The sequence below is a fragment of the Garra rufa genome, chromosome 5 (assembly GCF_049309525.1).
Source record: "Garra rufa chromosome 5, GarRuf1.0, whole genome shotgun sequence".
Taxonomy (NCBI): domain Eukaryota; kingdom Metazoa; phylum Chordata; class Actinopteri; order Cypriniformes; family Cyprinidae; genus Garra; species Garra rufa.
This window is the reverse complement of record NC_133365.1, coordinates 11872694-12015665: the sequence shown is the minus strand read 5'-3', so window position 1 is coordinate 12015665 and position 142972 is coordinate 11872694. Positions and strand designations below refer to the sequence as shown.

At 35.4% G+C, this 142972-nt stretch overlaps 3 protein-coding genes across 3 annotated transcripts; 1 reads left to right on the top strand and 2 right to left on the bottom strand.

Annotated features, from left to right (window-relative positions):
- The first annotated feature begins 230 nt into the window (after positions 1 to 230).
- eef2l2 (eukaryotic translation elongation factor 2, like 2) lies at positions 231 to 12190 on the top strand. The gene is made up of 15 exons (XM_073839962.1): positions 231 to 381; positions 3254 to 3468; positions 3892 to 4073; positions 4554 to 4765; positions 4857 to 5044; positions 5153 to 5258; positions 5615 to 5728; positions 5812 to 5950; positions 6036 to 6231; positions 7587 to 7845; positions 7988 to 8095; positions 8173 to 8526; positions 9126 to 9308; positions 9388 to 9520; positions 11546 to 12190. The coding sequence occupies exons 1-15, from the start codon at positions 379 to 381 to the stop codon at positions 11737 to 11739; spliced, it is 2586 nt and encodes an 861-aa protein (XP_073696063.1). The 5' UTR covers positions 231 to 378; the 3' UTR covers positions 11740 to 12190.
- On the bottom strand, positions 12187 to 20394 carry pias2 (protein inhibitor of activated STAT, 2). The gene is made up of 9 exons (XM_073839963.1): positions 20345 to 20394; positions 18429 to 18897; positions 16912 to 16999; positions 16762 to 16812; positions 16568 to 16658; positions 15112 to 15422; positions 13629 to 13768; positions 13491 to 13528; positions 12187 to 13385 (listed from the first exon to the last, which is right to left on the bottom strand). Exons 1-9 carry the CDS (start codon positions 20366 to 20368, stop codon positions 13197 to 13199), a joined length of 1401 nt encoding a protein of 466 aa, XP_073696064.1. The 5' UTR covers positions 20369 to 20394; the 3' UTR covers positions 12187 to 13196.
- Positions 20395 to 42946: 22552 nt separating this feature from the next.
- Positions 42947 to 135908, bottom strand: arid3c (AT rich interactive domain 3C (BRIGHT-like)). Its single transcript, XM_073841005.1, has 8 exons — positions 135717 to 135908; positions 133745 to 134374; positions 76861 to 76933; positions 58405 to 58588; positions 54708 to 54952; positions 51026 to 51313; positions 47826 to 47915; positions 42947 to 44838 (listed from the first exon to the last, which is right to left on the bottom strand). Exons 1-8 carry the CDS (start codon positions 135753 to 135755, stop codon positions 44666 to 44668), a joined length of 1722 nt encoding a protein of 573 aa, XP_073697106.1. The 5' UTR covers positions 135756 to 135908; the 3' UTR covers positions 42947 to 44665.
- Positions 135909 to 142972: the final 7064 nt, after the last annotated feature.

The window sequence follows — 142972 nt, the reverse complement described above, 5'->3', positions numbered from 1 at the left end:
ATGCCATAAATACATTATTATTGTTATTATTATGAAGAAGAAGAAGAAGAAGACGAAGAATAAGTAATAGTTTGTTTGTGCCTTGTTTGCATGATAAAATGCTTGATTGCTTACTTATTGAGCGTTATTTCTGTTTATCCTATCGCAGTGTATTAGATAGTGCAAACTATGTTGAATGTAAATGTCCTCAGTGGTCAATCCAGTAATAGTGTCATGTAGGTCCATATGACTCGTTCCACATGACTCCGCAGTGCTTTCTGTCGCAGCATAAACTAAGATTCTACGTCATATTCTCTCTCTTTCCCCCCCAAGTCCTCCAGCGGAGAGGAGCAGCGACCGCAGAGCAGGCCGTCCTAGACTTGGGAGCCATTCGCCAAAATGGTATGATATTTCACCGTGTCAGTTCACCTGGCTGAATTATAAATGACTAAAGTGCTATTTTAAAACATTTTCGTGCATTTAGGACGTCTTTCGTTAGTCATTTATATAATCTCGTTTTATTCTGATGTGAATGACGTAATGACAACCTGCTTAGAAGATTCTCGCATTTGTGTCAACCTTGAACTTGAATTATACGCGGAACATTTAACTCATGTCTTTATTATAAAACGTTTAGGATAGAGAATGACGCACTTAAATATAACGTTACGTCTTATATTCGATGGGAGATCGATATGGATAAGTCACGATTTCATAAGTTCGTCATGTAACAGTTATATATTACGCATAAATGCGGTTCGATCTTTGTTTTTAAGTGAAAGTAAGCCGCGTTATTTTAGGGATATGGCCCAGCACAGTGCACGCGCGCACGCTGGAATAGCATTACCCTGTTATAAATAGCGTGTTTACGCCCACTGTTCTTTTCTATGCGCGTATTAAAGTTTCATGTGCTGAGAGCGAGCCATGTTTATGGAGGGGTGCTGGATGCAAATAGGGTTATTATAGTGACGGGACCGCTGTGTTATTGTTTTTGAGGGGCGAAACAACCTAACTCTCTTATCAGACTAAACAAGCTTGTCATTGGCTGAGTGTATCGCTGGGCAGCGCCAGGGCTGACAAGACTGCAGCACACAGCGGCTCCCCAGAAACTGCGCACTCATGGTACAGGCTGTGCTTCAGCACACTCTCTGAATTATGATAGATGTAGAAAGCTTTAAAGGAGTAGTTCACTTTCAGAACAAAAATTTACAGATAATGTACTCACCCTCTTTTCATCCAAGATGTTCATGTCTTTCTTTCTTCACTCAGAAAGAAAGTATGTATTTTGAGTAAAACATTTCAGGATTTCTCTCCATATAATGGACTTCTATGGTGCCCATGTGTTTGAACTTCCAAAATGCAGCTTTAAATGGCTCTAAACGATCACAGCCGAGGATAGAAGGTCTTGTCTAGCAAAACGATGGATTATTTTCTAAAAAAAAATTACAATTTATATACTTTTTAACCTCAAATGCTCATCTAGCTTGGCAAGACGAGCGCTTGAGATTAAAAAGTATATAAGTTGTAAAAAGATTTTAGAAAATAACTGATCTTTTCGCTAGATAAGACCATTCTTCCTCTGGGATCATTTAGAGCCCTTTGAAGCTGTGTTTAAACTTAATTTTGGAAGTTCAAACTTGGGGGCACCATAGAAGTCCATTATATGGAGAGAAATCCTGAAATGTTTTCCTCAAAAAACATCATTTATTTACAACTTAAGAAAGAAAGACATGAACATCTTGGATGACAAGGGGGTGAGGACATTATCTGTAATTTTTTGTTCTGAAAGTGAACTACTCCTTTGATGAAACAGTACTGTTTGTACGCATAATACACAGTAAAATGTCGGTGAAATTAAGTTTTAAACTAAGGTTAAGCTACGTGTCCATATACAGTAAAAAACAGGAATTATAAAATATTTAAAAGAAAATACAAAAATGTAAAAAGAATTAATTGCCTTTTTTATTTATGCGGAAAGAGACATTCCCAGAATTCCAAACTGAACTGACACATTTGTTTCACATTTCCGGTAATATTATTTTAAATATTTTAATGTATATTTTTTAATTATTTAGTTTATTGTTTTAGGTTTCAAAATGTTATTAATATTACCTGCATTATTTTAGTGTCATGTGTAAATACGGCCTGTGTTTATATGCTCTTTGTTATTATTGGCCCTAGTTACCATGTGGGCTTACATTGCAAAACCTGTGGTATTATTAGCACATTTTCCAGTAAAAATTATTTTAATACCTCAAATAGATTGGTATGTTAACACTACACTACCAGTCAAAAGTTTTTGAATGGTAAGATTTTTCATGTTTTTTAAAGAAGAATTTATACAGTAAAATATTTTGAAATATATTTTAACTGCTTTCTATTGAATATATTTTTAAAATGTATATATTTTTAAAGTGTCACTTGATCCTTCAGAAATCATTCTAATATGTGGATTTGCTGTTTAAGAAACATTATTATTATTATCAATATTTAAAACAACTGAGTAGTTGAGTTTTTCAGGATTCTTTGATGTATAGAAAGATCCAAAGATCAGCATTTATCTGAAATAAAAAGCTTTTGTAAGCTTTTGTATACACTATACCATTCAAAAGCTTGGAGTCTTTTATTTAGCAAGGATTCTTTAAATTGATCAAAAGTGATGATAAAGACATTTATGATGTTCTATTTCAGATAAATGCTATTCTATTCTATTCATCAAAGAAACCTGAAAAATTCTACTTGGCTGTTTTCAACACAATAATAATAATAATAATAATAATAAATGTTTTTGAGCAGCAAATCAGAATATTAGAATGATTCCTGAAGGATCAAGTGACACTTAAGACTGGAGTAATGAAGCTAAAATTTTAGCTTTGATCACAGAAATAAAATACATTTTAAAAATATATTCAAATAGAAAACAGTTATTTTAAATAGTACAAAAAAATTGAAAATTTATTCTGTACTTTGGATTAAATAAATGCAAGCTTGGTGAGCAGACGTCTTTAAAAAACATTAAAAATTGTACTGTTCAAGAACTTTTGACTGGTAGTGTATATGTATAAACTGTGAATTAAAAAACAAAACAAAAAACAATGTTTAGCTTAAAAGCATAAGCTTAAATTGTCACATTGTTTTTTTTTGTATCTTCACATCTAAACCATGAGCCTGAGGCATTTATTTGTTTTCACATCACATATTATCCCTTACATACAAACACTCGGTCATATTTACTCCACAATGAACATTTGGCAAACTTGTATTTGTCCCTCAGGTGAACTTCACGGTAGACCAGATTCGGGAGATCATGGACAAAAAGTCCAACATCAGGAACATGTCTGTGATCGCCCATGTGGACCATGGCAAATCTACTCTCACTGATTCCTTGGTGTGCAAGGCCGGTATTATTGCTTCTGCACGTGCAGGAGAGACCAGATTTACTGACACCAGGAAAGACGAACAGGAGAGATGTATCACCATAAAGTCAACGTAGGTATTCATGCTTAAAAAGTCTAGCCATTACTACAGTGTTCAGCATCACATGATCCTTCAGAAATCATTCTAATTTGCTGATTTGCTTAAGAAACATTTATTATTATTGTTATTATTAATTGTTGTGCTGCTTTTTTTTTTTAGTAGAAACACAATTTTTCCGTGATTCTTTGATGAATAGAATTGTAATCATTATTAAATAAAAGTGTATGGGGTAAGTTGTCACAATGGAACCTGGCATTATACAGTATATGTATTTCAGCAATGTTATGATTTAAAAAGAACATATAAAACCTTTGATTGATTTAAAAACTTCTTCAGTTCTTTCAACAACCAGCTCCAGTGTCTGTTCCCAAAGGAAATACCAAAATGACATTTTTACAAACATTGAAACCCTCTACATATATGTTTCTCCCACAGGGCCATCTCTCTATATTATGAGCTCAGTGAGAATGACTCAGCCTTCATTAAGCAGTGTAGGGATGGTTCTGGTTTCCTGATCAACCTGATCGACTCACCAGGACACGTTGACTTCTCCTCTGAGGTGACAGCAGCTCTGAGAGTCACAGATGGTGCCCTTGTGGTGGTAGACTGTGTATCAGGTAAGGCAAAGTCAACTTAGGATATCAAGTTCACACTGTTCTCTAATTAAAGGATTAGTTCACTTCTAGAATAAACATTTTCTGATAATTTACTCACTCCTATGCCATTCCATATGTTCGTGTCTTTCATTCTTAATTTGCAAATTAATTAAAGGTTTTCAGGAAACAATTCAGGATTTTTCTCCAGATTTGCACTATAATGAGATCAGCCTTTTGAAGGTCCAATTTTCAGTTTAAATGCAGCTCTACATGACCCCAGCCATGGAATAAGGGTCTTATCTATTTAAAAACAAATGCCCTTCTTGAACTTGAGCCACTATTTGGAGAAAAATCCTGTAATGTTTTCCTCTGAAATGCAATAAGAACATTCAACAACATTTAAGCATCCACCACACTAATAGTTTCATCATATAACCTTATGATAAGATTGCAATGTCTGACCAGTGAGTTTAAAAATGCAAAACCTGAACTGTTCCACAGGTGTATGTGTGCAGACTGAGACCGTCTTGAGACAAGCCATTGCAGAGCGCATCAAGCCTGTCTTGATGATGAACAAGATGGATCGTGCCCTCCTCGAGTTGCAGCTGGAACCCGATGAGCTTTTCCAAACCTTCCAGAGGATTGTGGAGAATGTTAACGTCATCATCTCAACCTATGGAGAAGGAGAGCATGGACCAATGGGAAACATTATGGTAACAGAGAAGTAGCAATTTAGACTGAAAAGTCAACTTTATGAGTAAAACATTTGCTTTTATTTGTGTGCTTCTTATTGATTTACCTTAGGTGGATCCTGTTATTGGGACTGTGGGATTTGGATCTGGCCTCCATGGCTGGGCTTTTACTCTGAAGCAATTCGCTGAGATGTACGTGGCCAAGTTTGCCGCCAAGGGAGATAAGAAAAAAGCAGACCTTCCTCCAGCAGAACGGGCTAAGAAAGTGGAGGAGATGATGAAAAAGCTTTGGGGAGACAAGTAAGTTTCTTACTTTTTATAAAGGAGGCACAATGACTGTACAAGCTGCCCTGTGTATATGTATATATATGTATATAACACTCTTTAACTCAAAGCCATCGTTTTCAGGTACTTTGATCCCTCTTGTGGAAAATTCAGCAAATCAGCAACCAATGCAGAAGGCAAGAAGCTTCCTCGTACTTTCTGCCAGCTTATCTTGGATCCAATCTTTAAGGTTTGTGTTTAAATCAGTTCTTCCCGCTAGAAAAAACAATAGAAACTATCACAGAAATTCTAATGGTTTCCACTACAAATACCATTACAAACATTACAAACCATCAACTTTTAACCATTAAAAATGGTTTTCTGTAGTGTGTTTTGGGACATATTCCATTAGAAATTAAGGGGGTTTACCAAGCCATCAATAGAAGGCAACCAGTTACTAGTAAAAACCCACAGGGTTCATTACATTCGTTTCTATTAAAACCAATACAAGTCCCATAATAACCATAATTTTTTTTAGCAGGGTTCTTATCGCTCATCTTTTGATACTACGACTCATTTACAGTTAATTTTGAATTCTTTTCACAGGTTTTTGATGCCATTATGAATTTCAAAAAAGAAGAAACCCAGAAACTGATTGAGAAACTTGAAGTAAAGCTTGATGTAGAAGACAAAGACAAAGAAGGAAAACCTCTTCTTAAGGTATAACCGAAAAAAATTAAACTTTTAAGACCCCGCACCCTAATTCTACCATTGTTGTTGACACAGTGTTTCAATTCTTCCAGGCTGTGATGCGCCGCTGGTTGCCTGCAGGTGACGCTTTGCTCCAAATGATCACCATCCATCTTCCTTCTCCTGTTACTGCCCAAAGGTACCGCTGTGAACTGCTGTACGAGGGTCCTGGAGATGACGAGGTCGCCATGGGTGAGTCACAACGTTGTGAGGTGTTTGACACTTCAGGGAGATCCATTTTTGCCAGGTTTTTTACATTCCTCCTTTGACTTTCCAGGTGTAAAGAACTGTGACCCTAAAGCTCCTCTCATGATGTACATCTCCAAGATGGTGCCAACCACTGACAAGGGTAGATTCTATGCCTTTGGTCGTGTCTTCTCTGGTATAGTTTCTACAGGGCAGAAAGTGCGCATCATGGGCCCAAACTTCACACCTGGAAAAAAGGAGGACTTGTATTTAAAGCCAATCCAAAGGTTTGCTGTTGTCAATTTCTAATGCAATACAGTGCCTTGTAAAATATTCATTTTTTTTCACGTTGTGTTATGTTGCTGCTTTAAACTATGTTTTTTTCCCACATTAATCTACACTCCATACAACATATTGGCAAAGCAAAAAAATTTTTTGAAAATGTATTGAAAATAAAACACTTAAATGATTCCATTGCATTAGAATTCATACCCTTATCTGAGACAGCTGAAATTTAGCTTAAGAGTTTTCAAATTGCTTGCAGATGTTACTACACTTCAAGGGAAGTTAACCTGTGGCATTCAATTAAATGGGAATGATTTTGAAATGTCTAACAGCTGAAAATGCATATATATGCATATGGAAGAAGTTTGAAACAACCAGAACTCTTCCCAGAGCTGACCTCCTGGCCAAACTGAGCAACTGATGGAGAAGATTGGTTAGAGTGGTGACCAAGAACCTGATAGTCACACACTAGTTGAGCTCCATGATCATATGTGGAGATAAGAGAAACCGTACGGCGGTGCGGCAAGTCTCAATCCTCTCTTCAGTGAAGACACATTAGAACATCCTTGGAATTTGCAAAATATCATCTAAAGGACCCTCGGACTGTGAGAAACAAGATTGTCTGGTCTGATGAACCTTAATTCTAATTCTTAATTCATCATGTTTAAAGGAAATCAGAAACAGCTCATCACCTGCACAGTACCATCACAACATTAAAGTGTGGAGGTAACAGCCTCATGCTGTGGAGCTGTGTCAGGGACTGAGGGACTTGTCAGAGTAGAAGGAAAGCTCAAAACAGCAAAATATAGAGATAGCCTTAATGAAAACCTAGTCCAGAGCATTCAGAACCTCAGACTGGGCAGAAGGTTCACCTTCCAACAGGAAAATGACCCCAAGCACACAGCAAGAGTGGCTTATAGACAACTCTGTGAATGTCCTTGAGTGGCCCAGCCACAGCCTGGGCTTGAGCCCAATCAAATATTTCTGGAGAAACCTGAAAACATGTGGCAGATTATTGCCAAATGCTGATGTGCAAAGCTTGTCACATCATACCCCCCCTCCCCCAAAAGACTTGAGGCTGTAACGGTGCTTCAACTAAGTACTGAGGTGAGGGTATGAATACCCTTGCAGTGTACTTATTTTAGTTTTTTTTATTTCTAATAAGTTTAAAAGTTGACAATTCTGTTTTTGCTTTGACAATATGGTGTATTGAGTGTAGACTGATGGGGGAAAAAGACCACATAAAACGTGAAGAAAACGAAGGGGTATGAATACTTTCACAAGGTACTATATGAGTAATGCTCAATTTATGGTCATCACCTTAATTAACACGATGATCACGCTATGTCCTTTTCAGAACTATCTTGATGATGGGTCGCTACGTAGAGCCCATTGAAGATGTGCCATGCGGGAACATTGTTGGTTTGGTTGGGGTTGATCAGTTCCTGATCAAGACCGGCACCATTACCACTTTCGAAAATGCTCACAACATGCGTGTTATGAAGTTCAGCGTTAGTCCTGTGGTGAGAGTTGCTGTGGAGGCCAAGAACCCAGCTGATCTGCCAAAGTTGGTGGAAGGCCTTAAACGTCTGGCCAAATCTGATCCCATGGTTCAGGTGAATATCTTAGCAATGTAGGGTGACCATACATTCCATTTTTGGATAATAAATGGCACATAAGGTCACCCTAAGCAAGGTAATAAGATGGTATAAACAAACTTCAGTCTTTCCAAAAACAAACACAAGTTTCTTCTGCTAGTGTATCATTGAAGAGTCTGGTGAGCACATTGTGGCAGGTGCTGGAGAGCTCCACCTGGAGATTTGCCTGAAAGACCTTGAGGAAGATCATGCCTGCATCCCTCTAAAGGTAGTGCTTAGATGACAATACTGATTATTTTCAATGCTATTCTTTCCCACTAACAAGTTAAGGTAATTTTTTTCCAGAAATCAGACCCAGTTGTATCATATCGTGAAGGCGTCAGCGAGGAATCAGACCAGGTTTGCTTGTCCAAGTCTCCCAACAAGCACAATCGTCTGTACATGAAAGCTCGGCCCTTCCCAGATGGCCTGGCCGAGGACATCGATAAGGGTGATGTGAGCTCTCGGCAGGAGCTCAAACAGAGAGCTCGCTACCTGGCTGAGAAATACGAGTGGGAGGTCACTGAAGCCCGTAAGATTTGGTGCTTTGGACCCGATGGCACAGGACCCAACGTCCTTGTGGACATCACAAAGGGAGTTCAGTATCTGAATGAGATAAAGGACAGCGTAGTGGCTGGTTTCCAGTGGGCAACCAAAGAAGTGAGTAAAGATAGGTTATGTATTTTAAAAGGATAGTTCTGTCATTAATTACACACCCTCATGTCGTTCCAAACCCGTAAGACCTTTGTTCATCTTTAGTACACAAATTAAGATACTTTTGATGAAATCTGAGAGCTTTCTCACCCTCTATTGACAGCAAGGGTCCTTCTACGTTCAGGGTCCAGAAAGGTACCAAATACATTGACAAAACAGTCCATGTGACATCAGTGGTTCAACCGTAATTTTATGAGGCTACAAGAATACTTTTTGTGCGTAAAAAACAAAAATAACTTTATTCAACAATTCTTCTCTGTCACCCTTGCGCCATATTGGAGAGTACCATGATGTATGCGCACGCTCCTCTGAATGTAAACAATGCCTGCGCATGGTGCTGTTGATGTTGAACACGCATGTATCGCGCTTTATTTCATGCAGATAAAAGTAATCTCCAGTGTGGTGCAAGGGTGACGCAGGTCCGCAGGGTTTGGATTGACATGTTATTAATAACAGAATTTTCATTTTTGGGTGAACTAAGCCTTTAATTTCTGCTTAGTCATTCCTACACAGTAATGATATACCATTTTGTGTTCTTTTTACAGGGTGCTCTCTGTGAAGAGAACATGCGGGCAGTGCGATTTGACATTCATGATGTCACCCTTCACGCTGACGCCATTCATAGAGGTGGCGGTCAGATCATTCCCACAGCCCGCAGAGTTCTTTATGCTTCTGTGCTCACCGCACAGCCAAGACTGATGGAGCCCATTTACCTGGTGGAGATTCAGGTACACATAGTGGATTCCTAGAACAAAACAATTGAAGTGCCGTCTTGTTGTCATTAATATATCTTGTTTTCTTCTTCAGTGCCCAGAACAGGTGGTTGGTGGCATCTATGGTGTGCTGAACAGAAAAAGAGGCCATGTGTTTGAGGAGTCTCAAGTGGCTGGGACACCTATATTTGTTGTGAAAGCATACCTACCTGTAAATGAATCATTTGGTGAGTTGATAATCCAGATTTGATGGCCGCCTGTTAAGTTTATTCAAAATGACAGCAGTAGGACATTTGAATCATTTCATATGGAAAGGGACATTGATTACTCATCCTCATTTTGTTCCAAACCCTTAAGACCTTCGTTCATCTTTAGAACACAAATTAAAATATTTTTGATGAAATCCAGGAGGTTTCTGACCTTGTGTAATCAGCAACAGTACTACCAAGTTCAAGGCCCAGAAAGGTAGTAAGTACGTTGTTAAAATAGTCCACCTGACATCAGTGGGTCAACGTTAATTTTATGAAGCTACGAGAATACTTTTTGTGCGCGAAGGAAACAAAAAGTGCTGCTGACACAGACGTGGCATTCAGACGTAGAAACTAGGTGTGCTGCGCTTTGTTTACAAGCAGAGGAAGATGCACGCTGTATATAAAACACGCTGTCTTCATAAACATGGCTGAAGATTTCAACAGAGAGAATGACTTGTCATTTTATTAAGGTTTTTTCACACTGAACACAAAAATTTGGCACAATGACGCTTTGGAATCAAAACAATAGATCCCTATGAACCTAGTCACACAAGACGCGATTGCGGTGTGAAAAACCAATGATTTTTTCGCTGTTGTTCCTCACTAAAACCAGCCATCCAATTACATTTAAGCCTTGATCAAGTGCCTGGAGCAGCTGCTGTTGCACAAAAGCACGAGAGTGGTGGCGCTGTTTCCAAAACCAGTGTAAACAAACACTGAAGTAGAGTATTCAGAGAGAGAAGAAAGTAGATGCTGAGCTTTTGTTATCATTAGTATCTTTATGTTTTTTATACAAAATATCATATCTATTAATTCTCCACTGAATTATGTGAACTGAAGAGCACTGTCTGTTTTCCTCCATGTGCACAAGTGTTATGGGTATAGAATAAAAATACACTTTAGATCTCAATCGGAAGTAATTACAAGCACTCGATGAAGATTTAAAAGGGGTTTTAAGCAAAATACTTAATAATCACATACATCTATTTATATTTTAAAATGTATTCTTGTAAGCATTATAGACTGTTTGGGTTGCTGGTGTAGAACCAACTTTATTTAATTAAATTTAATGCTGTATATTGAGCAGCGGACAATGTTAAATCCAAATACGAGATACATATCTGAGAAAAAAGGCATTGTCGGTCAGCGCCACCTAGCGTGCAGGCGTGAATTAGCAGAAGGCGATCATTCAGTTGAAAAAAATTGTTATGCTTGAACCACTGATGTCAAACGGACTACTTTAATGTAGTCTCGCGTAGCCAGACCTTCAGACTGACAAGCTGAAGGTCTGGAATCCATGACAGCTTTCATTGGACAAGACCCGCTATTAAGCCGTTTGACTGACATGTCAAACAACCAATCACAGTTCGTTTTGTTCAGCTTCACCTCGGGGCGTGGAAATGTCCCCGCAAGCCACAACAGACCCATGTGCAACAAGTCACTCATTGAAATAACCAGCATTAAAAGTCAAAGAAGAAGAGAGAGAACAAGCAGTAAGTCAGTAAATTGTTCGTGAACGTTGCAAAAGTGTATAACAACAATGGCGTCTGCATTAGCAACTCTTAGCAAAACAGAGTAAATCAGTCGTCTGCGCTTTGTTTCCCGACACTTGCGTCTCCCGGAAATCCGATCAAATTCAACCAATCAGATGCCGACTTCAACATTCCTGAAGTGTTTCCAGTTAAGCGTACCATATGCATCAGACGTTTAGCCAACGTTCCGTGGCCGTGACGTCTGAGGCTGAGACTAATTTTAATGATATCCTTACTACCTTTCTGGGCCTTAAACGTGGTAGTCATGTTGCTGTCTACAGAGGGTCAGAAAGCTCTTGGGTTTTATCAAAAACATCATAATTTGTGTTATGAAAATGAACAAAAGGTCTTACGGGTTTGGAACGACATTAGGGTGAGTAACTAATTACAATTTAAAATTTTGGCTGAACTATCCCTTTATCTGATTATCTTTGGTGCTTATAATTTGCTTGCATTTGTTTCTGTACAGGTTTCACAGCAGACCTGAGGTCTAACACTGGCGGACAGGCCTTCCCTCAGTGTGTGTTTGACCACTGGCAGATTTTGCCCGGCGATCCATATGACGTAAACAGCAAACCTAGCCAAATTGTGGCTGAGACCCGTAAACGCAAAGGTCTGAAGGAGGGCATCCCAGCACTGGACAACTTCCTGGACAAACTATAAGTTTCTCTGGATTGTACGTGGTGATTGAAGCTATTAATCTTACAATGTTAACGTGATGACTCTGAAGTGTATGGCGTAACGTTTACACAGAAATTCAATAGAGCTTAATTTAAACATTTAAAGCTGCACTATCTGGCGACAAATAAAACCAGAGCACGTTAAACCTGTGTGGATGTGTCCATACATAAAGCAAAGCCAATACATTACAGCAATCTGGACTTATTCAGCTTTAAAAATATATTTTTCCATATGGATATGAAATAGCGCTCTAATCACTGTGTATTGGTTTACATGTCTTAGAATGTATATGTTATCATCTTGAACTGGGCCCTCCTACTTTTGGCAAAGAATTCAAGATTCTCAACATTACTGTGCCATTATCAATAGAGAGCCATGTCAGTTAAAAACCTCAGCCCTGAATGGGAGGAACAATAAAAGCACTGTATCAACATTTACAGCACATCTTTGTTTGTTTGTTCGCACATCAACTCAAAATAGTACACAAGTAACAAGGGGGAACTTCTAAAAGAAATAAACAACCTCTTACATGACTTAAACAAAATCAAAAAATGTGTATGGCTCATAATCCAGTAAAATATGAGATTAATTCAAACTTGTGTCTATCAAGTGAAAAAACGTTAGCAATAAAACAGATTTCTAAAAGAAAAGAGATCCTATATCAAAACTTGCATAATCCTAAAAAACAAAAAACAATGAATGGCTTCATTTTCATTACATCTGTAGACAGTTAACTGATCAAGAACCATGAAATTAGACAAATTACTCCTTGTTTAAACAATGGGTGAATATGTTAAGATGTGTTGAGTACACTTTTCATTAAAAAGTTACAGATTCAAACTAAATTTACCACATCAGCCAAAGGTAATCTGATGGCTCTTGAGCAAATAACCGCTAATTAAAAAACAGAAGATCTGCTCATGCATTCTGCCATGATTTCAGACAATAAGTGAACGAGTAAACATTTTACAATATACAACATACAGTTTTTTTATTGCTGCAACTGAAGTCTTGTAACAAAAAATAATTGCACTGCTGATATCGAAGAGACAACATAAACTGAGCTGCCGCTGAAAAACCGTTCCTGTTTCAACCGCAGAACTGCCGACGCAAAACATACAACGTAGACAAGAGTGCCGTTATTAGACTCGTCTGAGCTTTCTAGTCCACTCATTTATTCCATTTGTCTCGTTCTGCTCCTTCAGTCAAAAAGCTAACGGATGAGAGTCACTGTGTATCTGACAGTTTCCCCAATTCAAAGGGAAAACAGCTTTTTTAAAACAGCATTGTTGCTGAGATCTTCATAGCAGTCCTTTTGGGTCTTTGTCGAAACACGATTCTTGAGGTCCATAGTTAAATGTAGAAAATATTTCTCGCTTAGCCAATTTGACTCTGAGTCTAGCAGTTTTAGTGACTGGCCGATAAAGATGCACCAGGAGTCAGTCTAGCGAAATAATGTCTGACAGGCCTGAAGATCCTCCTGTAATGACACCCGTCTCGTGACTCGAGCTGCTGCTGTGGGTTGCCGTCTCGTACGAAGCTGATGAGGAAACCAGGCTGGTGCTGGTGGTGGCACTCTGAAGGCTGCTGGAGAGGCTGTCTAAAAATATGGGGCCTCTGTAATGCTGCTGAAGAAACACAGAAAACTAATGGTAAACAGCTGTGTGGAATATTAAAATATGACATGCAATGTTAATATTTTTTTGAATGAATATTTCTGTAAAAGAATATACCTGTGGATCCCCTTGAATCAGAGAAAATAAATCAAGACCTTTGGGAAAGACATGTACGACAAACATTAGTTTTCATGTTAGACCTTGATCATGAAGGAAACCATACTTGATTTGATGGCAGACTAGAGAAGTACGTACTTTGCATATCTGTGGGAATAGTGGATAAGGTAGAATGGTGGAATGGAATGGAGTAGTCCGGTATCGAGGAGGTCAGGTATGACGTGTCTAACGCCTGGACATTTGGCACCCGAACAGTTGATGGCTGATAAGTGAGGACCCTAAAAGAGGAAACAGGACCATGTGAAAACCAAAATAAAGCAACATTATAAAGAAACAGTTCCACTGCAGTCGATGTTTATATATCATATCTATGATAATATCGCAATTGCTGTTTAAATTATATGCGATTTGACAATATGGAGGATATTGCAAAAACCAAACAAAAACACACTCAGAGTAAATTATACACTATGAGATGAACTGTAGATTAGACTAATGCGTGAGCACTTTTAGAGTTCATGCTTACACTGTGATTTAATCTATTAAAATACATTAGAATTCCCTAAAACAAAATACAATAGAATTCCCTCAAAATTTAAGATAAGGAGGCGAAAATGCCTCCATATTACTTTTATATTTATATCATCTGACGTTTTTCTCCAAATATCAGCACGATTGCAAATGTGATATTGATGAACAGTTCAATAAACAAGAAGTTAATATTAAGTGAACTTTAGACAACAGTTCTTGTTTTTGCTGTATTTTGACAACGTAAGTAGTTCCAAACAAAGCCACAGCAAAAATGTTTTGCGTCTCTGAGCAACACACAACGGTGTTTCGTTACTGAATCAATCAGCCGTTTGAACAAATCAGTTGAATGAATGACTGACTCATACAGTGATCTGAATTCTTCCTATTTTTCACCAAATCATTTCAAATATCAGTATTCAATGCTTTTTTAAAACATCAAAACATTATTTGTGCATTTGCAACTGCAGCAGTCTGTGTAAATGCATCTAAATGCCACTTCAGATGTAGATTCAATGGCACCTTTGCTTTGGAGACACAAATTTGGTTGATACTGATTTCACTTGACTGGTAACAGCACTATAGTGTCTTATTATTTTAATTTATTAATTCAATTTAACAATTTGACACACAAGATTATACATACATTTAGTTTAGTTAGTAGTTAAAAAACAGATGGCTCTATAAACGTAAACATGCTTATAAAAGATAAAACTCAATTTAAACTTATTGGAAAAGTGAATTTGTTACTGCTGCAAACTAACCACCGCACAGAATGTGAAAAATATCAAAAGCTTTGAAAGTCCTAAACCTGGCAAAATACCAGCACAATAACACGGTATAATTATAGTGGTCGACAAAATACCAAAAAATATTAAGATATCACACTCCTAAGTGCAGCAAAAAAGCTTTTATCAATTTGACTTAAATTTTCAGAATTCCCTAATATTTCAGGGTTTCCATCACAATGGATAATTTATTGTTAGGGTTCAGATCAGGGTTCAATTAAATTATGGTCACTGTGTGGCAAGGCTTAAAGAAGAGGTTCACAGAAGTCAGTCATATCTGGTTTCTAGTGAATTAATAAACAAACCCTTTGTTGTGCATCTCCTCAGCCTTTGACATGTAGAGACAGCGCTTCTTCAGAGGAGGATCGCTGTCCTCTTCATCATCAGATGAGCTCTCTAGCGTGAGGTCGATTACGTCTCCTTTTTTTGTGCTGCTGGGTTCCAGGGGTGGCACCACTGCACTTTGCCTCACCGTACATACCTTTCCTATTTCAGGTGCCCACGTGACTACTATCTGATTGGGTACAGCCGATGACAACCTGACCAGCGACGTGATGTTCAGCGGTCTGCCGGGTCTTTTTTGCTCCACACCATTCTTAGGAGGCGGTGCATAGCCCTGTGTGATAACCATCAGTCAGTAACAAAAAAACACACTTCTATTTAGCATTTAACTGATCAAAAGTGGCAGTAAAGACCTTTACATTGTTACTTTTTTTATTTTAAATAAATGCAGTTCTTCTCGAAGTCATAATATCTCAAAAGGGGTTTTAGTATGCTGTTAAAAACCTGTGCAACAGCACATAAAACACTGTTTGAACAAATGTACAAATTCTAACAATGCTACTGTCATCTTTCAAGTCATCGGCTATAAGCAATGTTCCTGTTCAATTTTAAAATGATGCATTAAATCAGTAATCTCTGTTTTTGGTGGAGGACCAAGATAATTTAATGCAACAGGTTTTATAAGGATTCAGTCTGCATACATTTGTAAATATTGGCTATGTAAACATCCAGCATTGTTTTGAGATCAAGTTAAGTTAGAAACAGTTCAACATTTAAAATACCATGAGACCTACACCACCAGTCAGAAGTTTTTGGACAGTAAGATTTTAATGTTTTTTTTAAAGAAGTCTCTTCTGCTCACCAAGCCTGCATTTATTTGATCTGAAGTACGGCAAAAACAGTAACATTTTGAAATATTTTTACTATTTAAAATAACTGATTTTTATTTGAATATATTTTAAATTGTAATTCATTCCTGCGATTTCAAAACTGATTTGTATTATTTTATTATTATTGTTGTGTAAAAAAAAAAAAATGAGTAGAATTTTTTCAGGCTCCTTTGGTGAGTAGAAAGTTTAGAAAAACTGCATTTACCTGAAAATAAACCTTTTGCAACATTATAAATGTCTTTATCATGTCTTTTGATCCATTGAAAGCATCCTTGCTAAATAAAAATATTAATTTCTATAATTTCATCACAGGAATAAATTACATTTTAAAATACATTCAAATAGAAAACAGTTATTTTAAATAGTAAAAAAATTCAAACCTTTACCGTTTTTGCTGTACTTTAAGATAAATGCAGGCTTGGTGAAAAAAACATCCTGCAAAAACTGATCAGAGTATGGCCATAAATAAGCCTAATTACATAGGACTTTGTTGTTCTAACAAGTCATATATATTCATAAGAACTATCTAGGTTTGGAAAAAACATTAAACGTGGGCTTAATGAAGGTTAATTACAACAGGACTACATACAGGGAGGGGAAAGAGCTTCCCATTGACTTTGATGCAGAGGCTGTTTGGATAATTGTCCTCTTGTGGACAGCTGGTCTCTGCTAGACAAAACCTAGAATCAAAACATAAAACAGAACGTCAAGAGTCTAAAATTGGAATTATGGTGACAATAACATAACAGTATTGTAAAAGCAGCACACTGAGTTTGGTCTTACCGTAGTTGAATTTGAACCATGTAATCCCTTCTTCCACCTGGAAGAAAGTCCCTATGCAAAAGTGTAAGAAAAACAAACAACCAAATCAGACAAGGAGTAAAAAACACAAGTCACATTATTGAAGTCACATGTAAGTCACTTAGTTCTTACCGTGAAATGCAAACCTCTCTCACTTGTTGTGGAGTCAAAGCAAATATGAAGTACTTTTCATGATGATACCTCTGACCAGCATGGGTCCCTTTAAAACACAAAACAGTCATAAGGGGTGCATAGTTTTAAACTGAAGACACAGGCAAAGAGGAAATCATGGGCTAGGAATTGGTTCACGTACACTATCGTTCAAAAGTTTGGGGTTAAGATTTATATAATTTTTAAGTTTTAAAGAAGTCTCTTATGCGCACCAAGGCTGCATTTATTTATTTAAAAAATTAGTTTAACAACTACAATTTATTTGTTTAACTCTACAAGTTATATACGTTATATTGTGAAATCAACTCTTAATTTTTTACATTTTAAATTTATTTAAATTACAGCAAAGTTGTATTACTCCAGTCTTCAGTGTCACATGATCCTTCAGGGATAATTCTAATATGTTTATTTTCCACTCAAGAAACATTTATTATTATTACCTTTTTTTAAACAGTTGTGCTGTTTGATGTTTTTATTTTTATTTTCTTTCAGAAATATTAAACTGATGAATAGAATAAAAAAAATAGCATACAGTTGAGGTCAAAGATTTACATAAACCCTGCAGAATGTACAAAATGTTATTTATTTTACCAAAATAAAAGGGATCAAACAAACTGCATGTTATTTTTTTTATTTAGCACAGACCTGAATAAGATATTTGTTTCATAAAAGATGTGTTTATGAGTCAGATGCATGCACGATGCATTAAGAGCCAGGGGTGAAAACTTGTTGAATTTGAAGATCAGGGTAAATTTAACTTATTTTTTTCTTCTGAGAAACATGTAAGTATCTTCTGTAGCTTCTGAAGGGCAGTACTAAATGAAAAAATATATGATATTTAGACAAAATAAGAAAAAAGTGCACAGTTTCATTCTGTTCAAAAGTTTACACCCCTGGCTCTTAACGCATTGTTTTAGTTTTTTTTTTTTTTTTGTCTGAAGCATCAGTGAGTGTTTGAACCTTCTGTATTAGTTGCATATGAGTCCCTCGGATGTCCTCGGTGTGAAAAGATGAATCTCAAAATCATACAGTCACTGTTGAAAAGGGTTCAAATACACAAAAATGTTGAAAAACCAAAGAATTTTTGGGACCTTAAGAATTTTTCTGAGGAACAGCGGGTAGTTTAACTGTACTTACCACTAAACAACAACAACAACAACAACAACAAAACGCTGTGGATCATTCAGACAACAACACAGTATTAAGAATCAAGTGTAAACTTTTGAACTCAGTGATTTTTATAAATTCAAATATTATTTTCCCTTGTGGACTATACTTTAATACTTTTTTATGTGAAATATCTTATTCAGGTCAGTACTAAATAAAAAATATGTATATTGTATGATCCCTCTTATTTTGGTAAAATAATTAACATTTTGCAGATTCTGCGAGATATATGTTAACTTTTGACCTCAACTGTATTTAAAAAAAATCTCCCACCAAGCATTGAACAAACCAAATACATCATGTAAAATTACCTAAACTTGACGGTTTGATCAAGACATCCAGCACATCATAAAACGGTAGGGACTTCATCTGCACGTCCGGGTGGACGGGAGCCATAAGTTGCGCGGACTGCTGCATATTCATCATGGACTTTGATTCATTAAACACGGGTGACTCGCAGCTCACCAGGTGCTGCTGTAGGAGGTCTGAATGGCCGGTTTGGAGAGGAAGATCTGAGCTCACAACCGTGGCACCGCTGTCTATTTGAAAGTAGGATTTAATGCTTGACTTCAGAGCCGCCAAATCCTGAAGACCATCAAATGTCCGCGGGTATCTCCGACGATACAGTTCCTTTATTTTGATCTGCACAGCAGGACTACAACCACTCCTGAGTAAATGCAATGCCCTCAGCAAAAGTTCATGCTTTCGGCCGCTCTTATTCCTTCCAGCAAAACCTAACAGTACCTGGAGCTCTGAGACACGGAAACTTGATACCATATTCTGAAAAAAAAAACAAAGAAAAAAAAAACAAACCCAAACAAGCAATATAAGACTTTGAGATGCCAAACTTGTAAAAGCAAATGGCTTGACGAGGCAAATAAACACAAGTTAGTAAGAAAAACCACCCCCTATGCCATGCTATCAAGTTTTACATTTATGATATTATAATAAAACTATGTGCATTAATAATTAACATGGCATAAGATGGTGGAATATGGTTACAATAGATTTTTAAAGAATCAAAAGGTGTCTATTTAAAGCAGCTTAATTAATAAAGAATTATGCGTGAAGTGAGGTGACAACCCACCCAAATACACCCATTCCAGAAACCCCAGAGAAATAAGAAAATCTCAACTGACCCTTCATTACATGGTCCATGCTTGATCGTTCTTACGTGTTAATCCTTTTTTCTTTAAAAATCCTTAACAAATGACCGAAATGCATCTAAAATGTTAAGAATAATTCCAAGACCAATTAGACCAACATCAAGAGAATAACAAAGGACAAAACACAGATGTTCACTTTTTGTTCCATTAATAGAACTGCTGGGGAAAAAAAGCTTAGTTTACAGTAAAGCAGGATGTTTCTGAATAACTTACAAAACAACATGAATCAGTCTTAAATGGCAAGTATGATAGCACACAAAAGCAGGTGACTAACTTTCCTGTCCAACACACAGTCTGTTTGTATTGGTGCTAATGCTGAACCACGATGCATTCAATTAAACTTCAGAAAGATGATTTATGCATTAAGTTAGTCAAAGCGGTTATCTTGAGACAAATATGAGAGAGAAAATGCTCTCAGTGACAGGGATCAAGTTTGTCTAGTTTGCTGGCGACCCACTTGCAGGCTTGTAAACAACATTTTTCAAGGTGTCCCTCTTCAATATTTACTTGCCGATTTTAGTATGAAATGTTGACATATTTAGACACACACATTTCGGACACACTGGTCTATAACGTTACATCTTTTACTCGTGCAACCACAAGTCATCAATCAAATTACACCTGTGGATAACATGTAGACATTGTCAATTGCTGTCGGACGCTAGCTAACAAAAGACCAGCCAAAACAAATCGAGCAGTGAAAAAATTGTAACGTAAAAAACTTTTTACCTGCAGCGAACAGTCGTCAGTTCAGTTAGGCATTATAATAAAGCGTTTTCATGCAGTGAAAGGTGGTAATAAAAGCAGTGACATTTTGAGGCTGATCTTCAATGTTTGTGTAGCAGATCGACAGCTAAAAGAGTAGCTGGTTGGTGGCTAACAAGCTAAACACAATCCGTCTAACGGAGTGATGGGACGCTTCTGTATTAACTGTAAACAAACTAACCCATGGGTAGCAAACCGACTGCTAAAAATTGAATAACAAGCGGTTACTGCAAAATAATTTTTTAAAATATGAAAGACGCAAAGAAGTAGCCAGCTATCATTGTACTTTCGCCTACCCGTAACTCCTCAATATCCGCCATTTTCTGGCTGCGTTCATCCTGGCCAGTCCGGAGATGTCGGGTCACGTGACACAGCATGGGTTAAAGGGGTCATATCATACATTTTTGTATTTTTTTATTTACGGTCTTGAGGTTCACTTATAATGTAAAGTAAACATTTTATTCGTCAAATAAGCCATATTTAGTTTTCTATCACAATTTCCCACGCTTTCATTGACCTATGAAATTAAACGTTTCTTTGGTCTGCTGTGCCTTTAAGAAATTCCACTGGAAAGTTCATATAATAGTAAATATGCAGTGTTGGGGGTAACGCATTACAAGTAACGCAAGTTACGTAATAATATTACTTTTTCCAAGTAACTAGTAGTAACGCATTACTTTTTAATTGACAAGAAAATATCTGAGTTACTTTTTCCCCCCATTTATTGATTAAAAGTTGTGCTGTCTCCATGTTGAGAGAAATTGTGAGTAAGATGTTACTTTAGTTCTAGAATAAATGTGAACATGCAAAAAAAATCTTACTCACTTAAAAAAAGATAGTGTTCCTCAAAATGAATAAAAAAGTGAAATTCAAAGCAAACCTGCAATAATTAAATATTTTAAATAATACAAATATCCTTTATGTATTTAATCACATTTTATTAACCAATGTCTTTGCTGCCGACCTTCAATGATCTAATTCATTGATACTAATAAGCAAAAATTACTCAAGATAATTTAACATTTGTTTTCCTTGCTGAAGAGTTGACATTTTTTCTTCTGCGGTCTACTGTACAGACATAAATTTACCTTTCTCTAAGCCTGAGGCTTTCTCTAAGAAAAGGCTTTTACATTTGCCAAAAATAGAACTTTTTATATTAAAAAGAAACAAGCAAGTCCTGCCCAGATTTAAAAAGTAACGCAAAAGTAACGTAACACATTACTTTCCATAAAAGTAACTAAGTAAAGTAATTAGTTACTTTTTTAGGGAGTAACTCAATATTGTAATGCATTACTTTTAAAAGTAACTTTCCCCAACATTGCAAATCTGTGAATTAATAATAGTAAATATGTGAATTGCAGTGATTTCAGAGTAATGTTCACCTCCCAACAAAGTATTTTGCACCAAGGTAAACACAATGAAGTGCAACAGTTGCACATTAGCTGTCTACTTTATGCCATTGGTTCTTGTGGCCTCAGCGAAATTCAGTGCGGGCATCAAGATGATTTAAAATGATTAACATAATTAAAAATAGCATTAAAATAAGCCAAAACAACAACAAAATCTAAATCTAAATGTTTTATTTTAATTTACCCTCTCAACATTTGTGACACTGGAGTCTGGACCACAAAACCAGCCATAAGGGTATTTTTTATCTATTTTATATACCCTTTTCTGAAAGCTGAATAAATAAGCTTTTCATTGATGTATGGTTTGTTAGGATAGGACAATATCTGGCCAAGATACAACTATTTGAAAATCTGGAATCCGAGGGTGCAAAAAAAAATCTAAATATTGAGAAAGTTGCATTTAAAGTGGTCCAAATGAAGTTCTTAGCAATGCATATTACTATTAAAAAAATAATTTTTGATATATTTACAGTAGGAAATTTACAAAATATCCTTATCTAAAAATATGATTTTTGGCATTAAAAATGGATTATTTCTGAGCCATACAATGTATTTTTGGCAACTGTTACAAATAGACACGTGCTACTTAAGACTGGTTTTGTGGTCCAGGGTTACATTTATTTAGTTTATTTAGAACCAAGATTCATTCTTCCCTGAATATATGAGGTAGCCTAATTATAAGCGTCATTTCTAGACCTGGACAAGTCACAAAATAAAATCTACTATCTCACTATAAAATATTCTATCTCACAAAATCATAAACTGGAATAGTCATGGGGCCTATGCATATTGTTGTAGACAGTGGAATCAAAAAGGTTATGCTATTTATGTGTAATATCATGCACAAAGAATCATGGAAAAATAAATGTGGTGGTAAAAGTCTCTCTCACAGGCCATTAGAAGTGTTTTCTTACCAGCTTTATTGCTATTCTTCATTACAATTTTGACACAAAGTAGAGTAACTAAAAATAAATGAGAACACAAAATGTTCTTTGCAGATGTCTTTGTTACCATTTTCCAGCACTGGACATCTGATCAGATTTAAAAAGATCACTGAAACACAAAGAAAGCAAATGATTAGCCTACTATTTATTGGTCAAGTTCTTTTCAGCCATAGATTCAAAATTTTGTTCAGAAGTGTGAGAATCAATCAATATAGTTAATTCATTCCATTACACAACATGGCATTTAAGAATAATCGATAAGATTTCAGGATCTGAATTTGACGAGGATCCGTCTTTGTCACTCAACTGTTGAACATTAAATGCTGTTTTTGTAGTTGACAGTTGCATGCTGTTGTCCAGCAGGTGGGGCTCATGGCAAATCTATGAGAACCAAGTTCTGAATATCAGATGATTTCTTGTTCTTTGTTCCAGCATGAGAAACTTTATTCCTGGAGTAAACTATAAACTGGTAAGTAGTTTACAAAGCTTGCCTTTTAAAATTAGAAATGTTATAGTAATATAATAATAATATTTCTATTGCGCTTTTCTGCTTTTCTAAGCACTCAATGAGTGATGAATCAGATTACTGCTATGTTTCAGGATTGATGTCTTCAATTTCTTTATGTCTTAATCTCTATGTTCCATATTATGTGCAGGGTGCGAATTACGGGGGGGTTTGAGCCCCCTAATTAATGCTTTATCCCCCCTGAAGGACATAAACACAAGATGTAGGGGGGGTCTTCCTTTTAAATAGTGGTAAATAGTTCGCACTGATCTGTATCTTAAATATTACTCATAGTAAAAATAGTAAATTAATATAAATATAAAATTAACCTGTGACCACCCCTATAATGGTTCATACCAATCGCCCCAGCAGCCTAAACGGGAAAATTCAGTCTGCTGAATAGGAAGCCTACCGATAGACATGGTGAGTGTTCAAGACACCTTTTCTTGTAATACGAATTTATATACTATATTATATACTTTTCAAACATTGCCTAAAAGTAAAGTAAAATTAGACCACCCTATCACTCATGTTTTGTATTTGTAATAGACGTCGATGCTCGGAAGTTAAACTGTGAAAGAGTAAAAGCGATCTTTCATAATCATCAATTTATCAGTCAAATAGGGATGTGAACTTCTTACCCAGCGTTTCCCATACATAGAGTTTACTTGGGCGGCCCGACCAGGCAACGATAAAACGTCACGAGGCAGAGCTCTGCCCTCTCTACCTAAAGATGTTCAGTACATTTAATACTGCTCAATTTCGTAATGGTTTATTAAACATGTATTTTTGATTAATAAATGAGATGTAATATAATTAAACACGAATTTGGTTCACTGAAGTGTACATATGTACAAAAACAACTATAACCCCCCCCCCCCCGATTGTCAAGGTATAATTCGCACACTGATTATGTGTATATAACTAAATTCATAAAAACCCTTTTGAATATCTACTGTACTGTACTAAAATCTAAGACAATTTGCTGACAGAAAGATATTAGAAAAATAATGTCTTTGTAATATTTCTGAGATTTTATATGTGACCCTGGACCACAAAACCAGTCATAAGTGTAAATTTATCGAAATTGAGATTCTTACATCATCTGAAAGCTGAGGAAATAAGCTTTCCATTGATATATTGTCTGTTAAAATAGGACAATGTTTGTCTGAGATGCAACAATTTGAAAACCTGGAATCTGAGGGTGCAAAAAAATCCAATTATTGAGAAAATTGCCTTAAAAGTTGTCCAAATGAAGATCTTAGCAATGCATATTACTAATCAAAAATCAAGTTTTGATATATTTATGGTAGAAAATTTACAAAATATCTTCATGGAACATGATCTTTACTTAATATGCTAATGAGTTTTGGCATAAAAGAAAAATCGATAATTTTGACCCATACAATGTATTTTTGGCTATTGCTACAAATATACCCCAGCGACTTAAGACCAGGGTCACATATATGTATTAAAGAAGAGATGGCTTAAATTGCCGTGTCTGAAATGGGTTGTTAACTTGTAATAATTGAAAAAAATGATCAAACCATGTGCAAATCCTCTTGTTTAGATAAGTGTGGTGGCCTCACAGTTTCAACTTTCAAACGTGAACTAATTGCATACCTGTGGTCTAACCTCAGTATCACTGCTCAAGAGATTAATCCTTTACATTTACATGTCTTTTCCCCATGGTCAGTTCAACTGCCACATCACTGGAAACTACCTCTGCACAGGTTCCCAGAGAAATTTGTAGAAGTGTATTTAGGTACTGAAAATGTGTTAACTGTTTAGTACAGCTTAACCCATAAATAAACAAATGATGAAGGAGAAGGAGATACGATTTCCCCTGTAGTGATGTACACACTTTAACCAAAATTTGAATGTACCACAAATGTGACCCTGGACCACAAAATCAGTCATAAGGGTAATTTTTTTTTTTAAATTAAGGTGTATACATCATCTGAAAGATCTGAATAAAATAATCCATTGATGTATGGTTTGTTAAGATGGCACAATATTTGGCCGAGATACATGTATTTGAATATCTGGAATCTGAGGGTGCAAAAAAATCTATATATTGAGAAAATCACCTTTAAAGTTGTCCAAATGAAGTTCTTAACAATGCATATTACTAATAAAAAAAATAAGTTTTGATATAGTTACAGTAGGACATTATATATCTTCATGGAACATGATCTTTTGGCATAAAAGCAAAAAACAATGATAATATTGACCCATACAATGTATTTTTGGTTATTGCTACAAATATACCCTTGCTACTTAAGACTGGTTTTGTGGTCCAGGGTCACAAATATGTATAAATAACACCACATACTTGCTTTAAACATACGTTAGAATTATAATTGAAAATTATAATTCAAAGCACCTTCACATGTGTGTCAGTTTGCATTCAGGTGACAAATATCATATTTTTATTTTCTTATATCTGTCAATTTAATAATAGAACACTTATTTGTGACCCTGGACCACAAAACCAGTCGTAAGGGTCAATTATTTTATTCAACTGAATAAATACGCTTTCCATTGATGTATGGTTTGTTAGGAAAGGACAATATTCAGCAGAGAAACAACTAGTTGAAAATCTGGAATCTGAGGGTGAAAAAAAATCTAAATATTGAGAAAATCGGCTTTAAAGTTGTAAAGAAATTTACAAAATATCTTCATTGGACAAGATTTTTACTTAATATCCTAATGATTTTTGGCATAAAAAAAAGATAATTTTGACCCATACAATGTATTTTTGGCTATTGCTACAAATATACCAGTGCTACTTAAGACTGGTTTTGTGGTCCAGGGTCACATTTGTAAACATCTTTATACACACACAAATCCTCTTTCAGGTTATCACAAGAATCCCCTCCTTCATCGATGAAATAAAGTAGTATGATTTCAAAACTGCTATTGTTTTATCTAACTACTAAAATGATAAGTTAGTTAAACCACTGTTGTTTTGACATTAAACTACATTTTTGAATTTTTGGACACATTGGCAGGAACAACTAGTTCACTAATTCAATTATAAGTAAATCTTAACAACTCAAGATTTATGGATAGTTTTGACTGCTTTGTGCTGTTTGACAAGGTTAGCCTATATATTTGTGATTGAAGAGGTTGAAGTGTGTTGAAGTGCATGACCTAGGTAAAGCGCCCATGGCATCTAATTACCCAGCCTTTCCCACTTGAGCAACCTGCCATAAGAAAACACTCACACATACAGACACATAAAGACCTGCCACAGGAAAAACACACATACAGGCGCACAAACACCTTAGCCTTTATTAACCTTAGCTTGTGTTATTGGCAGTACTAGACAGAGACAAGACCCCAATTACTGTTGAAATCAAAGTTGCTACCGTTAAAGCTGCGGTGGGAGCGCATGGAGGTTCAGAGTGCTGGAGTGGCTTGTTAGTCCGCTTAGTGCTCGTCCATTGGGACTCTCTGTTTCAAATACCTGTCTCTCAGAGCATTGTTATTCAAACGGAAAATCGAACGGCCCAATGTTGCTCTGGTCATTCTGTCAAGTACACACCATGCTGTGGGCAATGGTTAACAGTAAATTGTAATTTAGAGTCAAGTTCAGACATAACACCATTTGTATGTTTGCCTCATAGTCTTAGACAGTGTGGCATCATCACATGTTAATTAGTTATAAAGTTGAATTTATCTAATTGTCCACTGATTATACAGACACACAGAACACTGTTAAAAGCTGTTGAGTAAAAAAAAAAAAGAAAAAAAGAAAAATGACTGGCTTACTACAAATTATCTTAAGCTCTGCCTTTCTCCCAAAAGCTAATGTGATGCATTAATCTGATGTTTCCAAATTTAAAAACGCATAGTTACATCATGATGAAGACAAGATGAGACATATTTTAGACCATTTCTGACTGATTTGTAATATAGCTTTAGGAATTAATACCTGAATAAGATGGATAACACTTTTGTGTTTAACCAGAGATGCATTTAGGATTTTCTTTACACCTATTAGACATAGTTTATCCTAACAGTTAAGCTTAAACAAAGCCAAAACAAATTTTAATCAAAACAAACATGGCTTTAGTGTAGACTACAAGGATTATAATTTTCCAAAACAGTAGCAGGTTATTTCACACTTCTAAACTCTAACGGTTTGAGGTGTGCTTAATTTGATAATATGAAATGAGTGGGAGTGTGCTGTATTGTGACAATAGCATAGTGCAATGCCTTTAGCCAGGATTCACAAAACAACAGGGCATTGTGGCTTTTGTGAATGTTAAACAAATATGAAAAATATTAAGGATACACTTTTCTATAAAACATTATTTTATTGTTATTATTTTTTATGTTATTAATGAGAGTACGAAAATATGTATCTTCCAAACCATGTCTACTTTACCCAAATACACTATTGATTTATATTTTTAGAGCTGTCGAAATGGATTTTGTGGGAAATTGCATTAATATGACATTCGTGTCATGTCATAGGCCTATTCATGCACAGAGAGTAGCATGAAACTGAAAATTGTCGTAACAACTAACAAGAATTTTTTTTTTTTCATGGGAAACAGCAGAAACATGGACTGGGAAAACAAACAAAAAACATTATTTATTTGTTTATCTATCCCCTCTGATATGACGTCCTGTATCCACACTGGTGTCTTGAACTACATTCATCCGCACAGAGGAGCACAACCAAAACAAACTTCAAGACGCATGCAGTTTTATCTTTTTAATGGTTGGTGGTCTTATATTTCCTAATATTCACTGTCATCCATGTCAACGCTGTGTCTCGGATGCAAATGGTGCCATCTTGTGTCCCAGTTATCAGCGTTGGCAAGCCCATTGACTTGGGCCAAAGGGACTTTTCTTAGGCTATTTTTATAGGCCCTATCGCTGCTGCGTTTTTTTTTTTTTTAATCCGCAGGTTAAAGCGAAACTTCCTGCCCTTCAGAAATGCAATATTGACCAAGGTGAGACCCCCTGAGAGACCTCCTGCAAATTTGATGTGATTTCGCTTTTTCCCTATCTACGAGATTGGGCTAGTTTTGAGTACCAATTGGGCTGGTTTTGTTACACAGACCTGCAACCCTGTCAGTTATTGAGTATAAGGAGAACGTCCTCAGTAATACTACTATAATAATGTTGCATTTTCTACTATAATAATGTTGCATTTTACATTGGTATTAAGACGATTACTCGATTCAGTTTTCAGTACTTGATTTGAAAAAATCCTTGATTGCATTTTGCCCATGTCTAGTAACCGGCAAAATACCGAAAGTGGTGCATTCCACAAATCCATAAAACGCTTTGTGGACCTTTTTCACATTTCTGGGTTTCTCAGCAGCGGAAGTTGTCATATAGAATGGAATGGAAGAGTACCACAAATATATTTTTTGCATTTCCATTTGCTCAAATAGCAAAAGAAAATCTCCACTATAGTATTTTCACGACTTTACAAAAAAAAAAAATGAAAAAAAAAAAAATGAGAGAGACTGATAATGACATTCAGAAGACACAAGGATGTCAAATTTACTGTCCCTCCCACAGACGCTGCATTAGAAACACCCTCGCTTTAGCGTTAACTAGTTTTTTTGCAAAGGTGATATAATACAAAGTATAGTGTTATAAATGCTCATACATTTTTTTACAAATGAAAACATAAAAAACTTTCAAAGATTTACGATGCTGATGATCATTGAAACGCGTCATCACAGTCTTGTGAAAAGGGTCTTTTTGGCCATTTTCCAAGGCTGCATGAAAATCATCTTAAAGCATAATGCTATTGTGAATACACTAACGCTAAGATTCAAATAAAAAATATACGCGATGCAGGTATATGTGCTTTAATTATTTACATGCCTGTAAATTACGTACGTGTGTGGCAGAGCAGCTCCGTTCACAGTAAATGCTGCTCCACACAAACTATTATGATTTTAACGTGTGGAGTGCCTCTATCAATATTAATATCAATATTAAACATCAGGCCATTGGCCATTTATATTTCGCAATTCAGAGTTCTGCCTTTTTGTGTTATAATTCCGAGTTTATATCTCACAACTGAGCATTTATACCCTGCGATTTTGACTTTTTTTCTGAGAATTCTAGTTTATATCGTCAATTCTAACTTTTTTTTTTTCTCAGAATTGCAAGATATAAAAATGCACTTGCAAGTTATAATGTCAGAATTGCGTTTTTATATGATACCCAATTACCTTTAATGGTGGAAACAAGCTTGCATACCAAATAGACCCTTTCAGGATGACACAATTTATTCCTTGACAAAATGTTACAGCAAAAATTAAAATCCGCTATTGGAGCTTCATAGGGATTTGATGAACAGGCGTTCTGCACCTGGAATGCTGTGTTGACCAATCGGAAGTCAGGAGCTATCCATTTTAAAATGGTGAGTATAAACGGTCTTATTAAATGCTAAGCGATATTATGCATTGACGTCAGCTGCTGTAAACCCAAATGCACTGACAATAAAACCACCATTAAAATGGCTCTTTTGTCATGCAGTAATGGGTCAGTAATGTTGCACAGGACTGCATTTGTAAGGCAAAACAGAAAAATAAGCAAAAGACTAGCGTGGGCCAGCTGTGTTTGTTGGGATGTCAGCATGTTAGTGGCAGCACATTCATCATTGTGCTGCATAGCTTTGGCTTTGCTTTGTGTGTTTTGGTGAATTTGCATTCTAAATGTTTCATATTATCTTCACAAAAGCAGGTGCAGTCCCGGCTTGGTAGGATTCGAACACCTAGTCTCCCAGCAGGCAGACAGACAAAAAAGACGTTGCCTGAGAGCCTATTCAGTGATTTATCTCTGTTGATTTGGCACCCAGAAACAGCGTGATAGTCATTGGCTCCTGATGTGATGCGTGACAATCCCGATGACGCAAAATGGAAAGCAGAGCTGTACATACAAATATCCACATTGACAACATCAACAGGTCTTTCTCTGTTTCAAAATCATGTTTGGTCTACTTTAAACAGCCACTGACTTTCTCAATTAGCCGTGAAAAGTCTGTTGTTGTATTGCTGAGCTGCAGTAGAGCTCTGATAAATCGACTGGGTGCAAAACATGACAGCAAAAACTATCAATGCTGCCATAAAGTATTGTTTCTTTATGTATGTATGTGTGTATTTATGTTTATTAAGGATGAATATAGCCTTGCGTTTTACTGTCAGAAGGCATTTGGTTGAGTTGATGTTTGGTCAGTGTAATCCACCATAGACCATTATCTGTGGAACTATGGTAATCAATACATGATTTGTGTATTGACTACATATCCAGTTTCCATAGCTTTAATCCCTATGGCAACCAGTGGTTTTGTGGCAAAACTACCATTTCCGTTCACATAGAATATTTCTGATGGCTTTTAAAGTGCCTCCCTGACCATCACATGGTCCATTTTATAAGGCTGGTCATGGACCATGACCTAGATAACTGCCTGAGGAAAATAATCCCATCACAACGCATTAGTGCCCCTACTTAATAAGAGGAATGCACGACCCTTCCCCCACTAACTTTCATTCTTTCATTCTCACCATGTCAACCAACAAATAGACGGACATCCCATCAGTGTTCTTCCTAGTGGAAAAGATGAAGACAAACATCTGAGCATTTCACACAAATCGAAAGAGAAAGTGTAATAGCAAATCAGACGTTTGTTCACAATTTAAAATTCCTGAGTATTTATGAGTATTTTAAAGTTATATTCATAAACTGATTTCCATACCTCAGAGGTGGAAGTGTTTAGTATATTGCACATAATGGATGGTTCTTCTCAGGTTGCTTTTGAAGTGACACTCCCTTTGAGCCTTTGAGTAGCCCAATAAATTTCATTGCTGACTTCATCTTACCACACCCTTAGGCAAACCTGGCAAAAGATAAAAGCCATTTGATCAAGGATCAGGAAAATACTGATACAAAATATCACTTTGCCTAAAGGTTTTTGTCTTTAGGCTACAATGCCATTGATATGTAAAGTGGAATGAATACATACCCAGAGATATTTGATAGAACTGGTCTGGTGCACAAGGATGACTATCACATTTATAGAAATTTTTGAAGCCATGCTCATTAGGACCGTGCACCACCTTACATTAACATTTACAGTTGGACGAGAGAGATAATTATGAGACACCATATTCATGATCCTTCAGGATCCACTTAGCCTACAGTTGTCAGTCCATCTCATTTGAATGCAGCGCAGACACAATCTTGACATATCATAATGGACTTAAGTGTGACAAAGATGGAAAATGCTAAATAAACTACTTTTAACAGAAAACACAAGAAAACTTAGCGAAACAAGAGTATTAAAAAAACACGAGCTGTTTATTTACCTTTTTCCTCATTAACCGATGAGCGCCGCCATGATGGATTCCGTTTGGATGCTTTCGTATTTCGGTCTCCATAGATCTATGTTAGAACGGGATAAAAGATTGACTGAATTAATTAAACTTAACTTTTCCCAATATAACTAAATATAAAAATGTGTGCAGGGTTACGCTGTGCTCTTCTTGGCTGCCACACTAATTATTTCAATAAGGAATTCCTGTAAAGTACTTGTTTTGCGTTCCAGCAAATGGCGCTGTTTGCCATGCATAAACGACGACAGCAGAAATATGCACGGTTTGCTGCGCTAAAATTAAAATATTAACTTCATCTACTTCAATACTCTAACTTCACCCCGATCGTGAGCTGTAAGATATGTGCGTAACTTATATGTGTGTTTTTTTTTCTCAGTGCAGCTAACCTTGTGTTGCTTCATGTCATCTACTCACTATGACAGGTGAGTTGCTGCAAAAAGACAGTGCGACACTGTAAAGATATAAAACTATGGCGCCATGTGTAATAAACCCCAAAATACGTAAAATACGTTAATTTGACTAGAAACACCAAAAATATAAACAATCGTTCCATTTGGGAGACTTCCGTGTTCTGGAAGAAGGTGGATAAAGTAAATAGCCTATGGAAAAAAATTAAACTAACCAAAAATAAACATAAAGCCCAAAACCCAGACACAGAACAGGTAAATATGTGACATTTAAACAAAGCTTTCAAATGTTTTTTTTTAGATAATTACTGTGTTTTATATTATATATTTATATGAATTGTTTTGGGGGAATTTTTTTATTGCAAAACTTGTAAAACACAAGAACAGGGAAATTAAACATTGCTAAATTCCTACAAGGAACAATCATAAGATAAAAACAGAAAAATTATATTCTGGATTTGTGTACATCAAATTATAGTGTTATCCATACAGAAAAGAAAAGTATAAACATAAATGACATCCTTTAAAAAAAAATTGTCATAATGCAACAAAAATTTAGCGCAATATTTTTTTTAATTTGTAAGTCTAAGAGAAGAAACAAGAGAAAGACAGGAGATTTAAGCCATTTTTGCTTATAAATGAAATTTTTTTGCATTCAATATAAGAAAGTTAAAAACATTCAACAGATTTTTTGTTTTGGATTTTCATAATAAAAAAATAACATCTTTGAGGTCGAAAGTATGGGTCACATTTGTAAGGCTAGAAATATTGTATAATTTGTTGGTAACACCATTAAAAAACAAATGGGCACCTGTTTTCTCAACAAAGCCACAAAACGAGCAAGACTCATCAACATCAGAATATTAAGAAAAGATAAATTAACCAGATACATTTTATGAATAATTTTATAATGAATCTCCTTAACCTTATTATTAGATATACAAAATTTACTTGGCAAAAGCCAGGCCTTTCTCCAATTAATATTTGTTATAAAGGAACCCCAGTAGAATTTTCCCTCTTCCAGTAATCTTTCTCTTTGTCTAAAATATTTTGCGAATATGTCTGTTATTGCATGTCCGATCTAAAATATTGATACCACCCAAACATAAAGCTGGATAAACACTGTGGCCTTTACTGAATTTAAGGTGATTTCTAATATATTATATAAATTGGTTCATATAGAGGGTTTGCAGTTACGTCTTTGTTTGGTTAGTTACTCGGATGTGTGGCCATACTGGCGATACTTGGATGTAAACAACAGCATGGATTGCACTGTTAATGTACTACTGAATATGTTCTGCTAATTTATGCTGTCTAAACCACTGAAAAAATGTGTGGAAGCTGCTAAATCATATAGAGAAGAACTCAGTAAGTGTTCTGAGGATGAACGACGTGAGGGTGAGTAATTAATTTAGAAATTACTTTTTTGGATGAACTAATCCTTTAACATAAAATGTACTCAAAAGTCCTCAAGTTCTCTCTTCTGTGAAATCACAAATGTGTAAGCTTATTAATCAGTATTCTGAACATGATAGCATATGCTGTGGTTGCTAATTGGTATTGACAGCACAAAGCCTGTGCTCTTACATCAGCTGAGCTAATCATCTCTGGCAGCCAAGTGGTGATTCTAGTGTGGAATCCTGCTCCTGAGGTCAAAGTTCAGCGCTCAATCAATGGTCACCAGGACAGCAGAGGATCAAAACAGCATCTTTGTTGTTGTTTCTCTTATCAATATCAGCCAGTGAATAATAGTGTAAAATCAGACAACACAACCTAAAATGTGATGATGTGGGTTCATTTCTTTTTTCTTGTTTACTAATAAGGAAGGCTTTATGCACATCATGATGAAGTACATCTTCTAATAAACATCTTTATTTCACTGTGCTGTCCATGAATGATAAATCATCATATCTATAATTAAACTTGTTAACTAAGTTTGTCCTCTTGCTGAAGCAGAAGTTCAGGCACTAAAATTAAATTAGACTAAAGGTAATATGCAGTCGGATTAGATGTTCTCACATGAACCCCGGCAGGGTAATCTGACCCTTATCTGACACATGACCTTTATAATGCCTGTCAGTAATACTGAGAAAAAAGACCATTACACAATGAAATTCTGTATATATTACCAATCAATATATTTAACTATTTAGTGTATATTTAAAATATAAAGAATAATATATTTTGTTAATATACATAAGGAATTGCTACATTCCATATGAAAAGTACAGTTGAGGTCAGAAGTTTACATACACTCATCACATAAAAGACGATTACATATAGTCAGCAAGAGAAAATAATAGCTGAATTTATAAAAATGACCACATTCAAAGGTTTACATACACTTGATTTTTAATACTGTGTTGTTACCTGAATGATCCACTGTTGTGTTTTTTGTTTAGTCCCTTGTTTGTCCTGAACAGTTAAACTGCCCACTGTCCTTCAGAAAAATCTTTTCAGGTTTTCAGCATTTTTGTGTATTTCAACCCTTTCCAACAATGACTGTATTTGAGATCCATCTTTTCACACTGAGGACAACTGAGGGACTCATATGCAACTATTACAGAAGATTTAAACGCTCACTAATGCTTCAGAAAGAAACAATGCATTAAGTAAGTATCTTTTGTAGCTTCTGAAGGGCAGTACTAAATGAAAAACATAATATTTAGGCAAAATAAGAAAAATGTACACATCTTTATTGTGTTCAAAAGTTTACACCCTTGGCTCTTAACGCATTGTTTTTCCTTCTGGAGCATCAGGGAGCATTTAAATCTTCTGTAATAGTTGCATATGAGTCCCTCGGTTGTCCTCAGTGTGAAAGGATAGATCTCAAAATCATACAATTATTGTTGGAAAGGGTTGAAATGCACAAAAATGCTGAAAAACCAAATAATTTGTGGGACCTGAAAGATTTTTCTAAAGAACAGCGGGCAGTTTAACTGTTCAGGACAAACAAGGGACTAAATAATAAATAAATAAATAAATAAATAAAGGGATAAATAAAGCTGTGGATCATTCAGGTAACAACACAGTATTAAGAATCAAGTGTATGTAAACTTTTGAACGGGTCATTTTTATAAATGCAACATTTATTTTCTCTTGTGGACTATATGTAAACATCTTTTCTGTAAAATATCTTATTTAGGTCATTACTAAATAAAAAATAACATGGATTTTGTGTGATTTCTCTTATTTTGGTGAAATCATTAACATTTTGCAGATTCTGCAAGCTGTATGTAAACCTTTGACCTCAACTGTACACATTTGGGAACATATATGTGACCCTGGACCACAAAACCAGTCTTAAGTCGCTGGGGTATATTTGTAGCAACAGCCAAAAATACATTGCATGGGTCAAAATTTTTGATTTTTCTTTTATGCCAAAAATCATTGAGAAATTAAGTAAAGTTCATGTTCCATGAAGATTTTTTGTAAAATTCCTACTGTAAACATATCAAAATGTAATTTTTGATTTGTAATATGCATTGTTAAGAACCTAATTTGGACAACTTTAAAGGTGATTTTCTCAGTATTTTGATTTTTTTGCACCCTCAGATTCCAGATTTTCAAATAGATGTATCTCGGCCAAATATTGTCCTATCCTAACAAACCATACATCAATAGAAAGCTTATTTATTGAGCGTTCATATGATGTATAAATCTCAGTTTTGTCAAATTTAACCTTATGACTGGTTTTGTGGTCCAGGGTCACATATACAATTATGAGGAAAAAATATATTGTGTTACTGGATTATATTTTCCAGTATATTGCCATATATTTTTGTGGCATATAGCAATTAAACACTAAATATATTAGTTTGATCCATCTTTGTTGTGAAATCTGAAACTTGAAGTGTAACAAGACAAGTATTACTTCATAAGTGCATTCAGATAATCCCATGTTATTTAGTTCATACTGATGCTGTAATATATTTATTGAGGCATTTAATGCATTTTATTGGTCAGTAAAGTTTAAAAGTTAAAAACAGGATTTTAACAAATAATACGTTTGGTTCACAAAACTCCTCGTCTACCTGTCCTGAAGTTGAATTGATGGTCTCCCTGACTTTATAGTACCTCCATTGATCGTGAAGGTGCTTGTCAGTGATGCATAAAATTAACACTGTGTTATAGGGCATGGATTTCTGTCAGGCTCTGACAAGATAACCCATTATTGGACGACGCTGCTAATTTGTTTTTGTTTATTCCGAAGTGTAATGTAACACTCCTTGAGCCTCAATGATAACTCTATTACCCGCAAATCCCAGGCAAAACCATTGACAGACACTAATCTTGGCCTACTCCTAATTACATCAGGTTCTTGAGTCTTAATGAAGCGATCTTTACTCCATTTTAGCTGCTTAATGCTAAAATGCACACACCCCTGGCATCATTAGTTTAATTGCCTGCGTTTGCAGTGCGGGATTTTGACCTTTGTCCAGCCGAGTCAACTTTTTCTGGCTCTGTCTTTGTGGTTACTGTGGAATCGAATTGCTGATATTCGCTCTATAATACTAAGCTGTGTTTACATTCTGGACCATCTGCTCTTTCCACACAATCTCATTATGTTTTAATATGAACATAATGAGACTGACGTCTGTTTTGTTGTTGTATACATCTTGTCATTTATTGAACACTTGTCGCTTAATTTGCCTTTTGAGTGGACAGCTTTTTAACACAATCCCTTGCCAGTAAACACGGTCTGATCAACAATTAAGTGACCTATTATTGGCATTCCAATCTTCTTCAATTTTTTTTTTTTTTTACAGCTCAGCTCTGAATTAAAGTGTGTTTGTTAATTCATGTTAAAATCATTAGTTTGGCATATACAAATTTAGAGAGAATTTATTGTCATTCCTTTTGTTCAAGAGGTAGTTTTTCATTTCTTTTTAAGAAATGAATATTTTTATTCAGCACAGATGCATTCAACTGAAGTAACACTAAAGATTTTTATAGTGTTATGAATGTTTTCTATTTCAAATAAATGCCTTTTCTATTTATCAAAGAAAGCAGTATCATAGTTTCGACAAAAATATTAAGAAACACCACTGCTTTCAGCATTTATAACAATCAGAAATGTTCCTTGAGCAGCAAATCACAATATTAGAATGATTTCTGAAGGAAACCATGTAACACTGAAGACTGGAGTGTCACATAATATGTTTAGCCATTTATTTCTATCCAAAACCTTTCACAACTAGTATTAAAGGTGACATCTGATGCAAAATTTACTTTTACATGGTGTTTGCATATAAATGTATATTAGCAATATGTAGACACAACCACTCTACAATGATGAAAATCCATTCACTTCTTTTTTTAATCCCCAAAAACCCTAAACAGTCAATTATTAAAAAGCCTAAACAATTATCAAGCCGTTTTGCTTTTCTGAGCAGTATGACGTCATACTGCTCAGGCCCTGCCCACGACCACTGACAGATTGTCCCGTATTAGCATATTTCCGCCCTCAGCCAGTTGTTTTCTCTGCGCTTGAACAGCTGTAGCGACAACTTCTTGCAAGCAGTGCAGGTGTCTTGTAGTTGGATGTAAAACTGAACGTTAGGGATGCAAGGAAATTAAAATTCTTGGCCGAAGCCGAACAAAATTAAACACTGGGCCGAAGTTTTTCAGGTTTTTTCCCCATGTATTTTGCCATTTTTTTCACCATTTTTCACCATTGCATAAATTAAATTGTGCTTTTTACAGTTTTGTCTTGCTTTTCCAAAAAAATAAAATAAAAAAAATTACAAAACAACAATTGAAAAATATTTACTTAACACTTTTACCATTCTAGTAGACATTATAGCCTACCAACAAAGCACAATTTAACTTAAAATTAATAAGTTAGTAAAATAATATTCTTTGGCCATTTTTCAGACCCCCTTTTTGAATCAGGCATGTGTTTTTAATTTACAAATAAATGCAGCCTTGCTGAGCAAAGGAGAATGTTATAATAATGTATTAATAGAGCTGTTGTAATGATTGTTATCATGATTTTTGTCTGTTTTATTTTACAGAACAACAGTAAAACTGCAATACTAACATTTATGAACGTTGACTTTTATTTTGGCGGAAACCCACAAGACCTCAGTACTACTTTTTGTTGACAGCAGCAGATTTATGAATGATTCTCATTATGCAATCAAGGCAGATTTTCCTTGCACTTTGGACTTTGAACCCTGGCTAAGGAGCTTGTGCAGAGCTTCTCAGAATACATACAATTCATGCATGTATTAGGGTGTACTCACACTAGGCACGGTTGCCCTGAACCGGGCCCGAGTACGATTGTCCCCCCTCAGGCCTGATAAACAGGAAGAGCAACGCTCGCGCTGAACGCGAAATAGTTTACTTTGTGGATAATTATTTTAAATCGTTTGGTCCGCGGTGGTCCACAGCCCTCTCAACGCCTATTGTTAAACAGGTCTATCGCCTTTGTGGCACGAACATTTTCACGCAATAGTGCTGCTCGTCTGAGGAGGTTTTCAATTACCAGCTGAAGTGCAGCAATGATATTGCAGCTTTGATTACGGACTACAAAAACGTTGATTACCTCGCAAAAGCGTGACATCACATGTCCTGTTCCGTGCTTCAGCACGGTTAGCGCTCACAGTGCATGCGAACCGCGCCCGAGTCCAACTGAACCGTGCTCTGGCCCACCTCTTCCAAGCGGGCCAGGGACGGCTAAACGAGCCACAGCCGGGCACGGTTCGGAGCACTCACACTAGTCAAACGAACCGTGCTTTGGTGGTCAAACGCACTCGGGCACGGTTCAAACTGCCTAGTGTGAGTACACCCTAAGACAACATAAAATTCTGTAGTCTATTTACTAATGGTTTAAAGCTATTTCGCGATTTCAGTCATCATACAGTAACCAGCCCTTTTCTGTTCTCATTGAAGACATGTGATGTGGTTCTAAACAGTCTCTCGCTGTCAGTGCTTGTAATGATTTTTGCGTCTTTCTCTGAGAGTTTTAAATGCTTCCACACTGCCGACATGTTTGCTGCATTAGTGCACGAAGTAAGAGTCTTTGTTTTTTCCCCAGTGTTGCCAAGTCTGCAGGTCTACCACAGAATTGGGTTTATTAACATTGTTACCGTGAGTTGTTTTTCATGTCCAGGTTTAAGTGACCTCTAATAATGTGATATTTAGCCCATGGAATGCTAATTGTAAGAGGGAATCCCCTCAAAACACAATTGGGCTAGTTTTGAGTGGCAATTGGAATGGGTTTTGTTGTGAAACCTTGCAACCGACATTGAGCCACGTAATGCACCACTGAATGCACCAAAATTCAATAATGACTGCGCAAGTAATTTTACTTTAGACTGCTTTCTGAACAAGGGACAATTCGAGGGCAGGTTTTGCTAAGAAATTACAACTCAAGGATGGAACAGTATCCACTGTTCATGAGCCAGCTGCACGTCCAGAAGCAGTAAGTCTCTTACTTTATATACCAATTTGGAGTAGACTTCACAGTTATGTCACTTGTAACTGGGCATGCATAGTGGTGGCAGGAAAACACTGGTAACAAGTGGAGGGAAACAGCTAATATACATAGAATATGGATGTCAGAATCAGAATACAATCATTTTATAGAATACTGATATCAAAGATGTAATTTGAAGCTAAACACAGCTAAACAGACTATGGATGAAACCTGCTATGATTACCCTACTTTGTAAAGCATAAATTTGGTCAAATGGTCTACATAAAATGAACATATACAGTTCATAGGGGACATATTATATTAGCCCTACAGTTGCAGCATGAAATACTATTTAGACCTAAAACATTTTACCGACCCATCTTATCTCACAATTCTGACTTTTTTCTTGCAAATGCAAGTTTATATCTACTAGTTCGGACTTGAACTCGATTTAAGTCAACTACAGTCGTGGCCAAAAGTTTTGAGAATTACATAAATATTGGAAATGGGAAAAGTTGCTGCTTATCTTTTTATAATAGCAACTTGCATATACTCCAGAGTGTTATGAAGAGTGATCAGATGAATTGCATAGTCCTTCTTTGCCATGAAAATTAATTTAATCCAGAAAAAAAACTTTCCACTGCATTTCATTGCTGTCATTAAAGAACCTGCTGAGATCATTTCAGTAATCGTCTTGTTAACTCAGGTGAGAATGTTGACGAGCACAAGGCTGGAGATCATTATGTCAGGCTGATTGGGTTAGAATGGCAGACTTGACTTGTTAAAAGGAGGGTGATGCTTGAAATCATTGTTCTTCCATTGTTAACCATGGTGACCTGCAAAGAAACGCGTGCAGCCATCATTGGGTTGCATAAAAATGGCTTCACAGGCAAGGATATTGTGGCTACTAAGATTGCACCTAAATCAACAATTTATAGGATCATCAAGAACTTCAAGGAAAGAGGTTCAATTCTTGTTAAGAAGGCTTCTGGGCGTCCAAGAAAGTCCAGCAAGCGCCAGGATCGTCTCCTAAAGAGGATTCAGCTGCAGGATCGGAGTGCCACCAGTGCAGAGCTTGCTCAGGAATGGCAACAGACAGGTGTGAGCGCATCTGCACGCACAGTGAGGCCAAGACTTTTGGAAGATGGCCTGGTGTCAAGAAGGGCAGCAAAGAAGCCACTTCTCTCCAAAAAAACATCAGGGACAGAATGATCTTCTGCAAAAAGTATGGCGAATACAACAACAGTTTGGTGAAGAACAATGCATTTTCCAGCACGACGGAGAACCGTGCCATATGGCAAAAGTGATAACTAAGTGGCTCGGGGTTCAAAATGTTGAAATTTTGGGTCCATGGCCTGGAAACTCCCCAGATCTTAATCCCATTGAGAACTTGTGGTCAATCCTCAAGAGGCGGGTGGACAAACAAAAACCCACAAATTCTGACAAACTCCAAGAAGTGATTATGAAAGAATGGGTTGCTATCAGTCAGGATTTGGCCCAGAAGTTGATTGAGAGCATGCCCAGTCGAATTGCAGAGGTCCTGAAAAAGAAGGGCCAACACTGCAAATACTGACTCTTTGCATAAATGTCATGTAATTGTCGATAAAAGCCTTTGAAACGTATGAAGTGCTTGTAATTATATTTCAGTACATCACAGAAACAACTGAAACAAAGATCTAAAAGCAGTTTAGCAGCAAACAATGTGAAAACTAATATTTGTGTCATTCTCAAAACTTTTGGCCACGACTGTACAGCGAGTTTGTCAATTCTGAGGAAAAAAAGTCAGAAGTGAGGCATATAAATTCATAATTCTGAGCCGAGGGGAAAAGAGAGAATAATGAGTTTATTTATTTTTTTATCAGAATTTGTGAGAAAACCAGTCAGAATTTTGAAATATAAACTCAAAATTACCATTTTAAAAACCTTTTTCCATAGACTGCTTGAAAACTGTTATTTTCTGCCACCAGATAGGCTCCACCCACAAAACACGTCATTGATATTTGGCCGAGATACAACTATTTGAAAATCTGAAGTCTGAGGGTGCAAAAAAAATCTAAATATTGAGAAAATCACCTGTAAAGTTGTCCAAATGAAGTTCTTAGCAATGCATATTACTAATCAAAAATACATTTTTATATATTTACGGTAGGACATTTACAAAATATCTTCATGGGTTATGATCTTCACTTAATATACAATGATTTTTGGCATAAAAGAAAAATCAATAATTTTGACCCATACAATATTATGTTGGCTATTGCTACAATGTGACTGGTTTTGTGGTCCAGGGTCACAATTGCCTTTCTTTTTCCAGGGAGGAGAGGGGTGGGGAGAGCAGAACTTATTATCATTTAAAGAGCGATGCATCGAAACGGGTTGCTGTGAAAAGAGCTGTTTTTGGCAAGGTAAAAACGATGTTTCACAGGACGACTGAGGAAATTTAACTAAAGTATGTTCAATCAATACAATCATACCAACTTGTGGAAAAAATATTAAATATTGAACTTTTTTTCCAACAATATTTTTTATTTATTACAGCAGTAAACATTTAAAACCCAAAGAAAAAAACAACTGGACATTAAAGTGGAAAGCAGTACTTTATTTCTAATTATGCTACAAGTCAATGGCAAAACAAACAAACAAAACAAAAAAAATCTTTCACCAGTTTTTTTTCTTCTTTTTTTTTAACCCCTGAGCACCACAATCCAGCTTTCCCATAATGCACTGGATTTATCCAAAGTGAATAAAAGGAAAATAAGCTTCATACACAGCGTATAATAGGATCTAAAATCTACCAGCATAGCGTCGTTGACAAAGCTAAACAAGGTAAACAACATGTTATTCTTTAAGCACATGAGTGAATCTTTTTTCGTTATTAAAATGATAGTCTTTTTATGAACAAATGTTCCAACATTGTCATCAGTAAGCCTCTGAACGTGGTTTTCGTAAAAGCTTTGGTTATGGAATCACTCTGATTCATGGTTTTTCGCTTTACAGTCAACAAGCACTCCAGAGTTCGTCCAGGATTTGCTCTAGTGACATGAGCTGGAGAGAGAACAAACAGCCATGTGAAGGAATAGACTGTGCCACTGCTGTGAAAAAATAAGAGCAAAGTCTCTTCAAGAGGTAAATCACATCGAACAACAGGAATCAGACAATTGTGCATTGATTGTGCCCTCGGTAATTCCACATAAATATAGACTATATATTTCCATTAATCCTCACGCCTATACAACAACAAAATGATGGTCAGGTTTACTCATTTCATTCATAGTTGTGCTAAAACTCTGGAAACTCTTATTACATTCTTCGATTGCCATCCGTGCACTGAGACTAACTGAATATACAGCTTGGCCTTTTTGGATTTTGATCCAAGTGCTTAAAATCAAGTTTTACCACAGCAGGATCAAATAAAAACATTTATCTGCTGCTTGAGATTAAACGTTTAGAATGACAGTATCTTTGGTATTTGTAAAAATAAGTCCTGTTCTGAGCACGTCTCCACATTCAGATCCCATTAAAGAGAGTATAAAAGAAAACAATGAATTTTTTTGGTTTTTAGTTAGTTTTGATTTAGATTAGGATATATATTTTAAGAAAGCCACATTATGATGACTCAAACACTGGCATCAATGGAAGTGCCGCAAACCGTAAAGCTAAAACACTTAATGAACTAAACGCCAAAGGTTGCAGCTTAACTTAAGATATGTTCATAAGATGCTTCTGATCATTGATCAGGTACTATATCTTCCCCCGTGCATTAAAAAAAAAAAAAAAAAAAAAAAAAAATGCCACTGACAAAAATGAACAAGCAAAGCGAATGACGGCGTGTCAAGCCCTGTGTGGTCCAGCCTCTGGTTCTGCAGCACAAATCACGCAGGCAAAAGTGGATTTGGACCAGAAAGGCTATGATTAAAAACTGGCTGCTGTGATTATGTTGTTGGCACAGTCTATAACAAATGAGGTAGATGTGTGTTCACTATATATTCCCTTCTTTGGTAAAACAATACAAAATAGAAAGAAAAAAAAAAATCCAGTGATTTGTCGAAAAAACATTTTCAAGTGGCTTCACAATAAAAATAATAGAAATGAAATAAATGAGGTATATCTTGTTTTCATCATCTATTATCCGTGTACAGGTTTGCAGGATTTGTGAGGTATCGGGCTGCAATATGACTTTTCTCTTTAAATAAAAGCGATGTTGCTGAAAGCACTGAAACAGCCCAAGTTTCAAGACGAAAGGAAGAGATAGAAGTAATAATAAATACAACTTGAAATCGTCTACGCAATTCTAAAAATAAAAATGACACAATAAGCTCCTCCCATTTCCTTACCAACAGAAAAGAGAAGAAAAAGAAAAGAGTGAATGGAGAATGGAATAAAGGACGAGAGGTGAACTCCCAAATGCAAGTGCATTGTTTAAAGCGTAATGAAAATTGGATTCTATTCACAACAGAGATATCACCTCATGAACTGCTGCCGAAGATGAGCCTGTTCACGGCACATCGTTTTCTTCTCAAGAGCCTCTCAATCGTTTTTTTATGATCGCAGTCACGTCGCAATATCGTTTGACCCTTGACTTCTGAAACCTGTATTAACCGGCGTGACCCGTTTTTTTCCGTCTACTAAACCGTTTAATGAACACCTAAAACTCTTTGCTATAAAACACGGGCTGAGGTGGTGGAAAATCATTAAACACTGTCGACAAGTGTTCCCCAAATAACTCACTAATCAATGGAATATATTTCGCCACGGCCGCAGGCCAAAACCAGTCGTGAGAGAATATAATAGACATAATCCTGTCTGCTTTCCTCCGTATCAAGCTATACGTGAGCTTTAAAGATTAAAAAGTGTGCACTGCTTTGATGGATATAATGATATCTTTGCTTTACATAAACATAGTGATACAGTAAATAACTTTTTCTCCCTGACTATTTGATGCCCAAGTTTAATGGGATGTGCTTTGCTTCAAATCAAGATATTAATTTTCCGCTTGATAATTAATTTTGGTATTTGGCATCAGATGGTGGTGATAAAACTCTGTAACGTTATCAAATAAACCACTAATGATGTTCTTATTCTCTTTGGTAATAGCTGATAGTAGCTCTTGCGGTTTGATTCAAGATGCCAAAACGTCAGGATCAGTGTAAGAAAGTCAGGAAAGTGAAGAATCTTGCTTAGATGCAACATTCAAGCAAGCCATCTTTGTCTTGAGGAACATCCCGTCCTCCTTGTGTTCATGGCATTGTCACGCAGTACGTTTGAGTCGCTCCACACTGAACAAGAACAAAATTACAAGCTGCAACTTTGCTGCATATGTAATTGTACCACACTTCAAATGTTGGCGCTCAGCCTTTTGTTTTTAATGGAAGTGATGGACGCTCCTGTTCGGATTGCAGGAGGAGGGTTAGAAAAAACGGTAAAAAGTGTACATTGTACATTGAAGGAGACTGAAAAAAAATCTGGTCCAGCAGAATGACCTAAAGACCCTGCCTTGTCTGACGTCAGGGCGAGTTGAGTGAGGGTGTTGTGGGCCAGGAAAAAAAGCTCAAGCTCAAGGGGAGGTGGCTGGTCCGTGTGAGGAGGCGGTGGAGGAGGAAGAGGAGGACGGCTGCATCTGGGTGCTGAGCCCTGGGCTGCTGCTCTTTCCCTGAGAGCTGTGTTGGTGATGGACTCGCTGGCTGCCTGGCATGAAACCTATGGCTGGCTTACGGGCGAACAGGACCCCTGCAGTCACACATGTTTAGAGTTAGTTTCAAAGCATATGAACACCTAAAACTCCTCTACATACTGTAACACAACATCAGCAGTTACTGAATCAGATTGTTTATATTTTAAAAAATTACATTTAAATGCAATTAGCATTATTATTAAATGGAAGCCTGTTTCCGCCACTGAATAAAAAATAAATAAGGTAATTGCGACTTTTTTTCTTACAATTCTGACCTTTTTTTTTTACTCAGAATTGTTAGATATGAAGTTGCAATTCTGAGAAATAGTCAGAACTGTGAGATATAAACTCACAATTCGGACTTTTTTCCCCCAGAATTTCGAGTTTATATTTCACAATTGTGACTTTATAACATGCAATAGTGTCGCAATTCTGAGAAATAAAGTCAGAATTGTGATATAAACTCACAATTCTGACTTAACTCATAACTGCATTATAGGTCACAATTGCGAGATATAAAAGTTTATATATTGCAATTGTCTTTTTTCTCAGAATTGCGAGGTTATGTCTTGCAATTCTGACTTTATAACATGCAATTGTGAGCTATTAAGTTTATATCTCACAATTCTGAGAACATAGTCTTTTTCCCCCTCAAATTGGACTTTATAACGCAATTTATATCTCTTAATTCTGACTTCATTTCTCAGAACTGTAAGATATAAACTCACAATTGTGAGTTATAAAGTTGTAATTCTGAGAAATTAAGTCGTAATTTTGAGAAATAAAGTCGTAACTTTGAGAAATAAAGTCACAATTCTGAGAAATAAAGTCAGAATTGCAGAATAAAGTTTTTAGATTTGTTTATAAGTCGCAACTGTGAATTTGTTCTCAGAATTGCAAGGTTATATCTTGCATTTCTGACTTTATAACATGCAATTGTGAGCTATTAAGTCTTGTGAGAATTGTAAGATATAAACTTGCAATTCTGAGAACATATCAGTGTTTTTCACCTTTATAACACAATTTATATCTCGCAAATCTGACTTCATTTCTCAGAATTGTAAGATATAAACTCACAATTTTGAGTAATAAAGTTGAAATTCTGAGAAATGAAGTCATAATTGCAGAATAAAGTCTCAGAATTGTTTATATATCGCAACTGTGAATTTGTTAAATCTCGCATTTCTGACATAACATGCAATTGAGCGATTAAGTCTTGTGAGAACTGTGAGATATAAAAGCGCAATTCTGAGAACATAGTCTTTTTTCACTTCAAATTAGACTTTTTAGACAATTGCGAGTTTATATCACAATTTTGAGAAAAAAAGTCAGAATTGCAAGATATAAATCACAATTGCGAGAAAAAGTCAGAATTGCAAAATACAAACTCGCATTTGCGAGAAAAAGTCAAGAGTTTTATCTCAAAATTCTGACTATTTCTCGCAATTGCAAGTTTATATTACGCAATTCTGAAAAAAAGTCAGAATACTAGTTTGTATCTCAGAATTCTGACTTTTTTGTGAGATACAAACTCGTTCTAACTTTTTATCTCAAAATTGTGTGATTTAAACTTGCAATTGTGAGAAATAGTCAGAATTTTCAGAATTTTGAGTGGTGGAAACAGGCTTCCATATTATTATGATCACAGATAATTTCATGCAACAATACTAACATAGTCAAAAAAAAAAAAAGTAAAACTAAAACATGTTTTTGTATGTGATCAGCACACCCTTGCGCAAGCCGCTCCTATATTTTTTTTTATCAATTTGCACAATACTTGAGACGCAGTACTCTGATGAAGTGCCTGATGTCTGTATATTAAGTATCTAACTTTTTGTTAAAATCCACATTAAAAATGAATATGCACACTAATTTTTTTAAGGATATGAAGACAGTTAATTAAACATTCAGTTTGAAAAAATGACATGAAATTCTCATGAATTAAATTAAGTACATATATTAAACATTTTCTGAGACTATAATTTCAGACATGATAGGATTGAAAGGCAACTAAATCATAATTCAAGCAAATCATAGTTTGTTTTACTTTCATGTCTTTGAACATAAGCCTGTCAGTGGCGATCCAAAAACAAAGAATTTAAGCAATTGAATTCATAATTTTGATTGAATAATTTTTCATATATTTATTTATGCTAAAGTCATCCGCCATAGGAAAAAACGAAGCTGTATGTTCAAGGGCTGCACAAATTTACAGGGAAAAGCCTTGAGTAAAAAACGGATGCCACTTCAACTTGATCTCCTGAAACGTTCCCCGCAAGCTTATGAGCCATCTTCTAGTAATTACTGTCTCTCGCAATTCTGAGAAATTAAGTCGTAATTTTGAGAAATAAAGTCGTAACTTTGAGAAATAAAGTCACAATTCTGAGAAATAAAGTCAGAATTGCAGAATAAAGTTTTTAGATTTGTTTATATATCGCAACTGTGAATTTGTTCTCAGAATTGCAAGGTTATATCTTGCATTTCTGACTTTATAACATGCAATTGTGAGCTATTAAGTCTTGTGAGAATTGTAAGATATAAACTTGCAATTCTGAGAACATATCAGTGTTTTTCACCTTTATAACACAATTTATATAATTTTTCATATATTTATTTATGCTAAAGTCATCCGCTACAGAAAAAAACGAAGCTGTATGTTCAAGGGCTGCACAAATTTACAGGGAAAAGCCTTGAGTAAAAAACGGATGCCACTTCAACTTGATCTCCTGAAATGTTCCCCGCAAGCTTATGAGCCATCTTCTAGTAATTACTGTCTCTCGCACATCAGGCACAAGCACTGTATCTAGCTAAGGCGGAGGGCCTTTCTCTCGGGCACGAAAGACAATAAGCTCCATCGACCTCCTGGCGCCCAGGCCCAATTTTAAGATATTTAACTTTTTTAACTCTATTGGACTTGCCACTTCATTACGATGGATTTTATAGCAAAGACATCAAATTGTGTGGAGGACTAAGCGAGGGGGTGCTGCTATAACTTATTGAATTTCCTGCCTGCAATTACATCAGCAAACGGCGCTCTATTTACCTGTGTAGACAACCCCATTTATTTCTATTGACATGTTGATGCTGCTAATGCCGTTGGTAGACAGGTTCAATGCAGTCTCTTGTCTATCATCTGTCAAGAGAGGAGCCAGAGAGCGAGGAAGAGAAAAACTCAATATGAGCATTTATAAAAGGAACACAAGAAGCAAGAGAAGCGTGCCACCAACTATCGGTGATAACTCATGAGTGACAGGATAAGGAGGGGTTTATTAAAAGAGTCGCAGGGGGGAGGGAGGCCACTACTGTCAAAAAGATGGGGCTTTCGCTTCTCCAGATAGAGAACGCCACACTCCGTCTGTATCAGAAATACAACATTTCTTCAATGCAATTAAACAACTTATTCATACATTAAGTAGGAGACTGTTAGATTCGCTACTCATGTGGTATAAATCACACACACGAGAGGATTCACATTTCCAAGAAGTCAGCGACTGTCAGGACTTTCAGTTGTCATTACTGTGGATATCTGTGCAGGTTAACACAAAATAACATTTAATATAATCTTTAAATTGCAGAGGGTTTATGTGTGTGAAAGTCCTACCCAGCGTTATACAATTATGCTACATTTTGTCCCACCGTATAAAGGAGCTCTTGTTTTATGGCTGGTATAAGTGCAACAGTCATGCAGAAGACAACAAAACACATTACTCATGAGCAGCCTGCAATCATGGCACACACTCTGTCATTATGTGAATGAAGGTGCACTGAAATCATTAACATTAGACAAACGGCTCCACAGAAATCACTTTTCTTCATCAGGAAAGTTTCACCATTCATTTACACTCAATTAGATTAGATAGTTTTATTTTTAGAAAACGTCTCATACACCCTTATCATTCTCTGACACAGGGAACAACTTATTATAGTGTTATAAAATAAAATTTGTCATTCATAAACAAGCACAAAAACACGTTTTTTTTTTTTTTTGTCTCACAGGAGACAATTATATTAAAATAAAATATTTTTCTAAACTGTTAATCATTTTCATACATTTAAAGGAGGCAGGGTTAACCTTACTTATAGTACTCAACACTGATTACTGTCAAGACTTTCAAAATCACTTGAATGTAATTATAATAATTTAATTTTAAAGCACAGCCAGTTAAGATATAGTTTAATAGCTATGATACTGTTTTTTTGCACAGCTATGACAGAAAACACTGGCATCTAACAATGCATTGAAAAAAACTATTAATCTTAAAAAATAAAGCACTTACACAAACCTAAATAAAAGTTATCAAATAATCATGTGTCCTAAACTCCTAAAACATTAGTGTCTGGTATTTTAAACCAGTCCAATTTTGGTAAGAAATCAATCAAATCTGTATTTGTGTGAAAATATTTAGATGTAACCCCCGTTTGTAATCAATAACATTTTCATAAGTAACTGTAATTTAATTACACATTTTTCTCAGTAAATTCATTTTGCAATTAAAAATGTAACTAGTTATTCCCCGACACTGATTATTAATTAAATATTTTTTATGAATTCCTTCAGGTTGATAAGGGAAACTTTGAAGGCAATGTTATGGCAGTCAACAGAGCTGCTGTTGGCTATTTATGATCCTCACTCAGCCCTGAATATATAAACTCCACTGCCCTAATCTACATAATTTGACCCATAATTCCCTCTCTTATGTCACTACTAACTTTACAGGTCTTTCTAGAAAAACGCTTAACTTTATTGCCATTTATATCATATTTACACACAAGTCTTCAAACGGCTAACATTTTATTGATCTTTTAAGTTGCTGTTATGAAAAAAAAATACTGTTGAAGTCAATGGGGATTACCCACATTCTTTAATATATCTTTTATGTTCAACAGAATTTATGAAAGAATTTTTTGGGTGAACTATCATTTACATTTGTGCCTTTAAGGAATAGTTCACCCAAAAATGAAAATTCTGTCATTAATTACTGACCCACATGTTGTTCCAAAGCTGTAAGACTTCCATTCATCTTTGTAACACGAATTAAGATATTTTTGATGAAATCCGAGAGCTTTCTGACCCTGCATAGACAGCAATCCTACTACCATGTTCAAGGCCCAGAATGGTAGTAAGTAATCATTAAAATATTCCCTGTGACATCTGTGCTTCAACCGTAGACTGACACAGAAGAGAAGATATAGTTGAATAAAGTTGCTATTTTTGTTTTCTTATCGCACAGATAGTATTCATATTATAGTTTCATAACATTATGGTTGAACTACCGATGTCACATGGACTATTTTAACCATGTCCTTACTACATTTTTTGGCCTTCAAAGTGTCAGTTGTGTTGCTGTCTATGCAGAGTCAGAAAGCTCTGGGATTTCATCAAAAATACCTTAATTTGTGTTCCAAAGATGATTAAAGATGAATAATTAATGACAGAATTTTCATTTTTGAGTGAACTATCCCTTTAAGGAGAGACACTGCAGGCAAAAACACCTGTCAAGTTTGAGACTTTGGGCTTTTTGGTTTTTCATATAGTGTTTTTTTCAGACTAGTGGAAAGAAGACATCCAAAAGACACTGTTAAGTGTTTCTTTTATAGCACTTTATCTATTTGTGTCAGTAGATTTTAATTACAATCCATAGTTTTAATTTAGTTTTCTCAAAATGAGTTTTTTCTCCTACACTGAGCCATAATTCTCTACTTCAGTAGCACTTACACACACACCAAACTTTACATTTTTATTCCTGTCTATATTCTGAAGGTTTTTACAGAGGGATTTGTTCATATATCATTAGCTTGATTCTATACAACATTTTATTCCCCCCAAAATGGTAAAAATCATTGTTTTTGTCTGTTCCAAGTATTTTAAAAATTATGGAGTGACAAAATGAGATAACCAAAATTCCTTCTGTAAAAACATTTGACTCTAATATGTCAAAAAATTAAACAAGAATTCTGAAACTGACTTCATCCACTGTTTAGATTTTTGGACTAGAAATGTATGCAAATTAGCCCATATTTCATTAAATAATGCTTAATTTGCATATTTAAACCTAACATTTTAGAAAACTTGTAATACAAAAAATGTTTGCAATTATCAATGTAACCAAATAACTAGGTAAGTATGATGATAACTATTAGTTAATTTTTTTTTACCCTATTCACCTGCAGTGTCTCGCCTTAAAAAGTTATAATAAAGACATTTTTGTGAAACATATACTGGAGAAGCATCTCTGCACCCACCTCTATTGTTCAGTTTGATGTTCATGGGTAGCTGGGTTGCCATGGCGAAGAGATTCTGCTGTAATGCATGTTGCATTATCCTCTGCTGCTCCTCTGCCATGAGCATCACTTTCTTCTCCGGCGGCTCTCCAGACTCCAGCTTCTCCCGCAGCTGCTCCAACGCGGCCGCCTGAACCGCTGCTGCAGCTGCGGCCTGAGCCGCAGCCGCCTGGGCTGCACTGTGGTGGCTGGCCAAAGACACAGGGATACCCACCCTGTTAGTCAGGCAGTTGGACAGCATGGAGTCTTCTGTGGAGAAAGAAAGCATCATGAAGTCTGTGCGTAAAACTTTTTTTGGGTGACAGTACACTAACAACAAAACAAAAATAGTGGAGCATCTAACATCCCAAATCTTAAAAAAATCTACCAACAAAGAAATTTCCTACAATTTTTAGTAGTGTATGGTTTACCCATAATTTATGCTCTATACTTTGAAATTCTTTTTTTTACTTTTGAGCTCATTTTTACAATGTTTAATTTTCCCACACTTGATTTTGAATTTTCAAACACTTATTAATAGTGAAGCATAACAATTGAAAATGTATCACAAATAAACGTAACACAATTTTTAAATCATAACTTATTTGTTGTTTTGGGTTGATTAATTAGTTGATTAATTTAATGTTGAAATTTTTTGATTATACTTACAGTACTGTTCAACAGTTTGGGGATGATAAATTTTCCATGTTTTTTCATTAGTAAATACAGAAATTTTTGTGAAATATTATTGGGTCAAAGACGTTAAGATGTCCACATCAAAAGAAATTTACAAAAGTGATTTTAGATCCATAGAAAGCACATTAAATGTAAGCAAAGTGTCTACTTTTATGGTTTAAAATATGTTTTTGGAGAATGTAAAATTTTTACATTGTCATTCAATGTAACACAATATATTTGTAAAATTTCAAACTACATTCTTATTCTGACTTGTACATATAAAAATATATAAAAGAATAAGGAAGCATATTAAATTTGATTGTGTTTTAAATAGGTAACAATTTCGTACTGACAAATGGGCAAAACCTAGGATATTGGCAGAAAAATAAAAACGCAATTAAATTAAACAAAATACGTTTTAATTTTTTTTTTGGAAAAACAACAATTTAAAGCAGTATTACACTTACTGTTTTTATGCTTAAACCCTTTTTCTTCTTTTACCCTATTACAATCTAAAGTTATTTTCAAATCAGTCTAATATGCTGATTTGGTGCTCAAGAAACATTTATCATTATTATTATTATACATGACGAGTAATATTCCTTGATGAATAAAACAGCATTTATTTGAAAAAAACAAAAACAAAACATAAATACCATTATAAATGTCCTTACTGTCACTTTTGATCAATTAAAGCATCCTTTTCATCCTTTTAGACAAATCTTACTGACCACACATTTTCGAAAATTTTGAATGGTTATTGTATTTTATTCTTTTTTTATGTTTTTATTTTATTTATCTGATTTTAATTTTGATACTGTAGACTTGATTCACTTAAAATTGATACTTAAATTTTTTTATTCTGAAATGGTTTTGCAAATTAAAAGGAATTTTTCAGTAATATGAATACAGGATTTTATTCTACAAATTTAGGTTTAGAAATAAGCTGCAATAACATCCTCACAGGGAAGTATGAGTATGAAACACAAGTCATGGGGTCTATTTAAAGCTGCTTTGTAAACACTATAAATACTGTCAGATTCATAAGGCTCTTTGATCCTTAAAGTTGCGTGACTTGTCTTTTTCCATATGGGCACATTACTGAATCATGAAGCAGCCCATGTCTCTTTGTGTTTCATTGCTCCTGCTGGTGTGATGCGGAAACTGGCAGAGTGGGCAAGAGGAAGTCCTGCAAGCTGTTTCCTGTCCGATCTGATGACCATTCAGGCCACGGCGTGGAATAAGCGTGAGTAAGATGTGGCAGTGTTATTGTGTAAGAGAGATGACTTCTCCTTTGGAGGATCTAGGTTGTAATTACATGGTCTGCAATAACATTCTATTTCCTGATAGTAAGGAATAACATTTTTCTTTCTCTTTCTTTTCAGAAATCAACAATCAATAGAATGCTATTGCTTCTTAGTGTTTTTTATTTTTTATTTTTTATATCATTCATAATTAAATTTTCATTTTTATTATTTGATCTATTTATCTTTGCAGGGCTCAAGACTAACTTTTTGCATTGGTTACATTGGTGCGCCTAACTTTTTTTCTTAGGTGCATCAGCACAAAAGTTATTTGCACAACAGTTTTACAAGTTCACATTTTTTTAATCGCTGTCCATGTCCATATTGACTTGAAAATGATTAACTAACAATTAGGCTTATTTGAAACACAATTCTACAAGAAAGGTAGCTTACTGAAAAAGTGTTGGTCCTTAAAGTGCTTCACTGAGCTGAAATTTAAACTTAAAATTTCTCTGGCACGGAATCGGACTCGATCGTATGTGGCTCATTATCTAATGCCATCTCCGGACCAGGGTTATGATTTTTGGACGGATCAGGCCTTAACTAAACATTCTTAACGAAAAAGCACTTGTGCTCCTAACTTAAAAAAATGAGGAGCACAGTCAAAATTTCAGGAGCACATTCTAAACAATAATCAAAAAATCTGATAAAAAAATTATTCTTCCCATTACGAGGTGATATTTGACTCCCTAAAGTGACTTACAGGAGAATTTTGTTTTTACCTTTTCATGTGTTTAATGAGGCTCAGAGGTGGCATAAGTGCAATCAAATTCATAAATTCACGTTGAGATATAAATTGAGTTTTAAATATAAAATTTTGAATACAGAAATATTAAATGATTTAAATAACTGAAAAGATCCGCCAGCAGGTGGCGGCAAGACACTGATTTAATTGCTGAATCATATCAATCATTTGATTCATTCGAACGGCTGGTTCATTCAGGAATAAAGCAAGTGACTGTCTTTATGAATGGGAAATTGAATAATTTCACTAGATTCGTTTAAAAACGCACATTCAATCATAAATGAAACACTGCTGCGTTTGAGTGAAGATGTGCAGTGTCTCAGTTGTGACTTGTTTCAGACTACTTTTGGCGACGAAATAGAGCAAAATCAATAGTGTTATAGTCAGACAATGTAAGTCACTTAATAATAACTTCTTGTTTATTTAACTGTTGTATTAAATCAATATCTTATTTATAAACTCCCTTAAAAATTATTCAAAGTTGTCACTCATCTTAGTTTGCAATCTCACAAAGCTCTTTTATAATTAACGGAGCTCTCTATACTGCATAATCAGTCTCCTTTTTACACTCTTTTTACACTTTGTTTATGAAATGATTTGTGAGATTTGTCAGCAAATTTGTTTGTTAATACATTACTCAACATTGCAAAAACACAGAGAAACCATTGAAGCTCCCCTGAGTGCAAACACAAATATGCTGATTGGGTCAGTCGCACATGGTGCTCCTAAACATTTTTTCATAGTTGCACCTTTGAGAAATTAGGTCGCACTTTAGAGCCCTGCTTCATACAGCAAAGAATTATTGTGCAAATAAGGTAAAATATAATATATTCAGCTGTGAGACATTAAAATGTAACTTAGTTTAAAATTTTAACACTGAAAAAAACAAAAAACAAAAAAAACGGGGCATGATGTGAGAAAAGGAAACAAAACATACCTTTCTTGATAACAGAGGTGTGAGTCATGTGCCCGCCGTTGGGAGTAGGCATGCTGATGTGGGGCATCTGGAGTTTTGGGGAAGCCAGCAGTGTGGGGGTTCCCACGGGGGAGTAGTTGAAGAGGGTGGAGCCATAACTCTGTCTCCGCCCTTCACGACGGTTGCTGTCGATAGCTGCCTGAAGCTCCCCGGGAGAGCTCAGTCCCCGCTTTTCACATTCATAAGGATAGAGGTACTTCATATATCTGCAGACAAGAAAAGACAGAGCGTCAAGCTCGTTCTGTGATATACAACCTAATAATGACACTATTGCTCATTTACAGCTGCCCTAAAAAGTGGATACATTTTAAAAGTAAATATCAGACAGTGTTAATTTTTTCACCGATGAAAACAAGACAATAACAAAAATGAAAACTTGTTTTCAATGACAAAAACTATGATGAAAATCTATTGACATTTTCGTTAACGAATAAAAACGAGACAAAAATGTTTTTGGACGATTTAGGAAGAGATTCGTTCAGAGAAAGACAGAAAATCACTCCCTGTTCTTAACTGAGTCATTTTAGTAGCCCTAATAAAGATTAATCTAAATGTATTCATATAAATAAATGTCTGCTTGAAAGAATGAAGAATGTGCTCAACAAGGTGTTATAAAGAATGCATAATTAGCCTATATGTTTTTGTTTCTTTATGAGAAGAGGTTTCATTTAATTTTAATATAAAGGCATGTTGTGTCTCACAGCATGATAAAACCTTAATATGAAACCTACATAATGAGCTTGATAATTTTAGAGAAATGTGTAATAAATACATTACACTGTAACTAAACCCATTTGATTTTAGCTGACTAAGGCCGCGATCACACCGAACGCGTTTTTGCAGTGAGAGGCACCTTTTTTGAATGGTTTTCTGTTGGCAGTGAGCGTTCTGCGCGCTGCTTATGCGCCCCGGGCACCTCGCGTTTTCGCCACCTGCTGCGCCTCGCGTTTTTGCAGAAGCACTCTGAGCGCCTGAAGTTGAAAAAAAGCAACTCTGAGCGGAAAAACGCCTGACGTCACTCGCGTTTTTTCCATTGCCCAATCGAATGAATGGAGAGGCGGGCCTTCTGTTGTGGTGACGAAAGTTTACCGTTGCTTAAAAAGTCCGGAGACTGAAAGAAATGGAGGAGAAACTTTTGGTGTCTGTCGTGGGTAAACCGGAGCTGTATTTTTGGGGGGGGGGGGGGTTTCTGCTAATATGACAGTTTAATTAACAGCAAAAGCCAAAGATTTTAGAGCGCTCGCGTTGTAATCCTTTGATTTGACTGACAGGACAGCTGTTTTGGTCCTTGCCTAGCAACATAAAAAACCGCAGCACATTGCTCTTTTTTAAAAGTCACCAAAAAAAGGCAGTGCTGTGCGCCTCGCGTTTTTAGAACTAAAAGACGCGTTCGTTGTGATCGCGGTCTTAATCTACTGTAGATTTAGTCGACGAAAACTCGACTAAAACTAAAAACAATTCAGATGACTAAACTATGAATAAAACTAAATGGCATTTTAGTCAAAAGACTAGGACTAAAACTAAATCAAAATTTGCTTTCAGAATTAACACTGATATCAAACCAAGTGGCATCTTCAAATAAATGTTCAGGATCGACTCAGAACAAAATTCACATTTCTGAGCGTGTGGTATTTGACCAGAAAGTCTCAAAGTGATTATTATGTATGAAGTCAGTTCTCCTCAAGTTCACACAGGCGTGCTAACAGAGTAACCTCTTCTGCAGTTCATCAAATTAACTATATGTTCCACTGACACCAACAACTTTGCCTTCATTTTGAACTGTCACCCTCATATCATCATATATTTATTGCATTTTCAATGCATAGACAAACTACATCATTCACATTTTTTGGGGAAAAAAGGACTGAAACAGTACACTACAATGTAGTGAGAGAACATTCTTGCTCTCAGCAGTGCTGTGAAATTCAGATTTCTGGCATTCCTCTATTTCCATCTGTTCAGCTGTCTATGTAAAGAGCCTTTTTTTTGACTAGGTTCATGATCAACCTAATAATGGCTGCCTTCAAATTCCATTGTGTTTTCTTATGACAGCCTACAGGGCTACAGGAGAACTGGATGTCTTGGAGAGTAATGTAATTGTGTTAAATAACAGTGCTGAGAGTGGACTTGCACAAACAAGTTCGTGTGGCCCCCAAGTACGTCAACAATTTACACAGAAACAGAACCAGTACTATATTTCTGAAATGCATACAACATGATGTTTTCATGTTTTCATGATGTTTTTATATTTAGAGTTAAATGTTTGAGTCAAATGTAAAATTTACTCAAATGCAAATCTGTTGATCAGGGGTGCAAATAAGTACATTGACAACAATTAATTAATAAAATAAACTACAATTATTTTATTTATCAAGGATATATTAAATTGATCAAAACACACAGTAAAGATGTTTAAATAGATGTTATAAAAAGATTCTATTTTGACTTTAAAATAAATGTTGTTCTTTTGAACTAAACCAAAAATCTAAGAACTCTGAATAAGGTATTTTGGTTTTAAACACTAATATTAAGAAAAAATTATTTTTGAAGAGTCATGTGACACTCAAGACTGGTATAATGGCTGCTGAAATTTCAGTTTTGCCATCACACAAATAAATTACAATTTTAAAACATTAAAATATAAAACAGTTATATTAAATTCTAGTGATTTTTCCACAATATTGCTGTTTTTACTGTATTCTGATCAAATAAATTCAGCTTTCGTGAGCATAAGAGACTTCTTTCACACAAAAAAAAACAAACAAAAACAAACAAACACGTCAGATAATTTAAACACAATACTTGCTGTTTTAGATAAGTAAAACATTAGTCAAAAATCAGCTTTAGAAATCAATATATTGTCCACAGCAATCCATTTTGCAATCAAGTTTGTCAATGTGTCTTAGCGGTTGTTCACACAGGATGCGCCTTTTTACCTTAGTGAAAAATATACTAAAACGTATTTAAAATAAATTTATTTCATGCTAAGAATACTACAAAAACATTTACATATTTATGTACTTACCCTACAATTGTACTTTTGGTATACTAAACTGGTATGCTTAAACTGGACCAAATAATTTTGTATTTAATACACTTTAATTGTGCTGAAGTAGTGCTGAAGTCCAACTAAAGATATACTGAAGTATGTTTGATTGTGTTAAAGTGGAACTATTGCAAGTATTTTTAGTTGCATTTATATATCTTGATATTAAAGACGCAATCATAAATTGTACATATTGTAAATATTATTAGTATTATTATTAATATTACTAGGCTACATATGCAAAATGTCTTTGGTCATTACATTGTGTCTTACTGTTTTGAATTCTTTCACCATAAAAGCCATGTTTTTTGATAATAATCAATAGTACTATATTAAGTTAAATAGCAATATCTAGTCTTTATTAAATTCACACTGTGCTGGTTCAGTAATGTACAATTCTTGAACACCATTGTTGTTTGCTTGATGGATCTCCATTTTTCTATACAAATGTATCTCTTTAAAACATCTTTCTTACTCCTACCAAACACCTTCAAAAACACTCTCCTCTTCACTCTCTGTATTTTAAAAGCAGATAATAGAATTGGACAAGATAGACAAGAATCAACTGGCAGTTATCAACAGGTTGTTCCTGTCTGAAGTTATCGCACTCACTGTGTTCGGAGGGTGAAAGCCGCACTGGTGATGGAGGTAGGGAGGTTCAGGCCTTTGGTAATCTCGCGCCATATTTTCTTATTGATGACTTCCACTAAGCCGCCTTTTTCGGTGACAAGCTTGTAGAGAGTGTAGAGATCCAACACCTGCTTGGCCATGATAGGAATCCGATTCACTGGAGTCCCTGCAGGAGCCGGGGAAAAAAGCACAATATCCACAATCAATGCCATTAACTCAAGCTCATTGACGGGCCTCTCGGCCGCTTATAAGGCCAATCAGTCAAGCATAAGTAAAACGTCCGACAGCTTCCCACTCCACTTAGCAAAAATATCACTTTTTGCCTTCACTCAAAGGTCTGCGCTGTCTGTTTCGTCTCTGGTTAAAAAAGACCTGTAGCTTCTTGTTTGGAGAACGAGTAGAGTAAAATCTCAAAGTGGAAATCATTTATCATGATCTAATATGCACCATCAAGCCTGAATAGCAGTTGGAGATAATCATTTTGACTATAAAGAGCAAATGGCTTTTGAAAAGAGAACAAAAGTTGCCAAACACCTAAACTCTCGGATGTCGATGCTTAAACACTGCTCTCCTTTCCTTTGCCAGTTCATTTGGTGAATGGAAAAAAAACCTTGGTGATAATTTGTGCTCACGATTTAATGTTAGGTTGTAATGTGCGAAGAGGATAAGCCCTTTGTGTGCATCTGAGACCGCCTGACCTCAAGATAATTAACCTGTATTTTGCTGATAGAGTTCTATTGTGCCCATTGGATTTGCCATAATAGCAATCAATACGCAGAGAAATATAGAGCAAACAACAGCAAGCAGAGCCACGGTCTGAAAAGAGCAAGGAGAGTAGAGCTATGGTCTATCAAGGTAAAAACACATCAATTAAGACTTGTAATTACGGCTTCATTTTGCCTCTCTGGCATGTGAACTAAGAGACACTATTAAAACTAAAGATTTATCTGCCTTCTCTCTGAGACAATGCTGGCATTAGATCTAAAGTAGCACAAACGTCTAAAACAATCGATTGATGTTTCTAACTTCTCCTCAAACTGACCACACAAGTCACTGAAGTAAAAGTAAGCATCAAGGGTGTTGATTTAAAAAACCTGAAATGGTTTAGAGTGCTGGTTCTCAACTGGATTTGATTCGGAGCCCTTGAACTGGAAATCGAGTAATGAGCCAACACGGTACCGATATTTTAATTGAACAAACTTAAGAAACTGTCTGTATGTAATTAAAATAATTACTTTAAATAAAATGAATCTTGATCTAGAAGACTGTGGTTGGCAAACAAATAAAAGCCAAAATGATGTCAGCTCTATATAACATACATATTGCACAGTTGTACTTGGGAGTGTGAAACTAATGTGTGCTTTTTTTATTTGTGATAATGTGATGAAACATGTCAAAGTGTGTGGACATTTAACATACAACGTTTATTATTCCCAGCCTATAATTCAGTCAATCAATGTGGAAGGTGTTAGCTATTTTATTAGACACCATTTTGTGGGTTTCAGTGAAAATGGCAACGAGAAAGAAGCCTTCCTCTGCAACCAAGGAGGATATTGTCATAATGGCTAAATCTGGTCAACAGACTTTAGATATAGCTCATTTGCTGAATTTGAATAGTGGCAATGTCCGCAGATTTATTGCAAAACACTTGTGAAACAGGTACTAAGCGGAATAGGTCAGTCAAAGAAGACTCTAGTAGGTAATCCTCATTGTGTAACTGCTTCAAAAAATAACGTATAAAGTCATGGATGTGATGTGAAATTGTGAGAAACCTTTGAGTTCATCTCACTCTGCAAGACTGTTTGGAGTCAAAACGTCTGATTTCACATCTAAGTATTATGTTTAACATACATTTATTTCATACTAAGTATAGTTCAAATCTATTAACGTATTTACTGACATATCGCTCGAGACTTTGTGTGCCATTGTACACCGAGTACAAAATGTTTCGTCCGAAATTTTTGCACGTTAAAAAATAAATACGACCTCACGTTATGTCAATTGAGTTTTCAAACTGCCTCCGAAACTTTCGTCTGTCATAAAAAATTCGGATCAGGTTCGATTTTCTGCGTTTTCGCATCCGTAACAAGCATTTTGATAGGAAAGGATGAAGAATATGAGAAAACCAAAAAAACGCATATGAAGCGTTCTCCAGTGTGGATGCAAATATAGTTATGGTTGTATTTATAGTTATCGTTATGGTGTGAACGGGCCTTTATGCTCATCAAGGCTGCATTTATTTGATCAAAAATACAGAAAAAACTGTAATATTGCAAAATGCTATTACAATATACAATTATGGTTTTTATTTTTCAGTCTTAAGTGTCACATGATGCTTCAGAAATCATTCTAATGTGCTGATTTATTATTAGAATTATCAATGCTGGTAACAGTTGTGATGCCAAATATTTTTTTGGAACCTGTGATTGTTTTTTTCAGGATTCTTTGATGCAATAATAAGTTAAAAAGAACAGCATTTATTCAAAGTATAAATTTAATTACAGATATAAACTTTAATTCAAGATATCAATTCAATTTTAATATATATTAGTATAGAAGAAACATTGTTTTACCTCGTGATAGTATTTCACAATATTATAATATAATGAGCACAAGAAACTTCTTTAAAAAACAAAAAATCTTACTGATCCCTAACTTTTGAGCAGCAGTGTATCTCTTCAGATGGACTTCAGCACAAATAAAGTGCATTAAGTACAAAATGAGTAATATTAATGGTCCAATTTAGCAGACTTTATGTATACCAGTTTAGTACAATTGCAGGCTATTTTATCAAGTAAATAAATATGTAAATGCATTTGTGTATTCTTGGCATGAAATAAATGCACCTCAAATACATTTAGTATATTTATTTTTCACTAGGGATCCCAAACAGACCATGCACACAACAAAGGTGTGCAGTGAAGGCGAATCCATTTGAAAACCTTTGGAAACTTGAATTGAAGCTGATTGTTGAATTGATGAAGTTATTTGCCTTTTTCCATTTAATTTTGTCAGTTAAATACCTTAAACTTTAACGTTTAGTCTTTTTTCTTCCAAATATAATTTATTCCTGTTTTAATCAAACTTTTAGGGTCATTAAAAGCAAATATTGGACAAATATCCACTTCTGGCCACTGTAAGTGTGTGTATGTGTATATAATAAGTGCTGGTGATTCAGGAAATAATTGAATGTGTTTTTCTAAATGCAAAGCTTCCCTCCTAACACACTCCGTAATTAACATACCTTATAATGTACAAAGTTAAAACACAATAATGTACAAATAATTATTTATTCCCATGTACAAAAGGCCGAGCGAAATGAGGCTGGAGCAATAAATAAAACCTGACTCCACAAAAGCCACCTTTGGACTGAATCTGAACCTGGATAAGCGTCTTTAAAACAAGATTTACGAGCGCTCGATTTCTGAGCTGATGTATTCATCTCCTCTAGTTCCCTGAATAAGATGCAGTGAATAAAGGCCAGTACAAGCTTTTGTCATCCCAAACAATTTGATCTGGTCATGCATCATTATGACAATGAGTGATTGTGGAGCGCAGAGAAACGTGGTTTCGCCGAGCTCACATAGCTGCCTGCTGTTAATTGCTCAGTGGCTAAAAAGGTTTAATTGAAAATGTGCTGAAGGGAATAAGCTGGTGTTGGGGCCAATCATCTATGTGGCTGCCTTCATCAGCAGTCTGCGTTTTAATCATTCACTTCAGCCAGATAATGGAAGGACAATGTGCCTGCGATTGCCTGGTCTTCCGAAGCATGAAATGAAGGGCTAATTTGTAAACACAACGCTAGAAAAAAAACTTTATCCATGTGTATGTAACAGGCAAATTGCACTGACCAACAAGCCTGAGTAAGTCCTCTATAATGTGTTTGTCAGGAACACTAGGTAGCTTTACATTACATTTATTCATTTGGCAGATGCTTTTATCCAAAGTGATGTTTAAGAAACACTATAAAGGCAATTCTTCCTAAGGAGCTAGTAACAGGTTTGCCCACACGCTTTTCAGTTAACTACAAAAATGGCAATTTCTGCTCTGCCTGGGTTGAAAATGTAGTATAAGTATAAACACTGAAATGAAAAAGGCAGACCAGGCAATCAACTTTAGTTGCAAAAAAGTGTGCATAAATATATATATAAGTTTGTAATCAGTAGGATTTGTATATTTTAAAAAAATGTTTCTTATGCTCATCAAAGCTGCATTTATTTGATCCAAAATACAGGAAAAATTTTAATATTGTGAAATATTATTGCAATTGTGTCACACAATCCTTCAGAAATCATTCTAATATGCTGATTTTGTGCATAGTTATGCTGCTTAATATTTGTGAAACGTTTTTTAAATCTATAACGTTAAAAAATAAATCTTTTCTTTTTTAAAATCTTTCTACTGTTCAAAAGATTGGGCTGAGTACATGTTTGTCTTTCTTTTTTGATAGAAATTAAATGTTAAATTGATAAAAAGTGATAGTAAAGACTTACGCTGTACTTTTTATTCATCAAAGAATCGTGAAAAATGTATCACATGGTACCAAAAAAATATTAAGCAGCACCTGTTTCCAACGCTTATAATAAATCAGCATATTAGAATGATTTTTGAAGGGTCATTTGACACTGAAGACTGGAGTAATGATGCTGAAAAATCAGCTTTGCATCACAGAAATAAATTATATTTCAAGTATATTAAAATACAAAACTGTTATTTCAAATTGTAATAATATTTCACAATATGACTGTTTTTTCTGTATTGTTGATCAAATAAATGCAGCATTGATCAGCAGAAGAGATTTATTTAAAAAAACATAAAAAAAAACTTACTGATCCTTACTATACTTTTGAACAGCAGTGTATATATATAATTTTAGAAAGCATTTTTAGAAATAAATAAACCTGTTTTTTTTAATTGCAACAAAGTAGATGGTTATGATTAGCCATTTATTTTTACTTTTTATATACATACACTACTGCTCAAAAGTCTGGGATTGGTTAGATTTCTAATGTTTTTTAAATAAGTTTCTTATGCTCATCAAGGCTGTGTTCATTTGATCAAAAATACAGAAAAAATTAATATTGTGTAAACAATGTTTTTCTATATTGATATACATTCTAATTTAATTTATATCTTTAATTAAACTTGAATTTTCAGCATCATTACTCCAGTCTTCAGTGTCACATGATCCTTCAAAAAACACTCTAATATGCTGATTTATTAACAGTTATGCTGCCTAATATTGTTTTGGAACCTGTAATACTTTTTTTTAAAGATTTTATAAATAAAATAAAAGCTTAAAAATAATAGCACTGATTTAAAAAAAGAACTGTTCAAAAGTTTGGGGTCAGTACATTTTCTTTCTTTCTTTTTTTTGAAAGAAATTAATACTTTTATACACCAAGGATGTGTTAAATTAATAAAAAGTGATAGCAGATTAACACTGTTAGAAAAGATTTATATTTTGAAAAAATGCTGTTCTTTTTAACTTGTTATTCATCAAAGAATCCTTAAAAAGGTTCCAAAAATATTTGGCAGCACAACTGTTTCTAACATTGATAATTCTAATAATAAATCAGCATATTAGAATGATTTCTGAAGGATCATGTGACACTCAAGACTGGAGTAACAGCTGATGACAATTCAGCTTTGCATTACCGGAACAAATTATATTTTAAAGTATATTAAAATACCATTTTGCAATATTACAGTTTTTTTCTGTATTTTTGATCAAATAAACGCAGCCTTGATGAGCATAAGAGACTTAAAAAAAAAACATTAAAAATCTTACCGATCCCAAACTTTTGAGTAGTAGTACACATATTTTTGATTAATATGGTTCTATACACCTACGAGGACTGAAAAAGCAGCAAAATGCAGCACAATAGTCAAAGACATGCATGTTTAAAAAGAAAAATGACTGAAAAGTAAATAAGCAGCATCAAAATCTTTACCTTCATTCTTGATTTTTTAAAATCTTAGCAGAATGGCATTTCCACACACTTCAGGGGTGTGCTTTGGGAGCGCTATCAGACTAACTTCCATTCTATGTTCGGAGGCCGCTCATGGCCTTTCATTCTCTTCATTAGTATTTCAGGTAATTATGAAAGCGTCAAATATTGATTTATTCAAAAGAAAGTGCTGATGCTGCCCCAAGATGTGATCAATTTATTGTTGCCTCCCTGTGGGAATCATGAATCAAAGTGGGAATTTATCAGTTTACAATGGGCAATAACACTCGCATTGTTCCTATTGCTTAAAGATTAGGGGTCGTAAATGAGCCCATCACTCCAAGTCTCTTCCACGATGGACGTATTTATTCTTCAGAAGCCATCAAGGCAACTTAAAAGAAAAGGATGCAATTAAGTGATTTACATCAGTTGTTTAAATCTCATTTCTCTTCATATAATGAGACCACCGTAGCATAGCCAGAGTCAAACAAAGAAAGTTTTCACCGAATCACCATAAAACAACACTCTGTGTTTTCTGGAATCACATGATATCTCCGTTTTGACAGAGGTGTAATTTGCAGTACACGTTTCATTTACAGGTCTCAAACAGCTGGTCATAAATACTTCTCTCTATATAAAGCTCTCTGGGGGAGCAGGGAATATCATTGACATTCTTCCACGAGTGGAGTTAAACACAGGACTGTTTGTGTTGAGCTGTGAAACAGAGGCAGCCATTTTGATGTGAAAAAAGATACGGCCATCTCGGTACACAGAGGGGCTTGCGACAAGCGATTCGCATTTGACAGGTTATGATTGATGGTGGCAAGGTTCGGGGGACACTGGGAAGGCCAGTGACCTCTGGTCTCAGGCCAGGCCTACAGGGGACAACAGCTCTGGCACGAATTCACTCACAGCGGGGGAGAACCTTTCCTCTATTGGTTTTTAATGTGTTCCGGACACATCGTGAAGCTGGGAAGATTTCAGCCAAAGTTTTCATTTTCTTACTATCGTCAAAAAGTTATTTGATCCTGTGACTGATGTGGAGGAAAACATTCTGCAATGCGACTATCCAAAATGACCTATAACTTAAGTGTAATTCACAAACACTTTTGAAGATGGTATTGTCCATTTTTCTTCCAAGCACATACGAAGACTGTAACTTTCAAACTTTATACTTCTCTTATTGTTTTCAATAAGAACAACATACAGGTAAATGATGACAAATTATTCATTTTGGGGTGAACTATTGTGTCCCACTTTACATTAGGTGGCCTTAACTACAGTCGTGGCCAAAAGTTTTGAGAATGACACAAATATAAGTTTTCACAAAGTTTGCTGCTCAACTGCTTTTAGATCTTTGTTTCAGTTGTTTCTGTGATGTACTGAAATATAATTACAAGCACTTCATACGTTTCAAAGGCTTTTATCGACAATTACATGACATTTATGCAAAGACTCAGTATTTGCAGTGTTGGCCCTTCTTTTTCAGGACCTCTGCAATTCGACTGGACATGCTCTCAATCAACTTCTGGGCCAAATCCTGACTGATAGCAACCCATTCTTTCATAATCACTTCTTGGAGTTTGTCAGAATTAGTGGGTTTTTGTTTGTCCACCCGCCTCTTGAGGATTGACCACAAGTTTTAAGATTTGGGGAGTTTCCAGGCCATGGACCCAAATGTCAATGTTTTGGTCCCTGAGCCACTTAGTTATCACTTTTGCCTTATGGCACGGTGCTCCATCGTGCTGGAAATGCATTGTTCTTCACCAAACTGTTGTTGGATTGTTGGAAGAAGTTGCTGTTGGAGGCTGTTTTGGTACCATTCTTTATTCATGGCTGTGTTTTTGTGCAAAATTGTGAGTGAGCCCACTCCCTTGGATGAGAAGCAACCCCACACATGAATGGTCTCAGGATGCTTTACTGTTGGCATGACACAGGACTGATGGTAGCGCTCACCTTTTCTTCTCCGGGCAAGCCTTTTTCCAGATGCCCCAAACAATCGGAAAGAGGCTTCATTGGAGAATATGACTTTGCCCCAGTCCTCAGCAGTCCATTCGCCATACTTTTTGCAGAAGATCAATCTGTCCCTGATGTTTTTTTTGGAGAGAAGTGGCTTCTTTGCTGCCCTTCTTGACACCAGGCCATCTTCCAAAAGTCTTGGCCTCACTGTGCGTGCAGATGCGCTCACACCTGCCTGCTGCCATTCCTGAGCAAGCTCTGCACTGGTGGCACTCCGATCCCGCAGCTGAATCCTCTTTAGGAGACGATCCTGGCGCTTGCTGGACTATCTTGGATGCACTGAAGCCTTCTTAACAATGCAGTGGAAAGTTTTTTTCGGGATTAAGTTAATTTTCATGGCAAAGAAGGACTATGCAATCTGCATCTGCATCTGATCACTCTTCATAACATTCTGGAGTATATGCAAATTGCTATTATAAAAACTTAAGAAGCAACTTTTCCAATTTCCAATATTTATGTCATTCTCAAAACTTTTGGCCATGACTGTACTATGTACTTACATTTAAATTAATCATTTGGTACAATGTACTTATTGTGTACATACATGTTTTTACATGGTACTTATCTTTTTTAAAAACCTATATATATAATTACATTTGTAATTAATTTCTGTAATTACCACTGTTGACCAATCCCTTACACCCTAACCCACCCTTAAACCTACCCATACCACCAAACCTGTCCCTAACCTTACCAATATCCCACCTTACCAGAAGCAAAAGTGATTTGCAATGCAATATGACCACATTAAGTACATTGTACTTATTTTTTGATGTACGTACATAATAGTTAAGGCCACCTAATATAAAGTGTGACCAAGTATTGCTTTAAGATTTGTTACAAGATTTGTTGAACAAAGACAAATATCAAAACTCAAATATCTTGCGTTATAAATATTTACAGAGACGCATGGAAAACACACTGTAGTTTAAAATACATGTAAGACAGTGTGTCCTAATTGCATTCTGAAATCTTTACTAGGTTGAAGCTCAGATTGCAGTGTAACCAATACTCGTCAAAGATCTAAATATGAACTTGGTATCACTGATCATTGACCTTTCCTCTATTATAGTGTACTGCTTAAATTTACCTACCAAAATAACGGCAGGTGGATCGTTTGCATCCTGTCATTCGTCTTACTCATGTCAAACATATCAAAATATGCCGATTAATCACCTAACATCAGACGTTCAGTTAATATGTAAATTTAAGAGAGGGCTGAAGACTAAAAAAAAAAAATTGATATGTGTGGTTGCAGATCTAATAACAAACTGCAAATTTTCTCAAGTTAAGAAAACCCTTTATAAATATAAAAATAAAAAATGTACACACATTATTATTTGACAAAACATTTTTGTCATCCCATCCAGATATTTATGTTATACTAATTTATGTATGTACACTACCAGTCAAAAGATTTTGGACATTGGTCAGATTTTTGATGTTTTTATCAAAAAACTTTTTCTCTTCTGCTCACCAAGCCTGCATTTATTTGATCCAAAATACACCAAAAGCAGTAATATTGTGAACTATTTTTAACATTTTAAAAAATAACTGCTTTCTATTTGAATATATTTTAAAATGTAATTTATTCCTGTGATCAAAGCTAAATTTTCAGCATCATTACTCCAGTCTTCATGTCACATGATCCTTCAGAAATCATTCTAATATGCTCATTTGCTGTTCAAGAAACACTTATTATTATTAATATTATCAATATTTAAAAACAGTTTTTCAGGATTCTTTGATGAACAGAAAGATCCAAAGATCAGCATTTACACAAAATAAAAATCTTTTGTAACATTATAACATGCAAAAGCTTAGAGTCAGTATACATTTTTTGGAGGGGGGGGGGGGGGATTACAGAAATAAATACTTGAAATACTTTTTTAGCTTTAAATTGATCAAAAGTAATAATAATGTTATTACTTATAATAATGTTACAAAAGACTTCTATTTCAGATAAATGCTGTTCTGCTGAACTTTCTATTTATCAAAGAAACCTGAAGAAAATCTACTCAGCTGTTTTTAACAATAATAATAATAATAAATGTTTTTTGAGCAGCAAATCTGAATATTAGAATGATTTCTGAAGGGTCATGTGACTGGAGTAATGATGGTAAAAATTCAGCTTCGAAATCACAGGAATAAATTAAATTTTTAAAACATATTCAAAAAGTAAACAGTTCATTTAATTAGTAAAAATCTTTCAAAATTGTACTGTTTTTGCTGTACTTTGGATCAAATAAATGCAGACTTGGTGAGCAGAGGAGACTTCTTTAAAAAACATTAAAAATCTTACTGACCAAAAACCTTTGACTGGTAGTGTATATAATGTATTTCTGCAAAAACGTTTTTTAAATCATGTGTTCATTTTTAATTTTACATATTTATGTTATTTTTTATTATTATTTTACAAGACATTTATATCAACATGTAACCAGCTCTCTGCAATACCATTATCAACCTCTAGGGGTTTGTGAACCCCCATTTGAAAACCACTAAATATTACTTTTACTCACAACAAAATCTGTCTGATAAAGCAGTACAGTGGCGCAGATAGTATTTACCAGGAAACAAACATCTGTTGTCAAAGTGTCAAAGACCTGCAATAATAACATTCATGAAAGTCGGGAAAACACTCTCAGCAAGTGCGGCTTTTAATAAAGAGCTGTAACGTGATATCAGCTGTTTGTGCTTCCATCTCAAATTGCAACATGGCATTAATCTTATTCAATCCAAATATGTCTTGAAATCTCATTTTAAAATATGTCACATGTCATTCGTAATATGATCCTCACCAAGTTTCAAACAAGAAAAACCACTAACGGTGTGCTGCTATGAACACCTTTATTTCAAGATCTCAAGCAGTTTCGCACTAGTATGAAAAAAACTGAGACTCGGAATTATCAAATTATCACCTGTCACTGTTGAAGCACACACAGATGTCTGATATTGCTAACGGAAGGAAAATAGACCTGCAGCAACCATGTGTTACAAGAATGTGGAATCTGATGAGAGGAATTATTACTTCAGTCATCGACAAAACATCTCGTAGTACTACTGTAACTTTGACTTTCTGTCTGGCGAAAAATACACAAGCACAAGCAAAATCTATGTTTAGATGGTGGGTGTAGACTTTCAGAGATGCAATTATTCTCTATACTTCAGACACAGATACACTCTTACAAATAAAGGTGCTTTATGATGCCATAGAATAACCTTTTTTTGTCTAAATGGTTCCATAAAAAAACTTTAACATCTGAAGAACCATGTTTCACAAAAGGTTCTTTGTGGCAAAAGAAGGTTCTTCAGATTATAAAATGGTAAGAAAGAGATGGTTCTTTGAAGAACCTTTGACTGAATGGTTCTTTGTGGAAACAAAAATGGTTCTTCTATGGCATCACGTGAAGAACGTTTTAAAGCACCTTTATTTTTAAGAGTGTACAGTGACCCCAGAACTGGCCGTTCTATTTGCATCTACACTGTAAAAAAAAAAATTTCACACTGCCAAAAAGGCTTATCTTACTTAGTATTTTATCTTGTTCTAGTCAAATTTTTAAAAAAATTCTTACATTAAGATGCATTTACTAGATAGACTTGTTTTAAGCAAAATGCGCTTAATTTATTTTTTTTACCTGGAAATAAGACTAAATATCTTATTTTATTTTGCTTTCAAATGCATCTTAATTTAAGGGGAGACACTGCAAGCAAAACACTGTTTTTTCATGCTCCTGTCAAGTTTAAAATTTTGGGCTTTTTGGTGTTTCATAAAATTCTTTTTTTTCTTCTACATTGAGCCATAAATCACTTCAGTAACACTTACACACAGCAAACTTTACATTTTTATTTCTGTCTATATCCTGAAGGTTTTTACAGAGGGATTTGTTCATATACAATTTGCTTGATTTTATACATAACATTTTTTCCCCGAAAAATGGTTAAAAAAAAACATTGTTTTCTGTCCGTTCTTAGCTTTTTCTGAATTATGGATTAACAAAATGAGATACCCCTCTGTAAAAGCATTTGACTCGAGAATTTTGAAACAGACTTCATCCAGTGTTTTGATTTTTGTACTAGAAATGTATGCAAATTAGCTCATATTTCATTAAATAATGCATCATTTGCATATATAGACCTAACAGTTTAGAAAACTTGTAATACAAAAAATGTTTGCAATCATAAATGTAAGGTGATAACTATTAGTTATTTTTTTCCCTATTCACCTGCAGTGTCTTGCCTTAAGAATTTTTAGCTGTTTTGAAACAAGACAAAAATGCTAAATAAGATAAGCTTTTTTCTGCAGTGTAAAACTGTAAATAAAGATTACTAGAGTATGTTTTACATACTATTTTAGCCTTTCAACTTAAAAAAAAAATCACATCTAACTCAATGTTGTACTTCTTTGTAACTTTTTGTGAAACTTGCAATTTCTGAAATTAAAAAAAAGGTGTTTCACCACCAAATTTGTTAAGCCAACTGAGCATGTATCACTAGAAGGTATTGTGAATCCTCTGTCACAATAGTCTCGTCCCAGGTGATGAACAGTTTCAACTGTCACTCATGAACCACCATATTGAGTGACAAAACTTAATATGGTGGAAGTTAAATGGGAGTTCCCATTCTATTCATGCTGTCAGTTCCACAGTATGATAACACAGCTATAAAAGCCACTCGGTCATTTAACACCATGGAGACATGATTGACAACACAACAGTAAAACAAGTATGGCAGGTAACCTGGATAATGTGCTGAAAGACTATGTATGACAGGAAAATCCATACCAGACACTAAAACAGTGGGGTTTTCCATTTAATGATGATCACTGATAGCTAAATATATGTTTTAGCTAAACATATGTGCAAATGAAATCTTGATGAGTGCACTGGGTGTTCTGATTTTCTGAGCGGTGAAGTCAATACAGATTTAGACATCAAGCATAAGAACAGAGGCAGCGGGGATTTAATTATATTTGATCTCATGCCTGAGCTGACGGGAAGAGCTTCACTTCGCTGCATTCAGGCATTTTTATGTCATGGCATCACCAGACTGGGTGACTCCTCGCTGGCTGTCTCAGATGGATTAGCCCGTGGTGCAATAACAACAGCATGAACCGCGATAAAACCTGCCCTGCATTCCTGTCATCACAAATTCAAACAGATGAGAAAGAGCTAAATGACAACTCAGGCCTCTCTGTCATCTGTTGCCTCCGAGGGAGAATAAATCAGATATCCTGTGACCTGTAACTGCCTCAAACACTAAACCAAACCACCAAGGTGGAGTTCTGCTAAAAAAACACAAAAATCTGTTGCAAAGATGGTTTGACTAGTCAAAAATGGCCACACATCCCCCATCTGTATCTGAATGGCAAGATATTGTAAATAATGTGTACAGTATGAAAGTCCTGACATTTTCCTTAAGACAACAATCTGCTAAAATTTTAACATGCTGGGGAAAATGGTTGAGAAAAAAAGAAAGGTCATCTTATGGGTTTGACACCGTCCCCTTTTAATTTTTAAGACTTTTGATTCCCGTTTGACTCCAATAATCCAATATATTGTGTCGGATATGTTAACATAATTTTGTATGGCAGAATCTGATCAAGACCTAATTACTCAAGAATGGTGTAATGTACTTGGTGACCAATGTATGTATATGTTTGTTATGTTTAATTTTTTTCTTTAGTTGTGAGTTCTTTGTTCTGTATGTAAAAAAAAGGGTAGTAAGTATAAAAAAAAAAAAAAAAATGGGCACACATGACATGCAAACAAATATTTTCCCTGGTATGGAAAGCTCCAGAAAAAGATACATACTGTGTGTAATGTAGCACAAATGAGGTGAAATATTATTTTGGTCAATATTTTAATCACGATTATTTAACACGATTATAACAGGGTCCAAAAATGTATATTAGTGATTAATTTAAAGATAGCAATACAGCAGAAAAAAGATACAAATTAAAAAAAAAACTGTTTAAGCAAGTCCAACAGAAATTAAATGTTATTATTTGAACGTAAAATAAAACAGCATCTTCACTGTAATAGTTAAACATGCTTTGTTTCTTATTAAAACTACAAAAGTCCTTCATTCAAGAGCAGTGAGTGATTTTTCTCTTAGTATTTTTACATTTTATTAATATAAAGCACAGAGACGGCAAAAGGAATATTATTTGTTGCTTTAAGTGCCACACAGATCCCTACTGTTACTCACGCATTTTCATTCTCAACCGTTTATGATCATTTAAGACATAACTGACAAGGATTTACATGAATAATCACTAAGTGCCTCATTTTGAAATATTTTTGCGTGTATTTGACCGTTTAGGCGCACCGTGAGCTAAAAGATAACTTTACTTGTCCGTGTTCTGCTCCGTCTCTGAGCTCTGTGAGCGCATTCATTCACAGAACAGCACAAATTTTCTTACATGCTATTAAAAACAACACCAAAGAAACATTAATAAATCAAGCACGTCCCGTTTTATGAAAGTCACATTATATTATTTTGCTGATTTGCATGTGAAATTAGTCTTTTAGTCTTTTAAGTGGGCAGAATGGGACACAATAATTGTTTCATTTCGATTACTGCATTTTTATGATCGTTTGAAGCAGAAATAAAAATCGAAACTGAATTTCGATTAATTGCACAACCCTAGAATAAAGACTGTTGATTCATTTTTTTATTGAATTAATTACATGTACACAGGGCTCTAGACTAACTTTTTGCACTGGTTGCACTGGTGCGCCTAACTTTTTTTCTTAGGTGCACCAGCACAAAAGTTAGGTGCACCCAAATTTTCAACCGCATCACATTTAACACCGCAGTTTTACAAGTTCACTTTTTTTTTACTTTTTTATTTTATTTATTTTTTAATCCCTGTCCATATAGGCAATATTGACTTGTAAATGATTAACTAACAATCTGGTCAATATAAAGTTCTTTATTTGAAGCATATTTTTTCCCCAGTACTTTACCCTACTTTATGTAATAACGAAAACATTTCAGTGAAAAAATAAGTCCAAAACGCTCTATTTTAACATTTTGAACAATAGGGCTCTAAAATTGTTTTTTTATTTTATTTTTATTTTCGAAATTCTTGTTTTAATTTTTCTCATAATCAAATGAAAGCATAAACATGTTTTTATTTTTAATCAAATGAAAAATAAACCTTTTTAATTTTTGGCAAACATATATATGATTTATAAATAGGAATATATAAACACCTACGTTATACTGTACAAAAGTAATACAGGACTAATATTGTTTTGTTTCATGTTAAACCGTACTTTTATTTTGACAGGTTTCCGTGAAGTTTCTGTGTGTACAGTGTGATATGATGCTTTCTCAAATGAAACAGTAAAAGTGACACCGTAGGTTTGGAGATTGAGTTTATCTGTTCATGTGAGATGCAAATGCCAAAAATTAGCGGGAGCGTCACGCGTGCTTCAGTAGCATATACGCGTGGAGTTAAAAAAAAAAATACACGTCTCCACCATTAATACATAGAGGCAAACGGAAACATGCAGGATTCATTTTAAACGGTCTTTTTGCCTTTCAGTTTTCATAGACACTAGTCCATATCGCGATTTGAATTAAGTGACAGACCAACTTTTGATTTATCATTCCAGAAATCAACGTATTACGTGGCATTCCGCGCCATAGTAAATTCGGTTTTTATGAATGGAGTCCGCGATCCAGTCCGTGTTTTTGCGGAGGAGGCATTGTAAACGCTTGCCAATGTAGAGACATCCTGACTGCATCACATGCATTTTCAAACGTACACACACGTACAGGAATATCTGGACCACGGACAATCAGAGGGGGGGCGGGATCCGTCCTTTATCTCTGATTGGTTTAGACCACGATATGGGTCTAATGTGTGTCTGTTGTTGAGCAACAGGGAGACTTTAAGAGTGAAGGAGTTTCATTTTTTCCCCCTCGAACGGCTGGTCGCACCGGTGCAACCTTTGATTTTTTTTAGTCGCACCGTTGAGAAATTAGGTCGCACATGCGACCAAATTGGTCGCACTCTAGAGCCCTGCATGTACAGATTATAAATAATGTTAGGACTTCATTTTCATAATATTACTAGTAATCTTGACTTTACTTTCTAGTACTTTAATCTTGAAATAAAAAAAATAAAAAACTTTTTATAATGACCTTCAACAACTACTTACCAATGGCAATTTTTATTTATTTATTTATCAAATTTATCAAAGAACAAAAGAAAAAAGAGGAAATCAATAACTGCTGTATCTTTAAGGATTCCTCTATATTTAATTTAGAATATTGTGTTTGATAACTTTATTCAATTTCTGTATATTTCCTACTTGCTGAAGGGCACAGGTAAATAATGGATTAAGTAGATGATTGTTTTATGTTCACTTAAATTAAACGTTTTTTTTTTTTTAATCTAATAAATGTTAAAATTGATAGCACTTAGTTATACTGTAACATTAAATGGCTATAGTCAATGATTAAATATTAGGAGAAAAAAACAATTTTCTAGAGACATCAGTAATATTGGTATCAGTGATTCTCACCTTCAGTCATTTAAAAAATATACTGTCTTTATGTTGTTTCTACATTAATTTGAAGATTAATCACGATTCATTTTAGAATAAAAAAATGTGATTATTAGTAATTTTTTTAAAATCAATTGACAGCCTTAATAATAATATACATCTTTATTTTATGAAATTAACCAAATACTGTACAGTTTCAAATTGAAAAACTGATTTATTTACACTTTATTTGAAGGTGTCCTTGTTCTAGTGTAATTATACATTTAAGTACTGAGTAATATTAATAACCCACATGTAGTTACTATATGGTCAGGGTTAGGATTATGGTTTGGCTTAGGGTTACTTGCATGTAATTATGCATAATTAATTGTTATTATAACAGTAGGTACATGTATCGTCTAACAAGGACACCTTAAAATAAAGTGTTACTGCTGAATTTCCTCTTTAAAACCTGGATGTAACTACAACATAGCACTGATTTAATAGTGTGTATTGACAAAAGCATGAAATGAGCTCTGAACAGTCAGCTGTCACAATGTTGTGAGCTATTCAGTAATAATATATATTGTACTGCTGACGGGTTGCAAGGTCAGCAACACACTGTAACACATTTACATAGATTTTGTTGGGATACTGCCAAGTACTTTTAGTGTATGTGTAAGGAAGCCAAAGTCACAACTGTTAGAAGGGCATATCTGTCATTGTACATGGATTAAGAGAGTTTCTTGCCCAATTCTTCTTTCTCAGGAGAAATTCGATCCACTTTCTGTTTGTCCTGTAGACAACTGCACAAAAGTTCATAATAAAACCTTTCAGTCAATCATGCTCAAAGTATATTTCAAATGAAATAGGTGTGGTTTTAACGTACAATAAAGTTTTCTATTTTGGTATATTTTATTTTAGATGTATGGTTTGTTAATATACAACGATTTGAAAATCCAAATGAAGTTCTTATCAATACATATTACTAATCAAAAATTAAGTTTTGTTATGTTTATGGTAGGAAATGTACAAAATATCTTTATGGAACATAATATCGTAATGATTTTTGGCATAAAAGAAAATGATAACTCTGACCCATAAGATGTACTTTGGCTATTGTTGCAAATATACCCGAGCTACACACATTTAATTTTTTATGTAGCGTTTAGAATGAGCTAAGCACACACAAAACAACAAAAACAGTCCTGTGTGCTTAAAAAAGCTCTGTCCTGTCTTGGAAAGTCATCAAAGGCTGCAAACTTCCTCATATTATGCATGGCCATTCCTCTATTTCCTCTATAAAATATCGGTGGCTGTTGTCTGATGAAACACCTCGGTGGGAACAACTGCTCAGATGATGTACCTCCCTCTTCAATAAAGCTGAAAATTCATTATGCTACGGCCGACTAACATAATACCAGGATGCTGGCTTCCCTACCGTGGCAAGGTCATCCCCTCAGGGATGTTTTCACATAATCTGAGAGTAATTATAAAACAAACAGCAGAAGCCGTTGTGTCAGATAGCATCAGGGGCAGAAACACGCCACAGTGGCAGCAACACTTCAGAGAAATGGACGGTTCAAGCAGGAAACCTGAAAAAGCCTATCACAATAGTATCTACACATTCTCAGCCTTTACCAAAACAATAAACCCTGCATTTCTATTGTTGGCAAGACTGCAGATGGGTGGCTGGACATTTATGACGTTTTGTTTTCAACCGCAGGTGGCACACAATTATAATCAAACCTATGTGTTTGAATTGATAAAAAAAGCTTCTTTTCTGATTTAGTTTTCGATAAAGAACAGCAAAAATAGTGTTCAAAATAGTGTCAGCAAGCCCTATAATTATCCATATCTTAACATTATCATCTAAAGGCAACATATGGCTTTGCAAAGTGGGTGTGAAAGGGTGTGTGCTTCTTCTGACATTTTCAATCTGAATAGCTGCGCATAACAAGACTCACCTCTTTTTTGCATGAAACTGAAGAGATCATCGAGAAACTCCTTCCTTTTCTCGTCATCGTCTAGTTCGTACAGCTGTGAAACGAAAAGAAGATGCTTCGTTAGTATTCTGAGGATTTTGCATTAGGTTATTAGAGTTATGAAGCTATAAATGTGAAACACATATAGCACAGCCCTTTTATCGTTAAATACTTTATATTAAGGTTGGATGCTGATACACTCACACCAGTGGAAAACCGCATGCATTTTAAGGGCGCTTTTCCCTTTATTGGCATATCCATTATGTTTTCTCATCCTGTCCCCTCTCTCTGAATGGACATGCTCAAAAGAGCCTTTTAAAAGCCGTCTCGTGAAGGAGAAGACTGCAACCTGATGGAAATATGCTCCTCAACCTTCACTTTCAATAAGTCTTAGGCTACGTTAACAGGCGAGCAGGTCGATACAGGAAGACAGAGGGATGACCTTTGGAAACAGCGGGGCACATGGAACAAGGCCCCGGAGATAATAACCGATCATTTAGGAGTGTATTAGCTGTCACCAATATTAAAGGACCAATGCAATCAATGTCTCAGAAAAAGGTACAGTGGGTTTAAAGTGTGAATAAGACACAACAGGCTTTTACCCATATGTGACATTTCCAAGGCGTACAGCACAAATAAAACGTTCGAAATACGACGAGGAAAGAAAATCTCTAATCGGGAATGAAGCTCTAAAATGCAGTAAAGCCTGTCAAGTCATCTGCATAGATGATATCTGACAAACTCTGTATGCTTTCATGTATACGTTCATGACGTGCGGCAACAAAAGTGACATTTCAATCAAAGTTAATTGAAACGAATCTACCCCTGGCTAAGCACTTGTCCATATGTGTGCACAAGCTATGACACATGATCAACTGCCTGGCAAGTTGTCAAGCGATAGAATGTAAACCCTGAAGAACAGAATGTGCTTCTCTCAATGTACACAGATTTAAATACAGATCGGCTATATCAAATTAGATCATATGTTAAATTCTTCTAAACATTCTAAAAAAGCAAACTTTTTTTTTTCCAACATTTAAAATAGCCTCTATAATTTCTAGTGTTTTTTTATCGCTTTTATCTATTTAATGTTCTGCCCACTTCAGTTGAAGTGCCAGCAGCCATAAGAGTAAATTAGCGATTCACTGAGATTCATTAAGAGGTGATGTAATAGTGACTCTGTCAGTCGCAGAGGTCATCACTAAGCTAGGGTGACCAGTAAAGGGGTAATTAAGTCAAAAGTGTAATGACGTCTACAACATTGCATTAAATATTAACAGATGGAAAATACATTAGAGCTCTGCTTCACCTTTGAGTGCTCCATTATGCTCATATTAGTTCTATTCCCAGCATTATGACTGCAGGAATGCAGAGCACTGAGGCATGTAGTCTCACAAGACTGCCATGAATCGAAATCTTGGTGTGACTGGAATGATTCACAATTTGAAATCACTGATTATATGGCAATATGTCATACAGTCATGTCCAATAGTTGGTGACTAAAATGATTTAAAATCTAATTAATATCTAAAAGAAAACAAAGATTACATTTTTTAAGGTGAGTCACTGCAGGGTGAATAGGGTAAAAAAATTAACTAACAGTTATCGACTTACTTACCCAGTTGATTGATTACACTGGTAACTGCAAATTTTTTGCATTACAAGTTTTCTAAAATGTTTGGTTTAAATATACAAATGAGGCATTATTTATTGAAATATGTTTAATAATATTAATAAAATGTTTTTGCAGAGGGAATTTTGAGAATGAGGGAATCAAATTTTTATATCACTCTATACTTCAGAAAATATGTAGAACAGATAGACTACAATATATTTTCACAATTTTTGTGGGAATAAAATGTCGCATATAAAAAAATGAACAAATCCCCCTGTAAAAACCATCAGGATATAGATAGGAATAAAAATGTAAAGTTTAGTGTGTGTAAGTACTGAAGTGGAGATTTATGGCTCAGAGTAAGAGGAAAAAAAACTAATTTTGAGAAAACAGCCTTTAAAATATGTATTGTAACTGAAATCTATTAACACAAATAGATAAAATGCTATAAAAAGAAACACTTAACAGTGTCTTTTGGATGTTATCTTTCCACTAGTCTGAAAAAACACTTTATGAAAAACCAAAAAGTCAAAAATCTTCACAGGTGCATGAAAAAACAGTGTTTTCGCTGTCACTGTCTTTTAAAAATTATTTAGAAATATTAATAAGAAATATTTCACGGTCACTAATCAAATAACAGATGTACTCAAATCACTTCTCAAAGCAGGAGAATATAATAATCAGGTTTTAAAGGGATAGTTCACCCAAAAATGAAAATTACCCAATAATTTACTCACCCTCAAGCCATCATAGGTGTATATGACTTTGGTTGAGTTTTATTTAAAAAAAAAAAATGTCCTGGCTCTTCCAAGCTTTATAATGGCAGTGAATGGCCCAATAAAGTGCATCCATGCATCATTAAAAGTGCTCTACATGGCTCTAGGGGGTTAATAAAGGCTGCCTGAAGTGAATTGATGCATTGGTGTAAGAAAAATATCCATATTTAAAACTTTATATACCATAAAACCATTATTAACACCCCAGAGCTGTGTGGAGTACACCTCATGATGGATGGATGCACTTTATTGGACTTCAAAATTTCAACAGCCATTCACTGCCATTATAAAGCTTAAAAGAGCCAGGATATTTTTTTAATATAACTCTGATTGTATTCATCTGAAATAATAAAGTCAAATACACCTAGGATGGCTTGAGGGTGAGAGGATGATGCTGAAATGTTCATTTTTGGGTGAACTATCCCCTTAAATAAACTTGTTGCTCAAATGCTGAAGGACAAAGAGACAAATTTATTGTGTTAATGATATAATGTGCAATGAAAATTGTGTATTAAATTAAAAAATACTAAATATATGGCTTTCGCTGGTCTCAGACTTTTAAACTGCACTGTATATATATATAATAACTCATTAACTACTACTACTACTAATAATAAATGTAAATATATATATATATTTATATATATTTTTTTTTAAATACCTCAATTAAACTGACTGTTTATTGATTAAAACCTCACTTTGTGCAAACAAGTCACATATCTACTTCATTTGTAAGCCAGTCTGGTCGGTCATCCCTTACTGATCTCCTCACTTGCTGAGCACATGTATGTGTGTGTGTGTGTGTGTGTGTGTGTGTGTGTGTGTGTGTGTGTGTGTGTGTGTGTGATCATTATAAAGTGTCTCAATGATTCCTCGAAGTTTCGGATGACACAAGCTGCTTATAGTGTCAAACCCCCAAGGCTGCGTGATCACACCCTGACTCAACCTTCAGCAACTACAGGTTCAACATGTATAGGCAAAAGAATGTATGAATAGACAATGATAAATATGTTATGAGTATTTGTATGTATGTGAAGTAATTTATGTATTATAGCATTCACATACAGATTCTATTGTGCAAATCTTTCTTAATAGTTACACATTATTATTTTTCAGAATACAAAGTAAAACCTTTGAACACTTTTAATCTAGATCTCAATACAATCTGTATTTTAAGCGTGCATGCTGAAAGAAGTATCTTGCTAGGATTTCAGTAGAGGGAGCTCTTCACAATACAATACGACTGAAACGTTTCACTTCTATCAAGACATTTCTACCAGCTCTTTCAGAACAAAACCAGACCTGCAAATCAAGGACACTGACTCTCAAGACTTGAAGTAAAAAAAAAAAAAAAAAAAAAAAAAACACACATGCACACTTTTCTTGTGTTTATACAAACAGTGTTCAAGAGAGACACGCTATAGACATTGTTTCACAATCCTCAAATTAGGTAGGTGGGCCAGTGACAGGGTGACATTCTTTGTGACTGAAAACACACACTGCTCGTTTTGTCAAAAGCAATGAAGGGGGAGTTGGGCTATGACTTTGAACCCAGTTAAAGTGGAGCTTGGGGCAGTCTAGAGCTGCTACATGTCATACCAAAACCTGGAGGCTCAGCAGAGGGACTGACTGTTGACCTAAAAGTTTGGAAATGCTTTTAGTTCTACCTAGTAACCTCTGTGACCTTGCAAATAATACACACCCGGTGTTATACTCGTGGGTGTGCTCATTCAAACGTCTGGCTAACAGCACAGATGAAAGGCAAAAATGCAAGGCATTATCATTTAGAAACAAAGCAAAGTAAAAATAACGTGTAAATATTAGTGGCCATATTTCCATTACAATCTTTGCAAAAAGCCATTTATTTAACTGCCCGATCTCATGATAAAAAACATCTTTGGAAACTTTTCCGCAAGACATGCAATATATGTACCTATAAGTACATATCACTGCAGTTTCCAACAGAAATGAACACTGGAGGCGTTAAAACAGCGAGTACTTGTAATCGTTTTTATACACAGTTATGATTACAGCTTCATATGTTTCAAGCTTGCTCGGTAGCTCAGCCGGCACAAAATTGAACTTAGGATGTGGACTCCTTTTGTACGAATCCCGTGAAAAACATGACACTCGATGAAAAACAAGCTAAAAAGGCAGCTTGCAATTGCATTTTTACGTCACATTCGCGTTTCTTCATACTACCAAGTAGGTTTAGGTTGTAATGCAGATGGTACATTATTTTAAAACGCCACAGCGCATTAGAGTTACAGCACCAATCAATGGACATTTCAAGAACTGCAGTGACACATACAAAACCAACATCACATAAAACAGTGGTTCTCAACCTTTTTTGGGCCAGAGCCCCCCTACCCATTATTCAGGTCCCTCACCGCCCCCCATCAAATAAATCATAGTCTAATTGTCCTCACTAAATATTAAAGTTGATTATTATTAGTATTTTGTGTTTATAATAAGGACTGTTATTGTATTTATAGTCATTCAAATGTATGAGGTCATCACAATTTTTACTTAATTCAAGGATGCATTGAATTCAACAAAAAAAGACAGTGATGTACTTTTTTACAGTAAATTTTATATATATATATATATATATATATATATATATATATATATATATATATATATATAAAACAATAATAACATTCATTTACAGAGTTTTTAAGCAAATTGTTGATTTCCATTGCTACAGCGTCAGTGTTGTTGTGATGCTGATATACTTTATTGCCCCAAATTTAAAAAGACTAAATAAAAAATCCTGTTTAGAACATCCAAAAGGACATTTTTACATAAGTGATTTTAGTTTGTTTGTCCATTTCTGGAACTCTTGAACTCCCTTTTTACTGTTGTGATATGTTAGGATATTTTCAATTAGCTTTCAGTAAAAATAAAAAATAAAATATCCCTTGGAAAATACCCTCCTTTTTGAGAATTTATTGAATTATTGAAATTAGATAGTAGATATGGTTAATTTTGTGGGTAATACCACATTTACAAATGCAATGGAAGAAATGTAAACTCTACTTTACTATATTTTCACAATTTTTAGAATATTTCAAAGTTTGCTTACAAATACCTTAAAGAAAACTAAGTACAACACTAAAAGTTGGGATGTTTTGTAAAATGATAAAATCTATGATTTGTTAATTCTATTTAACTTTTATTTAATTGACAACATTACAAAGAAAAGATTTCCAAAGTTTTCACTGTATTTTATTAAATATAAACATTTTTTTTTAAGAAACAAAAGTGCAACACACTGCCAAACAATTGGGACAGAAGAAAAATAAAAGTGAAAAGGTTATAGAATAAGCTAAACTGTTTTGAAACAGTTGACAGGAGGCAGGTGAATTGGTAATAGGTGAGGGGATCATCTTTGGGTATAAAAGGAGCTTCTCAGTCTTTGCAAACAAAGCTAGATCGTGGCTCAAAATTTGTTTATATTAACAAAAATATGTTGGTCAGTGTAAACATTGGAATTTGTTTCTTTGTACTTCAGTCAATTAAATAAATGTTAAAGAGAACAAATTACCTATTCTTGATTTTATGGCATTCAGCATGATTTCTGAAAGATCATGTGACACTGAAAGCTAGAGTAATGAAGCTTAGCATAAGAGGAAAACACATTTTAAAATATATTCAATTAAAAAGCTTTTTTTAATGGTATTTTTTTTTAAACAAACAAATGCAACCTTTTTTATTTATCCATTAAAAATCGTATTTGCCTTTTTTAATAGTAATGTATATTTTATTTATAATACTTAGGTTACATGCTTTTAAAATAAGCCTATCTAAACCCATAACACAGCCCACATTAACCCATACATAATTTTATTTCAAATATGAGTCACACTGAGTCCGAATATTTCGTCCGAATTTTTCGCACGTTCAAAAATAAATACCTCATGTAATGTTAATCACACTTGCACACTGCCTCCTTAATTTTCGTCCATCATAAAAAAAAAAAAAATTCGGATCGGGTTTGATTTTTTTTTTTTTTTTCGCATCTGTAGCAAGCATTTTGAGAGGTGTTTTGACAGTTCAGAGCCACCGTACAACAAGAGAACGCCAAAATCCAGAATTGCGTCTGTTAAATTCATTCACCTTGTCCCGCAGCACAAAGCACTGTGGTCATTGTACGCTGAGTTCCCAAATAAATTAGTGGTCTTCTTTAATATGTGGCTACAGTAATGCTAGCAAAGCATTACAGATTACTGACATCCTGAAATAAACTTTGAATCACCCGGGATAATCCCGCAGTTTATTAATAAGGAGGTGCGCCTTAAAAGTATTCCCTCATTCCTCTGTATCTGTTTCTCTTTTTAAGAAGAGAGCGGACAACAACATCGTTCTATTTCGTGTTGTTTTGCGTTTTTTCACAACGGATGAATTAATAGCCATCGGACTTTCTGTGTGTGACGAATTTTTAGGATTAAGAATACGAAAAAACGCACAATTTTCAGACTCATGCCTTTAACACTGCTACACTGGCCGCGAATGGCGCAACAAATTGCGTTAAAGCACATAGATCCCGTTATAATCTGTCATTCAGTAACTCAGCTCGTGCGCTACAGTAAACGCATTCCGCGCGCTTATGCTGCAGACAAGTTGACAAATAGATATAGAAAGTGCGCTTTGATGCATCCAGTGTAGAAATGGCATTAGGATGTGGCAGACCGTTTTCTTCTGCAAGTTTCAGCTCAAACATATTCGGTTTAAACTCGTTTTAACCAAACGCCCCCCAAAACCACCTCAGCGGTGGTTTTGGATCACAATAGAAGTCATTTAAGGTTATCTTTCCTATAGAACAGGTCTATACATTGTTCTTTTATTAAACAAACTAAATTGCCTTATGTTATTTATCTTATTTACACAAAGGCATGTCATTTCTGTCTCTACATGGTCGCGCGTTTACAATGTCTCCTCCAAGAAAACAGACGGGATCGCGGACTCCATAAATAAAAACGGAATTTACTATAGCGCGAAATGCCACGTAATTCATTGATTTTTGGATTAATAAATCAAAAGTTTGTCTGTCACTTAAATCAAATCGTGATATGGACTGGTGTCTGTGAAAACTGAAATGCAAAAAGACCGTTTTAATATGAATCCTGCATGTTCCGTTTGCCTCTGTATGTATGAATGGCGGAGACACGTTTTTTTTTTTTACTACACGCATACTGAAGCACAGTGACGCTCCCGCTAATTTTTGGCATTTGCATCTCACATGAACAGATAAACTTAATCGACAAAGCTGCTGTGAGTGTCACTTTTACCGTTTCATTTGAGAAAGCATCATATCATACTGTACACACAGAAACTTCACGGCGACCTGTCAAAATAAAAGTACGGTTTAACATGAAACAGAACAATATTAGTCCTGTATTACTTTTGTACAGTATAATGTAGGTGTTTATATATTCCTTTTTAAATAGTTTGACGTAAAACAATATGTGACCCTGGACCACAAAACCAGTCTTAAGTCGCTGGGGTATATTTGTAGCAATAGCCAAAAATACATAGTATGGGTCAAAATTATAGATTTTTTTTATGCCAAAAATCATTAGGAAATTAAGAAAAGATCATGTTCCATGAAGATTTTTTGTAAAATTCCTACTATAAATATATCAAAATCTAATTTTTGATTAGTAATATGCATGTTAAGAACTTAATTTGGAGAATTTTAAAGGTGATTTTCTCAGTATTTTGATTTTTTTGCACCCTCAGATTCCAGATTTTCAAATAGATGTATCTCGGCCAAATATTGTCCTATCCTAACAAACCACACACCAATAGAAAGCTTATTTATTGAGCTTTCATATGATCTATACATCTCAGTTTTGTAAAATTTTACCTTATGACTGGTTTTGTGGTCCAGGGTCACATATATGATAAAAAATAAATATAACAACAAGATTAACCACTTAATTATAGAAAAAAATACTACAATTGTTATTGTTTTAAACTGAATATAATTTTACTTCCATGTATTGATTTTAACAGTAAACCTCTGTTTGTTTGCCAAAAATTAAAAGGGTTTATTTTTCATTTGATTAAAAATAAATACATGTTTATGCTTTGATTTGATTATCAGAAAAATTCAAACACAAGAATTAAAAAAAAAAAAAAAAAAGGCAAAAGATTGTAGAGCCCTATTGTTCAAAATGTTAAAATAGAGAGTTTAGGACATATTTTTTCACTGAAATAAATGTTTTCATTATTACACAAAGTAGGCTAAGGTACCGGGAAAAAAGTAACGTTGGCTACCACTACCGGCACCGAGTGATATGTACTTATTGTTATGTATTTTGCATCTTGTAAAAAAAAAAAAAGTTTGCACAGGTATGTTTTCGTCATGAGATCAAGGCTTTTCAAATAACGTCATTCTGCTTGGTCAAACGTGGCAATCAAATATTTTTGTATAATGTCCTGCTAAACCAGTTTTTCTCAACATTTTTGGCCCCCACTGTCCACAACAAGTGGATTATTACAGTAGAATATTACTATTTCAAATCTTTTAATGTAAAGGTACATTCGTAATAAGGTTGAGAACCAGTACACTAAACTGTATTGACTATCATCTTCTTTACACTGGGCTAGTTTTATAGCTCTAAAAGCTCTTTTTTTCTCACATTATAAAACACTTTAAATTAAAATCAATATTTCATGTCCATTTATTCATTCATTCATTTCGTAAATAGCTGTGTAAAAAGCAAGATCATATACAGTGAGATGGTCATTATTGCAAAACAACCCCTTCAGGATGATCTGATTCCTGAGTGAGGGTGTATTTTGTGATCATGACCAGCTGTACATTGTCTCTAATGTAAGGTTAAACTAAGACTGAAAGTCAGAATTCGTTTCTTCAGAAAACGGGAGTGCTGTATATATTTTTTAATGACTGGTCTTCTGAGATTAAGAAGAAAAAGTTACTGGAATAAATAATTTTGACGGTAACAATCACCGTCTGTGCTAACAAACCACTAATTAACAAGCATCAATACTAGAGAAAAAAATCCCATGACAACAGAATCGATCACAAGAAGCTTCCTCATTCATTGTGTGTGGCACTGATAGTGTGGACATTTGTGTGTGTGCGCGCGAGCACTGGGTTCCAGAGCTCCTGGGAAACTGCTGGGCTTAATGTGCCTGTGTGTGTTTGAATGTGAGTGTGAGTGTGTGAGAAGCACCGGCGCAAGGGAGCAGGAGTTAATTAGAGAACAACATGACTGGTCACGCTGGCACTGGTCCAAACTGGCCGACTGCCAGTGCTGCTTCCATTCCATTACACACACACTCACACAGACACACATCCTTACAACAGTGTGCAGCTCTGCAGCGAGCTCAGCTGACATAATGAGATGTGTAAGCTAATATGAAGAGCTGATCTTTGTCTTTCCTTGATGGAGTTCCTCCTAATGGGATTTGCCCGGGTACTTGAGCTGACGGACTGGATTAAGTGGCAGTGAGTTGAGCATGTACTGGCAGAGCTAAGTGTTATTTTACAGGGCCAGTGCAAGGTGCCCCTTTAACTCCCACGTGGGAGGTGTGAGAAATGCCCGTCTGCGTTTAGCGTAGACCTTTGCCCAGACTAAATCAGACTGTACAACACTGCAGTGGGAATTCAGAAATCTGTGTAAAATGTATGACGTCATTATAATAGCCATGGCTGTATAAGAGACTAAAACAAACAAAGTGAATAAAACATTAATAATTAATACTCCCATGATATTAATGTTTATAATAAAATAATAGGTCATAATTAAAACAATAATGATTATTATTAGTACTATTTGGGATGGGCCATTAAAGGAGAACTCCGGTGTGATATTGACCTAAAGTGTATTGAATCATTATACCGAGTGTGAACGTACCTTGCATATTTCATCTCGGTTTGTGTCCAGCTGTCCGAAATCTGGGGTCAGTTAGCCGATGCTCACAACAGGTTGTCAATGAAAGTCAATCGGGCATCGAAGGAGCCATGTAAATAAATCACTGTTTTACGCCATTTACGAGGCACAAAGTAGCTCCACACTTCATCGGTAGACTTCCTAGGGCCCTGACATTTAAAACGAGACATTGAGAACTCAGAAAAAGCACCGGTAGTTTATTTACAAGAAGATTTATACAGACATCTTCCACCAGGAACAGAGCAGTCGCCGCCATCTTAAATGTAGTCACGATAAGTCGAGTGTCGAGCACGAAGGAAACTACAACCTGATACGTTGATAACCTGATAAATTCATTGGTGCTCCACACTCGATTTATCGTGACTACATTTAAGATGGCGGCGACTGCTCTGTTCCTGGTGGAAGATGTCTGTATAAATCTTCTTGTAAATAAACTACCGGTGCTTTTTCTGAGTTCTCAATGTCTCGTTTTAAATGTCAGGGCCCTAGGAAGTCTACCGATGAAGTGTGGAGCTACTTTGTGCCTCGTAAATGGCGTAAAACAGTGATTTATTTACATGGCTCCTTCGATGCCCGATTGACTTTCATTGACAACCTGTTGTGAGCATCGGCTAACTGACCCCAGATTTCGGACAGCTGGACACAAACCGAGATGAAATATGCAAGGTACGTTCACACTCGGTATCATGATTCAATACACTTTAGGTCAATATCACACCGGAGTTCTCCTTTAAATCGAAACCAAAATTCAGAATCTGTAACCGACATCATTTTCTCGTGTCGGTTTTTCGTTTTTTTAATCCTTGGCTATTAAAACCATACTACCGCGAGTGTAGTTGGCGCCATATGGACATGTATGACCATTGTGTTCACGTAAAAAGGTAAGAATAAGACAAATATGATCAGTGATATGCAAGGTTATTATAGTTTTGCTTTCTTTTATTTGTTTTATTTTAATATAGTTTTCAAATTTGCAATAAAATTTAGTTTAGTTTTTATTAGTTTTATTAACAATTTTGTTAGTTTTAGTTTTGTTATTTTGTGAACACATTTCTATTTAGTTTTTATATAGTTTACTTTCAGTTTTAGTTTGAGTTTTTTACAGATCAAGATTTCACCGCAATTCTAAACTAAGCTAAATAATGTGAGACAAAATATCAATTGCTGCAGTGTTAATTCATTTGAAAGAATTATTAAACCTTTAATACATAATATATGTATTTAAAATACAATATATTTAATACACCAATTTTTTATATTAAATTTACGAAAAAGTGCTTTGATTGATGACTCACTCATAAAAACATTACTGGATAATTACGAAAATTATTTATACGATTATTTATTTTTGATAATAATTATTTTATTTCAGTTTCATTTTAGTTGTTCACTAATTTTCACTAATTTTATTTCAGTTTACAAAAATGTTTTCTGATCAATCGTTTTCATCTAAGTTTTAGTTTTCGTTTACGAAAATAACCTTGGTGATATGCAGACTTATCTACAGGGTCGTAAAAATTCCGTCATAATCTATTATTACCCGTCATTTTAATTTTCAAATTTTGATTATAATAACACATTTAACTGCTTTTATTTTTGTTAACATTTTCATTTTTCATCATGAACCTACAGGGCGAGCCTACTGTATAGGCTTATGCATATGAAGAGAAAAGATAAAAAAAATGTCACTTTTCCTGTTCAACACCACACCCAAAGGGCACTTAAACACTTAAAATCGATTTTATTAGATTCATATCTTTATGAACCAATATCTATTCTTAAATCTGAATTGATCTTTTGGTCTATGCTGTTTTCAGTTTATGCATGAATAGTAGTGCGCCTATCCAATAAATCGTAATAAGCTTAAGCTCTGTGCTTTGCTACTTTAAACATGAAAAAGTCTTAGATTTCAAATTCTGTCCATTTCATTAGGATATTCAAGCAATAAATACCGTTTTGGCACTCTTTAATGTGGCGTGATAGATCGCTGTAGTTTAAAACGGTTACTCGCATGTGCGTATCAAATGCATAGCAAAAGATTTGTCATGACGGTTTTGTTTTTGCTGACACACTGGAGCGCGCTCGCCACCAACTGGACAGGGTGGGAATTAATTACAATTTACAGTGGATCATAGAATTAGTCTGGCCTTCAGATTTTTCCGTCACTGATTAAAAAAATCCGTCAATGAAATAACCGACAATTTTTCGGTTAACGCGACCTCTGGTGATATGTGAAATTAGGTATAAAGGGATAGTTTACCCAAAAATGAAAACTCATTAATTACTCTTTCTGAGCTTTCTGACTCTGCATAGACAGCAATGCCACTCCCACATTCTAAGACCAAAAAGTTAGTAAGGACATTGTTGAAGTAATCCATGTGACATCAGTGGTTCAACCATAATTTTATGAAGCTATAAAGAATACTTTTTGTACATGGACTATTTTAACAGTTTCCTTACTACCTTCATGGGCCTTGAACGTCATAATTACATTGCTTTCTATTCTGAACGACAGTCTTAGTGGTTTGGAATGACATGAGGGTGAGTAATTAATGATAGAATTTTCATTTTTTGGGTGAACTATCCCTTTAAATCAAGCAAATCGAATCTTAAAAAACAAGATATATTACCATGGGAAAACTTTGGCAGAGAGATGTCTGCCGTTCTATCACACATTAATCATGTTCAAACATGGCCACCAAAAACATTCACACTAGGTTTAGTCAGTCCTTTATCTTTGGAAGGTGCTGCCGTCAACTGGTGAACAGTTATCTCTTTAAAGCCTTCACAAGATTCTAGTATGAGTGGACTGAAGTCACGAATGACAATTTATCCCTACATCTATTTATCTGTTTTATATATTTATAGAAAATGACCTGTTCACATTCACATGTTTGAATTGGTCAGTATAAGTCTTCATATCTCGCAATCCTAGCTCTGAAATCAACCACTACTTCTGCTTTCATCGGGATGGTGAGGTGCCACAGGGGAGAATGTGGGGATGGTCCATCAACCGTCCTTCACCATTGTGTTTTACTGTGTGATCTGAGGACTAACGCTTTGTCCGTGAGATTGCAAAAGATGCCTGAAGCTGCTCTGCCTGACCTCAAGTTCCGCAGAGATTATTAGATGTAAAAAGGCAACTGAATAAGACCATTTTTCACTCTTCCCATCTGCCATTTCATCACATCTGCTTTTGATAATTTTACCTTTGACATGAATGAAATTCACAGCGCTAGTGCTACACTTTGACCTCATTCATGTAGGGGTAAAAGAAAGAAAAAAGGGAATGTGGGTTGTTTGACAGAATTTAAGACACTTTAATGGCAAACCCCCATAGTGCAATTAAGGGATTAGGCTGAAAACTGCTCAGCACTCACATTTCGCTCTTTAATTACAAGTGAAAAACACTGCAAATCTTCATAGTCACTCAAGCAGAGCCCTATGAATTATACATCATCTGTTTTCTGCATGTGTTTTCCATCAATAATTTAATGTAAAAGCATGTATCCATCCATCAAAGTTTTGTCTTTTCTCGTGGCAGTACACAGGTCCCGGATTACAGTCAGTGGCTTTATGTCTATTTTATAACCTGACCTTTGAGAGGATGTATAGAGAATGTAAAGGCCTGAACTGATGGCCGCTACATACTGGATTTATCCGCTTACACATACAGTACTGACAGGGGTGACTATTGGCTTTTTCTTAAAACTATTAAAAGCGATAGGTCCATAAACTCTGATGACCAAGGAGCAACTGATAAAGCTTTATTATACAGAATAAAATCTGTATTTGTACCATAATAACCCAACTGTACATTGTATTCTTGATTACTCATTAACTATATAAAGCAATAAAAGATATTTTTTAAATACCACAAAGTTTTACAGGCCTTTTGTGGTGTATCTCTCTGTCTTGTGCTCTAAATTCGTAAAAAAGAAAGGTGTATGTTTTGATATGGTGTTAGGAGTGGAGTACTAGTCACAACCGCGGACAGTCCCTTTAATGAATGTATGATGGATTATATAGGCAAAACTAGAAAGCTTGCATGATCTGGCAAACTCTAATCTGATTGGCTTTATGAACACATCTGTTTTATCAGTCCCTCTGGAAACTAAGACACATTTACAAGGTACTGAACTGATAAAATAAGTGCTTCTGAGGAAGAACTAATCATTGGATTTGCCAAAGTTTATTAGATTAGAGGCATCTAATCTAAGTTATTGCTGTGAAATAACCAGTACTTAGCCTATTAGGAAATTCTGATGACATATCAAGTTTACAAAACAAGGCTTTAGTATTTCTATCTATCTATCTATCTATCTATCTATCTATCTATCTATCTATCTATCTATCTATCTATCTATCTATCTATCTATCTATCTATCTATCTATCTATCTATCTATCTATCTATCTATCTATCTATCTATCTATCTATCTATCATTATTTGTCTGTTTGCGATCTACAGCAGTCTTTCTTGTATACCTCAGAGAGCTACAAAGGTGAGCTCTAAAATACAGAGCATTTATTTAGTAAAATTAATCCTCATTGAACAAAGACTTTAAACACTTTGGATAAATAAATTAATAGATGATCATAAGGCCACCTACTCTTTTACCACTTCCACTTCATCTTTGTCCACCTTCGTCTTCCAAAAAATCCCAAATTATGCCTACCACATGCTCGTAAATATTTCACACTGGAAACATTTGATCTGACTCCCTAGAATCTCCAAAGGCCTACAGACCTTGACTACAGAAAGAAGTATGATTCACTAGATTTTTCTCACAGCATTTGGCTACAGAAAGCAGATTAGAATTGAAACACAAGAGAAAGAGACAAGTACATTTTCCCAAAATATTGATTTACAAACATATGTCAAAACAAACAGTGTATAAAAAAGCTAAAACTTAAACACATATAATGTAAATATAAACTAAATATATTATAGACTTTTTAACAAAACAATATGTGTATATCCATTACTGTGATATGTCATATCACTGAATCTAGCACAAAAAACGGCATTTTTACAGAACAAGTGTTATGATTCCTCATGCTACTGTATCTTTAGCTCAATATCTACAGTAGTATCAGTGTGTGTTCAGGATATTCAGGATAATCAAATTTAAGGCTTTTTAAGACCTTTTTAAGACCTGCACAAATAAAATGAATATGAGCAGGGTAGGGCTAACTGTGTCTATGGTAACATATTAAACTGTAAAAAGCATGATTTACAGTTAAAAAAAGTATCATTTATTATACTTATTTTAACAATTATTATCAATAAATAATATTAATTTAATAAAACATAAATAAATCTTTGTGTCTTTATGTCGATCCACCGGTTTCACATTTACAACTGTGTGTTTGCTGCGTAAAAAATATGGGTGGTCTGAACAAAAAGAGCAGACTTACTGAAAAAGCACATTCATTCTCTGTCAGCAGGTGGCGCTTTCTAAACAGCAGAAACATAGTACACAAAGCAGAGATTTGCTAACAGCCCGCGCCAGTGTAAACTGTCTTTTGGAGTTAAAATAGTACTGTCAGGATTTACTAAAGACGCACAGTGAAGAATTAGCACTGAAAAGGCGTGTATACAGTTATAATTGCGCCTGATCTTATTGAATATGCATTTGTAGGAGTTTCCCTTTCAGACGCAAAATGTATAGGAAGAGAGTATTTAAATGAATCACGCAATGTGATTTAGTAATGTTTGCACTTGTCAAATTAGGGGTATTTGCTTAATGCTGGCGGGAATTTGTGCTGCTCTTGGTAGATTGTGCTGGTCATTATGGAAATTATTTGGCTGCATTTGTGTTCTTTAATGTGTGTATTGTTAGTAAATCACACTGAGAATTTTCCCCTCTCATCTGCACTTTTACTGAACTGTGCTATAGTCAAGCGGCAACCTCCCGCTCTCTCTATTGAAACCAACACAGAAGTGGTTTAAACTGCAATTTATCGACTGGCCGCTAGAGACCGGCTGCAAAAGGGAGTCAATCCCATAGACGCCCCATGTTAAAATGCCCAACTTTACAGCAGAAAAAAATATGTTTACAGCCTGGTACAAAAAGTGGTTTTGGTCTATATAGCTAATCCCCCCCCCCCCATGTCAACTGTGAGGGGGGTGAATTTGTTTATAACTCATCTGTTTAAGTTATATTAAGCCTTAAAGTTCTGCATAATTAAGGGCGTGGTCACTTGAGTGACAGGGGGATTGCCGCTGCTGTCACCACTGTCGTGCTAGGAGGGTGCGGTTTCAGCAACCAGCTCCACCCACATCCCGCCCCTTTGCCCATTTTCGATTATTCGGGAGTGACGCACAATGACACGATTCAAAGATGGTGATGGCCAAATCCCGCCCACCTACGGGTGACGTCACGGACACTACGTCCATTTTTTTTACAGCCTATGGCTATAACACTAATTTGCCCTGTCTAGTAAATCTGGCAATAAGACTTTTTATAACCTTAAATTTGATACAGCTAAATTTAAAGACCCTTTCACACTGTGATACCAGTAAATTGCCGTAAAATTACAGGAACAACTTTACTGGTAAATACTGGTAAATGCACTGTTCAACCAGGCAATGATGTTCCATATTTTTACCGGTAAAGCACCATTCATGAATTAGTTTCAAAATACCGGTAAATTCTGTGACATCATTAATCGAAAATTACTTATAAACGGCTTTGCCTCCTGGTGTTGTGTTTGTAAACATGTAGGGGTATACACAGTCAGTGTTTTTGTTCGACGTTTTAATTTTTGGTAATATGTTTGCATTCAGCAGCTGCTTTTGGCCTAGAGACATAGTATTAAATGACTTTAAACCAAACTACACAGCGTGAAAAAAATGCGTCATCTTCGTCAGAATGTTATAATTGTGTCACACTGTGAGCCTATCTAAGTGAACAACAGAAAAAAAATATTACATATTTATTAATAGGGGACTCACTTGCACTTTTTCCTTTTTGAGTAAATTATGCTAAATTTTAGTGTATAAAAGAGTTTTTCATTTGCACACATGTATGATGTGCAAGGTGTGTGTGAGCTATGTCTGAAAAGGTTAAAGGTTAGTGAAGAATACACACCTTACCTACTCATTCATTATTTTCTCTTATCTAGTGTAGCCTTCAGTTGTGATACGATGACTCAGCCCGATAAGCTTTGCTATTTATTTTTGCTTCTTCAAAGCCACATGCCCTCTGGTCTTATAAATTCAGATTCAGTCATACATGAAATCATTTACCCGAATCAGCTTATTATCGCTGATTATCTTTTACCATGAGAGATATCCTGTCTACTGTCTCCTGTTGTAATTAGCAACAAAACAGACCTCTTTCAAATGTCATTCTCGCCGCTCCCTCATAATTAATTACGACCCACGCCAACATATCATAAGCTCTTATGAAACCAGCTTTCACAACGTAACATTCCACCTGTCTCCCATTACCTATAAAAATGGGACATCTAATCATGATAGATAAGCAAGCTTCCACGCAATTAATCCAACTCTCAGTTAATTCAGTTATTCAATGTGTCCCCATAAATGGGCTAAAGAGTCTTTTGAACACAATTCATGTGACAAGCGTGTTGGGCGTGTGTATGATGGATTGCGTCCACTCCCAAACATTTTCTTTACATGAAAAAGAAATGCAGATAGGAGTCATGCTTTCAGATTAAATGGCTCATAACACATCAGGAAGTCTGATGATAAATTAGAAATGGCAGGTTGGGACGACACTAGAAAAATGACAATGACAAACAGAGTTACAATAAAGAACTGCCCCCAAAAAAAACATTAAGTGGATGACTCATGTCTGAAAATGACTACTATACCAAAATAAAATCATTATAATAAAGATATTTAAAAAATATATCCTTTTCAGTTTTATAAAACATTAAATATGGAATAGTCATTATCACATTCAGGTTTAAAAACATACCGCTACTTAAACGATTATAATTACAGATGATGATATATAATTATAAATATAGATGGGCATATAATTAAAATAATAAACATTAAGCAAATTTAATGTTTATTTTAGTGGTACAAATGTACTATTTGGCTGAAACACCACCCATTTTTTTAAAACACTGATTAATAAATTTATAGTACTTGTCCACAAGTAAAAAAAAAATAGACAGAAAACAGGCCGTGAACCTACAGATGCAAACTCATGAGAAAATATATCATATGGATTAGCCTTTAAATGCTAATCAATAATTGCATCATTATGCTGTAGCGATGACCCACACGGCATCCACACAAAGAGAGGCTGCTGACATAAAGACTGTACCATTGATATATTGATTACCTCCCCCAATCATTAATTTATGGAGAAATAGACTCAGCACAGCCTTGTACAATAAGGTGCTTGTAAGAGACACAGGCTTTGTTTTTAGTCTGGAGCAGAGGGGAGGAGGTAGGGCTCTGTAGTGATAATAATGTCATCTGCTCCCCTCCTGGTCTTCAAGGTCTTCATGGGAAATAAAGGGCTAGTGATTTGTGTTTGCGTGCATGGGATGGGGGAGCGTCATGATCTCTAATGCAGACATGACACAAGAGGAAGAGAAGCTACATCTTTGGCCTTCACCGGTGTTTGAGCCAAGACAAGGGTCAGGCATGATTTATGCAATAAACAGTAATGAGGATGCAAGGAGTCTTTCTGCTGCCTGCATCTGCAGAAGTCAGAGTGAAGATGTTACATAAATTAAGCAAGCACAAATATTGGTCTGAACTACCAAAGAATTTTTTATACAGCCATTTTATTTAAATGTGACCCTGGACCACAAAACCTTAAGTAGCAGAGATATATTTGTAGCAATAGCCAAAAATGCATTGTATGGGTCAAAATTATCGATTTTTTATGCTAAAAATTATTTGGATATTAAGTAAAGATCAAGTTCCAGGAAGATAAATTTTCTACTGAAAATGACACCACCAGAAAACAATGTAGAGAATGCCTGTGTGTCATTTAGCCACAGAGCACATTTAGAATTCCATCCTACAACTGATAAGAACATTGTACATAAAATTTTTGATTAGTAATATGTATTGCAAAGAGCTTTAGTTGGACAACTTTCAAGACAATTTTCTCAATATTTAGATTTTTCTGTACCCTCAGATTCCAGATTTTCAAATAGTTGTAGTCTGACCACATATATATCTTTATTCAGCTTTAATATCATGTATAAATCTCAATTTCATAAATTCAAACATTATGACTATTTTGTGGTCCAGGGTCACATATATTTTCTTTAAATAAAAGTGTTTTATTTTTTAATTTGCTATCATTAAAATTATTGAGGCAAATTAAAAAAGTCAGACAAAATTGCTTTATATTATTTGATAAAATAACAAGTAATTATTACAAAGCATTTTCGGTTTGAAGTTTTCAACCAAGTGCATCCAGAATGTTCAGTTTCGGTCCAGAATTTTCTTTTTGGTGCATCCAGTTAAATAAAACAACAGTAAAAAAAAAAAAAAAAAAAAAAAAAATTTAATTATATTTATGTATATATTTATATACATATGTAATGTATTTTTTATTTTACTGTTGTAAAGTTATTATAATTTATTATTAGAATATTTATTCTAAGAATAAACATGTTTTATCATAAAGAAGTTTAATGAGTTTAATGACTAAAAGTTTAGTGTTCAAAGCAAAAGCAAAAATTTATTCTTGAAATAGAAAATAAAGTTGATGTAAATACAGCAGATAAATAATGCATTATATTATATATAACTACGTGATTACACACACACACACACACACACACACACACACACACACACACACAGCTTGACTATAAGACAGTTAAAAGCTGTGTGTGTGTGTGTGTGTGTGCGTGTGTGTGTGTGTGTGTGTGTGTGTGTGTGTATACACAGCTTTCATTCGTCTCATCGTCAAGTCACGCTTTATTTAGAGAGCACAAGTTATACAAAAATAGTTACAGTCAGCGTCTTAATTGTGGTAAATTGTGGTGAAAAACAATCCCATCAAACTGAACTTTCTTATTTATTTTACCCCTAATAAAATCAGCAAAATTAAGTCTGCCACAAACATTTAGATGTGTGCCTCAACAGGCATCGCATATTGTTTTGTTTCCACAGCAGTCTTCGTATAGGCAAAAAAGCAAATAAATACACTGAAGCTCTTTGGACTTTATCCAAAAACATGAATCACACCCACAGTATATGACGCCTGGCAGATCATAGCAGTGTAGCTATGTTATTTGAACTCATTATTTTTAAATCTAACGCTTCGTTAATTCTCTGTCAGATGTCACGGAGGTGTCAATCTCCAGCTCTAATAAAAAATTTCAATGTCAATCTAAAATGTGGTTGGACGGCCTCTTCTCGGCTCAACATTTTAAACACTGCCATCCACCACATGTTTGATGATCTGCATGACAATCGATGGAAGAGATACAGTATGATCGGCTGACACAAATAGTCCACGCCCAGCTCTGTGTCCAATGACACCACCAGAAAACAATGTAGAGAATGCCTGTGTGTCATTTAGCCACAGAGCACATTTAGAATCCCATCCTACAACTGATAAGAACATTGTACAGCTATAGGGAATGTGAAAGAATGTTCAGCTCTGTTCTCAGTAACAGTGTTTGTGTAGGTTTCATTTTGGAGTTGGCAGTTAGCAGCGCCGTAAGCTCACAGGATCTTGAATCTCTGTGGCGGTTTCCCACACCATCCCGTCATTAAGCATTTTCTGTCCCTCATCATTTCTTTCGTCCAGTGACTGGGGCCCCTCCTCCATCCTGTTGTAATTGTGTGATGTTTACCCTCCAAGCCCAAGGCCATGTCTCTAATTATCCCCACATGAAAACTGGAATGTCCAGCACTGTCATTAAAAATAGAGCTAATACCCAGAGCCCCGCTAGCAGCAAAAACAGGTGTGATCGTTATGACCAAACCTCGATTCCTTTCCTATTTAACTTCACACTCTACTGTGGGGTCAAGTACAAAAAATATGTTAATCTTCCTATACATTTATCATTTTAAGTAAGTTTGTGATGCTAACTTGCGCTGTGTGCCAAGAGAGTTCCTGCTAGTTCAGGTTAATTGCACATGCCGAATGCTAGACTAACGAAGCAGGCAAATGTTTAATCATTGCATACAACGCAAATGGCAGAACGGGGCCACAGAACAGTGCAAATGCAACCTCAGCAAGAGCACTCAATGGCCCAAACAATGAGGCCTTTTGGCTCCCGGCTGCATGGAAGCTGCTCCATATTTCAGTTTTGCTGATGCACAGGGGTCAGGTCTGATTCACATGAGCCCCTCAGAGCTGAATCTCCCTTTCACTGTATGTTATGGGTTTTGTCCACTGTCACAGGCCTGATGCATGAATTGTGGTTTGACTTTGAAAATAGCAGTTTGCTAAGTGCCTCTCATGCAGTGATTAATGTTGGGGAATGAATGTAATGTATGTAAAATGAAACGATTTTTTACATCGCTAGATGAAACAGATAATTTGATAATTATTTTAATTGCATGGCCTGATAAATGGCTTTTTTAATACTGTATCTAATATTATTAATCACAGAACACTAAAATGAATCTGCTACAATTATGCTAGTAAATGTAGGTATCAAAACATTACATGATAATTTTGGTAATCAAGTAATGACAATTATTCTGATGATTAATCGAGTATCAGGATATTTTGGTAAGTGAATAATCGACTAATATATATATATATATTAGGTAAAAACATTAGTTTTAGGGCTGTTTTAACGATTATTTTGGTAATCAACTAATCTGTCAAATATTAAGATGATTAATCGAGTACTCTGACGTACACACACACACACACACACACACACACACACACACACATATATATATATTTTTTTTTTTAAGTTAAATTTTTACAATTAGGACTGTCACTAGCCTTTAAAATTACTTGTATTATAGCAATGATAACTCGTTCAAATAAAGTATCCAAAGCAATAAACAATATGGTTTTATTTAACAAAACTGTGAAAATACATAGTGTATTACAAACAGTAGAAATAACATACATTAACTTACATTTGGCCTGACGATTGTTTTTACACATTACAGTGCGATCTAATCTTTGTGTTAGTGTTGTCAAAAGTCCCGGTACTTCGGTACCAAGTCGGTACTAAAATTTTGTAAATGTTACGGTTCCAGGTTTTCTTTAGTACCGGTGGTACCGACTATCCGGTCGACCCGGTTCTTGACGTGCTATCTATTCTAAGGTGCGCACTGCGCAGTTGCGCTCTCTTCGGCGCTGCTGCTGATGCGGTCGCTCTGAATCCACTTGTTGACAAGGAAGAGTCAGGCATGCTCCAAACATTTTCGATTTTCGGCTGAAGGCGAACATCATAGATCGTCTAGGTTCTCTCAAAAGATGGAAATGCATCAAACTGAACAAAACACAGTGAAGACCGACTGCAGGATCAAATGAAAGAGTTCAAGTACGGTATGTTTCAATTTAATTTCATATTTAGAGCTTCTGTTAAGAACATTATTGCATATTTTAATTTGAATGTCGGATTGTAGTTAATCGTTAGCATAAGCGGCTAACGCTAATGCTGTGCCTTAGAACGATTTTGAGCTATTTAACGCTCCCATAATTTTTATTAGGGTAAAAGAAAAAAGAAAGACATGATATATGTACTATTCATACACACAAATGACCCGTTTATCCAAAATATGTGTGTTAAAGAATGTACAAATGTGTCCTTAACATCAGTCTGTCAAAAAACGTTCTTATTCTTGGCTGGATAACTCTAGCAGGTTCATAAAGCTTTTTATTATTAAACATGAACGCAGTTTGGATTAAATAAAAGAACAGTCAAATAAAACACGTTTGATCTCCAGTTTAGTTTTGTCATACTTTACAATAAGATCAAATTCATGCATTATCTAACAAACTTAAGTGAACAATATATTTTTACAACATATTTCAAAATGTTATTCAATACAAACACACAATCGTTAATGTTTGTTCATGTTTAACATTTTAATATGATTTTATGCATTAGTAAATGTTGAAATGAGCCTAACCTTAAGAAGAAGAAATGCCATATAACTAATGTTTTTTGTAAGGTCATGTTGTCTAACAAATTAAATCGTATTGTAAAGAGTTTAATACTGCAGTTTCTATCTGTGATAGACAGTTAACTTAATATATGTAATCTTATCTAAATTTATTCTAAAAGCTGAGGTTTGTTATTTACTGAAAATTAATATTTTTGCTGGTGTCAATGATCTAATGTTGCATCTGGTCAGACTTAGCCCACTGCTTTACTTAAATGTATTATATTTTCTTTTTACAGCTGCAGATTGAGGAAGATCATGAAACACCCCAGCAAACTCTAAAACAGACAACAGTACAGATGTTTTTAGAAGCAGCAGAAACAAACTTTTGGATGAAGCTTGTGTACATTTTTTGAATGCCTGTAATTTTAGTTGTTAATTATTAAAATGTTTACAATCCTTGAAATACTTTTATTACTTGGAAAAACCTGAAACTAAATTTAGATAAGTATAACAAATGACATTGGTTTTTGCACATTTTATTTTTAACTTTATTAATAAAAAAAAAATAGTGTGTTTTTCAATTAATGTTATTGTGTTTTACTTTGGTACCGAAATTGGTACCGAGAACCGTGGATTTGCACTGGTATTGGTACCGAATACTGAAATTTTGGTACCGTGACAACACTACTTTGTGTAATATTGACTAAACAACATTTAATTAAAATATCCACTTAATATTTGTCCATTTCTTGACTCTATAAATCTTAATAAATGGCCAGATGGATGTTATAATTTGCAGAGATGGAGTTTGAGATGCTTCACACATGTGAATGATAATTGTTTGTGTGGAGCAGCATTTACTGTGAATGAAGCTGCTATGAGATTAAACTAGCTCTGCATATATTGATTTAATTGAATTTTAGTGTTTGTGAATTCACAATAGCTTTATGTTTTATTATGATTTTAATATGGGTTTAATATATCGTGCAGCCTTGGAAAACAGTCTAATAATGCGTTTCATGGATTCTCGTCCGTGGAATGCGCCACTTTCGGTATTTTGCCGGTTACTCGACGCAGGAAATTTTATTTTAAAATAGAGTACTCAAACTGAATCGAGGAATCATGACAGAATCATGATGAATATTAAATATTACAATTACAAAGCAACTGTAATATTTAAGATTGATCACTATTTTTTAATTACGATATCAAAAAGACTTCAAGGAGAGCCTGTCAGCATTGCTTTTCATAAATATACATAAGACTTGACCTAAAACCTAAACCACATGCTAAATTAAAACAAGTTTCTCTGAATGACTAACCTGAGCAGGCACAAAGAACACCCTGGCCAAATTAAAATGTTAATAAGTGTCCGAGAATCAACAATTAAGCATTTGATATTGTGATGTTGCTTCACGCTAGCTGCCTGTAAAGAATGCAGGCTGTGCTTAATGTCCTCGGCTAATTCTGTTTCCCCCCTGAAATGCTTCCTGTCCTGAATGAATGTGTTGGGACAAAAGAAAAAGGTTAACGCTAAATGAAAAGCATGTGATGTCTGGACAAGTGCGGAAAATGCATAGTTAGTGTTAATGACTTTCCAAGAACACAGAGGATGTTAAAACACGCTTTTGACCTCACATTAGAGTTCTTCAACTTTCTGGCTTTTCTGTGCATGTACAGAACTTCCTAAAACGTTGTTAAAATATAAAACATTACAAAGGAATTTGCATTAATGGTGATCTAAATGGAAACACGTGATTCTTTATTTTTTGTGGATAAAATGATAAAACTAAAAAAAAGTTGACTTGTTTTTGTTGCAAATGTATTAAAAAAGACACTGCATGAGTGAGAAAAACACTTTAGTCTGTGGTCACCCTGTATGAGTACTCAGTCTCCTTACAGTATGTAGCAAGTGAGAGGATAAAGTGAGAAACCACTGATATGTTTTTCAACATTTATGTTGACAAGAATTACAGTCATGTGAAACCATGATAACGGCAATTATAAATAACGGTTGCAAAATGAAGAAGTGGGTAAGAAAGTGTCATTGCAGCCATGGACACATCACATGCTTTTGTTGATAAGGGAGCAGCAGTTATGACCAATTTGGCATTTTTCTTTCAATAGGTGTTAACAGATAGACAATTTTTGATTGCTGTTATTACATGAATGATAACATAACACTCGACACAAAGACAAGTTCTTCTCTGTCTTTAAGCTATAGGAACATTCTGTGCCCAAACCAGGAGCCTAAAAGCCACCCATCCCCCACCAGAGATATGTAACACGTCATATGTCTATATGATACAACCAATAGAGCAGACGCATGAGGTTTTAACCCTAGAACACTTCAGCTGGGCCCCTTTCATATAATATAAATACTCATGGGGAAAAGCCCCAATGAAGACAATCTTCAATGGTCTGTGAGGCCCTGCATTGCCCTTGTCAAACATAATATCTAAAACAGTGTATATCAAAACTGTGCATTCCACCATGAGTGCATAATCACAATTACTTATCTTGTGTTAAAAATAACAGTCAGCAACTGTAAGCAGTGAATCACTCTATAATTGAACACTTCCTATTAAAACATGTTCCCAGAGCAAATATGTTCTGCTCCACCAATGTTTTAATTAAGTTTTTTTACTAATGAGAGCACAGGCCCTCAAAGATCATTCGCTGCTGCTTAAACCCAGTGACTCTAGGCATGATTAGTAACATCAAAGCTTTCCGCTTGCTGTACATACATGTGTTTTTGAGGCCAGTAACATGACAGCACACCTAAAGCATTCATTCAGCCGCCCCTTACCTTTTTTTTTTTTGGTTTACATGCAGCGTAGCTCTGCCGGGTTTCATGCAATTCAGGTTTTCATTTTCAAAATATTTAAATATACACATGTATGTGTGTGCATCTATATATGCAAATAAATATACACAACATATACACAACATAAACACAACAACAAAAAATTATGAGATTAAAGTCTTAATATTTTGAGAATAAAGTCGAAATTATGAGAATAAAGTGAAAATGTTTTGAGATTAAAATCTAGAATAAAGTTGAAATGCTTCAAAAATAAAGTCAAAATTACGAGAATAAAGTTGAAATGTTTTGAGAATAAAGTCGTAATGTTTCGCGAATTACGTCAAACTGTTTCGATAAATAAATTGTAGCAGTTAAAGTTATAATATTTTGAGAATATAGCCTGTGCATGCAACTTGTCCAGATTGAGAGCACCGGGAGAAGTTGCCAAACCACCAGAATTTATCTGAATATGTGGGATTATTAGCAGAAGTCATACCATGTGTTATACTCGCAGAGACAGTTCGCTTGGAAATAATATTTCACGTCTTCGATTGCATTCATTAGGAAGACTCCAACTTGTTAATATAAGTTATATTGCTGTCTTTTCTGAGGTATACAAGTGACTATTCATTCACAACTGTTTTATTTACAGTATAAAACTAGAAATTATTGGAAATAATATATAACATCTTCCATTGATTATTTGTAGCACGTGATAATTTTGTGCTTTAATATAACAGCTCAGCTTTCAAATTTTGTCAGTTTTATCACAAAATACAAATTATAAATGTGTTTTTCCTCTTTATTTCAAGCATGATATAAATGTGAAGGAACATCAGAAGGAATGAAAAAAACAGTATAGCCTTTTAATCTAATGAAACAAATGTCAAATTGTAATCGGAAAGATGACTGATTCACATGCCGCTTAAAATGATCGATCTGTCAAGCCACATTAAAAAGTGTGAAAAACACATTATTGTAATAGACATATTGTTTGCATTTCACTATAAAACTAACAGATTTTGAAAGCTGAGACTTTGGAATATCTCCCGGTGTTCCCAATCCAGGCCATTTGCATGTGCAATAGGCTTGAATATGCTCTCAAAATATTATAACTTTAATCTCATAATTGCTACATCATTTTAAATTTATTCTCAAAATATTTAACTTTATTTTTGAAACATTTTGACTTTACTCTCGAAACACTTCGACTTTATTCTCATAATTTTGACTATTCTCGAAAAATTTCGACTTTATTCTTGAACTAATCTTGAAGTAATTTCTTTATTTCTTACGACTTTAATTTCGTAATTTTATTTAATTTTTAAAGTGGCACTAAACACCGTCGTACAGTACACGCACATATTATGCAAATGCAAACTTTTATTTTGGATGTGATTATTTGCGATTAATCAATTTGATAGCATTACCTAAAATGCAATCACTTTTACACATTTACATTACACATGTAATTTATTCCCTCAGCCTGGTATAAAAGTCAAAAGCCCATTGTGTGTGAGTGGGGTCATTGCTTTAGCAGGCTCTGCTTTAACATGTCTAATGTTTTAACTCCCAAATTAAGAGGGTGGTTTAATGTGCTGTGATAAAATATTCATTCATGTGCTTCATACAGACCATTAAACTTAAAAAAAACACTGTATGTCTTTATCTGAAGTACACAGTGACCTCTGTTTTACCTAATAACACCCATAATTTATACTCAAATATTAACCTGGCTGAACATAAATAAGGAGACTTTCGTCATGTTATGCACTGAATCAATGTAAATTTGTGCAGGGATGAGCAGAATGGCTTTCATTTGATACTACTGGCTTAAGACAACAATTAAGTCTTCCTGATTTGCGTATCAGGCCTTTGAATAACAAATAGAAGATCACCTTTTCTTATTTTAATGCTAAGCAAAAAAATCATGGAAATGGGCTTGCTTCGGAAAGAATGAGATATCTACGCCCTACAATGCTGTGATCCAGAACAGCAACACACTTCATTATATTTAGAGCACATTTCATAAAAGAATAAAAACATGTCATATGATAGAATGGTATTGATATAATCTAATACACTTACACTAACACACTTTAGTTGCTCTGAAACTGAACTGCAGCAAAGAAGCAACGACAGTAAAGCTCTATGGTGTGCATTTCTAAAACAGGTGTTTGAGTTTTATAATGTCTGTATACAGAATCACATCATTATAAAACACACCTTACCCCTATCACGTCTGTATAAAGAATCAAATCATTATAAAACATCACCCAATCACAATCGCTTCTCATGATACATGTTGCTCTCTGGCTAGCCTTACATCACTACCTGATTAGAGACAGGGCCTTTTTTTTAGCCTGTCACATAACAATTTTATCAAAAGGGAACTCTGCATGACCTTAACATGTATATTAATTTTCATTTTGTGTGACAGGAAAAGATTTCAAACAAAATGACATGAACTACAAATGAATAGATAGTCTAGCTGGTAGCATTTTAGGACAAATCAGGTCTGAATGTATTTTAATTAAATAAAAACATTACAGAAATTAACTAATGATTCAGCTAAATAATAATGCAATCACTGCAAATGATCAAAGCTGACTAAAAAGCAAAAATTTGATTGATTTGAGTTTTGATTTATCGTGTTTTTGCTTCATAAACGCAGTCATCTGCGAAGTAAGAACTTCATTACACCCTTTTCCCACGTCCATTACACCTCAAATTATTTTACTCATGTACAATTAGTCAAGTTGCGGCCTGTTCTAATGGAGACACATCACGATAACACATAATTGCAATATTCTGCCAAATCTGTTCATATTTTTTCAGTGTCTGGTAGACTGTTTAAAATAAAATGTTGAAAAAAGGAACATATATAATATGTGACCCTGGACCACAAAACCAGTCATTAGGGTCGATTTTATGAAATTGAGATTTATCCATCATCTGAACACTGAATACATAAGCTTTCCATTGCTGTATGTTTGTTAGGATAGGATGATATTTGGTTGAGATACAACTATTTGAAAATCAGGAATCTGAGGGTGCAAAACTATCTAAATATTAAGAAAATCACCATTAAATTGTCAAAATGAAGTTCTTAGCAATGCATATTACTAATCCAAAATTAAGTTTTGATACATTTATGGTAAGAAATTTACAAAATATCTTCATGGAACATGATCTTTACTTAATATCCTAATGATTTTTGGCATAAAAGAAAAAATTATAATTTTGACCCATTCAATGTTTTGTTGGCTATTGCTACAAATATACCAATGCTAAGTCTGGGTTTGTGGTCGAGGGGCACACACATACATATAAAATGTGCTTACAATTCCTCAGAAAGAAAGAAGTGGTGGAAAACAGAAGAAATTGAGGAATACAGTCATATTATGCAAAATGTAAAGCAAAATCTGGATAAATAAATCAAAAGTAGGGCTGTACACATAAAGTTAAAAACAGAAACAGAAAAATGATTTTTTTTATTATTGTGCAAAAATAATTTTACTCTTTAGCATAACTCCAAAACAGTCAGTAAAGGATTGCATTCATTACTATGGCCGAGAGTGTTTTAACTTCGTGGTTTATGATCAATGCTCTGCGCTCTTAAACTATTTACCATTCATGTCTACACAGGAAAGGCTGGACATACGAATTCCTTATCAGCAGCCTAGATAATGTCTTCTGTGGCTGTGCAGAGGATGGAAACCAGTCAATATCCTTCTGTCAGCGCTGGAATGTGAGCAACAGTAATTTACTTCAGCCTTAGCACCACGTCAGCCATGTTAGCTCACGAAAAGCTACTATCGTGATGTTCCACAACCAACACACTGTGCATGCCTCTATAATAATAAAAGCAATTCTGTTACCACAATACACATAATTTTATGGCCTTTTTGAGGCAGACTGAGCTCTGTGTGTACATAATACAGAAGTTTAAGGTGACAGTTAGCCAGACAGAGGAGACAATGAGCTGCCTAAAGAGAAAACAGCTTTAAGATCCGTCTGAGAGAAATGTTCAGCGCATTAAAAATTAACACGCTCAAGTTCGGTAAAGCACAACAGATCATTCTTCAACTCTCATATGCATCTTCCAGCAGATTCTAAGAGATTTTGAAGTTGAAATAAAATCTGAAATGGGAATGACTGCAAGTGGAGGATGTAAATTGAGACTACAGGATGAGGCTGGGGCTAATTGCACTGCTATAAAAGCCCAAAGCAACAATCCAGACCGGGGATTTGGTCAGTTTTCCCCAATTCTTCTGGAACCACACCCAGGCGAGTGAAATGCTGCCTGCTACAACCATAAACATGCCCCACATGCTTGATTGCTTCTCAGTGAATACTTAACTTAGCAGTGATAATGGAGGTGTCTAGTCTGGAGGTGCAAGCGGGGGATGTTTGAGTGTGTGTGTGGCTACCAAGTGTTTTTTATTTCAAGTCTTTGATGTTTACGGTTAGTTTTTTGGAAAAGCTCAACATTATTCCCTTCTTTAATGAAGACTTATGATGCTGGCTGCAAAACGTCAGGCACTCTGACCCTCCTCAGACCTTGAATTAACAAACTACGTCTGGATCTTGTAAAACCATCCTGATACGATGGCAGGAGATTGTAAGGTTGTGGCTTTAAAAATAATAGCGAATGAAAGTTACTTGTCACGTTGTAAAAAGCTTTAAGAAGTTTTAAATGATGCCCGAACACCTTGAAAGGTTCCACTCGAATCACAGAAACACTCAGGTCTTCCTCCCTTGTCTGGCTCTTCGGCTTGCTTGTTTGAACACGCTCTCACTGCTCCTTATTAGAACACAATAAAAGACAGGAATGGAATGGGAGGCCTCCCCTCACCCAAAAGAGCACTCAAAGCCCTGGAGATGGAGACCAGATAATTAGGTCTTGGTCTTTGATGCTCCACCATGGCAAAAGGTGAGTTACCGGCTCATTTGTTACACAAAAGTTGGCAGAGCAATGCAGGTTGGAGAATGGCGAGGATAGAACAACAAATTGAACGGTCATTTAGCTGCATCCCATTGAGGGCCTGACACCGAAACTTCTGGCATGTAAAGGCTATTGAAGTCAACTTTTCTTCTGTGCTGCCCTGTGGTTTAGATGGTGTCATCAGCCCTCAACTTCTGTTACTGCTAACCAAACTGAGCAGATCACTTCTTCCGAAGTACAAAGATAGATCGCAATTCACAAACAGCAGTTTGCTAGAAAACAAAATACAATCGAGAGTGGATTACTCTCTGGGAATGATATTTTAATATTGATTCAATAGGCTGAAAAAAACTGAACATGGAGTAACACATAAAAATAAATCCTGCTAGTCCTGTGTAGAATTAGATTATAAACCCACAGCATCCCATTTAAGGGCCTCAGGAGTGACTTTAAGACCTGTGCTGTTGAGGCCTTAAAATTTGTGTGTAAATCCAATAAATGTCAGAGTCGTAATTAAGAAAATGTGCAGGGCTTATCTACGCCACAATCCTGTCCTAGCGATCCGGTTTATACTAGTATAGTGCCTGAGATGCTTAAAGCATGCAAACATATCAGAAAACTCAGCCAAATCCAAAAGCAGACAAACAAATCTCCGAAGCAGGAATGCAAACTGACAGGCGTGCAAACAAATCACAAAACACCAAAAGCAAATCCAAAAACAAACAACTTGACTTGTCAGTTCTGGCCCACAAACTCAAGTTTATCGCTTCAATTCCAACAATCTAATACATAATTAGCCACATTTCCTAATGGTAATGACCAACACAGTCATGTTTGTCTTAATTTCTGATAAATGTGACTTGGGTATATTTGTAGCAATAGCCAAAAATACATTGCATGTGTCAAAATTATCGATTTTTCTTTTCTTATTAAGCAAAGCTTATGTTCCATGAAGATATTTTGTAAATTTCCTACAGTAAATATATTAAAACTTAATTTTTGATTAGTATTATGCATTGCTAAGAACTTTATTTGAACAACTTTAAAGGCAATTTTCTCAATATTTAGATATTTTTGCACCCGCGCCCACCTTATTTATTCAGCTTTCAGATTATATAAAGAAAAAAAACTGACCCTCATGACTGGTTTTGTGGTCCAGGGTCACAAATAGTCTCTAAAAGTGATTTAAATTGATTATTGAAAATATCAGTCATAATAAGTCGCACTTTTGTTTAAATGCTTTTTGCATTTTTTTTTTTTCAGTTTCGCATAGCTGCTTTGTGCGACCTTTGATTTGTTTGCATGCTTTGCCTACACTGAATACTACACTAGACCAAAAAAAGTCAGAGGGAAAGTCCAGGCATTTCACAGCATTTCATGAAAAACTGAACTTTGAAATGATCACAAACATTCCCAAGCCACGCCTTCATAGTGCCTCTCTTCACTTGCTTGTAGTAAAGACAAAGACCAGCAATCCATAACCCTCCACCCCTGTGTGTCTCTGCATGTATTTACTCAGATGAACACCGTGGACTCAATGTTTTTCTTTTTCTGCCTCTGCTGACAGGTCCTTCGACAAAAGGAGCCTGCCATGGTGGGAGGTCTACTGTGGTAAGTGGCTGCCCTCGCCTCTGTGCTGTCAGCCTTAGCGACACGTCCGCTCGCCCCCTGACACCCGGGAATAATGATATTAGTGGAGGGTGGAGGAGACAGGACGTCAATGGGCAGATTTGTTCAATTTAACCCCTCTGACCCCGGTCCGGCCCTTCAATCTGTCAGGCAGACCCTTCCCTCTCGTGCTAAACAGTTACACAGGGACATGAACAGAGAAGAAAGAAAAAAGAAATGAAAACTGAAAAAACTACTGAGGGCAAGAGCAAGTAAGGAAAATTAAAGAAGCTGTATGAAAGGACAAGATAGACAGGCATACTACACATATGTTAAATAAAGGAACAGTTTGCAAAAACTATGTCGTTATTTACTCACCCTCATGTTGTGACCTGTATGACTCACTATCACAAATAAGACTAAGCTCAGTGACTCATTAATCCGGTCAAAACAGTTAACAGCTCGAGGGCAAGATTTCCAGCATTCATTTAATCAAAACACAGTACAAAAAAACAGTAAACAGTTTTCTATTTTAATATATTTTAAAATGTAAGTAATTCCCGTGATGGGAAAGCTGAATTTTCAGCAGACTCCAATTTTAATCTCAAATAATCCTTCAGAAATTATTCTAATATGCCGCTTAAGATTTCTGGAAACCAAGATAAAAAAAAAATTCAGTTTTTTTTTTATAATCAGAAACACTAAACCACTAGAAATGTAATTAAATCAATTTTATACATCCTTGCTGAATAAAATAAAAGCTATACATTCTTAAAAAATAAAATAAAAAAAACTGACGTCAAACTTTTGAACGGTTGTGTAACTTTGCAGCATAATCTGCCTAAACAAACTTCTGTTCTGAACAGGACAAAACAAATCTGCAAACTTGTCCTCTACCCTGACTTTTTCAGTCAAATTTTAAGTCAAGTCAAATTTATTTGTATAGCACTCTTTACAATAGATATTGTTTCAAAACAGCTTTCATTAATTACTCACCCTCATGTCATTCCAAACCTTTAAGACCTTTGTTCATCCTCAGAACACAAATTAAGATATTTTTGATGAAATCTGACAGCTTTCTGACCCTGCATAGACAGCAATGCAACTCGTTCAAGGCCCAGAAAGTTAATACGGGCATCGATAAAATAGTTCATGTGACATCAGTGGTTCAACTATAAGCTATAAGAATACTTCTTGTGCACAAAGAAAACAAAAATAATGACTTTATTTCAACAATTTCTTTTCTTGCATGTTCACGAAAGTACCACCAATGCATGTGTGATGTGCTGCTGACGTAGGAGCTGGCATTTCATCAAAAATATCTTAAATTGAGTTCCGAAGATGAACGAATGTCTTACAGGTTTGGAACAACACAAGTGTACTATATGTATGCAGATATATTATAAATTTATATAGAGCTGTGCAAAAGAGGATTTAGAGATACAGAATTCTGGAAACACACAAAACATCAAAAGGTGAATCTGCTCATTGGCTACTCCATTGAAGCAATGCACCTTGCTTGCCCTGCTTTATTTGTGTCTTCATTCTTGCTTTCCACGTTTCTAAAGCATGAATCTTACTCCATGTCTCCAGACATCTGTAAGAGATTGTCTGCATGCTGCTGCAGCACCGTCAGCCAGCTGGAGCCAGGCCAAGTAAACGCTGCCAGAAAAGTCAGCAGGCCACGCGTGTGAACAAACAGTACGGGAAGAGGTCAGAGAAAGTGTTGTGTGACGCAGACCTTGGAAAAAGAGGGGGATTGGAGGGCGGGAGGGGGGGATGACAGAGACTCTCGGCACATGAGCCTGCTTTATTTCCCCCATTATGACGGATGGCTTCTTCATACGACGGCAGCCGCAGCTGCTTTTGGAGAAGCTGAGCAAACATGACACTATTGAAGAGGACTGACTGAGATAACAGCCTGAAAAAACAAGGAGCGCGGAATTACTGTTATCTCAGCACTCTGTTGGACACTACTTGAAGCCAGATCGATATGAAGGTGTATGACAAGTGCACATATTTAAATGTTCACTAGATGACATTTCTTTACTGTCGAACCTGAAGAAAATTTGACTGTTTATCGTAAAACTAGAGATGTTAAATGACAAACTCAATCACACATGAATATTTGTGAAGAAATCCCCACAAAGATAATTCAATTTACTGCTACTGTTATTGCCTATTTAAATATATATCAGTGGCATCAATTACAGTGGATCCCAAAGTCTAAAAAACCCTTCAAAGTATTTGAACTTTGTTTGTACCAGATTTAAATTAGCTTAAAATATATACAGAAGTGTCTAGTACACATCAAACATGTTGGTGGACTAAGCCAGTAAAACAATCAGGGAAGATCTCTGGCTGCCTGACTATCTGTTATTCAACCCAGTGAGATGGGTTGAGAGCTTCTCAAATCTGTAAAAACCCCATTTGTTCTAATGCTACCAAATACTTCCTATTATAAGGCCGTAAAAATATAATTCTTGACAAGAAATTGCGGTCTTTAAATCCATTATTGAAACAATATCTCTCTGCGATCTGTAGGTTATTAGCAAGAACTGATTTCTCAATTCAGCACTTAGAGTGGATTAGTCATTAGATTTTCTCTTCCTGAGCGGCATATGGCTCTAATACTCCTGGGCCCATGAACAGTTAATCAAAATGGTTGTATAACTCAGACCCCGCAGATGGAAATGCACATATCTGCCTCTAAACCAATATAAAGCTGCGTGAATAAATCATTGGTAACCAATGTGAGGCAGTTGGAAACGGTTCTCTCTGTATAAATAAATAATGCAAAGCAACATGACCAAGCAGTAAACCAAAAAAATCCAGACATATTCAAAAGATCAAGGCAGCCCTGCAGGGTGCCTTTCTCTCAAAAGAAAATACATTTCTTTACTGTTTGAGGAACTGTATTCTTCTGTAAAATTCAACAAACGATATAGAACTTTGTGGAGCAGTTAGTAGAGATCTAATAAAGTACTCCAAACAAACAGGATGTTCTTTTAGTTCCTCAGGTACATCAAATACATGATGACAATATAGCCTTACATTATATGTACAGTGGAGATCAAAATTAAAGAACAACCTACAATTTCCAAAACTTTAACATGACTGTTTAGTCCTATCTGAAGTTATCCTAACAGGAGTAGAAGGGCAGTTGGTCCCACTTTATATTAGGCAGTCTTAAAGAGCAGATCATATGGTATTTTAACTTGTCTAATATTGTGCTGGAGTCCCCTACAACAGGTTTAAATGCATCTAAGGTCAATTTTTTTTAAATTTTCTCAGAATATACATTTTAATATTAAAATCATTTTTAAATGATTTTCAAAATGATTCGTTGGAAGTAATTCTGAGCTTGTAAACTGTAAACACTTCACAAAACAATAGCACTTGGTTCACAGCAAATTATCAGAACAATTTCAGTAAGATAGTAATATCATGGTCTACCTGGAAACCTAAAGCTGCACTAAGTATAGATCACATATTAGCACAAAAACCTTGATATATTGAGCACTCAATTAAAAATGTACACATAACGAATTAATCATACTTACAGGTTTAAATAAAGAAGGGATACACTTATCTTTCACGTACAAGCATTTAGCGAATTCCACGTTGAACTCGCCAAGATTAGAGAAGCAGTCCACGGTAAAATGACGAGCACACAACAAAAGGTTTGAGTTGTGTTGCTGTGGTATCGTGGAAAAAATAATAATTTTAACCACTGATTCCTTCAATATCATCTTTCGGCAATTGAAATCAAAACAAACTTGCTTTTACAGCGCAAAACACAGCACTCATTTAGGTGGCTCAGAGTGACTCTTTCTTTTGAGAGACAATATCTTTATTTATCATGCAGTTTTTTGATTAACAACCTTGCAGACTGTTTACATTGAAGGACCTGCTCTTTACTATGTAGTTACATCAAAAAATAAGTACAATGTACTTACTGTGTTCATATTGTATTGCAAAACACTTTTGCTGCAATTGAGGAGGGATACAGGAAAGGTTAGGGAGAGGTTTGGAGGTATGGGAAGGTTTAAGGGTGGGTTAAGGTCAGGGTTGCCAGGTTTTAACAAAAAAAATGCTACTCAAAACTTGCACAATCATGTTTTCCAATGGTTACAATCACGTTCCAGAGGGTAAAAAAAAAATGTTGGTTTTTTTTGGTTCCAGGGGCTAAATATCACATTATTGGGGTCACTTTAACCCGCGGACATGAAAAACAACCCACGGAAACAGTGTTAAAATAGCCCAACCTGGCAACAATTGTTAAGCTGGGTCAACAGTGTAATTATAAATTACAGTTCTCAATCATAATTAAAACTGCACTGGAAATGACAAAAACAGTGATTTTTACTAGTACTACAGTGTACACACTAATTTAAGATGTCTAGCTAGATAAAGCCATGCAGTGGAGGCTGATTAAGTCTGCATGACACATACTCTCAGCCAAAGGAGGGGGAGGAGTAGTTATGTAAATCTTTGATTTTCGGTTACAGCGTCATCTTTATTTATTTGCCCTCGTATTCTCGAAAACTGAATGATGCCAATAGCCAGAACTTGGACAGTGAAATTGGTGGCCGTTTGCAGGTAAACAGCAGCATCCCTGTATCGGTAGAATTTATTGCCCAAGACCACCAGCAGTAAGTTCAGATCACTTTCACCCAGAGTAAAGTTGGCCAACACCAGCGAACAAAGAGCTCTGAATAGTTCTGTGATGGATGAGCTCATGTTGACTGCTCTGCGCTATAAGATTTGGTGTGTGTGTGTAGTACAGGGAGAAAGTGTGTGTGTTTTGTATATGTACGAGCTTGTCAGGAGGGGCTGGTGTTTCCCACAGCTTGTGTGCAGTGTAGGCAAGGGGCTCTGTCATATCAACAGTGCAGCTCCTGTGTGAGCTAACCTTTTATGGTCTTTAACAGCCAGACTCAAGATGGCTACCATACCACACAGAACCGTCTTTATTAACCAAATGCTAAAGCAGACTACATTACATTAGCCAAACACTAAACAACCTATCCAACAGAAACCATAACTGACTTTTACGTTTCTGGACATTAGCGGTATTAGCATTACATGTAGACACTACACACTGAGGTAACAAATCTAAGCCTGTCCTTCACTACAAGCTATCTAACTTTCTAATAACCTGTTTGTTTGGTTTAAAGGATTTGGAGTTTCATTTCTGTTCACGCAAGGCTTACTGTTTGTATTGTCAGCTTCAACAGACACATTTTTCACATAGGCTACAGTGTATGTCCCTCGGTCATGTCTTGTTTGGCTTAGCAGACCTTATAAGTGGCGAAATGTATGACTGGTGGCAGTCACAATAAGCTCTGCAATTCATAAAATAGTGCTGATGTGAACACTGTGCTAGTAGAGTAAAAGATGACGAGGCACATGACCGTCTACTGTCTGTCTAGTCTAAAAATGACAACTCCTTATGTTGCATCCTGCAAAATCCCAAACTAAATTGCAAGTCTAATTTGTTAATCAGAAATGTAAATTTAAAGCATACATGCTGGGAGTTTATCAAGGGATATACACTGTGCTGACATGAGATCTGCATTAAAGGATTAGTTCGCTCCTGAATTAAATTTCCTGATAATTTACTCACCCCCATGTCATCCAAGATGTTTATGACTTTTTTATGACTCTTTCTTCAGTCAAAAAGAAATTAGGGTTTTTGAGGAAAACATTCCAGGATTTTTTTGCATATAGTGGACTTCAATGGGGATAAACGGGTTGAAGGTCCAGATTGCAGTTTCAATGCAGCTTCAAAGGGCTCTACACGATCCCAACCAAGGAATAAGGGTCTTATCTAGTGAAACGATTGGCCAATTTTCTAAAAAAAAGAAAAACGTATATAGCATTTAACCATAAATGCTCGTCTTGCACTAGCTCTGCGATGTGCATGCTTGTCTTCACGCATTACAGAATCACATTGAAAAAGTCACTTCATCTGTGTACTTCGATTAAAAAAGGTAGGATAGGGCAAAAAAAAAAAAATCCATCTCAATTTCTTCTCCAACTTTAAAACTTTAAAAGACCCTTATTCCTCGGCTGGGATCTTTTGAAGTGGCATTGAAACTGCACTTTAGACCTTCAACCAATTGATCCTCATTGAAGTCAAGTATATGGAGAAAAATCCTGCAACATTTTCCTCAAAAACTTTAAATCAAAACCCTTTATTCCTCGGGCTGGGATCTTGTAGAGTCATTTGAAGCTGCATTCAAACTGCAATTTGGACAGTATATTGAGAGAAATCCTGGAACATTTTCCTCAGAAACCTTAATTTAAAGGTTATGATCTATCATCATTTACTCATCCAAATCTCGTTCCAAACCTGTAAGACTTTCTTTCTTTCTTCTATGGAAAACAAAAGAAGATATTTGGAAGAACATTGGAGTCTGAAAACATTGGACCCCACTGGCTTTCATTGTATAATAAAACACATTTAGATATTTTTCAAAATACATTCTTTTGTTTCCCACATCAAAAGTCATACAGGTTTGGAGCGACGTGAGGGTGTATTCCATCATTCTATAAGCTCTATTAGAAAGGCACGCAACTCATCTAATTGCTATCTAGTTTCCAAATCTGTACTTAACCTGCTTTTGCAATAGTTTAACTTCATTATTATAACCTAATTTATATAACAGATGATCACGAAGCATGCTATAAATCAACGGACATATGGAGCCAGTCTTTAAATGGCAGGAAATCGCTGGCTTCATCTCATCAATTCTCTTCACCTGTCACCGATCACAAAGGGTGTATTGCACTGTCACATCACAGCGTACGGCTGAGGGGGGCGGGGCTTCAACCGATACATCCAACTGGGCTCTTTTGTAACAAATTCTTGCCATATAAGTAAGATGGATAAATAATTAAAGGAATAAGGTCAGTCCTGCGAGAGGAAGGGATGGAGGAACAGGAGTGGGGAAATGAGGAGGGGGTCAGGCTATTAAATTTATGACTCAAAGTGCCACATCATCAGTGGGGGATGCCATTTCCTGCCAGAGGAGGGGGTCAAACTAGCATTGCAAAAGCAGATGGTGAAGATATCACCACAAATTATACCTTCAAACACAACTCAAGTATTACCTCCTGAACATTTATGCAAACTCTTATTTATGCAAGCTGATGTATAGACACATCAAAAACAAAATCACAAGAAAGGCTGCTTTTAATTCAAGTGTCTGCTAAATGCATTAGTAGAAGTTATGACATAATGTATGAGTAATGACATGTGCTGTAACATTATCATTTATGAATAATGTAGAAGCCAATTATGTAATAAAACATTATGCACAATGTTTTGAAGAGAGATTGCTGTGTTTTTGTTTATTTCTTCCCAGTTTAACTGTTATGCATTATCTGTGTTGTTCATCTAATAGGTCTGAACACCCAAAACAGCCCATTTCTCTTATTGCAAACATGCTGATATCAGTGGAATCATGATGCCACAGGCTAAACTGAAATATTTAGTGTTAAAACCAATAGTATCACAACTTTTTTAACATATCTTATTCAGGCTTATTTGGGCAAAAAGGAGAAGTGTAATTAACCGTAACTCTTATTTGAAAACATTGCTAACACCCATCATAGCTGGTTGTTCCCACCACTGCTTTTCTAATATACATTCAACTAATTGTTAAAAGGTCATTTTTGAATGTTTATACACTACTGTTCGAAAAGCGAAAAAAGCACCTTATGTTCTCTTAAAGGTGCAATGTGTAATATTTAAGATGATCTCTAGACAGAAATGCAATATAGTATACATAACTATGTTTTCAGGGATGTATAAAGACCTTACTTAATGAACCATTATGTTTTTATTACCTTAGAATTATCAGTTTATATCTACATACACCGCGGGTCCCCTCACATGGAAGTCGCCGTATTGTTTCTACAGTAGCCCTAAACGGACAAACTGCTCTACAGATCGCGTTTCATCACTGTTGTTCTAGCGGGAAATCACTGACACAATGATGAACATGTAACTGTAATATTCACAATAACACCGTTTTATTGAATTATTAAGTAAATATAATTCCTCAATTTACATTTTAAAAGAAACCTAATTACTCTTTGCTGTCTAAAACAACGACATCTTAATCCCGTGTGGGCCACCGTAGCTTCTGTAAAGGGAGGGGTGAGCGGTGGACGGGAGCCGTTGGTTGGAATTCACAATCTCACCGCTAGATGCCGCAAAAATCTACACACTGCACCTTTAAGGGTGCATTTAAATAAGAATTATATTTGTATAATTTTAAATAGTTTTCTATTTTAATATATCTTTCAATGTAATTTATTCCTGTGATGGCAGAGCTGAATTTTCAACAGTCATTTCTCCAGTCTTCAGTGCCACATGATCCTTCAGAAATCATATGTGACCCTGGACCACAAAACCAGTCTTAAGTCGCTGGGGTATATTTGTAGCAATAGCCAAAAATACATTGTATGGGTCAAAATTATTGACTTTTTCTTTTATGCCAAAAATCATTAGGAAATTAAGTAAAGATCATGTTCCATGAAGATTTTTTGTAAAATTCCTACTATAAATATATCAAAATGTAATTTCTGATTAGTAATATGCATGTTAAGAACTTAATTTGGACAACTTTAAAGGTGATTTTCTCAGTATTTTGATTTTTTTGCACCCTCAGATTCCAGATTTTCAAATAGATGCATCTCGGCCAAATATTGTCCTATCCTAACAAACCATACATCAATAGAAAGCTTATTTATTGAGCTTTCATATGATGTATACATCTCAGTTTTGTAAAATTTAACCTTATGGCTGGTTTTGTGGTCCAGGGTCACATATACTAATTTTAAGTCTTAAAAATCTTCTGTAACAATTTTTTTTATATTTTAAAGCATCCTTACAGAAAACTATTAATTTCTTTTTAAAAAATCTACTGACCTCAAACCATTTTAATGCATTCTTGCCGAATAAAAGTATTAATTCCTTTAAAACAAATCTACTGACCTTAAATTTCAAACAGTACAGTATAGATAGTAGTTTTTAGCAGTACACAGTAGCAGAAATGTAAGCAATTCAATTACTTGTTATAATCTTGAATAAATATGTTTAAAATCTTTGTCACGCTCACTTCTGCTTGTAAAGACCATCTGGAAATGATCTGCTGAACAGGATTGGCCTGTCAAATTTACTGTTGATCATAAAACATTTGTCTAAGCAGATGATACACAGCAGGAACACAACATATAAGCCAACAAAATGACACTGACGGAAGAGGCCTTTAAGTAAGAGCTTTACGACACTGGCTCTGAATTATTGAAGAGAGGGAATATGAGTCGTGGTCAGCTATACGGCACATTTCTCCTGCATTCGACAAAGAAGTGGAACAAACACAAGCTAGTCAGAATCACACTATATACTGAAGCTACATGGAGACACTCTTGAGCAGTGAGTGATGAGAGGTGAAAGGTGAGCACTATATATACACACATCCACACACACAACACGCCAACGACAGACATCGCACCTTCCTAAGAAATGCACGTTGCGTTATTCGATATTAGATACTCAATATATTTTCATTGTCAAAAGCCACATTAGCGTATAGGTTTTAAGAACGAGAGGATTGTTCTAGCGATCGCTTCATGGGATAGTGTGTGCCACGACTGATCGTTTCACTAACCCTTTGATCTCCTTAATGATCAATGACCGAGTGAGGAATCTATGCGCAGCAAGCCTAGTTTTATGGCGATGAGAGGGGGTGAGGTCTACAAATAGGTCAAAGGTCATCAGATTCTGCTTATTCTAAACAGAAACGAAGAGTCAGCAAGCCCATGTTAGATTTCACAGAGGCAAATGCTGATTAGAGAGGATCATGTTTCTCTGGGAGCCATCTTAAAGTGACAGTAACATATTATTTTTTGATTTGGGAGTGTGTGTTAATGTTCTGAACGAACATTAATAACGAAACACGGTACAGCAATATAGTTCACAGATATTAAAAGTGTGACATACTACAGTTCAGTTTTTTTGTCAAAGAAATTAAACGTATTTCCACAAATTTCAAATTAATAAAAATTGTTTCTTAAGCAGCACATCAGCATATTAGAATGATTTCTGAAGGATCATGTGACAATAAAGACTATAGTAATGACTGCTGAAAATTAACTTTACCATTACAGAAATAAATTACATTTTAAAGACAGAAAAGTTATTTAAAATGTATTAGTATTTCACAATGCTTTTAGTTTTACTGTATAGTCAAAACAAAATTTATTCAGACACCTCCAACAATTCTCACATTATCACAGTTTATTCACTATAGTTTAGAAAATGGTAATAAAATATGTCAAGAACTCAGAGTTAAACTGTGTCTGTGACAAATTGATCTTGATAATGTCCTGGTAATTTTGATAGAATGTAGTGGATTACTATTAACCAAAATTCAGACAACTTTTAGTATGACAATATTTACACAACTATCAATACTTTGCCGACCAATTCCCAAGCAATGCTTAATTTTGTGGTTTAAAAAGGTCACATTAGCAATTAAAGAAAAAAACACTTTAGCAAAACATGGTCAGGTCAAAGAGCCTTAAAAACTTTTGGTCCCAAATTTGCTGGTAGTCAATTGTATGGAAAATCACGCTTTACTTTATTTTGCTATCCTCACTTACATAAATGAACTATACTATCCTACACCCACAAGTAAAAAATATCAAAAATTATATCTGGTGTCTGAGTAATTTTTGGTTTGACTGTATATGTCACTCTGGACCACAAAACGAGTCATAAGTAGCACTGGTATATTTGTAGAAATAGCCAAAAATACATTGTATGGGTCAAAATCATTAGGATATTAAGTAAAGATCACGTTCCATTAAGATATTTAGTAAGTTGCCTACCATAAATATATTAAAACTTAATTTTTGAATAGTAACATGCATTGCTAAGAACTTCATCTGAACAATTTAAAGGCGTTTTTCTCAATATTTAGATTTTTTTCACCCTCAGATTCCACATTTCAAACAGTTGTATCTTGGCCAAATATTGTCCTACCCTAACAAATCATACGTCAATGGAAAGCTTATTTATTCAGTTGTATAAATGTATAAATCTCAATTTACAATTTACACTTATGACTGGATTTGTGGTCCAGGCTCACATATTTGATCAAACAGATGTAGCCTTGGTGAACTTTTTTCCCCTAAAAACATTAAAGAACCGTACCAACTCCAAACTGAAAGGTAGGGTACCTCACCACGTAATTGTGTAGCATGGTCACTGTACAAGCTACTTCCTCTCAGCTATGTGCTGTAAATTTTTATTAGTTGGCAATCACCCCCTGAGGAGGGGGCAGATCCGGTGCCAAGCCTTACGGTTTATCTGACACTTAGAATTTAGCTCCTGCTCCTAAGCACTAACTTGAATCCAAATTGTAGAGGCCTTCATTGGATGTTTCTCTTTTTTCTCAAAAAGGTTTGTTATTGATCTTTGAGTCCCCCTTGCGAGCAGCCTTGAATAATCCGTTTCCCTCTCAGTTCTTTTCTACACAGTTTATCATGAGCGCTGAGGGGGAGAGAATGGAATCAAGGAAGGAAAACAAATCCATTATCTTGTCAAAATTCTATTTAACTTCATTAGGCCTCATCCTAGGAGAAGTGGATAATGTCCTCTGTTGATAACATTGGCTGCTTTTTAACAGTGCGGTCAATCATGATTGGACATGTTTCGACCTCAACAACTTCATCAATACACAAAAATTATGCATGGCTGCACTTTTATTTGTACACGGAAAAATCATCCTACATTATCTGCGATTTCAGCAGGATGACTTTTACTGCTTTTTGTTTACTGGATAAATGAACAAATGGTTGACATATACTGTTTTATGTGATGAGATCTTGCTCTGTCACCCAATTTAATGTGCCATTTGGTTAAAGATAGGCAGGAGTGAGGATGTACAATGCTCTAGGTCAGCTGTGGATCTATGGCATTACAGGATATATTTGGTTTGTATTGATTTAGTGAAGGCTTCAATCAGAATTTACTGATTGCTTCCCTGTACCCCTTTGAGGGAGGAAGGGACAAGACGGGATCTAGAGTGTTACACGGATATGACTTTTAGCCCTATTAATTCAATTGTGTTCACCTATATATAAACCAGACACTAGCTGGAGTGCCTAGCTATTTTAAGAAAATACTTTACAAATAGATGGAATTTTCCATACACATTTTTGAGTAGAAATTGCATGTAAAAATACAAAATCCATATCTACGGAAGAAGTCTATTTGAAGCAGCCTCTTCCTTTGTGGAAGTGCTGTTATTTGCCACGAAAGAATGGAAACAAGTTTGCAGAGAAATACAAAAAGAAGTGTGATTGGTAAACAAAGGCATACAAACATTCAACAGACACTGTCAGAGGATCCCAGTACTCTTACTTAAGACTCTTGCACAATATTGAAATCTTCCACAAATGGCGTGGACAAATGCAGCCTCTGCTCTTTACTTTATTGTGCACTGAAGGTCAGAGTCCATTTTCTTTTTGCTCTGCTGACAGTTGGCATTTGATTGGTTCAACACAGTCTGTTGTTACCATAATTCACATAAAAAGCAGCAAAAAAATCATTATTTCTTTAGAATCCATTTGCGTTCCTTAACGTAGCCTTTGACGCTATACAGTAGAAAATATTGACATTTCTTAAATGCAGGCATGTTGCTATGATGCCGTATATTTATAGGGTGATAAACATCTTACTGTTTAGAGAAAAAATATTTTGAAATCTTATTTATTGAATAAATCACTGAGAACCTACATTTACCGATTACATGTTTATTTTTTCCTGTTTTAATTTTTCTGGATTTCCCTTTTTTCATCAAAATTTTTCTAGATTCTGATTTAATGGCTAGATAGTAATAAAAAAAGTCTAATTAACTGAAATCATTAAACTTTCACAGCAATCATTTCACAGCAATTTCTTAAAAGTTTAACAAAAAAAAAAAATCTTCAACTGTTTTATTTTTTTCACCAAATTCTGTTTTCCATTAACTTTCTGGATTTCATTTTAATGGTTTCATTACATTTTAATAATCAAAAGTATATTTAATTAACTTTTTAAAAATCCAGTAGTACTGTGGTGTGTGTTCACATTTTTCTGGTAAATATTCCTTAAAAATGATTGTAATAATAATTTTATTATGTTTATATTAAGTAATATATTTGTCATCACAGTTTCTTATACCAAATACCAAAATTGTATTTTGAAAGGTTGCTGTAAAGACCTTTAAGTTTCTGTTTGTATATGATATGATGGTAGTTTTAAAATGTAAAATGATCATGACGTGACTTTCAGAGCAGATCTAGAGATGTTTGTGTGTTCATGTACTTCTATATTGAGGCGGCAGATGCTGAAAACATTGCAAGCGTCATGCGGGCTTCAGTACGTGTGAAGTAAACAAAATTGCACATATCCGCCATTCATTCACACAGAGGCACGCAGAACATGCAGGATTCATGTTTAAATAGTATTTATGTGGCTTTATATTCACAGACACTAGTCCATATTTAGTGTACTGACGTTTGATTTATTCAACCAAAATTTGGTAAACACTACACATTATACAGTGATTTCCGTTTTTATGACTGAATTCTGCAATTCTGTTCAAATTTTCTGCATCATGGAGATTACAGGGCACTAAGTCATAACTACATATTCTTTAAAGATAGATTTACTTATTACTTATTTCAGGCTTATTATGAAAACATAATAAATGACCTCGGAAATGTTTTTCTTCTTTAAGCATGTGAAACAATGCATTTACTGTGACCGGCAAACTGGAGGAAATCAAACCTTCCTGCTTCTGAGGATATGTGCTTGACAAAAAAAGTAAAAAACATCAGAACTACAAACATTTCAAATGAATTAAAAAATACCCCCTACCGCTCTGTTTCTTCACATTTCTTTACAAACCACATTTCAATGGCTGTTTCTTTCTTCGCTGTTGCTTTTTATTTTGAGATGTAAATATTTTAGGTTACGGCCTTCTTTAACAACTGAACCAGATGGAAAAAACACAAACCCTCTGAGCAAAACGCAACACAAGCTTGTTTTCATTTCAAATATTTCATAGTTCCCTTCAGACCTGATAAATCATCTTTACAGCAGCAGGAAAGGAATTGGGTGCAGGGCGAAATCTGTAAAATAAACAATCCTTGGGATCCAGAGGCATCTGATGCTGTTTCAACTATTAATTGTTCCCCGTTTCTCCACTGCTGTGGCACCAGCAAACAGAAGTCTCTTTTACTGACCTGCAAATCTTTTAGCATGGAGGTGTGGAAGTCAGTTGGCAGTCAATGACATCTATGGCAATAATACTGGAAATTGCTCGTCTTAAATGAGTGAAATGATCAACGGCTTTAAAACGGAGCGTCCGCTGTAATTGAGGTTTCTTTCATGAAGGTGGGGAATGTTGTATCACATGCCTGTGGAATTCAGGCTCTAATTGACCCATGAATTCATTGCCGGCCATTAAAAACAAAGCAGGCCTTCTATGCTGTATGTGGGTTGTGAACTATGTAGGGCACTGGTCGGTCATTTGTATAGCACTTATTCATGAATTCAGCACTGGATTAAATTGGACTTTGATGGTATCAAACTTTGGAGTCAGGACAGACATTACTTTGTCTCACAAGTAGCTTGCTAAATGAATTCTTTACTTTCACATTAAAAGTTAAAAACATTGACAGTAGAATATTATTTTTAAATTTGTGATTTCATGCAGTACTACACTGAGAAATTTAAAGGGACAGTTCACCCAAACACGACATTTTTGTCACCATTGTGTCTTTCAAAACTCTGACGTCATTACTTCATGTGTTTTTTTTGTCCACACAATAAAAGCCAAAATGGTTCAGACTTTCATTGTTTGGACAAAAAATCCCTAACACTTTTTTATTTGGGTAAACTGTGCCTTTAAATGACTCACGAGAGCTTGGACAAAGATTCCACGCTATCGCTTCGTCAGGCAGAAAAATGGTCTTTGTCTTTAACGCTATCATCAAGACAGGCGTGAGTTCTCCAGACTGTCACTACTGTTTGGGTGGAGGGGTTGTTACAGAGAGGCCTGGGGCCAGTAAAAGGGGGTGTGAGTGCAATTTGAACGAAGCAGAAAGAGAGCAGAAATGAGGAATGGGGGGTGGGGGTGATTACTGACCTCCTGAATCAGAGACGAAGAGCCACCGCCACCGAAAGCAACACTCGAATCTTTCAGCTTCCTCCCTGGCCCGCTGCCTTGGCCTGACTGAACACATGTCAAGGGCACAACTGAAATCACGGGCTGAGACGTACAAAGAACTACATTTGACTCATGCTAATGAAGCGGGCAAAGAAAGACAGCATTTGTTTTAAACAAAATAAAGGTCATAACACAAAACATTCTGGTGTTAGTTGCTTTAGTAGCAGACGTTGTACTAACAGGCAAGTGAGTTGGATTATACATAAACATTTGATATTTGCATTCATAGACAAACAGGCCTTTCTTTTTTCTTTCCACCCCCATTTTGCGCTTACATTCTTCTCCATTTCCATTCACTTTATAAGTCCATCTTTTCAACTAAAAAAACCTGCCCTCTGGGCTCCATTATCCAAAAATCTCCTGTGGGATTAGGCAACAAGCTAATTCACTAATGTTACATGTGATCTTTAGCCCCGTGTGTGTCTCTGAATTAGACTGAATGGGTCAGGCTGAGATTACCCTCCATCTTTTAAATGATTCAACTGTTGAGGAAAAGGGTGTTACTACTATTGTTACACTTTTACACAAAAAGACAAAACTAACATAAAGATATTAAACAGACTTAGCTAAGTAATTAGCTTTGGCTTAACATCGCTATTAAGTTTAGAGCAATCATCAATTATAATGACATTCCTAAGTGTGAAGCAACGATAAAAAAAGTTCAGTGGAATAAAAGTAAACTTTTCCATGTCAATTTTGTCCTCACAAACCACGATAAGCGATAATATGACTACAAATACAAAAAAGGTTTTTGAGCAAAACATTCCAGGATTTTTCTCCATTTATTGGACTTCAATGGGAACCAACGGGTTGAAGGTCCAAACTGCAGTTTCAGTGCAGCTTTAAATGGCTCTACGTGATCCCAGCCAAGGAAAAAGATAAAAAAAAATATTTCTAAACCTTTTAACCACAAATTCTTGTATTGCACTAGCATGACTTCACACAATACGCAATCACGTTGGAAAGGTCATGCATTGCGTGAGCGGACGTACCGACCCAGTGTTTAAAAAACGAATGTGCAAAGAAAGTCGATGAATTTTAAGTTGGTGGAGTAAATGAGATTTTTTGCCCTACCCTACCTTTTTGAACCAAATTACACAGACAAAGAATCAACCACGCGTAACCTTTCCAACGTGATTACTCAATGTGTGAAGACGCTCATCGCAGAGCAAGTGTAAGACGAGCATTTGTGGTTAAAAAGTATTTATATTTAATTTTATTTAGAAAATGGTCAATTGTTTCACTAGGTAAGACCCTTATTCCTTGGCTGGGATCATGTAGAGCCCTTTAAAGCTGCACTGAAACTGCTATTTGGACTGTCATCCTACTTGAAGTCCACTATATGGAGAAAAATCCTGGAATGTTTGTCTCAAAAACCTTCATTTCTTTTCAACTGAAGAAAGAAAGACATGTACATCTTGGATGACATAAATATTAGTGTTAATTGGTTCAATATTAGGCTCGATTTCTTCATTTTCAACTAAACCATTAATCTTTTGTTCTGCTAGGAAAACGCAAACGCTTTCTTTTGTTGACAACCGCTTCTCATTACAAGTATGTACAAATGGGCAAATTATACAACATTTCCTTAAGCAAGATTAGTCAACTAGTCTTTCAGGCAAACCACCAACTAGTCAGTTTTGCACATCCCTGACATTAAAACGCATCTTCTAAATGTTATTGTGTTACATCACACAGCCGTTTCGTGCTCAGCGCGGTCAGACAAATTGCTTGTCACTACAAACTTGTTGCATCACACCTAGTTAGAGCACATGGTTATACGAAAGTCTGCTGTATGGACATGTCTAAGTACTTGACCAAACCGATCAGGCAATAATAAAATCAAATAAACGCACACAAAGAATGTGTGTGTTGTGTGGGAGATCATTAGGAAGGGGGGATGTGCAGAAGAAGTTAATCCTGTAAAGAGAGTATCTGATTCTGACCGTAAGGTTAAGACACTCAATGCTTGATTCCTCCCTATCTTTCATTACAACTCTTCACGTAAGGCCATATGGGCCAAGACTGATGACATGAGAGCTCAGCTGCTGCCTGCTGCCATGTAACACTCGCTGCATGTGACTTACTGATACCGACAGAAGGAGAAATTAAAACGCTTTAAGTAGCAGCAAAAACCAAAATGCAAAGACAATGCAATACGATCTAAAGCAAGAAACTGCTGAGCTTCAGCTTAGCCTAACCCCACTAGGCATTCCTTCACTAACATTACTCTTGAACTGAAGGTAACACATCTCTGTATGTCCATTAATAGCTAATTTACTTCAAGTACCAAGAAAAATGTATGATGAACCTTGCACGCAGTAAATGACCTTAAAACAATATATCACATGCAGCACTAATGATCAGATCACAAAAATGCACAATTACTGCACCATATTCCTAAGCATGTCAAAGGTTAGTCACTGTACAATCTGAGAATGTTTTTACTGGCTCAGGAACTGTATATAGAGCGCACAGAACATTTTGTTTATATCCTGGACATGTTTGCATAGACTATGCCTGGTAACCATGATCACAAAGTGTACTGTGAAATCAATCTACAATGACTCACTACTAATAAATGATATTCCCATGTTTTAGACAAGAGTGATTGAATGTTTCTCTTAATGAAGCTAGGTGTGCTTATCAGTATGTTCCTGTTCTAGAACTGATCAAACAGTACACAAAAACACATTTTACTCTCTCAGCTAGTTATTCCACTGCAAAATCCACTGTTCGTATGGGCTTAACTCCAGCATACAGGAAATCACGCAGGGCACATTGTGTGTCTAAATGATGCCATGTGGTCTACAACTGCTTGAAATCACACCTCATTCTTCAGATTAAGGGCAAAGTGTTGAAAAGCTATGGATACCATTAACAGGGTAATGGTATGTATTACAGTACCATGCAAAACAGAGTATACTCTTGCTCCGAAAAGGTGTTACTTCTTATAAACGCACTGGAAGTCTGTTAGGGGGAGGGGGGTCGTCATATTACTATTTGCTGAGTTTGTTCATTACCCTTTGACTTTTGCAAGCTACAACAGAAAGGCCAGGTTTCTTGCTCTTAAAATCTGACATCTACATTAAAGAGGCAAGCCAAACTAATCTTTTTCTCTGCATGGTTTAAAAAAATGCTTCAGGTATATACAGTCAAACCAAAAAATTATTCAGATACCAGATACATTTTTTTATATATTTTACTAGTGGGTGCAGAACACTATAGTTCATTTATGTAAGTGCAAAATAAAGTAAACTGTGACTTTAAACTGTAAACTGTAATTTATTAAAAATAATCTTGTTCTGACACAGTTTAACTTGTGTTCTTGTAATATTTTATCACATTTTTCTAAACTATAGCAAATAAACTGATGATGTAAGAAATTGTGAAGTATCTGAATACATTTTGGTTTGACTGTAATTAATTTATGATTATCAAGATTAATTTGTTTGGACACAGTGTAACTCAGAGTTCTTGTCATATTTTATTACCAATTTCTAAACTATAGTGAATAAAGTAAGAATGTGATAATGTGAGAAATGTTGAAGGTGTCTAAATAAATTTTTGGTTTGGCTGTATGTAGTCTAAAAAATAAAACTAGTAAATTTAGGAATCACAACTTTATTGACATTGACATTTATTGGCTGAAGATTACATTTAATAGTGTAAATTATTAGTGTTTTAAAAGATTAAACATAAGTGAACATTAGATAATAGGGCTGGGCAGTATGGCCAAAAAAATGATCACGATAATTTTTTTCATATTAGTCGATATTTTCAATTATCACGATTAATTTTAAATCTTTATTTCTTTAAACTTTAAAGGCAGATTTCTTCTCCTGAGTGAAAGCTGTAGAAACCAGACCGTTAATTGTGGTTTCAAGCTACTTTTTATGGTCAGAACATAAAAAAACTCTTTACAATTTTCCGGTCATTTCCAGTCAAAAAAATCTTAATAGAATAATTCATTTCTGATGTAAATTTATGTTCATTATCAAAAAAAGTAACATCTGTAAAAATTGTAACAACTTCTTTATATGTTGAAATTCAATTATTCGGACTGTTTGAGTTTTACTCAAATTAACCATTTGTCTTCTATGGTAGCATACATTTAGATTATAAAAAACACAGTTAAAACCTCACATAGCACCTCAATACCATGGTAAAAATGTAATGATATGGTTTCTAGGTATTTGTATGAAGAACAGTAATCTAAATACATTTAGTATAAATGCACATATGCTATAATGCATATGATTCTATAGCTTAAATCACAAAATACTGTAATTATATTGCATTACTCCTTTAATGCATGTCTACATTAATTATAAATATCCCACATTTCTGCCACAATAGTGTTACTACAGTAAATCCATGGTAAATGATGACGATTTGTAGATTAGAAAGCTTTCTGACTGCATCATTGCGCACAGTGTTTCTCCTGTTTGTCAGTGCGGTTTCACCTGGCTTTAAACTAGTTTAAATCTCAGGGTCATTTGGGTTCTTCACTGAATTCACTTCATTTCACACTGGATTGTACAGAACTATTTAGTGGAAGTGTGACTGAGAATTATCAGAAAGTGAACACATCTGCTCTAGTAAGCTTGCACTGCGCAGTCATTTGAACTTTGAGCCGAGCGAATATTTTTGTTTTTGTGACGTGGTTCAAATGAGCAAACATAATGAACATTTATCGAACTCCGTTATCGTTTTATCAAGAAAAAGTATCTCGCAATAATTATCATTATCGTTTTATCACCCGAGGTAGCGACAAATGGGATTAAAATAGAACATTTGTTATTACAGTCAGTGAGTAAGACATTGACGTAGCTGGAGCTGTGGGTCTGTTACCAGTTCTGAATGTTCAGTATGGTTAACGTTCAGAGCAGCATTATCAGATCACCTGCTGATGACACGTTCAACATGGATTTAATAACAGGCCACCAATTGAACACAGCTAAAGCAGGCTCTTATTTATAAGGCAACCTAAAACTGATACGACTGGAATTCTATTAAATATTTCCACTGACAGCACACGTCCAAAATGAACCTGCCACAGCTGTCAGAAGGCCTGGGTTAGCTCTTACCACAGAAGGCTAACGATAATGCTGCTGGGGAAAAATCACAACCTCTGTGCCATATGGAGAATTGGCTCCATGCATGTGTTTTAGCTTGAGACTGCATGCTGGGGAACTTAATGGCTCTCAGGACCCCGAAACATATGAGGAAAGCAGTGCAATCAAACAGAAGGGGATACCGTAGGGGTGGAGCAGGCCTGTAAAGTCAAGGAATGTCTTGTGTTGACACTGGAGTTACTGTGTGTGTGTGTGTGTGTGTGTGTGTATGTGTGTCGATTTCAAAGAAGGGGCTCCAAGCATTTTTATGAAGGTATTAATGGGCTTGAATTGAAGTGTGTTACTTGAGAAGACTTTAGGACAGGCCATTTAAATATATCAACAGACTAACCGCAGAGGCTCATGGGTTAGAGCTGTTTTGGCCGCACATAGCCTCCGTCTCTCACTTCCACAAGTTTTTTTTTTCCTTTTCACAAAAGTGTCCAGCAAAACAAAGAGGTGCATATCTTTAAACCCCTGCCCAATGACAACGTTTGTTTAACCACAAAGACTATTTTGCCTTCCTGTCTGGGGGGGAACTTTGTCTTCCTTTCAGTGATTTCACAATTGCCTCATTTCCTATTTTCTCCAAGAGATGTTGTGCTTAATCGTGAGTGTTTTCAAGTCAATTAGGTCATCACTGGCTGCCTTGATAGTCGTTAATCTCTTTTGAACCACATTTTACACATCCAAAAAGATCATTCCCGAATTTACACCGGTTTCTAACTGTTTTTTCTAAAGGATTAAATATCCAAACTGTCTCTTCTAGGCTCAGAACAAACTCAGTTCAAAGTTTAGAGAGTGCTAATACCCTCTAAGCCAAAAGACAATACATTAGTAGACTAATTTTACTAAAGTGGACTGAAGAAGCAAAGACAAGCCTCCTTCTCCACAAGCTTATGTAGTGAAACCAAACACCATTGCTGGGTTTCCTCCACCCCGTTCAGCCCTGCCCAGCCCCCTCTATAGCCCTGTAAAAGCCTTGTTATGGGAAAAAGCCATTCTGTGAGTTTTTTATGTTTGCAAAACATGGCAAAGAGAGATGGAGGGGGGGGGATCAAACATATGCCCCGAAACCAACGTGGAGGTCAGACTGAGCAATCAAAAGATGATATTTGCTGAGGGGAAAAAGTACACTCTGTATTTTAGTGAATTTGATATGTGCTTCAAATAGGTTAGGATACACAGCCTGCTGAATTGGAATCTGTTTATTAATACATAAACTATTATTCAAAAGTTTGGGGTCAGTAAGATTATTTTATTCAGCAAAGATGCATTAAACTGATCAAACGTGACTGCAAATACTGTTATAAAGATTTGTATTTTTCTTCAGCACCAAAAAAACATATTAGATTGATTTCGGAAGGATCATGTGACACTGAAGTTAAAAAAAATCCAAAAATTTTTCCATCACAGGAATAAAATATAATTTAAAATATATTAATATTAATAGAAATAAAAAACTGTTATTTTCAATTGTAAGAATATTTCACAATATTACAGTTTTTACTGTATTTTTAATCGAATAAATCCAAATTTGGAGACTATATTATCTAAACCTCAACTGAAAACTCAAATATTACAGAAAGTTGTAAAACATTTGTGCAATAAAAAAGAAAAAAATCTTTTGGTTTTTAATGCATACGTCTAACAAACACTACATAAACAAAAGTGAAAGCACTAGCAAATATTTGTTGGTCCAGAATGTGATTCTCTTTGTGGACGCACACGCACACACACACAAATATGTTTGTCTGGCTAGACTGTAGTGAAGTATGCAGTTTGTTCCTATTTCGTAATGGCTTGGCTTTGAGCCGACCCATACGCAGCCTGAGAGGGATATCCCAGCGTTATTGGGAGGGAGCCAGGTTGGAATGCCACCAGGTCTAGTTTCCTGCATTCCTGCCAAAACTCTACGCAACTACTTGCTTTTTTTTCTCCTCTCCCCTTACTGTTTCTTTGACAATAAACGGCCATATGGCAACCGGTTTAACTTTGTCTCTTCCGATCCTTCCCTGTCTGGCTCTCTCTCCTATCTATTCTGTTTTCCTTTGATGAATGACTCATTTCTAAAATCACTGTAAATTGTTTTAACACATCCTGCTAAGGCTTGACTAAAAGAGGACTGAATTTACAGTATTATAAGACTTTAAATTTGGTTTTCGTAATTTGTATTTTATTAGGTTTAGTTTTAGTTAAACAGTATTGTACAAATATAAATGAAAGTTATAAATGAAAGTTAATTTGAGCTGACGTGTAAAGTTTTTTCCAAGCTCAGCAGTAGTCTGTATTTACACACACCAGGAATTTGGTGTGTGTATTTTTAATGGAGGTCTATTTTTACACGGAAAAGCCTTTCTTATTTTAAGAAGGCATTTATACCATTTAGACAGTTTTTTAAAGTGTTGAAAACAGGCAGTACAGTGGCTCCAGTCAGTCTGCCAAATGCCATCGGCATCCTTTCATTGTTTCTGCATTTCACTTGATTTGCCCAAATGGCTCAACAGCGATTACAAAATGCATGTCCTCGACTTCTGCAAAACAACATCAATTGTGTTGTGTAACACTGTCCTCAGTTTTTCTTCGAAGCAAACATTGTGGTTGGTGTTATTCTTATATAATACAGTAAATACTAATTTGTATTTCTTGTTAAAACGTCTTTATAAATCTACAAATACCACACAACTTCTGGAATAGAAAAGCTATAAACTATCTATAAACATACATCACATTAGTGAAATACTGTTGAATTTATTTGAGATCATTTTGAGGCATTTTTATTCTCCATTTCATAACGTTAAATCAAAACAGCTGTCCTTATTCAAACTGCATTGCACCCCTTATGTTAAGCCAGTGCTTACACTAATGCAGCCGCTAATGTGCATGTCTCATTTGGCCAGGTCTCCGAATGATCTATCATAAATAAGGAATGACAAGTCCATCCAGACTCGTTCTGTATAGATCTGTGTTTGCTTAAGAGCCTCACTCTCAGTGTATCACTCTAAATTATCCCCTGAGACTACAGTGGAGCAAATCTCCTGCAGCATAACTATGGAACATTCTTGCGCATAAGCCTGACTTCCAGTGTACAGGTGTACAAGCCACCTTGAATAACTAAAAAGTACCCATACCAAAATAGTTTCAAATAAAACAAATAAAATATTTTGCACTCGTACACATCAACAGCAAAGATGTATGCACTTTGCAAATTAAAGTTTTAGACCTAAATTATGAAATGGTGACAGTTTAAATATTTTAAATATTTTTTGCATCTCAAAGTAGTTAAAAAAAGTGCATGTTCCAAGTTTGATTTGACATAAAAATGTAATTCAGCAGTTTTATAGAGCAGACTGTATGTGCTAATGATGAAACTAGACACTGAAGCAGGGATTAAACCTGATACAGTCTAACTTAATATATAATGTCAATGCATGATGCAAGTGTCTGGACAGTATAGTTTACATTAAGATAAAGCATTAAAGTTTTAGCATTGCCTAAAAGCCTGTTGTTTCCATTTAATAATTCAGTTTTTTTTATTCTGATGACAACTAGCTAATGATACTGGGGCTTATGCAAGTAGTTTCACACAAGACTGAAACCAATCTCACTTCATGCCTTCAAACTTTACACATTAGTAATCACCACAGAGTTCACCAGAGTGCATATTCGACGGTTATGAGAGGGCATTACTAGAATCTATCTACAGATCTCACTAATGAACATACCTGTTTGAACTGCTCCTCATAAGTCCATTCATGGTGCTGCGATTGTGCTTGTGGTGCCAAACCACTGGGTGATTCAGCCTGCCTAGGAGCTGGATAGGCTGGCTGGACTCTGGACAGATGTATCGGAGTACTTTTTGGAGACTGGCCGGCACCGGGATAAACAGCATGGCGCGGTGGGTAATGAGCCAGGGGTCCTTCTAAATCTTCATCCCCTCCAGCCTCATTCATACTGTCATCTTCCTCCAAGTCGCGGTCTTCATCATCCATGCCGCGGTCCAGGTCTAGGTCTTCATCATCATCATCGATATCGGAGTCGGCTGTGCGCTCTAGTAGTGGGTGGCCGGACACCGGGTTCGGGACTCCCGGAGCGAAAGCCCCTCTCACCGCTGCTTGATAGTGGCGGAAAGCGATAGCTTGCTGTTGAATTTGCGACTCCACCATGGACCTGATGTCTTTTTCTTGTTCGGCTTGCCGGAGTTTCTCCTCCAGGGCGATACGAGCCGCCTGCTGTCGCTGCAGGTTCTCCATGACCGCCTCCAACTTCATCCCGCTGCCGCCGCTCGAGTGACTGTGAGCGCCGGAGGAGCTGACCAGCAGAGGAAGAGTGCTCGCCGACGAAAAAGCGGCTTGCTGTGGGCAACAAAATGCAAATGTCACTACAAATTGTAGCTGGAAGCAAAAATTTTCTTAAGTCAGACTCTCTTAATTAATACTTAAACCCCCCTCCCGCTCAAAAAACCCAAAGTAGTTTAAAGGGGAAGGTGGGGGGTTTAAAGGAAATATTAATTCTCATACAAACAGTTAGTTTCTTTTTTAGTAAGTATAAAAATTACATTTACAGTTTAGGAGCACATATTTGTAGCTTAGCTATCATCAAAAACGCGGTAACGAATACAAAAGTTCGTCACAGGATGTAACCATAACAACTATACATGACGATATATTTCATGCGGTACAATAATTCACAAAAACATTATGTATGACTTTATTGTACTTTCATATCCGAACTATAATCACAAAACTAGCTTTGTTTAAAAGTATTTTAGATAATTGAGTATAGCTAATGATAAAACAGTGGCGCCAAATTACAATTCGCGCTGTGCAAGAGGGGCCTGACTGGACTGCTCATGAAAATTACATTACATTTTATAGTTTAGCAGAATGGACGTCGAAAGTAGGCTTTATGTCACAATTGCTTAAATAGTAGGCCTATATGTCAAAACATACGTTTATAATTCGCATACTGGCTGTGAACAATTAGGTAGGCTAGACTTATTTACTTGACCAAAGATAGCAAAACGTATAACTGATGCACACTGCAAAAATCTTATCGCTGTCATAACTCAGTTTCCACCCACTAAACTTGCCAAAGCTAATTAGCAAATTTTACTCAATTTTCCTTATCAGTTATTATCAGTAAGCTAATTAAAGTAGTGGGGGGGGGGGGGAGTAAACTCATCACTGAAGGTAACTTTGTTTTACTTCATTTAATGCCACAGTTAAAGTTTCTAAGCTCAATTTAGGTTTTATTTTTTATTAATAATAAAATGTTCAAATGGTATTACCGATCAAATCAGTGCAGTACAGTTCATAGGATATTAAAAGAAGTTGCATTGGGTTGAGCAAGAATGGTTTCCTATGGAAATGATTCCACTAACAGGATCAACTACCTGACGGGCAGCATCAGTAAAGTTGTAAATGCACGCAATGTCGCATTTCACATGTCATGTTTTTAAAAAAAACGACCTCGGATTAGAATTATTCCGTGACAGAAACATGACAGTGTATGTACATTGTTTATGCTGTGTTGCTAGCTATAGGTCGAAGGGCAGCGTGTGTAGCGTAACACAAAACGCGCAAGTCTCTAAACATCTGATAAGTATTCAAATACTGAATTAAAGTACATAGAATAAAGTGACAAGCTAAGCATAACGATATCTATTCTACCCGAGGAGCAAAAGCGCATGCTTACCAGTGCAGATTTAGTTGCTATGCTTGTGTTGTCAACCATGCTTCTCCCGTCAAATGCGACGAATTTGCTCAAAAGTGACCTTTTTCCCCCAAACAAAGTCAGAAGTGGTTGTATTCCCGTCTCAACATCTAGATGTGTGCCGTGAAAGCAAAGAAATAGCTCTTTATGGAAACGGTTTCGCGTCGCGCTCGCGCTCTCTGAGCGATTTGGCAACAAGTGGCTGTAACTGTAGCGAGAATGACCTCTGAGGACTAGAGATCAGATCAGTCCCTCTGCCTCCATCTGCTCTCTACACGTCAATAGACATGGATATAAGGCAATCAGGGCAGGGTCTGCACTCAGCCAACAGAAATACAGCTGAGCAGCGAACACGATCGGCTTCCTGAGCGCGCTTCTCTTCAAATGCAGCACTTTAAACTTTATTTGGAACGCTTTGACATTCCATACGGTTTAACTTAAAATGAATGCTCCGCCTTCGAGTTCGATGTGTAGAAACTGTAGAAAGAGCTATTTAACAGTTTCAGAGGGTTTTAGATTTGCGTGCGTGAAAGGCAAATGAAAAAGCTTGTAATTATAGCCTAATCTTACTCACGAGTTGTTCCTCAAAACAAATGTACGCATATATTTATAGGCTACCCACTATTTATGTTTCTGAACAAGACAGTTGGTAAGGACAAAGATTGTATGTTTGTTAAAAACATTTCTTTATATGATATATAGCCTACACTATATATTTTAAATATGTTTACCGTTGTAAAACGATATTCAAAAGATATTATTCCTTTTTATTTTACAGAAAAAATAAATCCACTGCATTACACCCGCATGTAGACGGACTTAAATAGTACAGATAAATATCACTATGAGTGTTGGTCTTCTGTAAATACACCCTAGGAACTGCAGAACGTATAATTGGCATTCACCCTGCAATTATCCGAGATTTGTAATTATATGAACCGATAAACAGACTTATGATTGAATTGCATATAATTTCAGAAAAGTATATTAGTCATTACCACAGTTCTTAGGGTTTTAAAGTATTTTACGGTAATGAAGCTAAAGGTGCCTTTGCAGCATCCTCAGAGTCAAGGTTGATAGATAGATAGATAGATAGATAGATAGATAGATAGATAGATAGATAGATAGATAGATAGATAGATAGATAGATAGATAGATAGATAGATAGATAGATAGATAGATAGATCGTCATACATTTGATATCTGAATTAGTCCAGATAACACTAAACAGCAGGGCAGGTAATTTCTCCCATGACCTCTTGCTCTCTGATTATGATGAAATAACCTATTATCTTTTGACCCCAATAGCTCCTGCAAGAATCCTGTGTTGCTTTATGCCCTCGAAGCATTGAGCAAAATTGATAATGATTCCACAGTTACAATCCATTCAAGTTAATGCAAGGCTAAGGTTTTGAACTGACACTGATTGGGCTTGAATGATGGTTAATATGTTTGACACAGCGAACTGTGCTCAGAGGAATTTCTTAATGACAGGTTTGAATTCATACACTTTACATAATAATTAAATTATAGTCTTTGCATATCTTAGAACAACAGTGAGTCTTTTTATTATATAATTAAGATATGTTAGGACACATGCCAGAGATCCAATGCAATGAAAAGAAAAAACATAATTTAAGGTAACTGTTGATTAGGATATGTAAACAAAGCTTTGTTCCAACAATGTGGGGTAACAAACATCTCAGTGGATTGAAATTAACAAAATGAACATAAATGCTGTAAGTAATGTGCTGTTTAACATCGCCACCTGTTGTTCGCTATCGGTAAATACATCCACACTATGATCACTTAAGCCTTGAGAGCTCCATGTTTATTATATTTAAGTGAGAAATGAATGCAGAAATTCTACAGAGGATAAATATATTCTTCCACATTACTAATCCTAAAACATATTCTATATCACAACTTGGTTTATTTAAAAGATTAAAATAAAACAGCATCACCACCAATGCACATGCTGACTCACTTATATTACATTAATCACGTTCTTGTCTTAGGACAACTTTGGTTAACTTTTTGTGATTCACTTCAAATATTGACTATGATATATTCAGATTTTAAGTCATGAATATGGCATATGCACAACAAATCAGTAATAATTTTCAGGTCAAATTTGGTCAAAAACTGTAATGCCGTTTCAGAAATTTGTTCAAAAGATGCGAATGCTTTAAATTCTACCCTACCTGACCTTGGATTGGCTTTAGTGAAAATCTAATTTGTTAAAATCAAGTTTAATGTTAAATGCATTTTAAGAGCATGGAAAGGAATAATGATCAAATTAGTGTAAAGAACCAAAGAAAAAGAGAACAAGAACAAGTGGATAAGGTCATGAGTAGAGGGCAGGGGGAAATAAGCATTTATGAAGCTGCCAGGCATCCTAATAAGGATGAGGAAGAGATTTGATAGGTTAGATTGGTTCTAATTGGAAATAATCAGCAGTGAGATTACAGTGTTGAAGGACATATACAGGTCAAAAGTTTACATACACCTTGCAGAATCTGCAAAATGTTTATTTAGTACGGACCTGAATAAGATATTTCACATAAAAGATGTTTAAATATAGTCCACAAGAGAAAATAATAGTCAAAAATAGTAAAAAAAAAAAAATGACCCCGTTCAAAAGTTTACATACACTTGATTCTTAATAATGTTTTTTGATAGTTGTTCATGAGTCCCTTGTTTGTCCTGAACAAATAAACTGCCCGCTGTTCTTCATAAAAATCCTTCGGGTCCCACAAATTCTTTGGGTTTTCAGTGTTTTTGTGTATTTGAACCCTTTCCAAGGGTTTTGAGATCCATCTTTTCACACTGAGGACAACTGAGGGACTTATATGCAGCTATTACAGAAAGTTCAAACGCTTACCGATGCTCCAGAAGGAAAAACGATGCAGGGGTGTACACTTTTGAACAGAACGAAGATGTTGTCCTCAAAATCCTGAAGATGGATCTCAAAATCATACAGTCATTGTTGAAAAGGGTTCAAATAAAAAAAAAAATCTAAAAAAACAAAAACCAGAATACGAGTGATTGACATAAATCGGAGAGAAAGTCAATATGTTGACCAAGACCTGCATATTTAAGTTAACAGTTGAAAATGGAACAGCAGATGATTAAATCAATACTGATCAGGGTTATTGATCCCTGAAAACTTGGATCAGTGTAAGAATTATTTTAGACGTTACTTTTTCCAGTGTGTTCCAATTATTCTTTTGCATCGAATGCAAAGCAAGTACAAAAATCCATTTTATTTATGTTGTAAGTTTTTGAAATGTTGTTCAAATCAGTTACAGCTGATGCAATAACCTGTTCCACAAAAACACAATTATCATATGTACCTACAGTAATACACTGTGTGTGTGTGTGTGTGTGTGTGTGTGTGTGTGTGTGTGTGTGTGTGTGTAAGGGTAGGTCTACAAATGTCTGGAACACACTTGTAATTAGACAGTATTGATGTCATTGTGTTGAAAAGTCTGTGGGTTAAAAGGAAGGCTAGCTACTGTAATTACATCTCCTGCTCTATATCTGAGTGCATTTTGGCTAATTATTCTCCCCCTCATGACTCATGACTGCTGTAGCATCTTATTTAAAACCATTCTCTAGGTATTTATCAGTGTTAACACAAGGAGGTGATGCTTTGAGAAGAGAGCATTATTGAGCTGGTATGTTGGGAAATGTAACCAAAGCTATATCAAAATAAATTAAATGTTACTCAGGGTGCATGTGTATACAGGTTTGAGTTTATTCTGTTCAGCACCTATGTGCTTATTGCAAAACTGAAAGTTAAGCCTGAGATTGAATGAATGAGTAAGAGTGAAAAAGAGTATCCAAAACTAAACGAGTCTGAGGATTAATCTCCATCTGGAAAATACCTCGGTCATGCACACTGTTGTCGGGAACACTGAGGGAAAATCACCAAGGCCTAAAGGTGCAAAGGTGTAATTTACTTTTCACTGATTATTTATTTTATACTGCATGACTTATACTGTGAGTCATTCATGACAAATAAATTCCACAAGCAAACGTTTCCACTAAAAGGGGTATTACAGGGGAATAATGTGAGAATTATCTCAACATGTCAGTTCTCAGGTAACACATAGAAATCGAATGAGTTCCAAAGGGTGTAAAGACAATTATAGTTCAGTAAAATGTATTGATTCTGCTCTGCTTGACACTGTCAAGCAATTGAACTGAACTGATCTGAAAATTGCTACTTATCTTCTACAGAGGCTGTTATAGCTCAAATTATAGTTTTAATTTTAATTAAAATGAACAATTATTAATCCCATTTGTTGACATTGACAAAGTTTTTTTCTACTCTTTACTACTGTAAAGCTGCGTTAAAGCAATATGTAAAGTATTGCTGTTTTCTTAGATGCCTTTAAGTGGAACAGCCAGTAGGTGTCTCCAAAAACACAACTGTAGTTCAGCAACAAGTCAGTAGGTACCTGAGGGTTATATTATAAACTGCTGCTTAGAGAGATAATTCACTCAAAAATTAAAATTCTGTCATGAATTATTTGCCCTCATGCCATTTGCTCATCTTCGGAACACAATTTTTTTGGATGAAATCTGAGAGCTTTCTGACCCTGCATAGACAGCAACGTAACTGGCACGTTCAAAGCCCAGAAAGGTAGTAAGGACACTGTTAAAATAGTCCATGTGACATCAGTGGTTCAAACCCTAATTTTATGAAGCTATAGAATGCTTTTTGTTGTTCAAAGAAAACAAAAATAACTTTATTTAACAATTTCAGTATTCTCATAGTTATCATAAAATTAAGATTGAACCACTGATGTCTCATACACTATTTTATTGATGTCCTTACCTTTCTGAGCCTTGAACATGTCAGTTGTGTTACTGTCTATGCAGGGTCAGAAAGCTCTCAGATTTGATCAAAAATTTCTTAATTTGTGTTTCAAACATGAACAAAGGTCTTACGGGTTTGGAACGACATAACAGAATTTTTATTTTTGGGTGAATTATCCTTTTAAGAAGTGATTAGGAAGGATTTTTTACACAAAAAAAAAAAATCTGCCTTGTTGCTGTATCACAATGAGATCAAATTTATAATAATCACTAGCTAAAACAAGATCTCACTCTGGTTACGAATTTGTAGTCATGACTCATTTCTTCAGTGTTTTTTTATTTTTGATCATGGCATAAAGTACAGTGCCTTGCAAAAGTATTCACACCCCTTCGTTTTTTTCACGTTTTGTTGCTGCCTGATGTTAAACTGCTTTAAACTGCTATTTTTCCACATTAATCTACACTCCATACACTATAGTGTCAAAGCAAAAACAGAATTGTCACAACTTTGTGAATTGATTAAAAATAAAAAAACTGAAATAAGTACATTGCATAAGTATTCATATCATTAACTCAGTATTTAGCTGAAGCACCTTTACAACCTCAAGTCTTTCTGGGTATGATGCGACAAGCTTCGCACATCTACATTTGGCAATCATCTGCCATTTTTCTCCTCACCTCTTTACCCCTCAAGCTCTGTTAACTTTGATGGGGGCAGGTGCACATTTTCAGGTTTCTCTTGAAATGTTTGATTGGGTTCAAGCCCAGGCTGTGGCTGGGCCACTCAAGGACATTAACAGAGTATCTATAAGCCATTTTTGCTATGTGCTTAGTGTCATTGTCCTGTTGTAAGGTGAACCTTCTACCCAGTCTGAGGTTTTCATGAAGGCTATCTTAATATTTTGGTGCACTGAGGTTTTTCTACTCTGACAAGTCCCTCAGTCCCTGAAGCAGAAAAACAGCCCCACAGCATGAGGCTGCTACCAACACACTTTACTTTTGAGATGGTACTCTGTAGGTGAAGAGCGGTGACTTGTTTCTTTCAAACATGCTTGGAATTGAGGTTCATCAGTCCAGAAAAATCTTGTTTCTCACAGTTTGATGGTCCTTAATGTGTTTTTTTTTTTCAAATTCCAACTGTGTTTTCATGTGTCTTCATTGAACAGAGGATTGAGTTTGGCCACACTGCCATAAGGACCGGATTGGGTGGAGTGTTGCGGTGATGCTTGTCCTTCTGTAGGTTTCTCCTATCTCCACATATGATCATGGAGCTCAACTAGAGTGACCATCAGGTTACTGCTCACCACTCTAACCAAAGCCCTTCTCCATCAATTGCTCAATTTGGCCAGGAGGCCAGCTCTAGCAAGAGTCCTGTTTGTTTTAAACTTCTTTCATTAAGGATGCTTCTGTGAACCTTCAATACAGCAGAATTTTTTAGAAACTCTTCCTCAGATGTGGTTTTGCTCTAATATGCATTTTCACAGGTTAACTTCACTCAAAGTCCAGCAACATCTTCAAGCAATATGAATGCTCTTGAACTAAATTACAACTGTCCCAGATAAGGGTACGAATACTTATGCAATGGAATTATTTTAGTTCATTTTAGGAATTACACAAGATTCAGCCCGGATTCAGAAGAAGAGATGATGCCAACCCCTCAGAGGACCGCCGATGATGCCAGCCTTGAAACAACATACAGCACTACACAATTTTTCTACAAGTTTGATTGCAACACATAATCATTACTATTAGTGTTCATCATCTGTTTTTGATTACACCATTACTTTTTTTTATATTTATACCATATGTACATCGACTTAACATACAGTAGTCACCACTAATAAGCTACTAAATATATTGTAGTAGCCTACATTTTTTGTACAGCTGCTTTGCAACGATTTGTATTGTGAAAAGCGCTATACAAATAAACTTGAATTGAATTGAATAGTTCTTTATTTTTAATAAATTTGAAAATATGCAAAGATTGCTTTGTCATTATGGTGTATGGAGTGTAGATTGATGTGAAAAAAGTAATTAAAATCAGTTTAACATAAGGCAGCAACATAACATTACATAAAAAAATGAAGGGGTATGAATACTTTCGCAAGGCACTGTACTTTCTGAATGTTTGTGCTGACAAATTAACTCAGACGGTGAGAGTACAAATAGATGATGTTTATATTGAATACATTTAATGACAGAGCAATTAACCTTTTGCATAGTGTCTGTCAGTGTCTGATAACATTACATAGCAAATAAATAAAATACATTTTTAATAATGCATCATTAATTCACTCAGGCTGTTTTAGTCTCAAATGAGATTGCAGCTGAAGTTGGCCTGTACGCCAAACATTTTACACCACTAAAATGATTGACACAAATGCAACTATCTTTTGCTAAATGTTCTGAAA

Excerpts from the sequence above, each read along its gene's own strand:
- eef2l2 (XM_073839962.1), top strand. Across the intron at positions 4,766-4,856 it reads GACCAATGGGAAACATTATG|GTGGATCCTGTTATTGGGAC; the intron begins GTAACAGAGAAG and ends GATTTACCTTAG. Across the intron at positions 9,521-11,545 it reads ACCTGTAAATGAATCATTTG|GTTTCACAGCAGACCTGAGG; the intron begins GTGAGTTGATAA and ends GTTTCTGTACAG.
- pias2 (XM_073839963.1), bottom strand. The coding sequence starts at position 20,368 with ATGGCGGATATTGAGGAGTTACGG. Across the intron at positions 18,898-20,344 it reads CGGATATTGAGGAGTTACGG|AATATGGTATCAAGTTTCCG; the intron begins GTAGGCGAAAGT and ends TTTTTTTTTCAG. Across the intron at positions 17,000-18,428 it reads GATCAAACCGTCAAGTTTAG|GGACCCATGCTGGTCAGAGG; the intron begins GTAATTTTACAT and ends TGTGTTTTAAAG.
- arid3c (XM_073841005.1), bottom strand. The coding sequence starts at position 135,755 with ATGGTTGACAACACAAGCATAGCAACTAAATCTGCACTG. Across the intron at positions 58,589-76,860 it reads CAGTTTCATGCAAAAAAGAG|GGACTCCAGTGAATCGGATT; the intron begins GTGAGTCTTGTT and ends CGGCTCCTGCAG. Across the intron at positions 47,916-51,025 it reads CATCAAACTGAACAATAGAG|ATGATAGACAAGAGACTGCA; the intron begins GTGGGTGCAGAG and ends CTCTCTTGACAG.